This window comes from Eriocheir sinensis, chromosome 2 (genome assembly GCF_024679095.1).
Source record: "Eriocheir sinensis breed Jianghai 21 chromosome 2, ASM2467909v1, whole genome shotgun sequence".
Taxonomy (NCBI): Eukaryota; Metazoa; Arthropoda; class Malacostraca; order Decapoda; family Varunidae; genus Eriocheir; species Eriocheir sinensis.
In genome coordinates this window covers 28,746,639-28,849,138 of record NC_066510.1, presented here as the reverse complement: position 1 = coordinate 28,849,138, position 102,500 = coordinate 28,746,639, and the positions used below count along the sequence as shown (strand labels likewise).

At 43.5% G+C, this 102,500-nt stretch overlaps 6 protein-coding genes across 13 annotated transcripts; 3 read left to right on the top strand and 3 right to left on the bottom strand.

Annotated features, from left to right (window-relative positions):
• The first annotated feature begins 15,713 nt into the window (after positions 1–15,713).
• Positions 15,714–27,552, top strand: LOC127002193 (protein ERGIC-53-like). Of its 2 annotated transcripts, XM_050867894.1 has the most exons (13): positions 15,714–15,904; positions 18,943–19,097; positions 19,220–19,389; positions 20,391–20,490; positions 20,727–21,176; positions 21,906–22,040; positions 22,230–22,363; positions 23,261–23,357; positions 23,507–23,606; positions 23,734–23,872; positions 24,672–24,810; positions 25,227–25,372; positions 26,114–27,552. In XM_050867894.1, exons 1-13 carry the CDS (start codon positions 15,751–15,753, stop codon positions 26,148–26,150), a joined length of 1,956 nt encoding a protein of 651 aa, XP_050723851.1. In that variant the 5' UTR covers positions 15,714–15,750; the 3' UTR covers positions 26,151–27,552. The 2 variants fall into 2 exon arrangements, with proteins under 2 accessions (XP_050723851.1, XP_050723841.1); XM_050867884.1 differs by lacking the exon at positions 20,727–21,176 and having other exon boundaries at positions 15,715–15,904.
• A 929-nt stretch (positions 27,553–28,481) lies between these two features.
• Positions 28,482–30,968, bottom strand: LOC127002202 (dynein axonemal assembly factor 6-like). Its single transcript, XM_050867906.1, has 6 exons — positions 30,876–30,968; positions 30,476–30,627; positions 30,196–30,324; positions 29,978–30,079; positions 29,755–29,864; positions 28,482–29,664 (listed from the first exon to the last, which is right to left on the bottom strand). The coding sequence occupies exons 2-6, from the start codon at positions 30,618–30,620 to the stop codon at positions 29,407–29,409; spliced, it is 744 nt and encodes a 247-aa protein (XP_050723863.1). The 5' UTR covers positions 30,621–30,627; positions 30,876–30,968; the 3' UTR covers positions 28,482–29,406.
• Positions 30,969–31,125: 157 nt separating this feature from the next.
• On the top strand, positions 31,126–41,150 carry LOC127002164 (lysine--tRNA ligase-like). Of its 4 annotated transcripts, none has more exons than XM_050867835.1 (5): positions 31,172–31,312; positions 35,668–35,824; positions 36,411–36,513; positions 37,154–37,420; positions 39,581–41,150. In XM_050867835.1, exons 2-5 carry the CDS (start codon positions 35,697–35,699, stop codon positions 40,898–40,900), a joined length of 1,818 nt encoding a protein of 605 aa, XP_050723792.1. In that variant the 5' UTR covers positions 31,172–31,312; positions 35,668–35,696; the 3' UTR covers positions 40,901–41,150. The 4 variants fall into 4 exon arrangements, with proteins under 4 accessions (XP_050723812.1, XP_050723792.1, XP_050723782.1 ...); XM_050867825.1 differs by having other exon boundaries at positions 31,182–31,312; positions 35,678–35,824; XM_050867845.1 differs by lacking the exon at positions 31,172–31,312 and adding an exon at positions 35,385–35,448 and having other exon boundaries at positions 35,678–35,824.
• Positions 41,151–41,451: 301 nt separating this feature from the next.
• On the bottom strand, positions 41,452–62,148 carry LOC127002153 (uncharacterized). Of its 2 annotated transcripts, none has more exons than XM_050867816.1 (6): positions 61,998–62,148; positions 51,287–51,341; positions 50,780–51,070; positions 46,003–49,237; positions 45,294–45,508; positions 41,452–43,755 (listed from the first exon to the last, which is right to left on the bottom strand). In XM_050867816.1, exons 2-6 carry the CDS (start codon positions 51,293–51,295, stop codon positions 42,883–42,885), a joined length of 4,623 nt encoding a protein of 1,540 aa, XP_050723773.1. In that variant the 5' UTR covers positions 51,296–51,341; positions 61,998–62,148; the 3' UTR covers positions 41,452–42,882. The 2 variants fall into 2 exon arrangements, with proteins under 2 accessions (XP_050723773.1, XP_050723769.1); XM_050867812.1 differs by lacking the exon at positions 61,998–62,148 and adding an exon at positions 52,554–52,690.
• On the top strand, positions 52,862–60,476 carry LOC127002176 (uncharacterized). Of its 3 annotated transcripts, none has more exons than XM_050867864.1 (3): positions 52,869–53,031; positions 55,603–55,973; positions 58,702–60,476. In XM_050867864.1, the coding sequence occupies exons 2-3, from the start codon at positions 55,953–55,955 to the stop codon at positions 60,412–60,414; spliced, it is 1,734 nt and encodes a 577-aa protein (XP_050723821.1). In that variant the 5' UTR covers positions 52,869–53,031; positions 55,603–55,952; the 3' UTR covers positions 60,415–60,476. The 3 variants fall into 3 exon arrangements, with proteins under 3 accessions (XP_050723835.1, XP_050723821.1, XP_050723826.1); XM_050867869.1 differs by lacking the exon at positions 52,869–53,031 and adding an exon at positions 53,736–53,915; XM_050867878.1 differs by lacking the exon at positions 55,603–55,973 and having other exon boundaries at positions 52,862–53,031.
• A 7,597-nt stretch (positions 62,149–69,745) lies between the features above and the next one.
• Positions 69,746–94,084, bottom strand: LOC127002148 (one cut domain family member 2-like). Its single transcript, XM_050867810.1, has 2 exons — positions 93,148–94,084; positions 69,746–72,974 (listed from the first exon to the last, which is right to left on the bottom strand). Exons 1-2 carry the CDS (start codon positions 93,640–93,642, stop codon positions 72,900–72,902), a joined length of 570 nt encoding a protein of 189 aa, XP_050723767.1. The 5' UTR covers positions 93,643–94,084; the 3' UTR covers positions 69,746–72,899.
• Between the last annotated feature and the right edge of the window lie 8,416 nt (positions 94,085–102,500).

The window sequence follows — 102,500 nt, the reverse complement described above, 5'->3', positions numbered from 1 at the left end:
AATCAGTGGAAGATGAAATGAAACAAATGAACACAAATGATATGATAAATAATAAAAAAATGAAAAAGAAAATAACAATGTGTGTGTGTGTGTGTGTGTGTGTGTGTGTGTGTGTGTGTGTGTGTGTGTGTGTGTGTGTGTGTGTGTGTATGTGTTTGTTCATGCCTGCGTTGATACCCTGCTTAGCTAAATGGCAACGCACCAGCCTGACAAGTGAGTGGAAAAACGAGAAGTAGTTACGCGCTATGCTGTGTTTGGCGTGTGTGTGTGTGTGTGTGTGTGTGTGTTTGTGTTTGTAGGTGCGTTGACAGACAGATTCATACATCAGGGCATCCATCACTCGTCTTCACCTTTTGTCTCCCTTCTGTACACTCGGCGCTGGACACGTAATGAGCAGGAATTTATGGGCATCAAGTTTGTATTACTTCCCTACCCGGGTCTCGCTGGGTCCCTATGACTACCCAGAGCATGGCATAGAAAGGTTTGACGTGTTCCTACTCTTTATCGCATCGGGTTCCCATTGCAACTATTTCCCCACGTCCAGAGAGTAGATTCACCTTTTTTTTTTTTTTATCAAAGGATACGGCTCTAGGGCAATAAAAAGGGTACGAAAAATAAAGCCCGCTGCTCGCCGCTCCCACAAAAGTAAAGAGTAAAGAGTGGGGTGATTGTCCCGTTCAAGGTGTATAACTCGTGTAAAACTATCACCAGGATCACAAACAATCCACGAAAATCCTTGGAAATTGCACGTGAGGATTTAAGGCGAGCTGAGGTGCCGATGGGTTTCAGAATACGGCTACCATGCTTCGTTTCTCCTTCACTTTACTCCCCCTCTCATCCTCCATCCCTCTTTTTATTTATTTATTTATTTATTGGGTTTTTTTTACATCCCCGCCTATAGCGCCGGTAGGCTTTCTTCAGGAGCCAGATGGTCAGCCCAAGCTCGTCATGGCGCAAGCAATTTTTATAGTGGCGCCAGATATCCTGCTTTCTCTCCTGCTTTTTCTCCTCACCCACTGGAAGGAACGCTGCCAGTGATTCCTTGTATAGGCTTTCTGTTTTGATGAATAGTTAGCGTTTTGTTGATTTTCCTCTTTTTTATATTTCATGTCTAACCTTTTTTTTTATCAACGGTTATTATGCTGCTCTACGTAGTGTTTTAGTGGGTAGTTGTGATAAGGTATGTATGGTTCTCTCTCTCTCTCTCTCTCTCTCTCTCTCTCTCTCTCTCTCTCTCTCTCTCTCTCTCTCTCTCTCTCTCTCTCTCTCTCTCTCTCTCTCTCTCTCTCTCTCTCTCTCTCTCTCTCTCTCTCTCTCTCTCTCTCTCTCTCTCTCTCTCTCTCTCTCTCTCTCTAACTATCTGTCTATCTATCTATCTATCTTTCTATCTCTTATCAGCAGTGTCTATCAGGGTTCGATTCTCATACCATTATAATTCGAAACCTTAGCGCTGTTTTGCTTTAAGTGAGGATTCGTCCCTGTAATAACCAGGCAAGATTTACCGGCCAAAACCTTCGTAAATTTTAAGTTTTGTCTGGTGTGTGAAAAAGACCAGTAATCGTAACTCACTGCCGGAATCTCAAGATTAAAGCAAAAACCTGAAAAACTTCTCGTAGAAATGTTGAAATTGTGTAGTTGTACCTTGTTATGAGTCTCCGTTTCCCACTTGCTTCACATATTTTGCCACGGAGCACAGAAATTTTCAAAGGTTTCTAGTATTTAAAAAACTTTCCTTCCGGGATAAAAAAAATATATGTCAAGTATTGCCTCTGAACGGTAGCTAATCGAACTTTATTGAGAGTGTAGTGCTATTTTTGGGAGGTCCTTCCATTCTAAGATACCATAGAGTCAACAGGAGCCGTTCAGCGTTGGGCCCTTCGCAACACCTTACTGCTGCCCTCCAAGACTAACCACTTTCTATTTTTCTTTCAACCGACCCGCGAGACAGATTTCATTCCGGCGCATTTTGTGGTGTATAAAGAACCACTACCACCGTTACCGCCACCGCCACCACTACTACCGCCAACACCATAATTCTCAGTCAACTCTTCACTTCAACCTCTCACTTCTACTTCTTTCTTTCTTCACTTACACCTCTCGCTTCCACTTCTTTTTCCGCTCCAGTTTCTCGTTTTTGTGGGATCATTTGGACTATACCTTTTCTTCCTGGTTAAGTTACTGGTATTTGCATCGCTGTCTTTATCCTTTTCCAAGCACTGTTAGAAAAGAAATGATCGTATAAATAAAATCGTGCCAAAGGAAATACGAAAAAAGTTGTAGACCGGACTGAAAAGACAAACACACTCAACACACAGACAGACAAACTACCTTCATCACCTAAATGCAAACAGCGCAAATAATGACTCAGGGCTCCTCTCCTCCTCCTCCTCCTCCTCCTCCTCCTCCTCCTCCTCCTCGTATCACTCTTCCTCCTCCTATACTCCATTTACCCTTCGCCCTTTCATCTTTCCTCTACGTCCCTCCTTTCCTTCCCCTCTCCCTACCTCCTTACCTCCCTCCTCTCCTCCCTCCCTATCAAACAGTGTCAGGACGCGAATGAGTGAGCGGCGACGGAGGGAAAAAGGAGACGAACGTGAGCCGTGATGAAAGGGACGTCCCGAAAGGGGGGGCGAGAGAGAAAGAGAGAAAGAGACTGATAAACATTTCCTCGATTTCTTACTTCCTTCGCTTATCTCCTGGAAAAAAAAATATGGTGGAGCTTTCGACTCCTAGAGAGAGACGAGTCCTTTGGGGAAGCCGTAGGAGCGCCGTGGGATCAGCATCAGAGCTCTGGGGTCGTCTGTGCTATCCGTGAGGTGATCTTGGGGGATTAGGAGAAGAGCGAATGAAATTGAAGGGAAGGGAAGGTAGGGGGAAGGGAGCAAAGAGAGAGAGAGAGAGAGAGAGAGAGAAGAGAGAGAGAGAGAGAGGACTATATAGTTCACGAGACGAAGTTGAAGGCGGTGGAAAACTTAGTAAGGCTGCGCGGAGAGGGGGAAAGAGGACAGCGCGAGAGTCGGCGAAGAAGTCTCTGAATGTCGTATTGGGGGAAAGGAAACGCCGGATACTGCTGACGGTGTGTGTGTGTGTGTGTGTGTGTGTGTGTGTGTGTGTGTGTGGAGGTGGGGTGGGGGGGGAGAAAGGAAGGAAGGAGTAAATGGTGCAGTCTCACCTCCTTTCCTTTCCCCTCCCTTCCTCTCCCTTTTCTTATCTTAATGTATCTTCTCTTCTCTTCCCTTCCCCTGTATTTTCTTTACTCCTCTTCCTCTCCCTCTCTCTTACTTTCATTTATCGTCTCTTTTCCTCGCTGCTCTTCTCTCCTCTTCTCTTCTCACCTCCTGTCCTTTCCCCTCCCTTCCTTTCTATTTTCATATCTTAATTTCTCTTCTCTTCCCTTCCCTTCCCCTTCTCTTTTCTGCACTTCCTTTCGTTTCCCTTCCTTTTATCATCATTTATCGTCTTCTCTTCTCTTCTCTTCTCCTTTTCTCTTCTCTTCTATTCTCCCTTCCTCTATCAGACCTGCAGGGTGAAGGGAGAGTGCACGAAGGACGCATCTCTTCCCCCCTCCTCCTCCTCCTCCTCCTCCTCTTCCTTCGCCCCGCGCCTGATGACAAAAGCGCCTGCAGGGAGGAATTATGGAGGAAGGAAAGGAAGAAAGCGAAGGAGATGAAGAGTGGGTTATCTTCAAAATTGGCTCCATCAAATAAACCTGGAAAATACTCGGATCTTGGACAGTAAACATGAACCCTGTGTTTTGTCCTCTTTCCTCCCTTCTCTCCCCCTCTCTCCCCTCATCTTCCTCCTCACTCCCCTCTCCTCTTCCCCACCACTCCTTCCCTCCTACCACTTCTTTCCTCCACCCTTCGTTATCCTCACCTTTGGAATTTAGGGATGGTAAGAGAAAAGAATCTACGTTCATATCACGAGTCTAAAATGATAAATGAAACGTTTCTGGTATTTTTTTATAACAAAGGAGACGGCTCAAGGGTAAAAAAAAGTGTAGAAAAAAAGCCCGCTACTCACCTCTCCCATAACAGACAAAAGTAAAGAGTGGCCAAATAGAGGTCAATTTCGGGTATGCTGGAAGGCGTCTAGAAAGAGAAGAAACGGAGAAAGCATGCATGTAATGACCTCCTATTCGTTATATGGGGTTCAAGCTGGATTTGGAATACCTTGAAGAAGATTGAAGACATTTTTCCTCAAGAGCTGGCAGTGAAGATTTTTTTATCGACATACCAACTCCATAAAAAGGCACACACATATATTTGGAGACGAGTATATCAAGTCATCACTAAAACTATTGAAGTTACTCTGCCGCTTACAACTTGCCGACTCTCAATAACAAGAATATGGAAAAATATTTAAGGTAACGAGAAAAGTAGCAAAATTCAGGTCGTTAGTTCAGCTTGGCAGTAGAAGAAAAGTACCGGTAGGAGAGAGAGAGAGAGAGAGATACGAAGCTCAACCTCGGCGGGCGGCAATTAGAACACCCATCGCAAGTTACCCGAGGAAGACTTAGTTAGCGAGTCCGAGTTACGGGGACGCCCAACAACTTTTCAGCCGCTCGGTAACAGTCGCTGGAAATTGGATGTGCTAGTGATGGCTGGGCAATGAACTGAGAAAAAGGAGGAACACCCGAGCTTGCACATACACTGAGAGGCTGGTGGAGGTGTAGGAAAGAGAAAAGAAAGGTTAATAAAGAGCACGTATATTCCATGGTTAGTGAATTTGTTGAAAAGGAGAGAGAGAAAGAGTGATTTGATTAACCGAGAAGAGAGAGGAACATCCAAGCAAACACTTCAAAGGTTGGTGGAAGTGTAGTAAAGAGAGGAGAAGAAAAAAAACAGTAGCAGAGAGGAGGGGTTAAAGAGAGGATGAAAGTGTTGAAAAGAGGTAAGAGAAAGAGAAAGAGAGGAGGGTTCAACCGAGAAAAGAGAGTAACACCCAAGCAAGCACTTCAAAGGCTGGTGAAAGTGTAGTAAAGAGAGGAGAAAAAAAAGAGTAGCAGAGAGGAGGGGTTAAAGAGAGGATGGAAGTGTTGAAAAGAGGAAGAGAGAGAGAGAGAGAGAGAGAACACAAGCACATACATTCAAAGGTTGGGGAAAGTTTAGGAAGGAGAGAAGGAAGAGAGTATATAACAGAGAGAAGTGGTTAAAGACAGAGCGTTAGGGTTAAAGAGCTGCGGCCTAGGGTAAAAGAAAAAGGTGTTAAGGAATTGGTTATCGATATTCCCTTCGGCCAAACAGACGAGGCGCCGGGAGGAGACGTGTAGTTCGGGCGGGTGTGAGGGGCGATGTTTCAGCTTGGAGGAGGAGGATGTTTGTCTTGTGGGGGATGGAAGGTCAGACGGAAGACTGTTAAGGGGGATAACTGTTGGTCTTGTGGGAGGATGGGGGATCAGGATAAAGACCGTTAGGGTGGATAGTCTCTTTGGAGGATGAAGTAGCAGGAGAAAAGGTCGGAGGCGTGTGAAAATGTAGAAAAGTATATTGAAGTGTAGGCAATAGATTCTTAATAGAGGGAAAATAAGAATGATGACGATGGAAGGGAATTTTTCACACGATTCTAATCTCTTACTTTTCCTTTTAATCATTTCCATTTAGCAAATCCATAGCACACGTTGTTGCAGGCTGATCGTCTAAAGTCTTTGTGAAGGCCTCCGACATTTACTGATTATCGCTGGCATATTTCCTAAGATGGAGCTGCAGGTCAGATGTCTCAAAAAGCAAAAACAATGCTCTTCGCAGAAACCCTCGAGGCCCAACAGTAACGTAAGAGGTCTCGCTCGTTCTCTGACAGCAAATTTTTAAAACGTACCGTATACGTCCTTTATGCTCTCAAAACGCAACCCTCACTCAGCCGTGTGTGTGTGTGTATGTGTGTGTGTGTGTGTGTGTGTGTGTGTGTGTAAGTGACCTCGACTACTCAGGTATTTCATTAGCCCAGAGCCTGGACTTCTTTAATTGCTGTCTGGGGACGCAGCCCGCCAGGACGCGGCTCTCCTGCTCAAAAGAGAGAAACTTGGACCCCGGGAAGCGACGCCACACCAGCCCACTGCCCGCCGCCCGCCGTCCGCTGCCGCTGCCTTACAAATATTTAGGATGATCTCCTTTGTTGATTTTCCATGAAAGTTGAAGTTTTAAGTCCCCACGGGTTTGTTGTCTTCTCCCCGCCGTCCCGAGCCAAGACTTGTCAGGTTTTCTTTTGTTTTCTTTTATCTTTGCAAGAATGAAAGTTCGTCTTAGTTCAGTGAAGATGACGGAGGTGAGTTTTTTTTCTGTTTCAACTTGTTTTCGTTGTTGCCATCCCAACCAAGAATACTTTAAAGAAATATTAATACTTGAAGTCCTTACTCGTACGAGAAATGTGCCGTGCTTAAGATTAAGATAACTTAAATAACTATATTGTCTACTGATATTGTGAAACTGGAACGTTAGAATGCACGGCCCCTACTTACCCTCGGAAATAATGCAGGAGCATGCGCCGGGGTGGGGAGGGAGGGGGCTGTGGTGTGGATTGTGGCGCTCGGTATCGGGAGAGAATCTTATATAATGACGCTGATTTGTCCGTGGACAAAGCAACGTGGCGGCCAGAGTGATGCACCGACTGTAGGAGCGCGGCCAATTTGCAGCTCCTTTGAGGCACCAGACGGCAGCTGCCACACAGGGCCCTGTGAAGGAGCCGCTGCATAGGCTGGGAAGAGCAATGAAGGCAAGTGTTGCCTGGCCACGCCACACGCACGGTATGCCTCTTGGCGCGCAGCAGCAACTGACTAGAAGGCCTTATAGCACTGCCTTGTGTAAGAGGTGAAGGTGTCTGGCCACGCATCAACTACATTCAAGAACTGGCTGCATTTTGAAGTATAGTCGGACCCCTTCTTTCAAAGGCAAAGGGAAAGAATGTTGTTTGCATATTTCGTTGTCTTCCACACTTCCCCAGGTCCTTGACGCCTCCCTCCCCGCTCCCCTTGAAAGGGATTCCGGCCCGCCAGCCAGGCTTTACATCAGTCAGGGTTATCGTCAAGGAATGGGATGCCGTGACACTTAAGACATTTGGGATGTTCGGCATTTCGCAGGTCTAAAATATTTTCACAGCAACTTTTCCATCAGTGTGGAGACGAAGACACTCACGCCCCTGCCGCCCCTTCAGCGTCCCGGCACCTGCGCCTCCTCGCTGCAGCCTCGCTAATCACCCCCCGAGGTCACAGATTCTTTACTTTCGGCCTCGCATGAAGTCATAAAAGAGATGAATGGTTCCAGGAGTGACGCACCAAGTATATGTCACCCCCAGGACCTCCTCGGAGCTACTTATTTCTACATTCTTCCTCCTACCGGCGCTGTGGGGGTGGAGAGGGGGTGAAGGCCCGGAAGATCAGTCGATGCTGTAATTAACGTGGCGTGGGCGGAGAAGTGACGCTCGAGTCTGTCTTCCCCTGGCGGCGGCGTGCTCGATGGTCAGCAGGACAGATCGTGGCCACGTAGCGGAGGCAGGGCTTTCCTTACACTATAGATTACAGACGCGCCAGCACCTAGAAACAGACGAAGAGCAGGAAAATGTTTCGTGCTATTCTAGTACTAAATAGAGAAAGAAATCCATATGGAGTCAAAAATTTCCATCACTTAACCTAATGTTCAGATTTTGAAATGGTATCGTCACAGAAAGATATAATCGTAATAAAAAAGCATTTTTTTTCCATCAGTAAATCAAATGCTCATATTTTCATAATTAAAAGAATAAGGTCACAAGATGGTGGATGAAAATTTACGTTGCTTTTAAGTTTGAAAATATTGTAGAATGATTATATATATATATATATATATATATATATATATATATATATATATATATATATATATATATATATATATATATATATATATATATATATATATATATATATATATATATATATATATATATATATATATATATATATATATATATATATATATATATACATCGAAATCCTCCTCTTCATTCTCCCTATCCTTTGCCCTTTCCGTCTGTCAACCTGTCAGTCTGCCTTCATCAGTCTAAATATTTATCTGCAGTCGTCCGTCACCCGTCCATACGCCTGCCGTCTGCCTGTCTGTCTGTCATATATCAGACGCCCAGAAAGCGCATCAAAATCTATTCAAATTTTCTCCCTCCTCCTCCGCCGATCTGATTCACGGAAAGAGGAACACCATTTTGAAAACATTGAAATGAGCTTCATCATAATTTATGTGCATCACATCCATAATGTATGACTTGTGAGCCTTCGTAAGAGTTTTTAGACCCGTATCTTTGCCTTTTTGCAAGTCCTCAGAACTAAATCCATCAAAGGGAAGTATTAGGTTACGTTCGGAATAAAGTTAACCATGTGACCTTGAAGTCTGGGCGTCCCTCCTTGGAGCTATTCGTTGATTTTTTCGTTTGTCTGGCAGTCCGTGGCCTAAATTCATTATCAGTAAGTGAATGTCAATACTTACTCCCAGAAGTTTCGATCTGACCACCACAACAGCCGAAAAAAGGGCGAGACTACTTGCCAAAACCTATTCGTAAAGTGTTCCCTCAAGAGACGGGGGAGTCAAGATATACCGTCATCAGATTTCTATCCTTCCCAACGCTCCGAGCCTCCTCCTCCTCCTCCTCCTCCACACTTGACTCTTGACGCCGCGAGAAGAGGCGACCCACCGACCCACCCAAGCGGCAGCGGCGGGACCTTCGGCGTGGCTCGTCCGTGTTCTCCGTGGGTGGCGTGAGGAAAGACTTCAGTGGGGCGTGGAAAGAAATATTGAGCTCTGTTAGTGTTACGCCCCCTCATTCCTGCCCCCTCCACGCCACTCCTTCACCCCCCCACTTTCTACTTCCTCTTCTCTCTCTCTCTCTCTCTCTCTCTCTCTCTCTCTCTCTCTCTCTCTCTCTCTCTCTCTCTCTCTCTCTCTCTCTCTCTCTCTCTCTCTCTCTCTCTCTCTCTCTCTCTCTCTCTCTCTCTCTCTCTCTCTCTCTCTCTCTCTCTCTCTCTCTCTCTCTCTCTCTCTCTCTCTCTCTCTCCATTTCTCTTACTCATTCTCTCGTTACGAAATGCAAATGTAGAAGTTCCTGCCGGAAACACCATTATGGAAATCAACACTACGATAGAATATTTCTTAGAAGTTGGGGATCAGAGTTGTTTGTTCGTTTTAGTTTGGAGGGACAGATGTGCAGACAGACGGCCAAACAAACTGAAGTGCCGCGGACAGACAGGCAGAGTCAGGCGGGGCGGACATTGACAAACGAGAAGAAAAAGAAGATGAGGTATTTTGACCAACGGCCCAGAAACGTGAGACCGGGAGAAAGAAAAAAAATGGAGGGAGAGGAAAAGGGACTCTGAGATATAAATGAAGAAGATAAGAAGAAGAGGAAGGAAAAAAGTGAATGGATTATCAGATCAGTAGGCGAACATAAAGACAGAGACAGACATGCTGACACGAGACACGCCAAACACCCATAAAGAAAAGACAGATAGGGTTTGTAAAGCGACGAGGGGGACTTTTAGGAAGAGGAGTGTGAGACTGTCCAGGAAAAAGGGAGAATACAAGGTGGGGTGGGGGGGTGGGGGGGGGGCTATCCTGCAGGAAGAAGGGAGAATAGGGGGAAGGGGAGACTGTCAGGTCCTGGTGGGAGACACGATGAAGAGTGTATAGCGTGACGGTGTTCGGTGATGGGAAAGGTGCAAGGGGACCATAGTGAGGGACGGAGAAAGTGAAAGGTTGCGTGCGTGAAGGTGATATCCGATGAGGAAGCAAAAGAGAGGATGGAATAGGAAAAGAGAGAGGATGATAGGAGAAAGAGAAAGAATGGATGGAAAGGTACGGATGATGTGGAAGGAACACGAAGGGAACGATGGAAGAGGCAAATCAAGTGGATACATAATTGTAAAGTGGTAGAAGAATATATACGAAGGTCTGTAAAGGCAGGGGGATAGCAACAAACGCGGAAAATAAACATGTGGAAGAATGCGAAGGGTGAGTGAGAGGGTTCGTAGGGAGCAGAGGAGATCGATATGGAGTGAGTGAGGGAATAAGGAAAGAAAGATAGAGTGTTTGCTGAAGCGAAAGAAGCAGAAGAGAAGGAAAAGGCCCGGGAGTGAGTGTTCCTAGGAGGGTGCGGAACAAAAACTCGAGGGTAAGTGTGGAGGGGAGAGGTGAAGAGAGAGGTTAGGGGGAAGAGGAGAGAGGAAAGAGCGAAGACTATTAACGAGTGACTGGAGTGCATGAGGTGGGAGAGACAGACAGACACAGACAGGCACAAACGAAAGGAAGGAATAACGAGAGAAGGAAAGAGAGGCGAAAGGGCTCACTGGGACCACAACTGCAGATGGAAGAGATCCAACTGAACTTTGAGAGAGAGAGAGAGAGAGAGAGAGGGCGAATGGTGACGGAGGAGGAGGAAAGATATAAAATCAGGAGATGAAGTAGTAAAAGTCAGATGAAGAAGATTGCAGGGAGAGAGAGAGAGAGAAAAGTTCCTGTTTACTTACATAACAACAGGAGGAATAGAAAGAGGAAAAAGGAGGGAAAAAAGGAAGACCAAAGGGAGGAAGGAGGGAGGGAGTGAGGAGGAGAAAAAGAGTCAGGTTGAGGCGAGAAAGCAAAGGAAAAAGACTGACACTGAAGAGAAATAAGAGGAAGGAAGGAAGAAGGCAAGGAATTTATTCTTCAAGTTCGCTTCAAGATTGGGGCCGCTCGCTTCAAGAGGGCGGAGGCAAGAAGGCAAATCCTGCTCCCGCTTGTTTCTGACGGATTAGGAAAGGATGTGTGTGTGTGTGTGTGTGTGTGTGTGTGTGTGTGTGTGTGTGTGTGTGTGTGTGTGTGTGTGTGTGTGTGTGTGTGTTTCAGTAGAAGTGTCCGGTGTTTTCGTAAAGAGATTGTTACGTGTAAAATTTTCTTTTTTATTCTTTTTCTTCATCTCTTCCTCTTTTTCTTCTTTTTCTTCTTCTTCTTCTTCTTTTTCTTCTTCTTCTTTCCTTCATTTCCATCTCCCTTGCTTTGCCCATTAAGTGACCTATGAATTTATTAGCCCGTTGCGGGACCTCCCAAATTGGCCACGACGACCCTTGAGGAGCCGCACAAATTCGCCAGGAGCCACGACGAACCTTTCGGGGCAGTGCAAATTAGCCGGGAGCTACGACGACGTTTCTCATGAGTGTTCTTTTCATATTATTCATGGTACAGAAGCTTCATCAGATTCTCACTAGGCTCATAAAGCTACCCATGAAAATTCCCACAACCTCCACGAAAGCCTTTAAGTGTGTATGTAAGCCCCGAATTGTTTGAGAATAAGGACTTGGACTACGAAGCGGGGAGGCTGGATCAGTTGGAATGAGTCTTGGGGAATGAAGTCTGGTGGTGGTGGGTGAGGCGCCGGGCTCTCCGATGTGTCATTGACTGATGGTGATAACAGTATTTGTTTTTTAAATTACCCCCACATATTTTCAACCTGATGTACGCGATGCATTACCAGAGAGAGAGAGAGAGAGCATTCCTAACTGACTCGAACGAAGAAAGGGCTTAAAGTTGCTGGTGTTCCGCTTCGGTAAATTCACTTCGATTATTAAAGTTCTCCCTCGCAATCCCTTACGTCCCCCACTCTTACCTGTCCCCTTCTATACTCCTCTTTCCAGGCCACTAATTACCCCCTGGTAACGACAGGTAACTCAGCCCTCTCTCATGATGGTACTTGCTGCCCAGGGGTGGAAATGACCCTGGGGGAAGGGGGAAGAGTGTGGTAAATGTATATTTTATTTTTAAACTAAGAGAATGAGATGCGCTTGGAACTGCCATTTTCTCTGGTGATATACGCTGATGATGCGTTTTCTTTAGACTTAAGACTTTCCTAAATCACACCAGAACGACTCCATTGGCCAATAATTCTTCTTTATACAACTTAAAATTTGAGTTTCAGCTTAAATTGCGCACTCTTCCCCGGCCATTTCTCCTCCCCTTCCTGGTCGTTCTACATCCTCCTCCTCCTCCTCCTCTTCCTCAGCTCATATTGTTCTGCTTGTTCCTGTTCTTGTTCTTCTTGTCGTTCTTTGTCATCCCCATCGTCATTATCAATATTTATGTCTTCTTTGTCATCATTATCACTTCTCTATTATTTTTTTTCTTCTTCCTCTTTCCTCCTTTTTTTCCCATTCTCCATTTATACGTCCTCCTCCTCCTCCTCCTCCTCCTCCTCCTCCTCCCTACTTTTCCTGTTACTTGTTTTTTACCTCTCTTCCTCCATTTGATCGTTCCAACTTCTCTACTTCCCTCACACTCTTTCCTTTCTACTTCTTTTCCTGCTTTCCTACGTCCTTTCCTTTTCTGCTCTCTTCCCTCCCTCACTCCTACGTCCTTTCCTTTCTTGCTTCCTTACTTCCCTCTCTCTTTTCTACGCCCTTTCCTTTTCTGCTCTCTTCCCTCCGTCATTACTACGTCCTTTCCTGCTTCCTTACTTTCCTCCCTCTTTCTTACGTCCTTTCATTTTCTTCTCTCCTTCCCTCTCCCTTCTGCTGTTGCTCGCGCCTGTAATCTCGTCCCATACTGGTGGCCTCGTCAGTGTCCCTCGGCGTGCGCTGTGTAACTTTTCGGCTCCACTTAGCAGAAGAAAAAAAAAATTGATTGGTGAATGTCGTGCTGCATCATATCAAGTCCACCAATCACATAAATCTGTCCTCCCTCTCTAGACTGTTTTATTCTGTTGCTGTTTCTGTGTTTCTGTTGTATTGTCTTGTATATATAGCATGTCAGGCAGATTGGATTAACTCGTGACCTTAATTGTTGACGGTATGGTTGTTGTTGTTGATGTTGAGTTTGTCACTATCATCATCGTCATCATCATCATTATGTAAATCGAAATCTCCGCACAATATCCCGCCATCACCAATAGATTTTCTGCATTGAATCAACACTTTCTGGGCTGAGTTCACCTCAAATATTCCCTGGGTGTGTGTGGGTGGGTGTGGGGGGGAGGTTCTTGATGGACATTTTTGCAATATCCCCTGTCATTAGGAAGAATATTTTCGCAGAGAGAGAGAGAGAGGGGCTCATTTTTCTGCATCGTGTCCCCTTCCCCCCTCAGTCCCTCCGCCAGGACATGTTCGGAGGAGTTTCTGTAAAATGTTAAATATTTACTCTGAGTCTGTGCGTCCTCGAGGGGCGTGGAGCTGCGCCTTTCTTAAATGTTCTTATTAGTGTGTATTTATATCCCCGTTAACAGTTAATGGCGCGGCAAGAGGCTGCGAACTTTTATTCACAAAGGCGATGTAGGAGGTTTCTTTCTCCCTCTCTTTTCCTCCTTTAATGAGACGTTTATAATTCGAAAACTTGTTCCCGTGTTTGTTCGCTTTTTGCTCGCTGAAAAGCCGAGAAATATGCAGATGACGAAATGCTGAAAAAATTATATTGTTTGCATTATGTTTACAATTATGTTATTATTATTATTATTATTATGACTATTATTATTACTATTATTATACAGAAAGATACACAATGATATAAAAAGACCACAAGTGACCAGACGATCGACCTACACAACTCCTTCTCCATTCATAATATAACTTCCACTTTGACCTTTCAGCTCTTTAGCAACTCTTTAGTATTTTATTTATAAGTTGGACTAAGTGGTGGCCTGAGTTCATCGGACTGGACTGGAGGGAGGTTGGTGGGAGGGGAAGCCTTGCCTCTTGCATGCAGATGAGTCTCGGAGGCAGTTACTTCCTGGGATAATTTATTTATTCTTTTTATATCCTCTGCCATTTACCTTTAACTTTGCAGTATCTTACCGACCAGTCAACTGTCGTATTCACCCTCCGATTTTGCAGTATAATAACGACGTTTCCTTATGTCCAGTAATATATTGCTTCCTTTGCACGCTATAAACAAGAAGCTGTCGCTAGTAGTAAGGTATCCCTTCAAAATTCACAGGTGTGTCCGTTTTCTTTTATGCCATTTACCAGCACAGGGTTCTCTCTCAGCGATAAGTATCCTTGTACACGTATATGCATTTTCTTCCTTTCCGCAGCGTGTGTAATTTTCCTTTATCGGTGTTTTCTGCGTGTGCATGTTTTCGCAGCATTTGATGTTTCATATCGGGACCTCGTAAAAGGGAGTGCTTATCACAGTTGTGGCCTGTACGTGGCTCACCTGAAGGATAAGACATAATTAATGAAGTTAGGTGTATGATTTTGTGCAGTGCGATCATAAATTTATCTAGCTAGCTATCCACCCGTCTGTTGGCATGCCCGTTTTATCGTTGAAGTAACAATGACTTGCATTGCATCGCCTTATTGTTGGAAGCAAAATATACAGCTATATATAGACATAATTACATCTACATTTCAACCATAATTAAGACATTTGTAATTGAGAGTAGGGACATATCCAGGTTCCCGTTGGTGATAAGCATGGATCTAAGCTCTCTTCAGCTTGATATTTTGGCGGAAGTGCTCTCTGAGAGAGGTTCAAGAGGATGACGTTCGAGGAAATGCGTCGAGAAAAATTAAATAAGAAATCCGACACAAACATTAGTAGAATGGAAATTAAGTTTTGATTTCTTATCGATCATTTTTTAGAGTACAAGTAACCTATAAATGAACTCATGACTCTAGCACCCATCTATGAATTAAACTTATTGTGAGTTGCGGTAGAAAAAATCCTCACCGCCACGCGCTACCAAACTTTCTTTACCTTTCACCTCACCAACCTTCACCTCCGCCATCCTCAGTTTTTCCTTGTCACACCTAGCTGCATGCTTTCTTATATATGTACTTATTTCGGAAGTTGTTATATTAGCCGACAATTATTAGAGATGAGAAACCTGTCCTGTTTCTTTCTTAGTAGGCCTATTATTGTGTGTTGTATTGTCGTGTTTTACTGTGACCGCGCGGAGGAAGGGTAGAGGGGGAGGCTGGGTAGGTGGGAAGGTGGGTAGGGGGGTAGGGGGGTAGGCACAGTAGTAGGGCAAAGTTGGCTAGTTTTACGTGTCATATGTTCAATGGTCCGTTGCCTTCTATTGTTTTCTTAAGTATTCTGAACTGAAATTTTGTTTGTTATGGGAATATTTCATAATAGTATTTCTTCAGACAGTCCATATGCGGTAAAGTTGAATGACATTACGAGCGTGACGGCGAATATTTTCATGTTTTTCAGACACCGGTTACATGCAAGGAAATTTTTTATTACACCGCATCAAGGGATTCAGGCAAAGTAATCAAACGTCAGTGTTAAAATAGTTTATGCGTGTATTTTTATAGTAATATTCCAAAGAGTATAGATGCTCTTTTGAAGTCAGGTCGTGAGCAACGTTGCCAGATTGTCGTACTCTGCCTCCTATGTTTGTCGATTTCCGCCCCAAAACTGCTTTCATCACCCAAATAACTGCCTTCATATATGGTTATCGTTGAAATAGTTAAATATTGGTGTTTCTTGACAATAGCTATGGCTCAGAAACCGGTAAATACGCGACTCTGAGTACGATAATCTGGCAGTGATGGTCGTGACGTGTACTGTTGTGGCTCAGTGCTGCCAGATTGTCGTACTCAGCCGATTATATTTCCCGACTTCCTACCCTAATCTGTCTTCTGGGCTCCAATAACGCAACCAATTTATATTTATCGTTAAAAGAGTTTGATTCTGATGTTTCTTGGCGATAGTTAGGCGTCAGAAACCGGTAAATACAATGCTCTGAGTACGATAATCTGGCAGCGGTGGCTCCTCAGTGGCCGCCTCGCACCAGCTGGAGATGGAGCTGTGGTGGGGCCTCACGCTCCTTTTATCCCTCATAGCCGCGGGCCGCTGCCAAAAGCCCCACAAACGATTCGAATACAAGTACAGCTTCAAGGGACCCTACCTGGCACAGAAGGACAACCAGGTTCCCTTCTGGCACTACAGCGGGAGTGAGTATAGGTGGTCTTGGGGTCGTCTGCTAACATATGTTGACCGCCCACTGCCTCTTATTTACCTCATAACCGCCGCCTCTTTCCCCTCCAGGCTCTATGTCATCGTCTTCCTCATGGTTTTCTGTATGTGTGGCGTGTGAGTGCATTGGGTGGCGTGTCCTCCTGTCAGAGCAATGCACGTGTTAACCGGGCTGTCATTTCCCCGGTGTGCGTGTGTGTGTGTGTGTGTCAGGTGGCAGTGTAGAGGCGTGCAGTAACGAGGAGAAAGTAATGTTAATAATAAAACAAATAACAATAGATATACCTCTCCACTCGTAATTGATCTCCCTTTTGGCCACTCTACTTTTGTCTATTATGGGATCGGTGAGTAGTGGGCTCCTTTTTTTTTCTTTTTTTTTCGCTGCACTTTTTGTTGCCCTTGAGCCATCTCCTTTGCTGTAAAAAAATTAAATGTATTATCAATATAATTTTGAATTCTCCTCTTAATTATGTGAAACCCTTCTATTTATAGTTCCTAACATTTGATTTGCCTTATTTCCCCTCTCTTTTTGTGTGACCATGATATAGCTAATATTCAAATCCTGTATTTTTATTTCTAATATGCACTTATCTACATTGAACTCCCATCTTCCATCTATTAGCCCAAATATTTAACTTGTCTAATTGTCTCTCCATCACCCCAACATCATACCTGTAACATTTTGGTTATTTAGGTGTCATCAGTAAATTTTGCAAGTTCATAGAATATATCTAAATCAGTAAGGATAAGCAATGGTCCCAAGACTAACCTGAGACCCCCTTTTGAGAGATGCAAGCCATCCAATTTCCTGCAGCCTTCATGGGGAAAAGCATAACACAGGAAAGGACGGCACCGCTAGCCATCACTGTCGTGAGGGATGCTAATTCCTGAAGAACATGTGAAAAAAAAAAATTCCAACACTCTGCCCAGAATATACGAGGGGGTCTGAGGGAAAGGAATCGTGTATCAACATGTCTATGCTTGAAGAGTTAGAGATTTAGTTATATACAAAAATTGAAGCCATATGACATAATATTGTGAGTTTACAGTAAAGTGTTATCAGTTACAGTTTCCTCTTCATCTTGGGATGCTTTATAATCTATATTTTTTAAGCACTGATGCCTCATTCCCTTAATTCTTTAGGTTTATGTGGGATGCCTTGGCAGAAACATCTGCTTGCTTTGTATACTACTCTCTTACAAAAATCAATCCCCCACTCCCACTGCTGGTTTCCTTATTGTTTGACTTTTACTCAATAACAAACTCAATATTTTGCTTTCTGGTCACACCTTCAAACCACCTTAGCATGATCCACCTCGTGTACTCCACCACTCCATTGAGCAGCATGAGGGGAAAATGTCATCGATGATATATTAAGAAGTACATATTTAAGGATGATATTGTGTTAAATATAAACTACGTTTACAACAAAAAAGAGTGCAAAATAATTTTGAATGGTGAAGAAATGGAGGAGGTAATGAGTTTAAGTACCTTGGATCAGTTATGTGTAAGCATGGTGGTATGGAGGGAGTGATAAGAGAAAGAGCATTGCAAGGAAGAAGGGTGGTAGGGTCTTTGGGACGAATCATGAATGGCAGAAGTGTGAACATTGAGGTAAAGAGGGATTTGAGAAATGCAATAATAGTACCAACCCTCACATATGCAAGTGAAACGTGGGCCTGGAATGAAAGTCAGAGGTCTAGAGTGCAGGCAGTGGAAATGAGTTATTTGAGGAGTGCTTGTGGTGTGAGTAGAATGGGTGGAATGAGTAATGAAAGTGTGTACGAGCATTTTGGAATGTGTCACAGGGGTGAAGGGAAGAAGTGTGGAGTGGTGGAAGAAGTGAAGGGTTAAGATTCGTTTTAGGTCCGTGCCAGTATCTCATTACCTACCAACATCAGTATCTCTTCATATATCTTTTCTACAAACCTTCAACAGTCATGGAAACGCTTTGAAAATCCAATTCAAGGACATTTTTTTACTCTTGAAAATAGGGGATAATGTTTACGAAAGCGCGTCGCCTCCTGTGGCGAGGGTGCAGCAGTGTTGAAATACCTCCTTGCTGAAATAAGTCACATATACATGTGGCGGGGGTCGAGGGGGGCGCTGGTTGGAGTAGTTTAAATATGTTCCCCGACCCTAAACCCTCTGCGAGCTATTTTACGGCTGCGGCGGCTGCAGCGTCGTCGTGGCCGCCGCCAGAGGAGGCGACACGCTTCCGTAAACATTATCCCCTATTTTCAAGAGTAAAAAAAAGTCCTTGAATTGGATTTTCAAAGCGTTTCCATGACTGTTGAAGGTTTGTAGAAAAGATATATGAAGAGATACTGATGTTTCATAAAGTAGATTATCAGATACTGGCTCAGACCTAATACAAATCTTTACTGAAGTGAAGCGACAGACTTTAAAGTGGTTTGGCCACATGGAGCGAATGGAGGAGAGTAAGATGACCAGAAGGGTGTATGTGAGATAGAGGAGGGAATGCTAAGGGCGACCTTCAGTGAAATGGAGGGATAGGGTGCAAGAGTATGTTAGGGAGAGGGGGGAAAGATCTTTGAGAAACTTTGAACAGGCAAGGAGGGAGTGTTTGGATAGAGAGAGTTAGAAGCTCTTCTGCCGTGGCCATCCCCTGGTGGGAGCTCCTAGGAGCAGGTGTCGATGAAATAATGATGATGATACAACACCTAAAAGATCACTTTGTTATTAATTTTAGGTCTGAATTAAAATAGCAAATGCAAAATTACACAACTTTGAAAAGCAAATTCTGGTGTATTTGTACATATTACATCTACATTATGCCCCTCAGTTACAGGAAAGGGAAAGCAATTAATGGATGTGAACTTTTTTATTTCAACTTATTAAATGCCAGTAAAGTTGGTGCCTTATGACCATGGCTGGGCAGCAGCACCTCTGCATACCCTAAACAGCCAATCTTGCTTCAATGAATAATAGTCATTGAAGGCCCTTCTCAGACACATGATCTTATACCATATAACATGACGTATCTTCCCCACAGATGCCATAGCCAGTGAGGAGAGTGTTCGCATCACGCCATCTCTTCGGAGCCAGAAGGGGCAGATATGGACCAAAAACCCAACCAGTTTCGAGTGGTGGGAGGTGGATTTTGTCTTCCGCGTGACAGGCAGAGGTAGAATTGGAGCAGATGGTTTGGTAAGTCCAACACCCTCAGACACCATCTAGTGGAAGTCCAGTAATTATGATCATACCTATTAATTTACAAAATGATTTGAAGATTAAGGTGCATACTGTACAGTAAATATTCTCTTCACCAGGCCCTGTGGTTCACTGACAAGCCTGGGGTTGAGGGTCCTGTGTTTGGTAGCTCAGACAAGTGGAATGGCCTCGGAGTCTTCTTTGACTCCTTTGATAATGACAACAAGAGGAACAATCCTTATGTGATGGCCATGGTGAATGATGGCACAAAGGTTTATGACCATGAACAGTAAGTATTGATCCTTGCTTCAATTATTAATGCCATTACTTGTGTTTATATTTAAGGGATGTATAGCTTAGTAGAGAATTTAAATCTTTGTCTTATATATATATATATATATATATATATATATATATATATATATATATATATATATATATATATATATATATATATATATATATATATATATATCGTTCATGTTAAGGACATTACGATGACAAAGCAGCTTTGTTTCAGAGTTTAGTTCAAATATTTATTTTTTCCTGTTTTCTTTTCCATTGTCATCCCAGCCTAGAATTATCATATTTTAGTACTTTCACCACTCTACACAACTCTTCACACAAGAGGGTTTTTTTCCGTGCGGTAGTATGGCCGCACGGCTGGGTGTCTTAAGAGGCATGTCTTCACACAAGCGTTTTTTCCCACGCAGTTCGTCTGCAGCAGTCCACAGAATAGTAGTCAGTTTGTTACCGTTTGCTCAAGTTACAGGAGGTAAAGAAAAGAGTGATGTATGTGAATATAATGAACAGGGTGTTAAAATGGAAGAGTGTGTAAATGGTGAATCCCCCCCAATAAACAGCTCTAGGCTCCTTCAAGGAGCATTCTACACATAATATTCTGACCTGAAAGTTGAAGAAAAGTTTTTCAATTATTTTTGCATGTCATCTACATTTGAAGAACTGAGCAAAATGAACCTCTGCCACAGAACCGCTCGGGGAAAACACCCCATGTGAAGGGCTCCATAGACTTCTAGAGTACTTTAAACCGTTTGGTGATGTGCGGATTGGCAGTGCACACGGCTGGTAAATCGTTGCTGTGCAGCCAATGTGTGAAGGGCCTCATTGAACTTCATTGATTTCTAAACCACGCAGGAAAAAATCTCTCGTGTGAAGCAGGCCTTAGCTTCCAAGGAATTATATATCTATTTAGTGAAAGTTTCCCATACTATGAAAAGTCATTAGGATGAGGTTGTGTCCTCTATGAGCCTTCTCCGTTCTCTCCCACAGTGATGGCCTCAGCCAGCAGCTTGGGGGTTGTCTTCGAGATTTCAGGAACAAGCCTTTCCCAGTCAGGGCAAAGCTGGAGTATTACCACAACATTCTGACAGTGAGTATCTTGTGTAACAGCTCTTCAGAATTCATTAATTGTTTTGATGATAAGTTTCTTTAAGCAACTATTGTTGTTTCTTTACCACTTAATTACCACTCAGTTTTTTTGATTTAGTAGGATTTTAGTTTAAAATGAATCTATTGCAATATGAAGACATTAAAGTACATGTTATGAAGGCCTTAGTGCCATAGCACTAAAGAACTCCTCCCCATGACTTTTAATGGCTGCCACAGCTCAAGACCCAGCTCATAGAGCATGATTATATTAAAATGAAAGAAGAGCATGATGAAGACCCACAAGGAACAGAGCCCAGTGCAATTCACGACTCCTTAAGTGACCATGATCCAGGCACTGCTCAGCCATATAGTTATGGAGAAACACCTGCATCCTTAGCAGAGACTGGAAATCCCTTAGATATTGAGGCACCAAGTGATGATGGTTTCACCAGAGAAGCCCTAGATACAGGGTACATGTTGGTGGAGACCATTCATGATGTTGCTGAAGAGGAGCTATCTGCTGGCTGGGGCTGGTTAGGGGCCAGCAGTAACACTGAGGAATTTGGTGCAGCCACCACTGCCTCCACCTTGACCCACACCACTTCCAAACCTGAGAAGAGGCGAAGAAAGAAGCAGAGGAAGAGGAGGGGAAAGAAGAAGAAAAGGGTGTTCAAGACTTCTCCTGGGGTAGGGGGGCATGTTGAGTGCACCCATGTTGGTGTCAAACTAAACAATGCTCCATTATAATAGTAACGGAATGCTTACTGCTACATTTATGAGAGTGGAGTGTTTACCTTCCCTTCCCATGTACCTGGCATTGGTAGCTGATTGGTAGGAAATATTTGCTTTAAGAATTTAAAACCATTTAATTGAAATTTAATTTATATTACTCATGAAAGTCTTGTGTCTGTACGACGGCTGTCAAATTTTTCCTATTTCTACACGTGCTATTGTTTTGCTCAGTAAGAATGCAATCTCTTCCTTGCATTTGCCATTAGGCCTGGCAACTAAAGATTGTTCTTATTATTTGAGTAAAGTTAGTGTATTAGGGAACCAAGTGGGTGATGACTGATTATTTTTACTGACACCTGTTGCTGCCCTTTATAAGATAACATGAATGACAATGTTTGTGTCCTCTCCCTGACATGTTTATTCCAAAATGCATCAGGCATTAATAATCATTATATCTGATATTCTACATTGTATTGTGATGTGTGATATCTGTTTGCTAATCTGAGGATATTGGGCTGTTTTCTAATGCAGTACTACTTGTCCATGTAAAATTTGTTTCAGATTTTTGGTTTACTATATGCACCTTTAAATTTTTGTTCCACTCTTAAATTTTTCAGTGAACACTATAATTGTTAATACATTAGTTATGAATTAATGCTGTAATACCTTACTGCTGTTTTGCAGCTGATGATCCACAGCGGCATGACTAACAACGATAAGGACTATGAGATCTGTATGCGAGCAGAAAATGTACATCTACCTCCCTCTGGTCACTTTGGAGTGTCCGCAGCCACTGGAGGACTGGCTGATGACCATGACGTAAGTCATCTTTAAAGAGTTTCTAATGTGGTCTGGAAAAGTCATTTAGCATTAAACTGTGTTCCTCAAACTGTATTAGACATTCACATAGCATATGTTTCTCTTTTAGTATAATACTATACAATTTATGCACCCATTTGGTACTTTTATTCTTTACTTTAACAATTTTCCTCTTTTGTATCTTGCCAGGTGCTCAAGTTCCTGGTGTCCTCATTACGTTCCCAAGAAGAAATGGCTCTCTTGCAAGTCAACCAGGAAGAGGAGGAGAAGTTCCAGCAGGAGTTCCAGGAATATCAGGAGAAAACCAAAAAGGCACGAGACGAGTAAGTCCCTGAGAATAGGGGAAGGAGAGTTTTGGTGGGAAGCTTACATTGCCATGCCAGATGTTGTACCAAGGTTACTTAATGAAGGGAGCTCACCTGTTGTTTTCCCAGACCAAAGGAGGCTCTTTTAGGGCTGATAAGATGTGAATGGCATGTTACCTATATTTTACCTCGTTTTTACTTATAAATTACTTTTTTTTTTTTTTTTTTTTTTTTTTTTTTTTTTTTACTACGGCCCTGTATTTTATCTTATTAATTTCCTCTTTTTTAAATACTTATAATTAATCATGTTTTTTCTTATTAATTTCCTCTTTTAAATACTAAAAATTTACCTTATGTTTTTTCTTATTAATTTCCTCTTTTTTAATCACTAACTTTAATAATTTGACTATTATTTATCTCATATCATTGTTACCCATATATCCTTAAACAGGTAGGATAGGGGTTAAAGGTTACTGTTTTTGTTGCATTATGTAAATTTATAACTTCTTAGGAAGATTCACTAATGCTTCTTGTTGTGCTCCTTAACTAAAATCATATTCCATCATCATGATTAGTTTTTAATTGAAAATTATTGAATAGCTCATATTGACAGTAACAGTCTCTGACCAAAGTACGGCTAGTTGATAATTTGGGCATATCTCAACAACAGCTGGCTCTTATGGTACTTAATAATTGATATCAACAACAGTGGTTATAACAAGGCCAACTGATGAGGAGGGTATACCATGAAACTTTTTAGTAAGAGAAATGCATATTTACAGCATATAAAGTAATTACTAGATGCCTAGCATGGTGCCAATAATTTTCCTTCAAGAGCAAATGGCAAAACTAGATAGGTTAATGTATACTCTAGATTCTATAAGAGAGAGAGTTCATGATTGAATTTATTTTCAGGTACATTGCACTAAATCCTGATGCAGAGAAGAAAGAAGAGGAATATGAATCATGGGAACAACGGGAACTACGACAAATCTTTGTGGGACAGAGCCAGGTATGGGTTGTGGTGTTTCATGGGCATTATAACTATCATGGGCAGCAACTTTAAGTCATGGGTGAATGACTAGTTTTCATAAACCATATTTACAATTATTTTCCCCATAACAAGTATAGATAAGTATCAGGGATGTCTGTAATTTTCAGATTCATGAGGTCATAAGACAGCTTCATATGAAGATGGATGAAATCATTGGTCGACAAGAACGGACCCTTGGCCTGGTGTCAGCTGTCCACTCAGGGATGGGTAAGTTGGACTTGAATATCATACCAATTTTTCATTAAAGTCATTCACTTCCGTATATCCTTCCCCTGTGATTTTTATTTTACTTCTTTTATGAGGCAAATGATATTAAAACAAAACATTATTGCAGGGGGACAGGTAGCACCAGTAGGGCAGGTGCCACCCGCACAACCTGTGGGTGGACTGCCAGGAGACACCATCCGCCGACATGAAGTTGATTCCATTCTGAACAACCAACGTGACATCGTCCAGACTGCTCGAGACATCAAGTAAGGTTCCTTGAAATGAAACATGGCATCGAGTTGAATTTGGTGAGAAAAGGAAAGTGAGCTAGATAAGAGGAGAATACGGTGTGTCAAGAAAATTATTGAAAGTAGTGAAGATAAAAGTCGCCTACTTTTGGCTTGAGTTGGAGTCGGTAGAAATATCTCTGACTCTGACTCCTTTATGTAATCAATTCACGTATAAAGTACTTGGCTGCACTGCTAGGCCAGTGTTTGCCACTTTTTTATGTACTTTATAATGCCCATGAAAAGTATGTAGATGAGTATGTACTGCTTCTATATGAACTTTTCAACACTTCTTTTTATGTTCTTTTTGCATACAAAAGTGTGTTAGGAAGTGCGTCGAAAATTACCTAGAAGAGCACTTACTTTTTTATGTAGTTTAAACTCCCTTTTTTGCATAGTTTTTCCCAAAAAGTACTTAAAAAGTAGGCAAAAAATGTATGCACTTTTTAATTATGTACTTTTTTATGCAAAAAATATGTTGAAAAGTCTGTAAAGAAGTAAGAAAGGTGTGTACTTTTTTACCTACTTTACAATGCAGGGGTCGAGTTTTTTTTTTTTTTTTTTTTTCCTCTAACTCCTCCCCCCTGGGTATGAGTGTTACGTAACAGCAGAGAGTTGATTGAGTTATTGAACTGGTTAAATGAAGTACTCTTGAGATGATTTGATCATGTGATTAGAATTCATGAGGATGACTGTGAAGAATGTGTTATAGATATAGACATAGATAATTATGGTAGGAAGAGTTTCTCCCATTAACTTTTGGTTTTATTCATATCAGGACCTTCGTCACAGAGATCCATCAGAAGAGCAACCAACTACTGGGTAACAGCCAGAAGCCACAGGGGTCTGTACAACCAGTGGGCTATGACTTGCATGTCACCCTTAATGAGATGAAGGAAGGTCTCAACATCGTTAAGGTAAGTCATTATTTGCTCTGAAAACAAGTGGTCTCCTACTCTGTTTGCAATGAAGATAATGGATCCTCATAAATACAACTGTCTCTGCAAGCTACTATTAGCTTGTCTAGCATTGCTGCAACATAGTAATATTTATCATCGACAGACATAACTATTTAGCACCCAATTTTGTGTTTATTTATAGAGTTTTCATTGCTTGTCTTCTGTGTGTGTTGTATTTCTTATGCTATTAGTTGCATTTTTTTGTATTTTTCCAAGATTAGTTACTCATCAAAATTGGAATTGGAGGGAATTATTAAGAAAAACAGTGTTGTTAGTCTGACAATTTGATTGTCAGCAGTAATAATTTACATTATGTGCTCTTAGAACATACCAGGCATCAAAAGTTTTCAACTTTTCAATACTTTGTATTGCAGAGAGACTTGGGAACAGCCAACCAGAGACTGTCTGGAGGGCTAGGCGGGGGCGCGGGATGTCCATCTGTCAGCTGTGTGTCAACAACCATATTTATCACCTTCATGGTTCTACAGATTGTGTTACTTATTGGCTACATCATGTACAGGTAAGTCTTTTCATTGAACTGCATCATGAAAAAAAGGCTTTAGTTAATTGCATTACAAAGTCCGTCATATTTAAATGTCAGTGTAGCTGCATAATATTGTTCCTAAAAGGGTGCATGATTAAGATTTACTTTCTCATGTAATTGATATTTTATTTTTAACTTCATTATTTACTTCAGGTAAAACATTTTATCAAGGTTTAAATCCCAGGTCATGCAATGAAATGTACAAAAACTTAAGGGGGGTTACATTTTACGTGCTGGCGCACAAACACACCATACTTCTTTTTTTTTTTATTATTATTATTTTTTTTTTTTTTTCATTCTTGTTCAATAAAATTCTGAAGAGCAGGGCTTTCATCTGAAACTTGGTTGAAATCGATATCTTCCTTTGAAGTGGAGTTATTGTTGACAAACTTAAGATGCAGTTTTCTCAGTTTTTAAAAAATGACGCTTGAGCCCCTTTGGTCCTGGGGCCCTCATATATATATATATATATATATATATATATATATATATATATATATATATATATATATATATATATATATATATATATATATATATATATATATATATATATATATATATATATATATATATATATATATATATATATATATATATATATATATATATATATATATATATATATATATATATATATATATATATTAAATTTATTTATTTACGCATTCATATATTATGCACTAATATTTTATTTATATTTATTTTTTGTTCCAGAGATAGTAAGGAGGCCCAGGCTAAGAAGTTCTACTGAGCTCTGGTGGCTTGTGAAGCTCTGAGAGTTTGATATCTCAGGAGCACAAAAGATTTCTTCCAAAATATTTTTAGATGGCTAATCATTTTGTAGAGTATTTTAAAGTTTTATGGTGGAAATGATTTTTAGGCATTTATTTTTTTATTGCCAGGGGAGTTGGTATATTGTGTTACTGTAACTAAAAAGTATTGTGAGATCTGAATCTATGAGATTGTTGTCAGTGTGATCCAGCTCCTCAAATAACATAGCTCATTAATAATGATCTTTTTTTATATAATTTGTATAAAAGCATTGAAGCAAGGACTCGCCAAATTTATTGCACTTTATCTTGTGACTTTTAACAGTTGCTGTGAAATGATAATTTATCACATTTAAAATTGTTCTCTAATTGTATGAAGTCATGTTCATTTGCATTTTTTGTTATCCCTAAAAATATAGGTTATGTTGAGTTGTCACCAGTTCACCTCATTCATGTTCTATCAGTTTATAAGATCTGATGAACTTGTACTTTCTTGACCCTTAACCACTTCTACAAATATGTGCCTAAGACAACTTTACATTCATCACTTCATAACATTAATGATGAAAGCTGGCTAGCCAGTATTATTTGTTCATAAAGCTTCCATTAAAAATAGGGGAATGATTTACTTCTGTGCATCAGTCTTGTAATTATTATCATCACCATTTCTGTTTTCATATGATGTGACATCTCACATGCTGGGAAGGGGACAGGTTAATTAAGTGTAGAAAAGTATTATAATCTTCAAAAGTTGTATAAGCTTCCAATCCAACCTGAATTTGTTTCACCATGTGAAGCAAATAGTACAACTTTACAAATGTTGACTAAGCTTTCCTCATTGATTGGTGAAGTGAGATGGTTTTAACAGCATCAAGCATCATCAACATGAGCATCTCATTCACTTCCATTTTGAAGTGTGGTTAAGTAAACATCTTGTGGTACATTAATGGAATGCTTATTTTAGTATATAATTTCCTTCATTGTCGAAGGTGTTATTTTTGTTGTTTAAGCTCAATAACAGTTTGATATTTTTCATTGTTTACAGTTTGATGTTTTTGCTTTGTTTAAAATAGCATGGTTGAGGTATCTTTTGGGTTCATTGAACAAGTATAATTTGTTGCCGAGTAGGGAAGGGGTTAATAAGAATCATTAAATAATCTGACCATCATTGAAGATCAGTTGCACACATGAAAGTCTTAAGGTCTTACCTACTTCCTTACTTCCATTTGTTGTAACTGCAGAATTAATTACAAACTTTGTTTTAGATGCTTCTGGCTACTCAGATGTTACTTCCATTGTTTCTCATTTACAAATATGTTTTCATATCAGCAGTGGATTGATGTATTTTAAGGTTTATTAAATTATTGAGATATTTTCTACTGATTCTACTGTTTTAGTTTCATCTATAACAATAATTAACAAATCTTTAATAGTTATCTTAATCATCAGCTTGTTTCCCATCTAATGGTAAAGGGTTCAAACCACAGCAATCAGAAATCACATTGAGGAGAAAAAGGCATCTATCAACAGCTTAGATACCCTGTCTCCTTTGGGAACTTCCCTTGAGGGGGTAGTCATGGCAGAAAAGTCCAGTTCTTCCTGTTTACAAATGCCAATTTTCAAATTTTTTATCGCCTCTCCATGTGATGCATTCCTTGTCCGTTTATCTCCTCATCATTGGTATCTTTACCACCTGCCCTCTTAGCTGAGTCTCTTAACTCTCTTTGAAATCACCATTTTGCACTCTCAAAATGTCTGTCAAAACACCTTCCCTGGCATATTTAACAATTCTACTGCCATAACTGTTGCACTTACCCATATTTACCTTCCCTTTGTATAGGGTAAAAATTATAGTTTTCATTCTATCCCATGGCACTAGCATGCATATTATAAACAACCATTCCATTTTTGACCCTCATATCTCAGCATTTCACTAGTTAAATATCTGCACCAAAGAGTTTTGCCCACACTCAGCCTCTCTACAGCTTTCCTAACCTTTCTCTTCTCTGTCTACATCACCTGTCTATGGACAAATACTGGCTTTCCCAAGGGTGTCACAATTGGTCTTTCTTTCCGGTCATTCATTAGCTGCTCAAATTATCTTCTTCATCTGCCCCTAGCTGCTTCACTTCCTTTAACAGGTATGTCTTTACTATCCTTTACCTTCCCAATTCATATCCTGACCGTTTAATTGAAACTGAGTGAGTTTCTTACTAGCAAGGAAAATATTAGCAAAACATGAAAAGTTGGTGTATGTTAGTTAAGAATCCCATTAGTCTTTCATGAAACATTGAGGAGAAAAAAAAAAGCTGTGCCACAACTTAACATTGCATTTCATAAATATACATAAAGCCAACATCAAATATACATATTCATATAAAGCAACATTTATATCTTTTCAGCTAACAAGAATCTCTATCAGTATACAATAGTAACACATGAAATTTTGCATTAATACAATAAGCTTGTAAAAGCATACACATACAAATGCACACTACTAGGAAAACACCATAATGATTATCAATTAAACATTATCTTTGGTTTCTTCATATTCAAACCTACTGTCAAAGCTTTCCTCAGATTCACTTAGTAAGACAATATTATCTATCTTCACACCTATGTTATCCCACTAATTTCTTAAATACTTCTAAACAAGCTGTGAATAATTCTAGAGATATTGTGTCACCTTGCCTAATGCCATTCTTCATTGGAGTTTTCTCAATTTGTTGAGTTTAATGGTTACTATAATATCTAATCCAACACTTTGTGTTGTTCTTCTGAGTGCCTACATTGCATGGCACACCTGTACTCATTACTCACCTCATCCCATCTTGTTGGCTCAGAAGGCCGCTGTTTTGCACTCATATTGCATGCCAAAACTACCTCAGCGTATCATGTTTCACCCCAACTGATGCTTCCAGCACTTTCTTTCGTGGCACACCTATGCTCATTCTCATTGCTTACTTGATCATGCTCTTCTCACAAACCACTACCTTATTCCTATCAACATTCTACCCGATCTTTCCTCTCTTGCATCTTCAAATATATTCCACTACTTTCTACACACTGAGTCAACCATATAGTATGGTTTGGACATAGCTGTTCGTATTATTTTTACATAATAATTCTATATTGTATGTTTTCTTGTATTTTTATGAAAACTGGCAATGCTGTAGTAATGGTAACTATGCTGATGAACACATGTTTATTGACTGTGGGATTAGCATCAGGGAGCACTCACTTTATAGCTGCTTGAAGGAGTGTCCCGGGGTTAGCTGTTGGGAGAGTTACCACAAGAGTATGTGTAGTTGGATCCCAGGTTGCCACTCCCTTGCGCTGGTTCACAGGGCGAGGTAGTGTTAGGTGTAGGTAATAGTTAGGGGAGGTCAAGTTCAAGGTGGTGGTTGTAACCTCCAAAGTGACCTCAATCAGCAGCTCCCCAGGTAACCCAATTCGAACCACCACGTCCTCCTCACCTGCCTGTCCCATGCTGATCTGAAACATTTGCATCATTTATCAGGAAAACAAATTTGATTATATTTGTTGATGGCTTTGTAAGAACCATTAACAGCATTTAGTACATACAGGCAGATACACGCTGCTTGGAGTAACTCGTTCCCGGAAGGTCACTTCATAATGTGGCTCAGGACGAGGGTCATCAACCACATCTTGATCAACTTTCCCCATCCATGCGTCTGAATACAAGATTTTTTACAATTTTTATAATATTTTTGCACTAGTAGATAATGAAATTATAATGAGTAAAACTCAAGGTTTGGAAGCCCCAGGGTATGTAGCCATGCCCTACCTGGCATGGAGGAAGCCTTGAGTGTGTCATTTACAGGTTGCATGGAGCATCCACTCTGCCCTGCTTTATGGATATTGGACCCCAGGTCAGCAGGAGTAATGCCTGTGGAATATCACTTGTAAGTATTGATTAATTAGTTGTCTACATTGTTGTATAATTAAATAATTTGAAGAAGGATTTTACTCCTTGAATAATCTCAAATTGGGTTTATCATTTACTTTTTTGGGGTTTGTAGTCATTGTCATCACTGTCCTCGGCTTGTGGGGGGTGGAGGAGGGTAGCCAGGGCCTGCACGTCCAGCTCATTCATGGTCATGCCTGCCGCCCCTCGGGACACATCACACAGATCTGAACATTCATAAAGTGTCATGATAGTAATTTTGCTGCTATATCATGCTGAAAAGAAAATTCTTAGCTTGAGTGGATAGCTTTTTCCTTTCTACACTTAAACCACTCCTAGTTTGGTAAAAGAAAATGTACAATGTTTTCGTATACTGACTGTGGTGAAGGTCTTTTTTTTGTGGCTGAGGGTCGTAATAATCGCCAGTGATGAAGAGGTGACCCACCTCCGGAGCAGGCGGCAGCGTCCCTGTCACCATGGTAACCAGAGGTGCCAGGTCGGAGGCACTCAAAGTTAAGTTCATGGGGACCCTTCACCAAACAGAATGCATTAGTCTAACGTTTTCAATAAAGTAAAAAAAATAAAGAAAGACAGGTGACCTACAGCTATACCAGGTAACATCATAGTAGTGCCATAGCTACGTGGAACACGCGGGGTCTGTGACCGCCCCCACACCACCTGAGAAAGTTGGACCCCCCCATTATACCATTATAAAACTTTGAGTAAAAGTGGCCATGCCATTTATATCTTCAGAAAGAAGCAAAGCCAGAAAACGTACGTCCAAATCTGACATGAGCAGCGTTCCTCTGTGCCAATGCATGGCAGCTCGATCTGTCAACGTTGATTTTAACAGCACAACGGAACAGCGATGACTGCTCTGAATACGAATAATACGTAATAGGATCTCGTAAGCTAGGCATGATGAAATATATCTGGGGTTGCGTCATACCGGAGGCTGTGCCTGAGCAAAGGTTTCCCGCTTTTATCTGTGCAACATTGTGCAAACATCTTACCGACATGCATTGAAACATTACAGAAAGTGTACACATCAGTGAGATCGTTGATTTACAACATATAAATACATGTTATACCCGGTTTTATCCACAAACATACATTTCTGAGTGTTACACGAGAACATTTGACGTGCCGTGAGGAGCCACAAACAGTGGAGGCAGCGAGCATGGCGGACGCGGCCGGGGGTCAGCTCTCCAAGAAGTGAGTGTTGGCACGGTGTTGGGGCTCCATTGTTTCGCAGGGCGGTGGTCACGGGGCGTGTGTGGACAGGGGAATGCTTCTTGGGGCGCCACTTCGGGCTCCGTGGCCTGGCTCACGTGGACCAGCATGGGGTGACGGCCCGGCCACACGTGCAGGGCGGTGCAGCGGCCCCAGATGTGTCCCCGGGGGTGTAGCTCCCTTTGGTGTGCCCCCGGGACTGAACTTGTCCCGGGATTGTATATGTGTTCGAGATAGAAATTAAGACCTACAGCTGAATAAGACTGGCGAAAATAAAATGGCATTGGTGTCAGCACTTCGGCGGGTGGGTTGTCACTTCCCCCCCAGCACAGGTGACGGGGCGGCAGGGGCGGAGTGCTCCTATTCGATTACATTCCAATACCGTATTAGGGTGTATTCGTGTTTGAATAGTTGTTGATAGAAATCAGAGTATTCTCATATGTATTCGAATACAAGGGAAAAGTATTCGTACTCTGCAAATAATTCGACAAATACTTAAAAAAAATATAAATAAGTCATTGTTCCTTACAACTCCAGCCTCCTGGACGGATGTGTAATCATTTTGTATTGTATGGGTTGATGAGTAGGGATGTACTGATACCAAAATTTTGACTGATACCGATACCCCAATATTTGACCAATACCTGTGCATTAATTTTTTTTATACAACAATTCCACCAACTAAAAGGCAATATCAAATGTTAAGAAAAAAAAAACGGTTAAGATTCATTTTAGGTCCGTGCCAGTATCTCATAATCTACTTTATGAAACATCAGTATCTCTTCATATATCTTTTCCACAAACCTTCAACAGTCATGGAAACGCTTTGAAAATCCAATTCAAGGACTTTTTTTTTACTCTTGAAAATAGGGGATAATGTTTCTGAAAGCGTCGCCTCCTCTGGTGCTGGCATGGCGCTGCAGCAGGGTGCTCGAAATACCTCCTCGCTGAAATAAGTCATATATACATGTGGGGGGTCCAGGGGCTACGCCCCTGGTTAGAAGGGGGTCGAGGCGCAGCTCCCCTCAAGTAAATCGTAAAGTTCGGTTGGAGTAGTTTAAAAATGCACCCCGACCCTAAGCCCTCTCGAGCTATTTTATGGCTGCTGGCGGCTGCAGCGTCACCAGCCAGCACCAGAGGAGGCGGCTCGTAAACATTATCCCTATTTTCAAGAGTAAAAGTCCTTGAATTGGATTTTCAAAGCGTTTCCATGACTGTTGAAGGTTTGTTGAAAAGATATATGAAGAGATACTGATGTTTCATAAAGTAGATTATGAGATACTGGCACGGACCTAATATGAATCTTTACCAAAAAAAACTACTCGCTTTTCCACCATGGAAGGGAAGAAAAAAAAAGTAACCAGTGGTGGCCTGAAGAAAGGTGTCCATAGATCCGTAGCCAGACGTGCTAACCACTGCACCACGGAAGTGCATATTAACCCTGTACAGCACGGTGAGGCATGGTTAACCCAAGTGTTAACACCCACCCCCATGAGTTTCGAAAAGGGGCGAGGGAGGAGGCGCCTTGTGAGGTCTAGTTGACTCAGCAAGGTTAGCTTTACCTTAATTGCCGTACATTTAGGCAGCCCTGGCAGTGTGCCCCGTTGCGGGGCGACCGTCTGACTGACTGAGGCAGGCAAATGAGGCGAGTGAAGGGGTTCCGCCAATCCCACGCCAAAGCTACTAAACCTGTATTGTACGCGTCTGCGGTACCAAAGGTTATACTGTATACCAAGTATTATATATTTGTATTCAAAGTAATATGAATCTTATTGTTTAAAGTGATGAAAATTAAATCACAGGAAATTCCAAACTACATAGTATCATGATACTGGATAATTACACTTTTCTAATATTTTTTCAACAAATTAGAAAATCCAATTTCTGTTGAACAAAATTATTTGCAACGAGTGACATGCGACGTTCAAAACTCCTTCAAGTATCGGTAGTATCGGCAGAAAATCAGCCGATACCGATACTGATATTCTTAAAATGTGCCGATACCACTGATACCGATACATCAGTACATCCCTATTGATGAGCTCATTTTACCATTCCATAACTTTCGAACAGTGCTATGCCCGGTTACATCGAGAAAGTATTTTTTCAGTGAAAAGTATTCATGAATGTATATGTGAATACTCTGAAGAAGTATTCATATTTGTATTCAAGCTAAAGCCATTTCAGTGTATTCAAGTTTACATTTGTATTCAAATACACAACTCTTGTATTTACTCCATCCCTGTTGGCAAGCCATTGACAGTGTGGGAGGAAAGAACAGGGATTGTATAGTAGCCTAAGTCGTCTCTATCAGAGACACAGAATATTTATTTCTGGGTAAAAGATGGTGCCTTTTTACTTATGACATTTCTTGTAATCAGAAAACAACTGTGAAAGCACCTGAGTGAATTTATTGCAGAAATTGCATTGTGTTGTGTCAGTTAGGATGATTAAAACACTGGTTCTTGATCATTTGGCCTTATTGACCGAGATAGGTTGTCACAACCTTAGGTCTATTTATTTATTTATTTATTTATTTTTTACGTGTACACCTATAGCGCCGGTAGGCTTTTCTTGAGGGACCTAGATGGTAGTCGGTCCCAACCTGTCATGGTGCCTCTCGGAACTCCATCTTGATTCACTTGGATGGTTTCCTCTAGAGTCCGGGTTGATGGGTGGTCTTCAGGACGGTATATTATAAAAGAAACCAGCCTTCATGTAACCTTTCACCATAATTGATAGTAACCTTTTGCCCATGAGCTGTCTTTATTATTAATAAAAATATTAACCCTTATACCGCATGATAAAATTAGTGGGTGGTGTTAAGTTCCATACATAAAAAATGAGTAACTAATGTTAGCAGGCGTTCCCTTGCTTACCTTAGTGTTCAGTCAAACTATTTTAACAAACACTGGGACAAATATAATTATATATCATTTGAAAGCTTAGAAGTTGCTTTTTGCTATGCTATAATCATAAATGAACAAATGGAACTTACACAGCTATGCATGAAAAAAATAACCTCCAGTTTCACCTCACACTCGTCATCTGACATCATCCTCGTAGCACACTCCACTCTTATCTAGGTCAATATATAAGAAGAAAAAAAACAATTCTCACGTGTATATATATATATATATATATATATATATATATATATATATATCTATATATATATATATATATATATATATGTATCTTTTCTAGAAATTGGTAAAAAATTATAAAATACAGCACACATCGTGATTGTGTGCTGGGACGTGATTGGCCAAGCATCCAGCATGTGGAAAACAAGGGGCCAATGACAGGGCTTGATGTATGTCGCATAGCCTCAAGCATAAACAAACTGTGTGTCATAAAATGAGTGCGATATTTGAAGAGCGCCACGATCGTGGTGTGACAGAGGCTAACATAAAAGCCATGATTAAGCCTGACGGAGTATGAGGGTTAATGGCAAAGGTGGGGGCATACTCCATCACATTATGCATTGAACCTATGGTGGATAAGATTCCAGCACCCTGGAACACAGGGTAAGTGTAACATCCAACTTAACGCACTTTACCATCCATAGAGACCTATTTATTGACCAGACTGAATGGGAGGGTGAACAGCTGTGCATTGCCTGGCCGGGCCAGGATTGACCCAGCCCTGCAAATTTGTGTCTAGCTATGCCAACCTATGTATGGAGGCACACTGAAGTTATAAGCTATTGCTAAACTTGCTCTAGCATTTTTGTAGGCATTTTCCAGTGACATATCTTCCATGGATAGCAATTATATTTCCAATAAAAATAATTATGGACTCTTTGAGGTTCTCATAATGCTAGATGTGAGCTTAACAATATGAAGGATTCTGGGTGGCAAAATATTATAATGAAGTAACAAATATTTGTTTAAAGTAATTTACTATTGTGACTTTAGTGAGAAATGAAAGAAGTATTTTTATTGGAGACTAGTCTGAGCAAAATTGTCATGGTCAGTTGAATGTTAGTTATATTTCTCTATTCATTTGTTCTTCATAACTAAAGATTTTTTTATTCCCCTCCTGTTAAAAGGTAAATTTGGGGGCATACACTATAGCTCCACTTGTCCTGGGTGCTCATCTTGCACCTGCGATGGGTGAGAACCCATTACCTTCATGGTTTTAAGTTACTTTATTTTAAGTTATCATGGAAAGCATTATATTTATGCTGTTAGCATCTGCAGTAGAAGTCATGAGGCATTGAAGGGTTTTCATTGTTGTAGATACATACTTGTGGTTTGTTTGTTAGGGCAAAATAACAGCTGCTTGTTTATTGAAATGTAATTCCTCTGCTAGTAATTGAGTCAAGTATGCAGTATGTTCTAGGTGAAAGAGTTGTGTGGGGATGAGTGTGCGGCTTCTCCATGGTGTGTGGAGGGCAGCTGCCCCAGTGTGTGGCAAGGTGTTGGCGAGTGATGGATGGCTGTGTCCCAGCACTGCCAGATCCTTCACACACTCCTACTCCAGGAGCAGGTTAGTGAAACATGAAAAGCAGCAAAACCTGTCCATTACCCTCTTAAAAATCAATTGGCTGGTGTAGCACATTAAATATCATGCCCCATGTCATTAGTACTGGCATGTTTCTATAAACATTTGAAACTGAAGAGAAGGTATTTCAGAAATACTAAATGTTGTAAGCCACCTCAGACTTTGCTGTTTTGGCATTACCTCATTAGAGAACTGCATGAATATATTTAAATTATTTAGGCATGGTATCCTGTCATATTTGCTGTATATGAAAGGTATTCGGTATTCAAATTATTTTTTCCTCATTCGGCTCAGGTGGGCCACTGAGGCTTGAGGGACACTCATATGTTTTGATTTGCCTTGGACATATTAAGATTTTGCTGCACATGTTTCACTTACATGCTTAATTCTCTAGACTCTAGAGTACTGCTTATTGTTTTACTTTTCTAATGAATACATAGAGATTGGTCTCTACTTTATATTGTTCTTTTTTTAATTATCCAGGAAAGTTTGAGGACCACTAGCATTAAAATGCCATGATTCACTCTGAAAATTCATATAATAACAATTAATGGTTCGTGTGTGTTTGCAGTGAGCTGAAAAGAAGGCAAAAGGCAGAGAAGAAGGCACAGGAGAAAGTTGAAAAAGAAGCAGCTCAAGCAGCCAAATCCAGCCAGGCATCTGCTAAACCCAAGGTGGGTCAAGGACAGCAAGGAGTCAGTGTACTTCTGCTCTCGATGAGGTGTGCAGTGATAAATGTTTCTTGGTGTCATGGAAGATGTTTCAGTAAATGCTGAAATTCAATCTAAAAAATATGTTTCAGTACAGCTGTTCCCTGACATTTGGGGGTTCAGCAATCACAGATGTGCAGATTAATTTATCAACGGGTAACTTGGAAATTTCGCAGGGTAGCTACTCCACAAATGTGACATCTGCATTTTTGCATGGTGTTTTGTGCTTATTTGACGATAGTGATGTTGTCTATTGCTTTAAGGTACTGAAAATGGATGTTAGGATCTCAGGGAGGTCATGTGACATTAGATGGTTTGGAGGGGGCATTATTGTTTCAGAGTTATTGAGTCATAGGAAAAATTATATGATATAAAATGTTTGTGGTCATTGGACCACAAACATGGGATAATTGGAACAGTTGTTGTTCAAACTTAATGTCTAAATACTGGATACGTCGCTACATTCAGTCAGTTGGTGCATTTCTGTGTTACACTATTTGTTTACATAATTTGTATGATTCATGCAGTATTATCTTAGTAGTCTATACAGTTTGAAAATTGTTTTCCATGTCATATATTAACATTGCTATTGGTTGGTTTATAGATAAATGAGGAAGAGACGAGCCCCAATGAATACCTCAAGCTGAGGACTCAGTATGTACAGCAGCAGAAGGATGCTGGCAAGAATGTCTACCCTCACAAATTCCATGTTAGCACCTCTCTCACGAGCTTCCTGGACACCTACAAAGACCTGACCCAGGAGCAGCAGGGCCAGGAGGAAGTTACTGTGGCTGGGAGGGTTCATGCCATCCGAGAGAGCAGCCAGAAGTTGCGGTTTTATGACCTCAGAGGGGAAGGTGTTAAGTTGCAGGTATGATGAATGCTTGCATTTTGTTACTTTTGCTTTGTGTTTGGGAATGGGAATTTTCTTAGAAGGAAAGATGGGAGGACCTTTAGTTGGTTATTGATTTGTAAGGATTGTTTATGGGCCCCATTTCTCACAGAGGCATTGTGCATATTTGTAGGCTCTATGATCATTCTGGTGAGTGTATTAAACACATAGTTGAAGGGATACTCAGTCCCTAACCTCACCTATATGTATCAGTGGAGCTGTGACCACTTTAGTTTTGGACAGCATTGAGGTTAGAAAATTTATTCAGGTCAAAACAGACTAGTCATTGGTCATTTTTTTTCATAGTTGCTGCCCAGGCTGTGATTCAAACCCAAACCTGCAGATTCTTAGCTAGGGGTGCTAACTACAATACCATGAAGGCATGAGGAAGTAGGAACGGGATGAAAGTAGAAAGGGAAAGTGTATGTTGAGGAGGAGGAAGTAAGTAATGAGGAACATGAAGGGGAAGAGGGTGTTGGTAGTTATCCAAATTGAGATAACTCCATAGCTGAGGTCAAAGGTAGAGTCAGGTTAGTGAAACAAAAAACCTGGGGATTGACTTTTTAATGGGGTGGTCCCTGTATCCCCCATATGAATGAGAGTAATTTCATTATTACCCATGATAAGCTTTTGAGAAAGTGAGGTAATTAACCAGTCAGTTCCTCAAGACCCCCCATTAAGAGTGTGGGCAATGGAAGGAAGGGTTCACTGTACCTGTGACACTCCCAGACCATTTATGGCTTAACATGTGGTTAGCCTCCAAACCCCTCAGCACAGGTCTTGCCTTAGGAAAAGGGGGATGTTATATCTGTTGTACATATTCTCATCCATTGAAAATGAATGTCCTAAGTAGGGTTGTAAAATTCCTTGAAATTTTGAACTGGGAAACTTTCCATGGTAGTTTTGGGAGGTTGAGGAAGTTTACGAGTTTATTGCATTCTTTTCCTGAGGAAGGTTAGGAGTTTATTGGAGACATGTTTTCTGATCCACTGCCACAGTTTGTTTCTCAGCTTTGTGGACTGAATCCTGCACTTGGGGACTAATGTTTGATGTCACTCACTGATGCTTTCAAGCTATTTTTTGATGATACGTTGGTATGATATGATACGTTGGTTGGTTGTGCCTCACATAAACACCCATGGATTTTATATCAAGATAAGGACATACTCATTATGTGGTTTGATTATTCATACATGTATTTTTTTACTCTTACAAACGTAATGTCATCGAGTGAGTCATATAGTAAAATGACAAGGTAGACAAAATTATGCTAAAAAACACAAAAATGAATTGTCAGCAACCATGCGAGTGAGAAGAGTGGCGGCAAACTGCACCCCATACCAAGCCTTTTTTTTTTTCCCCCCCCATCGTAGGAAACAGCTCAAGGGCAAAGAAAAGGAAACGGTAATAAGAAAAAGCCTGCTACTCACTGCTCCTATAAAAGAGTTAAGAGGACTGGCTGAAAGAGAGGTCAATTTTGGGAGGAGAGGTGTCCTGATACCCTCCTCTTAAAAGAGTTCAAGTCATAGGCATTTGGAAATACAGATGAAGGAAGATTGTTCCATTTACCAGTGTGAGGGATGAAAGAGTGAAGATGCTGGTTAACTCGTGCATAGGGGATTTGGACAGTAAAGGGATGAGCTTGAGTAAAAAGTTGTGTACAGCGAGGCCGTGGGAGGTGGGGAGGCATGCATTTAGCAAGTTCAGAAGAGCAGTGTGAAAATATAGATAAAAGATAGAGAGGTAACATGGCAGCGAAATTTAAGAGGTAGAAGACTATCAGTAAGAGGAGGAGAGCTGATGAGATGAAGAGCCTTAGACTCCACTCTGTCCAAGAGTATAGGGCAGTAGTTTGAGGGATGGAACGGTCACCCTTCTTCAAAGACACGGTGGGCATGTCCTGGAGTGAAGGGATTAAAAATGTCTTGCTCTATCCCACCTATCACATTGATATTTGAATATTTCTCATTCCTATAAATGCTGTTTCTTCATTGCCTGTTGCACTGACTTGGCACTACAGTAATTATTGAGGGTCTTTTCTTAACACTTTATTTTGATATGGTGAGTTAATTACTTTTGGGTAGAATAATAAAAATATGTAGAATTATCCTTATATATATATTCTTTGTCTAATTACAGGTAATGGCTAACTTAAAATTCTATGAGAATGAGGCAGCCTTCATTGAAGATTGTGACAGAATACGACGTGGAGATATTCTAGGTATCAAGGGTATTGCCCTGAGGACCAAGACTGGAGAATTGTCCATCCGTCCCTCCAAGCTGCAGGTGCTGGCTCCTTGCCTCCATATGTTGCCCCACCTTCATTTTGGTGTCAAGGATCAAGAAACCAGGTACCGCCAGCGATATCTTGACCTCATCATCAACTCGGACGTTCGCAAGAAGTTCTTAGTGAGGGCCAATATTGTGTCTTACCTTCGTAAGTTTTTTGATGACTTAGGGTTTCTGGAAGTTGAGACTCCAATGATGAGCATGATTGCTGGAGGAGCCACTGCCAAGCCTTTTGTGACCCATCACAATGAACTAGACCAAGACCTTTTCCTAAGAGTAGCTCCTGAGCTCTACCTCAAGATGCTTATTGTAGGTGGTATTGACAGGGTATATGAAATTGGAAAGCAGTTCAGGAATGAAGGCATTGACCTGACTCACAATCCAGAGTTTACCACACTAGAGTTCTACATGGCCTATGCAGACTATAATGATCTTATAGAGATCACTGAAAAATTACTATCCGGATTGGTGTATCATATATTTGGCACATATAAAGTGAAACTGCACCCTCAGGGCCCAGAAGGTGAGGAGTGGGAGATTGATTTCAAGCCTCCTTACAAGAGACTGCATATGTTCCCAGAGCTAGAGAAAGTCCTTGACACCAAACTGCCACCACCTGATCAGCTCAACTCAGAGGATGCTCGCAAAATCTTAAGTGACCTTTGTGAAAAGCATGAGATTGAGTGCCCACCTCCTCGGACATCTGCTCGTCTTCTGGACAAGCTTGTTGGTGACTTCCTTGAGGAGCAGTGCATTAACCCAACTTTCATTATGGACCATCCACAGGTCATGAGTCCCCTTGCTAAGTACCACCGTTCCATCAAAGGTCTTACCGAGAGATTTGAAGTCTTTGTGGCAAAGAAAGAGATAGTTAATGCCTACACAGAGTTGAATGATCCCCTAGACCAGAGAGCCAGATTCACGCAGCAAGCTCAAGACAAAGCAGCTGGGGATGATGAGGCACAGATGATAGATGAAAACTTCTGCACAGCTCTGGAGTATGGCCTTCCTCCAACTGGAGGATTTGGTTTGGGTATTGACAGATTAAGTATGTTCCTCACAGATTCATACAACATAAAGGAAGTACTATTCTTCCCAGCCATGAGGCCAGAACAACAGAAAAAGACCTCCGAAGAAGATAGCAACAAGGAAAATCAGCCTGTCTCATAGTATTTACTTGAATATTTTCCTGCAAAAGTGAAGTTCATTGAAAGTATCTCAGGTGATTGGAAAATTTCTAACAGACCTTTGCCACTAAATCATTGGTCAAAATTTGTGGTGTGTAAACATTAACCTTTCTGATTTTATGCTTGGGGTAGTTTCTCATGTAATCAATTTGTAATTTTTTACATACCAGATTCACTGTTTCTGCTGTCTGCACTTGCTATCCAAAGTTATTTATTTAAAGTTATGTAGATCATCATAAATTTTATTCATACCTTTAGTATTTAATAAGTAGTTAGGAAATATATTCAAATATTTGGCTTTCAGTAATGTATGATAAATGTGATGGAAACAGTAGTGTAGGACATATTTAAACTGTCAGTTTTCATAATCAATGGGAAAACATTAGACCTGAAACAATACCCAGACCAATTTTACACCTACACTGTACCTGATTAAGCATTTCTGTTATCTGATATCACATCAAATCTCATAAGTAGCATCATTCATCAGCTATTTGCACTGTAAACTGTACTGTAATTTATGTAGGCTTCCTACGAATATATAGTCTTTAAGGTCTCTTAAATGTTGGGTTCTCACCAAGAAGTCTCTGCCATTTTCTTCAACTTTAGGTGCTTAACTGCGCAGTACCAAAACTGGTGGGTACTACCAATGCAGCTTTCAGTATTCTTGATACTGACGTCATCATACTCACACAAATAATTATGAATGTGCATATGATGAATTGTCAGAATCAAGAATACTGAATATTGCACTGGTGGTGCCCACCAGTACTGGTACCATTACTGTGTCAAAGAGCCAGTACTGTTAATACCAGTAGAATAGAGGTACCTGCCCAACCCTACCACCAACATGCATGCTTGTTTATTATGTCTATCAGCTGAACTGCTGCTTGTAGTTTTGATCCAGTTTTTATAACCCATTCCATATTTTTAATACCAGATTCCTATGGAGGGAAGTATTCATTAGTAAATTATTTGCATGGTATATGCTTAAGCACCTGTAGAAAAAGAAAATGGCAGGGACTTCATGTTGAGTACCCAATAATTGAGTGAAATTTTATGGACAAGAAATATACATAAATTATAGTAGTTTATAGTATGTATAGCTGATGAATAATGCAACTTATGGTATTTCATGCTGCTTTAGGCATGTAGACATTGTCCTTTCCTTGGGAATAGACAAATTGTCAATGGGTGGACCATGATGTATGGAATGGCACCTTGAATATTCCTTTGTGGCCACCTTTGTGTATTTTGGAAGAAATTTGTGACTGCAAATCTGCAAGTAGTGAACTCACAAATACAGCGGGGCAGGTGTATATTCTACTACAGGACCAAGGCCTCTCCCAACATTCTCCATCTCTTATATGATATTTATACTCAATCCAGTTCCTGCAAATGCTCCTATTTCATCTCTCCACCTGGTCCTCTGCCTGCCTGCCTGTGGGAGGGTGTTTTTGTTAGCTTTGCTGCAACTGCATCAGTTCTTTTGATGTTCAGCTTGATACTTTGACTGAGTATTCATTCGTTACATCTGGTGAGTTTAATCTAATGAATTCACACATGAACAAAAATTATTGAGTTGGATACAAATGGGTTGATGCAGATACAGGTTAACTTACAAATGTACCCTTTCACTGCTTTTCACAAATAATTCATCATCACTACACATATGCAAAGAAAGCACTTGGTAAACTCAGTAAATGTGCAATATCTCTAATCACAGCCAAGATTTTGTAGTTCTGTGTAGTATAGGCCTCCTCTTTACATGAACTGAGACCCAATGGACAATCAAGAGTGTCAGAATGTTCCCTTCCTCCCATTGTTGAAATCTACAATCCCTTTACTCAGGAGTATTGGAGCACCTCTCTTAATTTCGTACACATGGTCAACTTCGTCAGCCACAGTAGCACAGGCAACAATTTTACATGCAGGTATATAAGGTGGTGGATTTACTAAATTGCATCATAATACAGATTTATGACCTTCAATGGTTCCAGACACTGCACAATTTTTTTGCTCTTTTTTATGAGTCACTAAGTGTTTTCTAAACTTTTTTGCATTAGTAAATACTATATCACATGTTTTGCATCTATACTCCTTGTGCTCTTCATGTATTAGAGAATGTGAAGCCAAACGATAGGCATATGGAAAATTTCTGCCACAAACTTTACATTGGTGAGGTTTTTGGTTAGTATGGCGTTGGTAATGGGACTTGAGCCTTTTTTCTGAAGCAAAGCACATATCACAAATATTACACTTGGGACGGGAAGTTGAATGGGTTTTCATGTGAGCAACCAAACCGCTCCGCCACACAAAGGACCTATCACACACAGTGCAGATATGTTTCTGAACACTGGAATGCAGCTGCATATGTTGGTTGAGCAAGCTTTGAAAGTGGTAAACTTTGGGACAGTGAGGACACTTGAACCTCTGAGACTTGTGATGATGGAAGGCTTTGTGGACAGCCAAGGACCTGTGCCTCTCAAAGGTTTTTCCACAGTCAGAACATGTAAATATACCAGTAAGATGAAGCTTCATATGCTGCTGTAGCACCAATTTTGTTTTAAATTTCTTTGAACACATGGAACACTCAAATGGACGGGCACTGGTGTGCATACTTCTATGTTTCAAGAGGCCAGACCGTGTTCTGAAGGCTGCACTACAAAAACTGCACAGGTAAGGTGTTTCTCCAGAGTGTATTCGAAGGTGCTCCACCAGGACACTGCGGGTGGTGAACTTCTTGGCGCAGGTGGGGCAGGAGTGAGGCTGAATGTTGTAGTGACTGTTCAGGTGAGATCTCAGGCTCTTGTGGCCCTTCAACATCTTCCCACAAATCTAATGATTAAATACATTAGATTAAACTCAAGAACTACGTAACAGTTATATATTTTACTTCAGATTCAGTCACTCAGCAATAATCTGATGCTACAATTAGCCTTTAAGTTTATTGACCTATCATAGAAATAGATTAATAGGTTGATAGAAAATACCAATTCATCCATTAGACAAAACAAAAAGGGCATTATTGCAGGCAAGTACTTGAGTCTGACAAAACATGACACATCAGAAATTAAACACAATTTTAGGTGACAGTTAAACCATATTAAATGGCTTGACCAGGCTACTTGGAGCAAGTCTTGTGGTCAGTTTTGGGTTTGTGCAGTTAAACCAAGTGGTTTATGTAATGGGAGCAGCCTTGTCCATCTGCAAACTTAAAACTACATTTACTGTGTTTATTGTCTTACTATTCTTTGTTAGTTACAAGCAATTGTTAAAATGAAAGAGTTTCCAAAATTATTTATATGATACAAAAAACATTGCCTGATGATTGTTAATAATTCTTTTGGTTGGGATATAGTAGCCAGGGTTACCAGTGGTCATTTGTGTTTATAACTTTTTTTTGGGGGGTATCCAGTTTTTCAAATAAATTTATCTGATTCAAGGTCAAGCAAATCTTTACCTTCATGGATAAAAGTTGGTAAACAAGGACTTAACTGTAATTAATAGAATCGTGCATGTGGGGAGCAAGCGAATATCAAAGGCTTATCATCATTTACTGATAAAATGTGTTTAATTAACTTCTAATTCTGCTGCTGAAAGCAGAATAGTAAGTGAATAGCATCTCATGTCTTATAAGGTATGATGAAGTTGGGAACATATGTTGTAACTGCAAGTGGCAGCAGTGGTCATTTTTGTATTCTTGCCCCTTTGAGGCTGTGGTGGGAGAGAACCCATCAACCAAGCATAGGGCCAGTGCAACATCTTGGTTACCAGTTTACCTTCCCCAGGGTTTCCCAGGGACCATTTCATTAACCATCCCAAAAGAAAGGATAAATAGCTGGGTGGTCTATAAGCCAACTCCCCAGGCCTGCAGATTTGTAGTCAGGTATGCTAACCACTGCTCCAAGGAAGCACTTATGGTGGAATAAATATACTGACAGTGTCAGTAGTGTTGTCATTCATGTAAATGGTTATGGATGATTAGCATCATACGTTTGTGTAAACTATATTGGATTAAAACAAATACTTGTGTTTTCATCTATACAGAGGTATATTAGTAATATCTTGCGCTTTAAATTTCAATTCTTTCAACGAACATTGCAAACTATATTTTCTAATGGACTACCACTGCTTTACTTATGGTTACATCCCTTTTTCTTTACTACTGAGCTTAAAACTCTGAAGAACCGTAGGGAAATATCCCCCTGCTGTCTCATCAGACTGCTACGGAGTTAATAGGGGCAAATGATGTAACGAATTTGGAGGCACACGTTTAGACCACCAATTCCAATGTGAAGTTGGGATGAGCTAGAAGTGTGCGTGTGTGTGTGTGTGTGTGTGTGTGTATGAACCCTTAAGAATATCAGACTCACCTGGCAAAGCATTTGTCTTGTTTTATTTTTTTTGGACATAGGGTACTGAGGAGATGGGCACTGAGGGAGGGTGGCTTTTTCCTCCAGGTCTTTCACCATTTGTTCCTGCTGCTGGGGCCTACTACATGGCAGTGATGAAATTATTTCTTCTGCAATTGGCTCATCCTCTTCGATCCAAAACTTCTTTAACATTAAATCCTTTGTTGATTGTAGACCTAGTGAGGGTAATGACAATTTTTTACTTATGAATTTCTTACTCCTTTCCTCCTTAAAAATAAAATGGTACTGAGGTTTGAAGCTGGAATGAACAGCTCTGTTGTTCAGTACAGTCATGTTTCCTGTGCTGTACAGCATAACCACACTGATCAGTATTGGTCACCAGAAACATGCAACAAAACCAATGAGCAGATAAACAGCTTCCACTACAAAAATTACAGGATCCCCTCATGTGATTTTTAAAATCTGTCCAAGAAATCCACAATTAGCAAGGGTCAACTATACAAGTAACTCATGAACTTGCCTACCAAGCTCTCTGGGAACTACCTCAGAGTCCCAAGTCAGAATTTGCTATGACTTCATTGATTTAGAGTGAGGAAACCTTTAAGCTGTGTCTTTGTAACAATTATTTGCTGCCATGTTGTTGATAAAACAGTAGTCTCATGATTTTAAGAGAAAACTGTGCAAATAAATAGAGGGGGCAAATCCTTACCTTGATCATTTGATGAATATTTGGCTGACTCCTTCATGTATACATGGTTCTGCTCCTGATGAGGTATGAACCATAGTTTCTCTACTCGTAGATTATCACCGTGTTCTGTGCTTTGGGTTAAACTACTCCAGTTAGAGAAGACTAAATCATCTTGATCACTATTCTTGCATGGTGCTTCTTCTCTCCCTAATGGATATATGAGTATTCGGCTTTGAGAGCTCTGCTGTCTTGCTTGGACGCCATTACTGTCTTGCACATCTTGAGGAGCAACGTGGATGTTGATGTGACTGTTGCTGGGCCTGTACTCTGTACTGCTTGATGGCTGAGCTTGATTTTCAGATAGGAGAGGGAGTGGTGTATCTGTAGTAGTGGCAGGAAAATAAGACTCTGATGATTCTTCAATGTCATAATTGTAAGTCCCTTGGGCAATGTCTGCTATGAGTGAATTATCTATGTGGTGATCTTCAGGAGTTAGCTCTTGGCTATAGTTGTATCTAGGAGGTGGAGGCAAGGAAAGGAGAGGAGAGGAAGATGAACAGTTGGAGTTTATACTTTTTTTGGCATCTTCATGTAAGGACTGGGTTCTTTGACCATGTACAATCTGAGAAGAAAATGAGTAATAATTTGTTGGGGATGTGTGGTGACATCTATGCTGTAAATTATCTTGAGATATTTGTGTGCTACCACTTGAAGCAATGTATGAGGCAGAGTTCTTAAGATGTGCTTCGTAAGATGGAGGACTCAGTGATCTTTCAAAAATAATGTGGGATGAACTGACACCTAGTGATGAGGACGATGATGATGATGGTCTTAATTTTCCTTGGCTGGAGTAATGTGAATCATAAGCAGTACTGGCTCTCTCAGATGTGTAAGACACAGTAGGAGAGTCTGAATAATACTGAGAAGATGATGGTACAATGCCAGAAATAGCATATGGAGGAGGAATAGGTGATTGTGAATTATCTTTACACATTGCTATTGCTGACACATTCTCCACTGACACAGAGGGGATCTGAGGGGGTTGTGTTTGGTGTTGTCCTTGTGGTGAAGGATGGAAAGAGGAAGTGTAGGCTGAGGAAAAAGACACCCCTTGGGAATTGTGGTCAGGCTCAACTTTATGCTCACCCACATTACTTAGGGAAAGAGATTGTGTTGGCTGAAGGTAAGATGCATGTTGCTCTGAGGTGGGACTCTGATTTGAATGTGGGTTCTTTATGTACTGGGGATGAATACATTGACTTCGTACTGCTGAAGGAGTCGGATGAACACAAGAACTCAAGTGGTAAGATATAGCATTTAAAGCTGCCTCTGCTGGCCGTGAGTAAACTGATGACCTTGAAGACTGTGTGTATGATGGTGGCTGTGGGGAATTCATTAATGCTGCCTGAGGGGGCTTAAATGAAATCAGCTGAGGGGACTCCATGTAAGATGTAGGTTGCAGAGGATAGGCATTTTGCTGGGGAGAATCTGAATGTGAAGAAACTTTTTGCTCTAAAGTCTGATTGCGAGAGGACATGCATGATAAAAATGGGGATGAACTGGTAAAATTAGTTTCTGTTGATGTGTTTGGGGGATGACTATGTAACACTGAAGGTAAAATTGAAGTACACTGCTGAGACTGACTGTAAAAGGTTGAGCCTTGAGTTTGGTCACCAATATCTAAGTGAGGAGAAAAGGAAGCCTGTGAGTGTTGTGTGCTTTGACTAAAATGGAGACTAGCTGGTGGTAACACAGTTCCAACTCCTGATTTGGGTTCACAAGATAAACCACCACTGGAGGGCAGAGCTGAGGAACTGGCATCATGTGCATCTGAATACAGAGATGGCAATGAACAAATAGAGGACTGTGAGGGATTAGTAACAACAGGTGTTTGTGAGCAGTATGAAGTGTGGGGGACAGACTGTGTGGAAGACGATCCAGAAGACTGTGAGGATATTGGAGGAACTACAGATACACAAATACCAGGAGAATTGGGTTGTAAAAGGTAAGAATATTCACAAGACTTCTTTGGGGAAGACTTTACAGGTGTGGTGTGTGAAGCCTGGGCCTCAAGAGTGGTGGAAGATGATGTGGAAAAAGAATAATGGCCATCATGAGGTGGGCCTTTATGATTTGTGTGTGATTCATAAACAGATGGTGTACTGTTTCTGTTCTTGCTGTGTGGAGGATGAGACTGTACACCAGGTGAAGGGCAAGATGAGGTTTCAGCTGTATTAGATAAAGAAATCTTTCCTACTGTTTGTGAAAGACTTGATGTAGAACTGGTTGCTGGAAATGGCTGAATGCTTGTAGCTGAAGATGAATACAAAGGCATGTGATTATTACTCAAACTACTACTATTACTATTACTGGAAGAATCTGATCTAATTTTAGGTGTTGATAAATTGTTTGTTTCATGAGAAAATTCTTCAGCAACACAATGCCTTTTGTTCTTCCCTTCACATTTTTTTCTCTTAATGTGAAGTAGTCTAAGTCCACATGTTGATGGATCTGGAGTATCATTCTGAGCCTTTCTGGCCTGAATTCCTTTCTTAGTCTTGGTTTGTTCTGCAATGGAATCAACTCTTTTGGCCCCTGAATTTTGTGGATAAGGTGGTGGGGGATGGTGCGGAACATCTTGCTGACCAGGTACATGGCCTGATTGGCGCAAACTGAGCGCCTCTGATATATATGTAGAACCGACACTTTCTCTTGCTAAAAAAGATGAATCTTCTCTCACACTTTTTGCATCAGCATATGATGACATGAAGTTACTAGTTGCACTTGATTCACTGCTCTGGCCATCTACATTTTTCTTTTTCAGTAACTTTAACCAAGAAGTTTTTGTTTTGTTTCTATATCTTTTTGGGGGTTTATGTTTGACTTGCAAACTTTTTTCTTGATGCATATCATTAACTTCATTAAACTTTTCTTCTTCACTTACACTCTTCACATTTCTAGATATGCTTTTTCCTCTTATAGTTGTCTGGGGGTATGCATCGCCAGTGATTACAAGAGAACACCCCGGGACTAGAACTGGGGGAGCCAGCTCTGATGTCTTCCTGTCAGGAGCAGAGGGCAGAAATATCACAGTCTTTGGCTCTGACTGAGGCCTCTTGGGCAAGATGGGGGTTTCAAAATTTGAATTTTTCTGTTTAAGTCTACCATCTCCTTTCCCTTTAGTTCTTTGACAGGAATCCCTTTTGAAACCATTCCCTTTAATGGATACTGAAGATGACTGCTGGTCCTTCAGGCCCTGAAAAGAAAAATCATTAAGAAATTTTGGTTTGCCATATAAATGACTGAATTCTCTAATATACAGTGGTTGCAAGCTCTTGATTTACAAATTTGAGATTAATGGCAACCCCAAAATCTTCCACAATTTCGTTTACGCAAAAATAAGTCTTACACGAAGAAGAAAGCCACCTAGCTTGCCCAGGTATTGAGCTTATTAGCACATGGGGTACATGGAAAGCTCCACTCACTCTCTTCATGTTGCACAACTTAACTCTGAGAAGTGCATTAGAAAAAATTGATTTTGTGGCTCTACCAATGTATTAGTATCAGTAGTATAGCTTACTCATATTTCTGGAATACTGATATCAATATCAGCCACTTTTTGTGGATATTGCTGATACTTGAGATTTTACTTGGAGGCAGATTTTAAAGTTTAAACGAGGAATAATTGAAGGCTATGTGCGTGTGTATATCATCACACAGTGGTAGTGATGACTATGGGAGTATATATCTGCTACCTTGGTGGCAGTGATGAGTAACAATATCGCAATCAGAATCAGTTCAAAGTATTAATATCAGCATTGGCAAAGTCTCAAGAGTATATGTGTTGGTATCAGAATCAGCATTACCAAAAAAATTATTATAGGTACAGCCATGATTGATACAGTTTGTATTTAAAGCTTCACCACCCTATCAACAGTAAAGTTGGAAAGTTTCGTTTAGTCTGCGCAACAGCTGTGGTCATATGCCGGAGGGAGACAGAAGGGGAAGGAATTATAGAAGGGAACAGATCCCAGGAGACGGGACACAACCCCCGATTAATATCTGGTACTCATTCACTGCTGGGTGGGCAGGGGTGTAGGGTATTGGAAAAGCTGCCCAAATTTTTCACTCCGCCTGGGAATCGAACCCGGGCTCTCTCGGCTGTGAGCCGAGAATGCTAACCACTGCACCACGAAGCCCCCCTTTCTTCCCTATCAACAGGAATTTTGTGACAAACAAACAATGCAAATGTCATTGTCCCACAGATTTTGAGTCTTGTTGGCGCCGCTTTTTTATGCTGCAACGAAGTGGTTATTCTTTCTCTTACTGGAAGATTTACGGCATTCTGAAGAAGGTGGGTTACACAGTGTTGACATAATTATTCTGAGAACCAATATTAAGTGACGTCATCTGCTGAAGTCTTCATGTAACATTAAGAATCAGAATAACTAAGTCACCTTCATGGATTTCAACATTGTAATTCCTACCTTCTTCAAAATTCAGTAATTCTTTCCTTGGAGGAAGTTCATGTGAGAGGACAGGGTGTCAGAGATATAGATAGATATAAAAATATTCAGAGGTTGGATGGGCTTGGGACCAAGTACTAATTTTTTTTCAAAATGCTAGCCACTTAACCAACTCCAATGAAAAAATATAAAACTGTCTTTTTAGCAAAATATATTCAAAATATAAATAGATTTTTGAAAAGAACCATGGTGACTGATAAAAAAAAAAAAAATAATAAATAAATAAAAAAGTTCACACAACAATTTTCTATTAGAAAGATGAACAAGCTTACCACTATCGGAAGAGAGTTTTTGGGTGCTATCAGTGCACACTGAATCTGACCACTGCTAGATGATGCAGTGGTTTTGGTTAATGGTAGGATGACAGGGGTTGGTTGAGGAGCTTGATGAGCAGCCAGAGTAATGCTGAAGGTGGGTGGGGCAGGCAAGATGAGTGAGCTGGAGAGGGGGGTTCCCAAGGGCACAGCTGGGGCTGCTGCTGCTGGATGAGCAAGGATGATGGTTGTCCGCGGGGAGGTATATATGCCCTGCATTTGTGATGCACCAGAGCATTTGGGAAGAATCTGAAAAAAAAAAAAAAAAAAAAAAAAAAAAAAGTTTAAAAAATATACTTTTTTTTTCAAACAATTATTCTACTATGCATCACAGAATTCTGCCTTATTTAAACAATATTACATGAAGCTGGAGTATTTTACTATTATAGTATGTTACTTCATTTATGTTCAGGCACATTGCATTATTTAAAAAGGTAAGAATTTATATGTATATGATTGTCTTACTGGTTTCATTCTCCCTTGAAGTAGATGACCTGAAGAAACACTGTAGAGACATCAACTGTAATATAAGATTATGTAAATAACAATGAATGGGCAACATGTACCTCATATGAAAAAGTAATAAAAATGTCACGGCAGGATAAATAAAAACAGGAATGAAGTTACTGGGTAGCTTTTTCCAACCTTTTAATCTTATAGAAACTCTTGAAGAGGGCTCAATATTCTCTGAAAACATCATTTAGTACTACATGTAAAAGTGGTATAAACTTTTCAGAATCATTCTTTCACTCATACTCATCATTATTTCTTTGCATTCTGTTTTAAAGTTGTGACAGGCTACTGCATATTATAACGTTGAATAAAATTGCCTCTCTTGTATAGGAGGTGAGCAAAGGTAAATAAGGTAATATAAAAACATATAACACCAAGAGCATGTGCAAATGACTGTCATCTCCATGAGAGCCGAGAGATGAAACCAGCCAATCAGGATGAGCGCCAAGAGAGGAGGCCAGGCAAACAAGTGTGGTGTTAAAATGCTGCTTAGGCACCAGAGGAACAGTTGGTTTGAACAGGCTATATTATCAGCACTAAACATTTTATTACTGATACCTCAAGATATGTGAAGCGTATCATATGTATTCAGCGTAAATACTTCAATTTAACAATCCTAACAAAATTATATCTAACTTAATCTTACCTAATCAAACATGACCCCACTCCCCTGCTGACAAAATATGATGTGCAATGTGTGCTCATAAACTTTAAATATCAATATTTTCCAAAAGTTACTAATTACTGCATTGCATTCTGTGGAATAAAATGTATCACAATGTCAGTATTAAACTCATGTGAATTGGCTCTGTTTATTTCCATACTAGCAGAGTTGGATTGATTTTCCTGTCCATTTACACCCTAAAAGTTTGCCCTTTCACTTGAGGGTAGCAGCCATGTTTACGGATAGATACATGAACACTCAGCAGGTTAACCTATTAATCTGCCTGGTTTTGTTCCAGTTTGTCCACTTGTGATCTTTGTGATGGATGACATTGCCCGCAAGAGAACAACACACCAGCTAACAGACCAAAAGTCACAATAAGCAGGAACTGAGTGAACATCAACGTGGGGTAATTCTTTCTCAAATCTGCCCTATTCATTTGTTGTAAAGCCTTGATTTAAAAGTGTTGGTCTGATGTTTGTGCCGTGTAGTAAAGCCGAAACAGGACCAGTAAACGATAGTGTTGAGAGAAATATTGAAATAAGCAGGTTGCACCTCTTCTTCTGGAGTGTTTTGTGGGGCTAATCAGGCTGTGGAACAGTTGCACCTCTCTCTGCGGGCTATTCTGTGGCTGCGAGCTGCCTCCCACAACTCCTCCACTCGTGTAAACAAACAGCGTTCATGATGGAATTAATTACTTTGTCGAAAAAGTGGAGTGAGCTTTCCAGTAAGTAGAGGGATTCACATTGTTGCCTCGGTAATTCATCTAGCTAGAATAAAAAAAATAAAAAATAACCCGCATATCTAGCATATTATCAGTTTAAATAAAAATTGAGCCTCCGTCAAACGCCGTGTGTGATCACTGATGTAAACACCGCCCAGCTGGAGCGACGAGGCGGTGGCCACGGCCTCACCCAGGAGTAAAAGCCCCCACACTGAAGAGGAGGAGGACTGACTCATCTCAATGTAAAGGGCCGAGCGTATATTATGCTGGTGGCCTTGTCGACTCGTTGTATCCGTGGGCAAAACTAAGGTAAGCCTGAGACACCAGGGGCCGTATACACAAAACTTATTAAGACTGATAAATCCCTGTTAGCCTTAACACATTTTTCTGCTAAGCGCTAACAGATATTCACAAAGCAGGGTATTATTCTAGTGTTTGCCCATACTCACCCCTCGCAACCGGCAAACACTAGAATTTTACCCAAAGCAGTTAGCAGGATGGCGGCACAGCAACAACAACGTCTGCGGCGTACCTACAGAGAAAGAAGAGATATTTTTGCTGATTACAACGATGCTGAACTACTCAAGTAATAATAGCAGTGACTGACTTAGTGAGGGACAAGCTGCAAAGTAGAACGGGAAGAAATGGACCTTTAAGCCCCGAGACCAAGGTGGCTATTACATTAAGATATTGAGCCACAGGAAACATGCAGCAGTGCAGTTGTGATGATTTCGGAACAACGTAGCCTACGATCAGCCATGCAATCTCACAGACAATAGATGCACTGGCTGATCCTGAAGTACTCTGCCAGTTTCTGGAATTTCCTCATGCTCAACATGAAGTGCAGCAAAAACAGCCAGGGTTTAGGCAGGCAACCCAGTTTCCTGGTGTGGGAGTGATCGATGGCACTCATATAAGAATTGTGGCTCCTCATGTCAATGAGCATTATATGTGAACAGAAAATGCTATCATAGCATAAATGTGCAGATAGTGTTTGATGCTCATTACATAATTCTTGACATTGTGGCAAGGTGGCCTGGCTCAGTCCATGAATCAAGACCGAAGTTCATGTTTGAGGAACAACATGTACCTGCAGGATGCTACCTTCTCAGGGACAGTGGTTATCCCTGCAAGCAGTGGCTCTTGACCCCATACCTGGACCCTCGAACTGCTGAACAGACCAGTTATAACAGGTAAGTTTATTGATGATACACAAAATAGATTCCTATGTAGTAAAAATCAAGCCTAGCACTGTCCACTTACTTTGCAAAGTACAGTAGAAAAATAAATAAAATGTAGGTGCCTAATAATTATATACTATAGGAAATCTCATTGAATAAAAGTTGTAGGAAAGCATCCTTATAACTCTACTTTGAAATCAGATTTTTATTTGGACTGACTGTTTGGCTGGAATTCCATGATTCCCCAAAAATATCAACTTTATACTGGTGAAACGTACAGGAAAATTTATTGAGGAAAAGTTGCTCATTTTATCATGATGGAGTCTGAAAAATATAGTTTATAATCTTTGACTCTGAAATTTACTGCCCACAGAGAGCCAAAGTTGCAGTGAAACTCGAAAAATAATTTTTGTAATTTTTTTAGTTTTTTCATTCTGGAATGAATCTCATTGAATAAAAGTTGTAGAAAATCATCCATATATCTCGACAGTGAAATCAGATTATGATTTGGACTGACTGTTTGGCTGGAATTCCATGATTCCCCCAAATTCCAACTTTTTTACTGGTGCGACGTACAGGAAAATTTATTGAAGAGAAGTTGCTCATTTTATCACAATGGAGTGTGAAAAATATAGTTTATAATCTTTTACCCAGAAATTTACTACCTACAGAGAGCCAAAGTTGCAGTGAAACTTCAAAAATATTTTTTTTTAATTTTTGTATTTTTGTTTTCATTCTGGAATGAATTTCATTGAATAAAAGTTGTAGAATATCATCCGTATAACTTAACTGTGAAATCAGATTATGATTTGGACAGACCGTTTAGCTGGAATTCCATGATTCCCCCCAAAATCCAACTTCTGCTTCCCACTCCTGTGAACAAGATATTGGTTCATCTAGAACATCACGTATATCAGTGGTGTCAAGACCACGCTCAGCATGCACACAACGAGCAGAAACTAAAGGAAGACAGCTGAAATAGGACGGCTGAGGGAACATAATCACTCTGCAGACGCTATGATGCGTAGGCTGGAACTGTAGGCTATTTTTAGCACAGAGTGGTGGTAAGGGACAAAAGAGGTGCCAGTTAGTCACTTAGCATCGACAGAAACCTAGTTATGTGCGGCCTTCAAATTTTGGATAGCTTCTCGCTCTCCGGCGCTGGCATCATGCTCGTTGCCCACGTCTGATAGAACTCTACGACACCAGCGGCATCAATGTCATTACAGGGTTAACCCATAGTATCCAGCCAACCTAACCTAACAAACCTAATAAACACAACTGACTTAGACAATTTGTTATTTAGAGTTGAGTCGGTTCAAGGTTAGAATTATATTCAGTTTTCTCCTAGCACATCATATCTCCAAAGTTAAAATTCATTTGTTTTATACTACATTAACCAAAACTGCTAGGAGAAAACTTTAAAAAATTCTAACCTTACTTGAACTGACTCAACCTAGCTGAAATTAATAAACTGTCAAAGACATTTTGGTTTAACCTAACTGACAAGAATAAATATTATTTTTTGCAGCTATTTGTGTAGGAAAGAAACAACAATATATTTTGATGTACTATACATACATTGCTACATTGTGGTTCTTGTTATCTTTTGTTCAGGTTCTAATCACTGATCATGGATAGATATAGGTAGATAAATATAAATAAATGTAGTATATTGTTTCTTTTTCCCCTTTTTCAGAGTTCGTAGGAAGGCACACAGCATTGTGGAACGAGGCATTGGACAACTTAAAAGAAGATTTCATGTCTTGCGTAGTGAAGTGCTTCTCAACCCAGAAAAGACGTGCAAAATGATAAATGTCTGTGCAGCGCTTCACAACATTTGTAAGGCTCGGAACATCCCTGTGCATATAGCAGGAGGCGCATCGCCTCACCCACCCTACGACGCCAAGTCCAGGGGTCCCTCTGGGCGAGTCTTCATGCTTCCTGTCCCATCCTGAGTACCTCCTAGCAGGATCTATCGACTTGCTCAAGCCACGAACTCCGTGGGCGTCCCCTTGGCCTCCTCCATTCGGGATTGTCTCTACCCTGATGAGCAGGATCAGCTTCAGGGTAAAGTGCCACGTGCCTGTGTAGCCAGAGTTGGCGTTGATGGACTATGCAGGTAATATATGTCAAATCAGTCTCATGGAGTAGTCGCTGGTTTGACACAAAGTCATTCCAGCGATATCCTATGATTCTGCATAGACATTTAACATTGCCAAAGGCATCAGTCTGCCTCTCCAAGTCCCCATTTCCCCATTTATTGTCCTTGTCTCACAATCATAGAGTAAGACAGGGAGCACAAGGGACTTGGGGATCCGGATCTTTGTCCTTCTGCACAGGTATCAACAACACCATATACTCGTGTTGAGCGAGTCCATAACACCATGGGCCAGGCCGATCCGCTGTAAGACTTCCTGGCGTGACTCACCGTTGTTATGAACTACACTACCAAGATACATGAAACTTTCTGAGATCTCAAGGTCCTCGCCACACGCATGAACAGACTGTACTGTTTCATTTAGCAAGCCTCCACCACTGGGTTTTGTTAGGCTAGGTTACCTAACCTAACAAAACCCCAAACATCTACTATGTGTCTTTACTCAGAATAATTTATATACTCTTCCTCAGCAATAAGACTATCTAACAGAGGAAGGTCTCTCTTTGTTAATTTGTGCTTTAAGTTTCTGGCAATCTTTTGTTTGAAGATACCTCAAACTTAGGCTAACCTAACAATACCCCAAACAGTAACCATATATGTATATGTCTTGACTCCGAAAAATCATATATGCTTCCTTACTAATGAGACTTTCTATATAATGCACTGAAGTCTTTCTTTGTTGATTTTTACCTTCAGTTGATGGCAGTCATGTGTTTGAAAATACCCTAAACTTAACCTAACCTAACAAAACCCTGAACAATTACCATACATCTAACTCAGAAAAATCATTTTTGCTTCCTTACTAATGAGACTTAATATATAACAAAGTGACCTCATTCTTTGTTGATTTATACCATAAGTTGCTGGCTGTCATGTGCTTGAAGAGACCTTAACCTTACCTAATTATAACCCAAACAGTCACTATATATGCACTTAGTAAATTCATAAATGCCTCTTTACTAATCAAACTTATTATCTGACACAGTGAGCTCTTCCTTTGTTGATTTGTGTCATATGTTCCCTCCTATCATGTGTTTGAAGATACCCTAAACTTAACCTAATCTAACAAAACCCAAACAGTTACTGTGGGTCTTGACTCAGAAAAATCATATATGCTTCCTTACTAATGAGACTTTCTATACAACAAAGTGAGGTCATTCCTTGTTGATTTATAATGTGAGTTACTGGCCATCATGTGTTTGAAGATACCCTAAACTTAACCTAACCTTACAAAACCACAAAGTTATCGTATGTATTTACTCCTAAAAATCATGTACGGTATGCTTCCTTACGAATGAGACTTATTATTTTCTGACTATGTGAGGTCATTCTTTGTTATTTTACGCCATAAGCTGTTGCCTATCATGTGTTTGAAGATGCCCTAAACTTAACCAAACCTAAAAAAAACTCAGAATAATTACCATGCATCAGTCCTCAGAAAAATCATATATGCTTCTCTACTCGTAGGACTCAATATAACAAAGTGAGGTCTTTCTTTCTTAATTTATCCTACAAATTGTTGGCTGTCATGTGTTTGAAGATGCCCTCAACTGAACCTAACTTAACAAAACTTTTTTTTATTTTTTTATTTTTTTTTAGATAGGCCAGTCTATCCTCTAACTGGACTGTCAGAAGTATGTTTCTGTGTTCTTGCATTCAAGAGTAGCAGTTTGCAACACAAAGAGTACAAATTTCTCTGTAAATAAACTTTTTTGCATGTCTTTGTTCTTTCCCTGATACATAAAGAGGTTATGAGTTACAGTATTTAATATTGATTTTAAAGTTGGTGGTCTGACTTAAGGTAATTTTATTTATTTAATTTTTTTTTTTTCACCTCGTGACTAGTCACTTGAGGTGAAAAAAAATGTAGGGTATATTGGGGTGGAAAAGAATAAGTTCTGGTAAGGCATCTTTACCAATCCAGTTGCTCATCATATTTTTGCCTTTAAACACTATATATCACTCAATTTGATATTACATGGGTATGATTTTTGAAGGTGTGGATATTTCGACTTATGGTCTTAACCCGGAAGCAGCGGGGATCATGTTTCTTAATGGTCCCACCAAGCGAAAAAAAATAAAAAAATCACCCCTCACACAAACCATTTCATAATATATATCAAAGCATTTGTGATCAGATTATATATCATCTATTTTGGGGGGTTTATATCATGGCATAAATTTGGCCTGTCGCTGCTACACAATAAAGCCACAAATTTTGCCCGTCGCTGCTACCGGGTTAAGAGTCAGTGCTGTGCTAGGCAATACCAAAACAGTAAAAAAAGTTGGTAAAAAATGAGTAAAGCATTGCCGATGCCACAAAGACACATGTGAGGCACCCCAAATGGCGAAGAGGTGAACTGGTAGCCAATATGATTTATCAAAAAACATGCTTTGCAAGCTTTGCTCTCTTCACAGGTATAATCGAACACCGCAATAGGTAGAGCTGGGAGAATATATGTATGTAGTTTTAAATTAAAAGTCTGTATTTCAGACACCTAAAATGGAGAATCACAGAATATATTCCTGCAGTTTCATCATTTTGTGTGTATGTGAGCAGGTCTCAACCTTGCATGAGCCCTTCCTCTTCATTACAAAAACCTAGTAACTTATAGGGAACTTTTTATTTATTTCCAGATACCAATGATCCAGATCCTGCCCAGAACATTACTGAAGAGACACAGCCTTTTGCCATTGCTAAGGAGAATCCATATAGATTTGTTTCCAATGGCTCAGAGCAAGTTTGAATATGTGAAATCCTTTGAAGAAGAAGGGCAGCTTGATCCACGACACTGGATTGTGGTTGCTCTGAACTTCAAGAACTATGAAGACCTCTACCATGTGCACCAACTGGAGCGACCCAATGACCACAACCTCACCAGGCTGATGGAGGCGTCAGTGGAAGTTGTTATGCAAGACTTCAAAGACATAGTTCTCTGCTATAGTTTTTCCAGAGAATTTAATTTTCTCTTTTCAAAAAACACAACACTGTACAGGAGACGGGGCCCAAAACTTCTGACTAATGTGTGCAGTCTCATGTCATCTGCTTTTGTTCACAAATGGCCATGTATTTTTGGGTCTTCAGTCTTAAACTTTCCACCACTTATAGAGGGCACTATTCACTTGGTTCCAGATGATCAGAGTTTGAGGGATTACATGACCAAATGCCAGAATGTTTGCCATCATCAAAACCTGTATAATACCACATTTTGGTCCCTAATTTCTAAAGCAAGATTGTTGCCTGAGGAAGTTAGTGAAGCCTTGAAAGGTGCCAATGAAGCAGCACTAAATGAAATTTTATTTTCAAAATGTAATATCAATTATAACAAGCAAGATAATGTGTTTAAAAAAGGAAGTGTTGCTGTGCGTAAAAAGGTACAAAAAGCTGTTACTACACCAAATGGGTCCATATCTCAAAGAAATCAGAGCACTGTAATTGTTATGCATACAGATCTTATCAAAGACAGCTTCTGGAGTGAAATCTTTGAGCTGGAGCAGCCCACTAAGGTGAGCAGCAAGTACAGTTACCTTAAACACTTTGAGAAGAAGGAACACTTACTGCCTCACACCTGGATGGTGGTGAGAATTGATGGAAAAGGCTTCCACAAGTTTTCAGAGAAGCATGATTTTAAAAAGCCCAATGACATTAGATCAATAGAATTAATGAACAAGGCAGCTACTTCAGTTATGGAGGAATTTCCTGATATAATATTTTCTTATGGTCAAAGTGATGAATATTCTTTTGTTATCCATAGATATTCAAAGATGTGTGGCCGCCAAGGCAACAAGATGATCTCCAGCATTGTTAGTTTGTTTGCAGCGGTCTATGTGTTTCATTGGTCAAGTCTGTTTGGGGACGTGGCTCTCCAGTACTGCCCAGCTTTTGATGCTCGGGTAGTCTTGTATCCCAACAATTCCTGCCTTAGAGATTATCTGAGTTGGCGTCAAGCAGATTGTCATATAAATAATATGTACAATACTTGTTTCTGGGCTTTAGTACAACAGGGGCAGTGTTCAAGGCAGAAGGCAGAAGAAATATTGTGTGGAACTTTCTCTAAAGATAAGAGAGCAATTCTCCTAAACAGGTTTGAACAGAATTATGATGATGAAGATGCAATCTTTAGGAAAGGAACTGTCATGTTTCGAGAGTTTGTGTCTGGAGCACCCGAGAGAGGTTTGTGTGGCCCCCCTGGTGAGCAGTGTGAGGCCAGCCAGGTGGGGAGACCAGGGGACAGGTGCAGCAGCATTACTGTTGGCCACTTTGATGTAATAAGGGATGAGTTTTGGAGAGAAAGGCCATGGATCCTCGGTGAAGAGAGGAATGCAACAACAATAGATGACTTTGACTAGAGTGAATGTTGTGTTTTTATATTTTATGTATAAAAATATGAAAATAGAATTTCAACCAATAACAGTGTGTATAGTTCCCTCCAGCGTATGAAACTCTCACACTAGGGCTTGACTTGGCCATGGACATCAATGCTGAGAAAAGGTAAAGAATGAGACAAGCTCTGAAAGTAAACAATGGCAACAGTGTTAAAAAAATGTTACCACAGTGAATGGAAATATTAAGATGAGTATAACCAACTCACAGATTCAACTCCCCAAAAATCATGTTTTTTTTTTTTTTTTTTTTTTTGTGATGTAGTAATGATGTAAGGCCCTGCACCAATGATGCAGGTAATTGTTACAAAGCACATTAACGACGCTTCCTGTGACGGCACTGATGTCTGTGACCCATGACACTTAGGGTGAATATCTGAAGTGTCCTCGGGAGGAAGGATGATGAGTTATGGCACCATTAAGGCTGCCAGAACCTAGGGTCACTTTCACAGGTTGCCATGATGGGTTAGTAAGCCTCTGTACCAATACCAAGGACTTCAAAAATTCCTTGTGTAGTGTTTGGTGATGCTATTTTAAGTTAACAAATTTGAGGAAGCTATACGGGAAATCTCTTGTGTATCTGGTGTTGTATTGATAACCTAACCATAATAGAATGGGTAAGCGGTGGCAGAACTGGTAGCGTACTGGACCCACATTCACCGTGTGATGGACGACGCGGGTTCGAATCCCCACGCTACCACTCGGATTTTTCAGTCACCGCCGAGTGGCTTAAAACTACCCACATGCTGTCCTGAAGACCACCCATCAATCCGGACTCTTGAGGAAGCCGTCCAAGCGAATCAAGAACGAGTTCCGGGGGGCAGCATGAGCCAATGCAAGATGGCGCCACTATAAACACTCGCCTGCGCCAGAACGGGCTGGGCCGACCATCAGGCCCCACCTGGAAGAAGCCTTGGGCCGACCATCAGGCCCCACCAGGAAGATGCCTACCGGCGCAACAGGCAACGACGTAAAAAAAAAAAAAAAAAAAGTGTAGAAGATTAAATAGTTTGGTTCAGGCGACTACAAAGCCACTGTGTTGGACTGCGAAATTGGCACCTAGTTTTTTTTTTTACATCAAAGGCTCAAGAAAGCGCAACTGCTATGGTCATGATGGTGTCTAGGCTACATTCAAGACAATACATAACTTCATAGCTCACAGTGGTAAGCGGAAACACTCATTTACCCGAACATGACAAACTACACGTGAGGATTGGTAGAGATGATTCAATTCACAGTTATACACTTAAGTATACTTAAGTACACGTTTCCCAGACCAGTCGAATGAAATGACTCTATGCTGCGCTCATATTACTATGTTGACAAGTTAACTGAGGGTGGTGACATGGTCGGGTCGAACTTAAAGTCTGCAATTTCCCAATACTTATCTAGACGACATATAAATGCGTTAATTGTTTGAGCCTCAACTATTTCAGAAGGGAGCCGATTCCACGTATTAACTGATGTGAAGTAGAAGTTATTACTCTGTGGTCCGTACATATGTCTCGGGTTCATATTTCGACCTTTATACCGGCCACATAAAGCCCTACCTTATAACCTGGAGAACCTTCTACTTCAGTCATGGATTTGGAGAGGCTGTCGGCCACCCAAGAATGCCGCCGGCCTGAAAAACGTGACACACGGCAAGGAAATGACAGGACTCGGCCGCCATGACTGTTGACCACCTTTGCCAGAGTGTCGTACTCAGTCTCGCATATTTGTCGATTACCAACCCAAAACTGTCTCCTCCACTCCAGTAACTGGCTTCATATATAGTTATTGTTGAAAATGGTTAGTTATTGGCGTGTTTCTTGGCAATAATTTTGAGTCAGAAGCTAGAAAATAAAATGCTCTGAGTACGACAACATGGCATCGGTGCGATTGGGATGAAGGTTTCGGTTCGAGTAGTGTTCGGTTTACTCGGTTTTTGCAGTTTGATTACTTGATCGATTAAACCTCAAAATAAATTATGCACAACACTGGCGTGGAATATGCTTATGTGTACCTATTAATTATCTGCCTCATATACCCACAGATGTTTTATAATCAGTAGACTTTGACCTCGAGCATGAATGAAGCACTGTAGCTCTATGAAAATAATAAGAAAATTTAATATTGTTTGAATTAAGAGCTCATATTATCGTTACTAGTTATAAGAATATGTGTACGGTAGGTATAGAGATAAATTGTTATTATGAACTCGCCGATATCTCATTTCCTACTTAACTAACAGCTCTTTTATTGTCACATATGTAGTCTACTAACCTTTAAACCTCCCAGAAGTCAACAGGAATAGAAAAGAAGGATAGAACCACAATTAACCATCATCGCCATCGGTAGTGCACGCGTTTATTGTGACGAGTGTCGGCGGTCAGAGGTCACAGGCATAATTATCGTGTTTTCCTGTCGTTTCCATTGATCCACAGTGACATCGAGCAGCCCTGAAGTTCACCATGCACCCTAGATGTGAGTACAGTAACAGTTTTATATATTTATGATGTGGAAGGCGTGATAAATGTGTGTATAGCCTTAGGTTGTGTTTTCGGGATCGAGGCGTTCAGTGGCCATCTTGCGGGGAGGCTCGTTCTGTTATCAGTGGGTGGGAGCTAAGAAGCGAGACAAAGCGTTACAGGTCAAAAGAAAAAGAAGAACAAGGGTAAACTACGACTTATTTATATGTTAGGCTATGCACCCAGCCTTCCTCATGCATCGCGACACTTGGTCACGGCAGAGTCATATGTGGTCAAGCTTCTGGTGAAACACACCCTGGTCTAATTATTATTGGCATGTAGCCAGCAAAAGGATAATCTACCTGTTGTCTTTTCTTCATAGCGTTATGGGCTTAGGTAATGAAGTATCAGCTGGTAAGAGGGAACACATTCGTGAGTCGGAACAGGTGCACCAAATCAGAAGTAACATTTTTTTTGTAGGAAATAAGCTGATTACCACATGACTGTTTCCTGCGGCGGCATTGTGTGATAATTCCATTCATGTGGCCAGTGTTGAATGAGAGGCTTTTGTTGAATTATGCAAAAGCTCTGCGTGACCTTGTGGGAGGACAATAAGCCTTGGCCGCCGTGTAGTGGGCGTATGGAAGATGCTGCTGGGTGACTTACTGCATTGTGACACACACACGCACACACACATTAGAGAGAGAGAGAGAGAGAGAGAGAGAGAGAGAGAGAGAGAGAGAGAGAGAGAGAGAGAATCATTCTAAAAATTCTGTAAACCAGCTGTCACAATTATTTGCGACTACTGCTCTGCGTGTTAAGTGCTGGAGGAACGGTACTTGATTATAATACTTTAGTAGTCGTAAAAAAAATACAATGATAGCTGCAACAGAAGGTAATAACAACAATAATGATAATAGCCACTGGGATAAGTAAAGGGAGGGAGGGGGAAAAGAGGGAATGAAAGGGAAGAAGGGAGGTAGGAAGAGTGGGAGAGAGAGGAGGTGGATGAGGATGAGTAAACGTAATGAGTAAACGTAATGAGATAAAGGAAGAAAGGGACCAATATAGAAAGATTATGAGAGGAGGAATCAACACAAGCATAGCTAGGTGGAAAGAGGAGAGGAAGGGGAAGGGAAACAGGAAGAGAGGGATGAATTGGATATAGGGAGGTACTATGATAGGATGGAAAGAGGAGAGGAAGGGAAGGGAAAGAGATGAGACGAGAGGGATGTATACAGGGAGGTAATGAGAGGGAGGAATCAACATAAGCATAGCGAGGTGGAAAGAGGAGAAGGAGGGACTGGGGGAGGGGGAAAAGGATGAGGATCAACAGGTGAACAACAACGAGACAGGTGCGTTCACGGGGCGGGGTGGATGGGTGGATGGGCGCGGGGCCTCCAATCCTTCACTGTCACGCATCCGCCCATAATTCCAAAACCCCGGCCGCTCATTCTCTATCGCTCACCCCCCCGCCCCCCTTCACCACCCCCGGATGAAACATTGTGGGAGGCTCTGTGGACGTAGGCTGCACGCTGACGCAACAATGGGGCGGGACACAATGAGGACCAGCAGTCGTCGTGTGGAGCCTGTTGTGACGCGCTGCCATTCACGTGTTGGCCGTTTCTTGGAGGGGGGGAAGGGGGAAGGGGAGGTTAGTGGGGGGTGGATGGGGGATGTAGTAGGGAGGGTTATGGTGACAGTGGTGAGGGTTTTAGTTATTGTAATAAGTGGAGGGGGGGATAGTGTGTGTGTGTGTGTGTGTGTGTGTGTGTGTGTGTGTGTGAAGGGGGAGGAGGTACACCTGGCCCTGTCACGGCAGCAATTAGTGACCCCTGATGCACCTGCAGGCCTTGTAGTGGTGGTGCTGGTGGTGGGGATAATGATGATGAGCGCAGTTATGGTGGTGGTGGTGATGATGATGATGATTCAAGGCTCAGTTGTAGAGGAAGGTCTCCGTATTGATGATGAGGATGATGAAAATATTTGTTAACATGTACTATATTAACGATGGTAATGATGATAGTAATGAAAACATTAATGGTAATAGTAATAATGATAAGAGTAATAATAATAGTAATAGTAATAATGACAACAACAACAACACTAGGAAAAAAAAGATCACTTCCTCCACAATTATAATAACATCAAGGGCAACCAAAGCATGTAGGAAACAAAATCACTTCCTCCACATTCATAACAACAGCAACAACAACAAATATAACAACAACAGACACATCACCAGTTCCTCACCACAACAATCATATCCTCATCACCACAATCCACCACAGGCACAAGCACAATACCCTCCCACCACCACCACCACCACCACGCCCCTGCCTCCCGCCACAAAATAGGGCTTGATCGCGTTCCCACGGTGCGTGCCATTTTTTGGAGCCACGCACAGCTCTTTAGTGGTTATTTCCTGTCCATCTCGAGGGTGTTGTCAGGGTCAGCGGCGGTGGGGTGAGCGGTCAACCACGGCGGGCGGGCGGTCAAGCGGTCACTCCTGGAACCATCTCTCCCTCCTCCCTTGTGTTACGTTACATCCCGACAGCCGCGAGAACACACACACACACACACACACACAGACAAGCACGTAAACAACCAATTACACAGCACAAACAATAATAAAAACAACAATAATTATGATAATGTAATAATAATAAGAACCAGAAGAATAATGGCAGCAATGATGGTGATGATAAAATTAATAGTCTACAATGATGATAATAATAATAATAATAATAGACTAATTTTCTCGTAGAGGCGAGTTGAAGTGTCTGAAAAGCGCCCCCAAAATTTACTTAGACAAGTCTTGGCAGATAGCTGGTACTTGAGAGGACGTAGCCTAGTACCCAACTTCTACCTCCTGTTACGCTAAAGTCAAAATCCCTTTTAGTAACGTCTTATGACACGCAGGTAAACACTATAATTTGTCTTTTTCAATACCAACGCCAGAGTTGTAGTGATAATGATGATAAATATATGCCAAAATAATAACAAAACCACGATAATAAAAATGATAACAATAGCAGCAGTGATAATAATAAGAGTAAATTGACACTTTTTAATACAGCTAAGTAATAAAAAGATAAGATAAAATACTGGATAATGCGGGCAAAAAAAAAACGCAACAATAACAAAATGGTAAAGATTAAATAACAATGTTAACGAACAAGCTCAATTTATGCGACACACACACACACACACACACACAACTATTTCCGATGCAGATGATGTATGTATATCGCCCCCACGGCACCACGGGGGGGGGGGGGGGGGGGATAGTTGTGATGGGGTGGGTGGGAAGGGCGATCAGATAAGCTAATTGAAAACAAACAAAGCCTCACCCACTCTGTTGCCGCGCCTGTCTCTGGAACAGCAAATTGACTGCCTGGCCTTCATACTGGACGCGGCCCGTGAAATGGATTATATACATGGGACGATGAGGTGGAAGTATGAAAGGTGTGGCGGTGGGCAGGTGCGTCAGTGTTAAAATGCTTCCAAGGGGACGAGTTGAGTTGAATTATTGTAGGCCTATTGTTCCTATTTTATTATTTGTATTGTTCCTTAGTTTTGTTTATGTGTTTATTATTTATGCACCTTATTTATTTATTTGTTTCGCTTCGATTTTAGTTGGGGAAGTGAGGTTAGTTAGTTAGTCCTTGGGGAGCTGTGGAGGTGGAGAACGTTAGGAAAGGCCTTTGTCTTGTAGTGGTGGTTTGTCAATTGCTGGAAATGATGAAGCACACGTAATCAGAAGGGAGATAGTTTCCCTTTTCAAATCTAAGCCATATTGAAGGGTGAATGCCCGAAAACTAATCAGGACCAAGAGTTTAAAAGTGTTGTCTATGATTGGTATTCCGCTTTCACCTTTTACATCAACTAATTTCAGAGGTCAAAACGGAGATCAATTGGGCTTTAATGGGTGTTCTGTTAGGTTCATGGTACAGAAGAAGGGATAGACTACCAACAGGGTCATATAACTACCTCTGGAAATGCCCCAAGCTCCCATGGAAGTCTTGTCAAATGTGTGTGCTTGTTCGTCAAAATGTTTAACCCGTCTTATGCGATTGGTACGGATTGTGTCTTCACTGGTAGCCTGGTAACATATAATCCCATGCATGTCTTTCTCTGCCTCTTTGGTAGATAGGGGAGTGTTTCCCATGCTTGATATCCCCTCCCTTCATTGAATTGTAGCAGCCACTTTTTTCCATGCCTGTAGCTTGGTGAGGTCTTCTGGTAGGAAATAAGCAATGAAGGGGTTGAGAATATGACCGCATGTGTGTTCAACCAGGAGTAGGAACTTACGTGACTGCCAGACATGTACCGGACCATCTGTTGTGTCTCATCTTCCCTCTTTCACACGCCACGCCACGTCGGCTTCACCTTCACCTTCACGCGTCGTCCTCAACATGTAGGAGCGAAGGGAAGACCGTGATTGGCTTCACTACTAAGAGCTTGTTTTGTATTGTTTACTTGAAGGGCGTTGGGGGTTTGTTCTTCAGGAGCTATTAGAAGGATTATGTTTTTATTTTTATTTTTTTTATCACTTGAAGGATAAGGCGGATCTGTGTGTCACGATGAGGAGCTATCGATGCAGAGGCCTTTTTTACTTTCTTTTTCTCATTCTTTCCTTCCTTCTTTTTGTGCCTTATTTATCATCTATTCATTCATCTATTTATTCATTTATATATATTCTGCTTTGCTTCAAGTTTTGTTTCTCTTTCCTTCCTTCTGCTTGTCTGTCTTATTATCTATTTATTTATCTATTTACTCATTCGTGCGTCATGACATTGTGCTTGCCTGTGTATGATTAACTTCCTGGCCGCTGCACGCCGCCACACACAAAGCACGCGCACTTCTAATTCCATATCGTCCACTTTTGCAAGCTCAGTTCTCAGTACCAAAGCAGCTGACCTTGGCTGAATGTATTTGGCAACGTGGTTTTTCCAATCAGCCTTCCTCGATCAAGAAGCCTTGCCGAATTTAGTTGGTTAAGTTTGTATAGAACATTGGAATCCTTGTGTGTATGTATGTATGTATGCACATAAGAATCATCCATTTACCTATTCATCCATATCAGTATATCTATTTATTTACCTATATGTTTACTTATATACTCATCATGCATGCCTCTCCCCCCCCGCGGACCCGCTGGACACGACTTTCTACTACTATACTGTCCAGATCCCTTACGCAAGAGTTAACCAGCGTCTTCACTCTTTCATCTCTCACGCTGGTAAACTCTGGAACAATCTTCCTTCATCTGTATTTCCTCCTGTCTACGACTTGAACTTTTTCAAGAGGAGAGTATAAGGACACCTCTCCTCCCGGGATTGACCTCTCTTTCGGCCACTCCTCTGAACCCTTTTTTATAGGAACAGAGATTAGCGGGGTTTTTTTTTTTAATATTGTTTCCTTTTTTTTTTTGCCCTTGAGCTGTTTCCTTTGCTGTAAAAATAATCTATGATCTTTCTACATCTCTCTATATCTATCTATCTATCTATCTATATCTTTGTCTATATATTTACACACACACACACACACACCGGCAAATATCTTTCAGTGTGTGCTTCTCTCACCTCTCAGCCCCTCACGCGCACGCACACCTCAAGCGCCTTCCTGTGGCTGACGCAAGACTAGTCTACTACTCGCTGCAGGAAGTCGTTCGGCTTTAATAAAAAAAAGAAATTATTATATATATTACGTTCACCACTACTGTATAAACTATCCTGTCATTGTGCAAAATCTATTGAGCTTGGCACGTTTATGAAAAGGAAAGTTGTCTATCACCAAGAGTCAAGCCAACAAGATATTTATTGTTATTACCTTGAGTCACCCTGATGTGCCTCTCTCTCTCTCTCTCTCTCTCTCTCTCTCTCTCTCTCTCTCTCTCTCTCTCTCTCTCTCTCTCTCTCTCTCTCTCTCATACACACACACACACGTCTTACCATGTCATTACCTGCTCGCTAAGCCGTGTTGATGTTGGTGGCGGTTAACGTAACACAGCATTACCGCCTCATCGTTGTCTTGTGGTTGTGCTGTCCTAGTCTGGTGATCATTTCTTTTTCCCTGTGTATTTTCTTGACCAGTGCTTCGCCTCTTTAACTTCGGTTTTAAAATGATGTGTACCTGAGTATCTTCATAAGTACTACACACGGATACTCTCATATATTATTTATACGCTATTTCTTTGTGCATATAATTTACCGAGCAATGACCAGTCAGTCGGTGAAGTAATAGACTGATGAATATATAGTCCTATAGATTTACTCACTGTTTTCATCATTATTTTTAGGCACAACTTTGCTGGTGTTTTTTTTTATTTATTTATTGCCTACTTCTTTACTCATTAATGTTTTTTTATTAGCATGTGTTTAATCGCTATTATTAGGTCTTGAGCAACACTTTCATCATCATCATTATCATCATCATCATCATCACAACAATTACTCACAGTGTAAGGTGTGAATGTTTAGTAAACCCAGACTGCTTTTATACGGCGGGCATATGATGTTGAGTTTGGCCGGGGTGTGGTGGTGTTTACCGAGGCTGCAGTGTTAGGTGTGGTGGTGGTGTGTTTACCAAGGGTGTGGTGGTGGTGGTGGTGATGTGGAGAGGGAGGTGTATACGAAGTAGAGGGAGGAATGCGATACTCTGATAGGAAGGAAAAGGGGGAGGGGAGAGAAGGGCATCAGATAGATAGGTGGCAGAAGGGCATTAGATTCAGAAGGAAAGGGGGGTGAGGAGAAGAGGGAATTAGATATATGGAGGAAAGAAACTGTATAGGAGAGTGACGTGATGGGGGGTGGTAAAGAGGAGTATATAAAAAAAAGAACTAATTACAAAACCCTTTTATTACCAACATAAATGAAGCGACCGGCGGGGGCCACTCATGCGGGTGTAATACCTTCATTAGGCCAAGGTGGACGCCCGCGGTCGTCAGGTGTATAGGTACAGACAAACATTCATTAGTCTTAGGTGTATTACATTATCAATTAAGCTCGTGTAAATAACAGGGCTAGTGTGTACATTCATCACGGTCACGGATACTCTCATGTACGCCGGCCAGCTGTACGTACATAACTCGCCGTGGCCATGTACGGGTCAGGCCAGACGTTACGTACATACATTCAGCAAGTGCACACGCCACACGCACACAATCCCAGCCTCAATACAGCCACGGCCTCATATATTGGCTGCTCCCTCAGTGATCCTCGCGCATACAGAGGGGCAGCCTGAGGGGCGTGAGGCAGGACATGAGGCGTGGCGGGAGGCTGTGTGTGGCGCGGCCTTGACACCCTCCTCCCATATAACAGAGGCAGGGGGGGGAGCGATCAGTAGCATCAGGTTACGTGACTATTTGTGACCGTCTGAAGCTCACGTGGACTAGTACAGTGCACAGGTAATACTAGGACACGCACCTGTGGCGGCCCACCCGTGTGACGTCAGCAGCGCACACGAAGAACCTGAAACAACTACAGTGTGCCGAGGGGCGTCAGGCGGCGGCTTCATCAGCGTTGGTCGGGCACACTCCTGCCTGCTGCGGCGTGGCGAAGGGCAAGGGCCAGGGGGCGTTATCGATTGTGAGTGAAATCCAAGAGTTAAGACAATGACCAACGTGTGATGAAGCCACGGCTGACGGGTAAACGGAAGGGTACGATCGGAACACTGGATCGAAGAGCAGCCGTCTGTGTAGAGCGACGCGGCATCTGGACAGCCGTGACGCCACCAGACAGCTGACGATGATGGCAACACTCCCGAGCAGCTGACGACACGGGGGAGCGTCACGTGCGCCCCAGCGAGGCCGCTGGAGGCGGTGCTGCAGCCGGCCACTGGCCAGGCATCTGCCCGCCGCCGCAGCCACCACCAGGCCTTCTGGTTAGCCAGTGGTCGGCGGCAAGGCCTCGGGCTCTGCGTGTTACGTGTTGCCAGTGGGCGGCTGCTGCGTCTCCTCCAGGCTTCGGGTGCTGTGGCCCGAGGTGCGGGTGTCGACGTTCGCTGCATTTATGAGATACTGGCTAATAATCGTACCTTACAATGCAACTTATTCCTATATTAAGAAAAATACATTGGTATTCTTTGGTGTAATACGATAGAAGTAATAGATTGGCTGTCACGAGACGGTGATCCACGGGGGGAGGGACGGCGCTGCGGGGTATAGGTCAGGCAAGGTCTCAATGCAGGTAGGGATGCTGTGCCTGGGAGCCCCGCAGCAGGTGATCACAGGGCTTGCTGCTGCCACGGCGGTGACGGCGTCTAGGGATGGCGGAGATGGTGTTGATAATAGCATCGGTATGGCTTTTCATGAATCAGGCATGCCAAACTGCTGCTTGTCCGAGTGAGGCTTGTGTTTATGCAGTATTTTAAAGACGTGACGAGTCGCCCTTCCCTCGCCCGATGACTTCAAGCAGCGGGAGGACCATCTGCCCGCCCCGCCGCCACCTCTTGACGGCAGTTGGCAGCCATATGGCCACGCGGCGAAGCTTTACCCACGGTTTATTGGCCCCCGATGTGTCGTGCATCAGGGGCGGGGGAGGACGAAACAGCACAAGTAATATGCCTCCGGATGATAGCGGCGGTGCTTGTTCACCGCCATGTGGTGGCCTGGAGGCGGCAGCAGGCCGTGTGTGGCGCGGGTGTAGGGGGCGGCGGTGCGGCGGCCTGAGGAGCTCTTGAGTGAGCTCAAACCGGTAAGAAGAATCAGCCGGCGTCCGTGTGTCACCGTCCAGCCGCCACATCTGTGGTGCTGTTTTGCCTCACCCCAGAAGGAGACAGTTGTGGGCCATGTGGCGTTGGGGCGGCAGCTGGGAGGTGGACGGAGGGGAGGAGGAGGACAAGGAGCATGCGGCACCGCGACGGGTGAATGTTCGGAGGAAACAGGAAGAGAAGGGTTTCTCTCGTCTTCCGCAGGGCGTCAGCACTCCGATGATGGCTCCTCCGCCCTCCCTGGGAAGCGAGGCACTGGCTGGCTGCGGATGAGGCGCAAGAACACTCAGGTCGTCCACACCGTAGGAGGACAACCTTGGAGTCACATTGGCGGGCGTCTGGGGCCGAGCCTCGGGTGTCGTGGCCACACTTTCCGGGGACGTGACGCACCTGCTGCTCTGCTGCTCCTGAGCTCAGCACCCTTGACGCAGTGCTCGAGGTCCCAGCGACCAGCACCGCCCAGACTAGGTCACCTCCTGGCCCCTGGATCACATACTTGTGGTCAGGTCGACCCCAGAAGGTGGAAACATGAAAATACAGGAACATAGAGAAGGAGCGCAGGTCTGACATCCGTAGAGGCGACCTGCACGTTACATCTACAATATATAAAGGACAACAACTATACAAACAAGTGCTTCGGGAATCCCGGTCTGACTGAACCTGTAGAATGCCAGAACTTGTCATAAAAAAATCTCTTAGTGCAACTAACGAACGGTAACAACGATTAGTACAGAATATGGTTGAGATGATTAAAAAAAGGATAAGACTTAAAAGTACATTGTGACCAGACCGTTCAGTTAAGGCTCGAGAACGGACCGCCCTCCAGAAACACGTAATAATACTGTGTAGTAGAATGACTGTGGCCGCGTGGGGCGGGAGTGCTGCGAGCAGTGCACTACAGTCTGTTCACGTCAAGTTGGCGGCCAGGCACCTCCCACCCTCCCCTCCACCCGCCAGCCACCAATGAAATAATATCTCCTCGCGAACAACCACCACTCATATTCATCAAGGGGAAGAGGAGGACGAGGAGGAGGCTGTGCGGTGTACATCGAAAGGTGTAGGTGAAGTGGAGGGGGAAGCTCATCCATCAAGTTGATCCGAACCGACTCTAGGTCAGTGCCAGGGACGCGAGCACTCCGTCATGCACTGCCCCGCTCGACGAGAACCAGCCTCACGCACCAAGCCCCTCCTTCCTCAGCGGCGGGTGGTGGTGGTGGTGGTTGCGGCGGCGGCGGAGGCTGAGGCGGCTTGAAGCGCTGATGGTGGCGGTGGTGGAGGCGGCAGGACTCAGCTGCTGCCCGGAAGAGTGTGTGATATCGAACCGTTGAGTCTACTGGTGGTCTTGGTCACGTCCCGCCTCGTCTGTGGAGCAGAAGAGAGACAACGGGTGTTAATTATGTAAAAGGTTCGGCGATCACGTGGTCAAACATGCATGCCTATTGGCGGGGGTGGTTTGGTTCTGCTTCGCTGTAAATATCTATATATCAACACGTGGGAGTACAGAGGAATAATATTTGGATTGGTTTGGTACATATTTTCTTTTCGTCTTTTTGTTTTCCGTGTTCGAGTTTTTCTGCGAGCGATGTTTTGTTATTGTGAAAGTGATTGGACTGGTTCTTTTATAACGTGTGAATTCTATTGTGGCGAAGTGTATCTTTTTTTTTTTTTCTTCCTCTCTGCTTGGGGGTGTATAGACGGATGTTTGTGTGAATGGTTGCGGGAAGTGTGCTGTATGATGTGTAACTGTGTGTGTGTGTGTGTGTGTGTGTGTGTGTGTGTGTGTGTCTGTCTGGACATGCATATAGTGTGAGCCCAAAATGATCAAACAAGTATGCATGTAAAAAATAAAAAAAATAAAAAATAAATATGAAGTAACAATTTTTTGACGTATAAAGAAAACAAGCCAATTAAAAACAAGGAGAAGCTACATTTCCCAACAAGATAATTATCCATATCTTAAAAAAGCTTCCCCGAGGCGCCTGTGTCCTCATTTAGCCACCCGTTATGCATACTCTCGGCGGAAGTGAATGTGGCAACTACGAAAGGGATATTGGTGCCTATGATAAAGGAGACGGCCTCACCCATGGCCTCCAATTGGTCTCCTCCCTCTGCTCCTTTGTTCTAGTTTTCGTCCATTTTCCAACGTGTTTCCCTTTGTATATCCTTCTGTTTTGGCTGATTTACCCCCTTTTTTACCCTTCTTCCTTTCGTTAATCTTCCTGCGTATTCCCACCTCTTCCACCTACTTCATCTCTTTCCTTACTTTATTTTTTTCTCTCTCTGCTAATTCCCATTTGCTTATTTTTCCTCCGTGCTCCTCGTGATGATTCCTTTTCTCCTCCTCCTGCTTATGTATGGTCCTCCTCCACACCTTCCTTCCTATCCTTCACTTTCTGCTGCGCCTCATCCCTTGCTCCTAATTGTTCCTCTTCCCTCCGGCTACTCACTCCTTGACCACACACCTCATTCTTTCCTGTCATTCTCCTGCTTCTTGTTTTATTACTGTTCCCCCTACGCAGCACAACAACACCAAAACCCAGTGACGTAACACTGGTCAGACAACACACACCGGAAACACAACAGCCACAGCAGCACAACCGCAAAATGTAACATATACGTTTACAACTCCGGACAAACGACTGGGAGAGGGGAAAAAAATAGTGGGGCAGTGTTTGTTCTGTAGCAGCCTTTGTGTTTTCCTTTTGTTAGCTCCCCCGCGTTGTGTTGTGTTGGAAGTACCGCATGAAGCCTTATTGTCTGTTAGCCGGTCGTTGGGTTGGCTCGCTGGATGGCTGACTGGCGAACTGTACAGGTGTAAAAACTCCCGATCGAAATTCAGGTGTGTGTGTGTGTGTGTGTGTGTGTGTGTGTGTGTGTGTAAACATCTGGCTACACATGTAACCTCGAGGCTCGCTGCGTTTTGCCTACGTGTTGACGGCTAAGAATGTTGATCACACACACACACACACACACACACACACACACACACACACACACACACACACACACGCACACACACACGCACAGGCACGCATTTAACATCAACCTTGACTTCGTTCATATATGTTCATTTGCATCAAGAGAAATTTAACGAGCTCGTGTGCTTCGTGAGCTTCGCTGTGTGTAATCTTCCTCACTCTGGCTATTCATAACTCCTCTGACGCCCTGCACACATATAAATAAACATCAGTGATAGGAACTGAAAGGTAATGTGCGTGTAACAGAAAGAAGAGGATGTATACAAGGGAAGCTAATATGAACGACAAATAAAGGAAACTGGCACATGAGTAAGGGAAGATTTAGAGGAAATATACATGAAAAAAAAAATACAGACACAAGGAGAATGAAACACAGGCAAAGTGAAACATACAAAGTGAAAGAAAAGAAAGAAGATTTAAATGATTGTAAAGAAGGAAAAGAAGTAGCAAGATGAAGATGCAAAACAGGAACAAGAAGAAGAATGAAAAGAACAAGTAGATTCGACGTAGGAAAGAGAGAGTAGTAGTAAAGGAGCTGTGAGTGGGTGGAATTCAGTGAGTGGCTTCGTGGTGTGAGTGTGTTGATAATGAGGGCTGAGTTGGTGCATTCCGGCCTCGCCACGGCAGGTGCACGGACAGGTGGGAAGGCGGGAGGGGGATGGGGAGAGGAGGGGGGCGAGGGGGGGAGGTGGGAAGGAAGGTAAAAGGAAGGTAACTCAACTGATTTCTGACAAGCCATAAAGGGAGGATAGATGAGCCTTTCTTGTGTGTGTGTGTGTGTGTGTGTGTGTGTGTGTGTGTGTGTGTGTGTGTGTGTGTGTGTGTGTGTAATCAACATAACTAAGATTTGAGAGATAGGGAGGAGCCCGAAGCATGACCAAACATCATGAAATATTTATATTGATTAATGCGACGACATCACCGACATCATCAACAACAACAATAGCAAAAACAGCAACAATAACACCTAAAATGAGCACGACGGAAGCAACAAAAATATGGAAAAAACACAACAACAGAGGCGAGAACAAAGACAACAAGAACAACGAACGAACATCCCATCTGTCCCTTCCCAAAAAACTCGAAGTCCGTACAACTGACGATGCGACACAACACCACCACCACCACCACCACCACCAGGAGCAGTATAGTGGGTACCCAGATGTCGCAGTTACCCCCCCCCCTCCCCTCCTAACCCCCCACTCCTTTCCGCCAACTGCTGCTGCTGCCTCTGTTGCTGCTGCTTCTCTTCCTACCCCTCCTCCTCCTCCTCCTCTTCCTCCTCCTCCCCCCCTCCTCTTCCTCCTGCTACTGCTGTCCTCCTACACACTAATTGGCTAACGATATTTCCTTCTTTACACATCTGTCTCACTGCGTATGTCTTTTTTTTTTTCTTTTGATTATTTTTTTTTCTTCATGTCCGGTGTGTGTGTGTGTGTCTGTGTGTGTGTGTCCTCCTCCCGTCCACACACACACACACACACACACACACACACACACACACACAGAGGCTGCGCATTTATATACATACATCCGCCCATCAACACTTCCCTTCCCCTTCTTTTCGCTCTTCCCCTCCCTCCCCATTCCCTCCCCTTCCCTCCCCTCCCTTTCCCTTCCTCCACCCCTCACAAACTTCCCCACAAACACACACAACTGGCCATGTCGCAATACTGATTCTCTCTCTCTCTCTCTCTCTCTCTCTCTCTCTCTCTCTCTCTCTCTCTCTCTCTCTCTCTCTCTCTCCTCACCGCAACATTCCCCAGGTAGAAATTACATCACCTGGATCCAGCAAGTCAGGAAATCAATACACCAAATGCCACAACAATAGCAACATAAACGTTTCGCACAGGTATGCCTCAGGTGTGCTTACAGGTGTGTTGAGGTGTGTTGCAATGCCTGGTGGTGGTGTGTGTGTGTGTGTGTGTGTGTGTGTGTGTGTGTGTGTGTGTGTGTGTGTGCTGGGGGGAGTGTGAATGGCACCAAGAGTCTGTATATCTGTTTGTCTGTCTGTCTGTTTGTGTGTTTCTGCCCATTCAGTGATCATGTCTGTCTTTCTATCGCACTCATGTCAATACTAATGGTCTGTGTGTGTGTGTGTGTGTGTGTGTGTGTGTGTGTGTGTGTGTGTGTGTGTGTGTGTGTGTGTGTATTGTACGCATGTTCACGCCAGTACATGTGGACCAGAGTTACTACTGCGGCCCTCCCTTCTCTCCTCCCCTCTCCCTCCCTCTTCTCTCCTCTCCTTCCCTCTCTCCCTCTCCCCATATCTTACTCATTCACTTCCTCTCGCCACTGGTCACCCCCCCCCTCCCCCCCCACGCCCCTTTATTAGTGCGACCCATTCATGTACCCAAAACCTGAATGAACGGACGAACTAACAACAACAACAACAACAACAACAACAACAACTAGCTGTAAGACTGACACTTTCATGACGGTGATGAAATAAATAAAATACAACGACAAAAAAGTACGGCAGGTGGTGATTCTCTCTCTCTCTCTCTCTCTCTCTCTCTCTCTCTCTCTCTCTCTCTCGTCAGCAGGCCCCAAAGCCGTGCACTCTCATGCGTTCCTCGCCATCTGAGCGTGAACCTGCGTGAAGTGGATAATGACGCTGAGAGAGAGAGAGAGAGAGAGAGAGAGAGAGAGAGAGAGAGAGAGAGAGAGAGAGAGAGAGAGAGAGAGAGAGAGAGAGAGAGAGAGAGAGAGAGAGAGAGATCAGAGATTGGGTTGGTATATGAAAGCTCAATGCATTATCGATAAGTTTTGGTGTCGAAGTAAATGTTAAATGTGCTGGTTGCAGTTGTGGTGGCTGCATTAGTAGTAGTAGTAGTAGTAGTAGTAGAAGTAGTAGTAGTAGTTGCAAGGGAGCATGCAGAACAGTCTAATGATAACTCCGTGGTATGATTGCATGGCACGTGAGTCGTATGAATCGGAGCGTACGAGAGAGAGAGAGAGAGAGAGAGAGAGAGAGAGAGAGAGAGAGAGAGAGAGAGAGAGAGAGAGAGAGAGAGAGCATTGCGTTATACTAAAAAAATACTCGTGAACAATAACATTCTCTTATTACTTTGATAATGACTAAGAAAACGAGGCTAAAATCAAGCATAATTAGACTCACAATGACTTTCAAATAAACTAAAGTCCAACCAAATAACTTCCTTTACGCATCTGGTTGACGTGAAGTAGAAACAAATGCCTGCGGTGACGTCTGTAAGTCATGCCAGTCATTTAAAGCCCAGTTACAAATTCTTGGAGCGTCAACGTTGCACTGAAAACTCGGACGCTTACCCAAACAAGGCGCGCAGGCCGAACACCGAGTCCAACCACGCACCCGCCTTGCATTCTTACTCGGAGGAATCTTAGGCCGGTATTGACAGACGCTTCCACCCCTCACATCAACTCTTTTTCCATATTTTACGGCAAATGAGGCAGTGCAAGGGCGGAAAAAGACAAAAAAAGAAGTCAGTTAATCACCGCTCCTATAAAAAAAAGTATTGAGGAGTTGTCAAAAGAGAGGTCAATTTCGGGAGGAGAGGTGTTTTCATACTTCAAAGGCCGAAAGGTAGATGACTCGGATTCTAGTGAGTGTTTTTTTTTTAGATTCATGGTACAGAAAAAGGTTCAAATTATATACCAGAAGGATCATAAAACTACCAATGGAAATGCTCACAACTACTACGAAAGCATCAACTATTTTAAAAGGCTGGCTGTAAAGGAGATCAGTCGGATTCTAATGCATGTTTCTTTAGGTTGATGGTACAGAATAAGGGTGAGTTTACCAAAAGGATCATAAAACTACCCATGGAAATGCTCAAAACTCCTACGAATGCCTTGTCAAATGTGTGCTTGGGCGGTGGACTGTTTGAGGATATGGCCCTTTAAATTTGACACGGGAACGCATCGGCTGTGTAGGAGACGCCGGCCGCCCCCGTGTTAGCAGCGCCCTCCGTGTTACCCCGTGTGAGTGAGTGGTCATGTGCACCTCTTGCCTCTCGTGGGCGGTTCTCTTCTCATTTGTCAGCGTTCAAGTTCATTAACCAAGTTTGACCAGTAAATTGCGGCGGATCAATGGAGGGGGCGGAGGAGAAGGAAGGGGCGGAAGGGGGCCTGGTCCGGAGGTATAAGGAGGGAGAGGAGAGAGGGAGGGAAGGAGGGAGGGAAGCTGGAGTGGTGAGAGACACTGGAGGGAAGCCTTCACACGCACCTGTTAGACTGGACCAGATGTTGCTCCCTCCTTCCCTCCCTCCTCTCCCTCCTCTCCTTCTGCCTTCCCATCCCTCCTGCACGCCCCCTCCTTCCCTCCCTCCCACCTCCTTGCAATGGCTTCTGTTCCCCATTCATTATTTTTTTTTACATAACCATAATTTCTCGCCCCGCTGACAGCAGTAAAGAACAACAACAAAACAACAGCGAACAGCGTTAATAGACCAAGAGCACAATGAACGAGGATGGATAAACAGACACAGACAAACGAACAGAAAGATAGACAGACAGGCAGACAGTTAGACGGATTGATTTCCAGGTATACAGAGGGGGGGGGTGAAGGGGGAGGTTGAGCAAGGGGGGGAGCCGAGGCGGGTGAGTGGGTGCAGGTGGCGGCGGCCCCCCTCACCTCACACCTGGCGGCCGGGGGTGGGGGGGGTCGGGGGCAGGGGGGGCGGGGGGCGGAATCGCCGCCAACCGACTCGATTAATAAATAAGCCACAAGACCATATTTACTGAGGCGGCCGAGGAGCGCAGGTGCGGCCCGGCTGGCGTGTGTCTGAAGGAGAGAGAGAGAGAGAGAGAGAGAGATTGTGTTGGGTAATCAAAAGGTTTTAATTAATATTGGCAGCGTCACAAAAGGGATAGGCTCTTCCTCCTCCTGTCACTTATTTCACATGCAACAACAAACTAATAACACACACACACACACACACACACACACACACACTTTTAGCAGGGTGTGGTTATAGGGTGCTGTAAGTGGATGTTAATATTTGAGTGACGTGTGTGTGTGTGTGTGTGTGTCTGTGTGTGTGTGTGGGCGCCGGGTGGTGGGCGTTGAGTTTACGTTACGCCCTTGCTCCTCCTCCTCCTCCTCTTCTTCGGCCCCAGGTGGTGTCCGGCGCTCCTCCACACCCGTTCATTCATTCGCTCCCTTCTTACTTCCTTCCTCTCTCCCCCTCATCGCTTTCCTTCCGCCCTCATGCTCACCTTCCCATCCTATACCTCCTTCACTTCCTTTCTCCTCCCCCCCTCCCCCATCCCTACCCTTACCCCTGTTCCCTTCCTTTCCTTCCGACTTTCTCAGCTTGTTTGTTTATTTTTTTATCCACTTTGTTTTTCCTTCTAACAGTTTTTCGTCTCTGATTCCATTCCTGTCTTTTTTTCTCTCACTTTTTCCCTCTTACCTTTTTTTTGCATCTTTCCTTCTCACCTTTCCCCTTTTTTTCTTCCTCCTTTGCTTTCTTTGTCTTAGTCATCACATTTCACCTACTTTATATAATCTCATTTTTTACGTTATTCTTTTTTTGCCATGTCACTTTTTAGATTCTTTATTAATAGTTGCATCATCATTTCCTCTACCTTTTTGTTTTCACCCTCCTCTATTACCGTACCCTCCATCCCACTTTCTTTTCCCCTCCGCCTCCCCCCAGCTTTCCTTCCTTCCTTCCGTCCCTTAATTCCTTCCTTCCTTCCTCCCTAACGCCTCCTGCAGGATGTGGCAGAAGGATTAGCGATGTTGTAACGGTTTCCTTCTGCCCGGCTAATTGGAAAGAGAGAGAGAGAGAGAGAGAGAGAGAGAGAGAGAGAGAGAGAGAGAGAGAGAGAGAGAGAGAGAGAGAGAGAGAGAGAGAGAGAGAGAGAGAGAGAGAGAGAGAGAGAGAGAGAAACCGTTCATGATCCATTGTTCCTGTGTATTTCTTATGTTAAGCCTCGCCGAACCACCACCACCACCACCACCTCCATCGCCACCGTCTTGGGAGGTCGCCCAGGTGTGTGTGGGAGGTGTGTGTGGTGGACGCGCCCACACACCTGTAATTACCCAGGCTCACGTGAGAAAGGTGAAGGGAAGGGATGTGCTGAGGTGTGTGTTTACCTGTTTACTTGTGTTGCCAGCCGCGCCCTGTAACACCTCCGGCTCTCTGTTTGCCCGGCTGTTTGCACGTGTGTGTGTGTGTGTGTGTGTGTGTGTGTGTGTGTGTGTGTGTGTGTGTGTGTGTGTGTGAGTTTCCTTCCGTCTGTCTGTTTGAGGGACCTAAACGTGCTGGTGGGCCGCGGGTACTCGCCGGATGAATGAATTGGAGGAGGAGGAAGAGGAGGAGGAGGAAAGCTGTGGTCAGAGAGGCATGAAGGAGACCTAGGGCGGGGTGGAGGAAGAACAGAAGGAGGAGGAGGAGATAGAGGAGGTGGAGAAGGAGGAGGAGGGACCGGAGACTCGCCCCGCTACACACACACACACACACACACACAGGTAGCAAGAGGCCCATACATACACACAATCTCACCGTCATCCTCTCATTAGCCCACCTGTCCTCACCTTGATTTTTATTTCACGTCATTCCCTCCTTCCCTCGCCCCCCCAACACACACACACACACACACACACACACACACACACACACACACACACACACACACACACACACACACACACACACACACACACACACACACACACACACACGCGCTTGACCGACTCCTCAAGAAACTCATGATGGCGTCGGCGTCTCTTAAGGTCCAAATCTTCTTCCTTACCGAGACCGACCCACACGCAACCTGCATATTGAGGGAGGGAGGCTTGGGAAGAGGGAGGGAGAGAGAGAGGCGGTGGGAAAAGAGTGAGGGAGAGAGGCACTAAGGATGAGGGAGGGAGGGAGGGAAGGAAGAAAGACAATAAGGGAGAAGAGAATCAAGCAAGCGATAAAGATGGGGATAGAGAAAGGAAGGGTGGAGGAACGGAGGGAAGAAGAGGGAAGGAGAGAGAGAGAGAGAGTGAGGATGAATGAGGGATAGCAATAAAGACAATAATGAAGAAGAAGAAAATTAAATAAACAAAAAGGATGAGAGGAAGAAAGAACAGGAACAGGGGCAAGAAGGATAACAAGATGAAGAAATAAAGGCAAGGAGGTAAAGGGAGGAAGAGGAACAAGGGAGGTTAGTTAGGGAGGAAGGGAAAGAAACAGGAAAGGGGAGGGAAGGAGGAAGGATGGTTGCAAGAATGGAAGGAGTGAGCGAAGCAAGAACGGTTTGGAGGGTGAAGGAAGGAGCAGGAAAGGGGAGAGGGGGAAGGGAAGGAGGGAGGCTAAGGGAGGGAGGGAGGGGGCAGGGAGGAACAGAGGGGCATTACAACGCACGCCGCAGCCTTCGTTATCAGGTCGCGTTATCGTCGCTCGGTGTGACGGACATTAATTAACGAGGGGAAGAAAACGAGGCGTAGAAACCCGAGCCTGATGAAGAAGGTCAGTCCCACGAATTGAGCTTAAAGGGAGAATAGAAGTGATGAAAGATGTCGAAAAGTGATGTTTGTAATGACGACCGTAGTAAATGATGATGTTGTTGATGATGATGATGACAGTGGTGGAAATATTATAGAGATGTTGATATTGAAAAAAATGGTTTGATGATAATAATAATAATAACAATATCTCAATTAGTTACGATGTTTAATTAATTTGTGTTCAGATGTTGTTTTCTTATTAACGGAAGCATTGATTAACACACACACACACACACACACACACACACACACACACACACACACACACACACACACACACACACACACACACACACACAAAGCAGAAATAAAGCATAAGACGATGAAGGAACGAAGGAAAGGAAGGAGAATAGAAGAAGGGAGAAAGGGAAGAGCCACAAAGACATACCGAACAAGACGATGAACGAAGGAAGGAAGGAAAGAAGAAGAAGGGAGAGAAGAAGAAGAAGGAGGGAGGGAGGGAAGGAGGAGAAAGAAGGCAGGAAGGGAGGGTTGAACAGGTGGTAGCACTTTCCTTGCCTAGACCGCCTGACTGACTGACTGCAAGGTCGACTGGGCAAACCTTCGACGCGGGAGAGAGGGAGGCAAGGAGCGAGGCAGGTGAGGCAGGCAGAGAGGGAGGGAGGCAGGCAGAGAGAGAGGGAGGGAAGATTGGTAGGGTGTAAGGAAAAGAAGCAGAGTGAGGCAGAGAGAGGTTAAGGTAAAGGGGTAAGGTGAGAGAGAGAGAGAGAGAGAGAGAGAGAGAGAGAGAGAGAGAGAGAGAGAGAGAGAGAGAGAGAGAGAGAGAGAGAGAGAGAGAGAGAGAGAGAGAGAGAGAGAGAGAGAGAGAGAGTAAAAGAAAGAGCACTATAACATGGGAGGCAAGGGAGGAAGGGCGATAACGAGCATAAGGGAGAGGAGGAGGGAATAAGGAAGAAAATAAAGGAAAAGAAAACTAAAATAAAAAACAAAGAAATAACAGGAAGAAAACAGAAGGAAGGTAGAAAGGAATTGAAGGAAGATGGAAGGAAGGAAGGAGGGTTGAGAGAAGGAAGGAAATTAAAAGAGAAAACAAAACAAAGAAGTAGTAAGAAGATAATGAAGGATGGTAGAAAGAAATTAAAGAAAGACGGATGGAAGGACGAGTGGAAGGAGAGAAGGAAGGGGGTTTTAAAGGGAGGGAGGCGGGGGGGTGGGGGGGTGGGGTGTACGCCAGGGTGGGTGCAGGTGTGTCTAGCAGGTGTTGATAGCCGCGTTACGCACACCCACGCCCCGCAACACCCACCTGGGCTAACCCCCCCCCCACCCCCGTCCTTCCTCCTCCCCCCTTCCCCCCGTTCGGCTCCTTTTCCAAACCCACGGGAGCGCAGCTGAGGCCGGCAGAGAGAGAGAGAGAGAGAGAGAGAGAGAGAGAGAGAGAGAGAGAGAGAGAGAGAGAGAGAGAGAGAGAGAGAGAGAGAGAAAATTTGCATTAATCATTCAACGCATTTAATATAAAGGTCTCTCTCTCTCTCTCTCTCTCTCTCTCTCTCTTTTCCCAGGGAAGAGACTGTGCAGACTTACATGATGACGCGTGAAAAGTAACACACACACACACACACACACACACACACACACACACACACACACACACACACACACACTAACCATTTATAATCACATGCAAATTTATTGGCAGTGAAATCAGAGGAGACCGAATTAAGGTGCTGTTTTCATCATCATCATCATCATCAACGGCATCACCTTACGGGACAGGTGTTTGCAATATTAACACCTTTATTAACCTATTAACGTAACCTTGATCAAGAATTTCGCCCTAACCTTTTGCGCGTCCACCCACTCTTGCTTCCTGTGACTTTTCTTCCTTTCATCTTCACGTGTCTTGCATTTTTCTCTCTATCCCTCCCTTCCATCCTTCCCTCCCTCTCTCCTTCCTTCCCTGCAGGTTAATGAGTCGCCTCACCTTTGGTCTGGTTTGGTTATTGATTAATGTTCACCTTTACGCTCTGGTTTCTTGCCATTTCTTATGCCTCTATTATTGACGGTGTTATTATTAGTGGTATTTCTTTTTGTCGTTGTTGCGAAAAGAGTTGCAGAAGGAGGAGGAGGAGGAGGAGGTAGGGTAATAAATAAGAAAAGGAGGAGAAGGAAGAGGAGGAGGAGGAGGAGGAGGAGGAGGAGGAAACATTAGCAGCATTATCATTAGTATTATTGATCTGCCCACTTTCCCTTGGCCGCTCCCCCCTCCTCCCCTATCACCCCCCCCTCCTCCCCTATCACCCCCCCCCCCCCGGCCCCTCGTCTGCAGAAGGCCAGCAGGTGCAGGTGTGGTTAGGCTGCAGCTGTGGCGGCTCACATGTGGGCCGCCGCCACACACCTGCTCTCTTGCCCAACTGCCCTCCACAACCACCACCACTACCACCACTACCACTACCGCTACCACCATCACCCACCTGTCCCACCACTACCCAGCTGGCCTTCTTCCCTTCCTCCTCCTCCTCCTCCAGTCTTCTTAACACTCAGGAAGACCCCACACCATCACTACCATTATCTCCACCATCATTTCCACCACCATCACCATCACCAATCTGTCGCCCTGCCTCTACACCACCACCACCACCGCCACCGCCGCCCCCACCAGGTGTTAAATTATGGAAGGGTACTCATGAGAAAGGGGTATAACACGGTGGTTGTAATTTTGCTCCCTCTCTTCCTCCCTCCCTCCCTCCCTCCCTGGTTACAGAGAACGTGAGTAAGCCATCATATGCTACCTGCTAATTGTGATAAGGTGGGACGGAAGCATGGGAAGGGAAGGGAAGTGGAAGGGATGGAAATGGACGAGCAGAAGAGAATGCTAATTGTGATAATGTGGGACGGGAGGAAAGGAAGGAAAAGGGGAGAAGAGAAGGGAAGGGCAGGGAAGAAATGTGTGTGAGAATAGAACGGAATGAAAAAAAAATGAGAAGAGAAACTTAATTGTGATCAGATGGCACTATATGGAAAGGAAGGGAAAGGGGATAGAAGGGAATGGAAAGGGAGGAAAAATGGAGCGAAAGAGAGAGGAAAGAAAAGGAAAGGGAATACCGTAGAAGGCAAGAAGATGAAGGCAAAGAAAAGGAAAGGAAAGAGAAAGGAAGAGAAGGGAAAGCGGGGGATGCATTTAAAGTAGCTAAGTGATAAAACAGAAAGGTTTGTCCAGCTTCTTAATGAGCATTGTGTGTTTTGTCATTATGAAGCGGAGGTGAAATATGAAAGTAGCCGTGTGTGTGTGTGTGTGTGTGTGTGTGTGTGTGTGTGTGTGTGTGTGTGTGTAGTTACTAATAGTTTTGTATCACTCAAAACACTGAAAACGTCGTGATTATTATTTTTCTCGTTCGTTTCTTATTAATGTAGTAGTAGTAATAGTAGTAGTAGTAGTAGTAGTAGTAGTAGTAGTAGTAGTAGTAGTTGTTGTTGTAGTAGTATCAATCTCATCATCATCATAATCATCAATACCTTCCTCCTCCTTATTGGTGTTTGCGTTCTGGCTATTGTCATTACTACCAATCGATGAACTTTAATTATTCCCTAGCAATCCCCCGAGACGGCTAATCTTATGGAGCTTTCATTATTCAACCCAGATATTCACGTTTCATTGCCTCTGCTCTAATAATTCAGCTTATGGAACTGGATACATAACGTTGCCTTCATTGCTTTACTTTAACATATGTATTTTTCAAGCGCCCAAGTAACAGGAGTGAAGTTTAGATTTATATAACGCTGCCTTCTTTCTTTTAGTTCAATATTTTTAAGCGTCAAAGTAAAGGGAGTGAAGGATAGACGTAAACGGGACCATAAGTTGACTCGCGTAGCCGTAAGGGGGGAGGGGACGCAACGAGTGATCGATTCCCACCCGTTCGTTCCCTTGAGGCGTCTTCGGAAGGGCTGCTCCTCGCCGTCCCCCCCACCGAAGCTTTATCCCAGTGCCCGGTGACTCTATATACGGTACTGAGTATAGTGACCCTTTGCAGTGACTAACCAATCGCTGAGTCTCTTTAAAACGCTAATTCATGATGCTTGAAGACGTTTGATACCAAGGATAAGAGGGTTGAGTCGTAATGCTCCCACACACACACACACACACACACGCACACACACACACACACACACACACACACATCTGTTCCGTCTCACACTTGGCCAAAATTACCCGCCAGCAGCCTGCGCCGCCCCCCGGGACGCCCCCCGCCCCCCTGGCACCGCTGGGGAGGGTCTGAGTGCGTGTGTATGTGTTAGGGGGCGCGAAGGAGGGAAAGGGAGTGAGGGGGGCGTGGGGGTTGGGGGGCGTGTCTCCCAGGATTTTAGACTCCCCAGAGATGTGTAACAGGAGGGTGGAAGGGAGGGGTTAGTCATATTCTCTCTCTCTCTCTCTCTCTCTCTCTCTCTCTCTCTCTCTCTCTCTCTCTCTCTCTCTCTCCTTGGACTGATATTTCTTCATGCTTTTCCTTTTCTTCACCATTACATCGCCTCCTCCTGATCGGCATTTGTTTTCCTCGCGTGTAAGTCTGTCAAGAACAATGGCAGGCTGGGAAGACGAGGAGGACGGAAGGAAGGCGAGGAAGGAGACAGCTGGTCGTGGCAGATGGGAAACACCCGCGTCTTTCCTTAGCCCCCCTACCCCCACTTTTCACCCCTACCCCTATTCCCACCCCCGCTCTTTCTCTGTCTGTCTGTCTATCTATCTATCTATCTATTACTACTATGGCCCTATCTTCCTTTTCTCAGCTTTTCAATGATATACTTCTTGTTATTCTCTTCTTCCTTCTTAGTATCGGTTTCCCTTCAAGATGATTTTGTTTAGTTTTACCTTTTTTTTGTCATTTCTCTGTTCCCTTAATCTCATCTCTCATTTCCTCTTTCTATTTCTTACATCCTCCCTTTCCTGTCACTCTCCTCACTGAATCCCTTTCTGCCTTCCGTCCACAAGTCTCCCTCATCCCACTATGTAATACTTCCTCTTCCTCTTTTAAGCTTTCCTTCCTATCCATCCGCTTCCTCCCTGCAGCACGCGCCATATACCCCCTCCACCACCACCACTCTCCGTTACCTCTGACACCGCCGCCACCCCCTCCCACACGCCCTGTCTCCCTCCCTCCCACTCCTCTCCTCTCCTGCCTCGATTGACATTTTGCACGTGTATAAAAGCCACCACTGAAAACTTTGGCTGCCTAAGTGTGTGTGTGTGTGTGTGTGTGTGTGTGTGTGTGTGTGTGTGTGTGTGTGTGTGTGTGTGTGTGTGTTTTACTTTCCCTCTTTTGCTTTCGTTTTAATCCTGCTTCTTAAGGTTTTGATGATTGTTTTTGTAGTTGCTTGAAAAATACTTAAGTTCCCGTTTTAAAATTAGGTTCAAAATGTTTTCCTAGTTGTTGGATGGCTCTTACATACCTCCCCTTTTTTCTCCTTCATTTTCTCCCCTCTTTCCTCACCCCTGTCCTCCTCTGTAACCCCTCTCTTCCTTTCTTCCTCTTTCCCTCCTCCTCCTCCTCCCCTCACCCTCACCTCCGCGCGCCTGGCTGTGTGGCACCTGGCGTGGACCTCACCTGGCCGCCCCCCTTTCTCTGTCGCCTCACATTTCTCCCTCCATACCTCCTCTTGCCGTAATTAGTTAGTTCTCTCTCTCTCTCTCTCTCTCTCTCTCTCTCTCTCTCTCTCAACTGAACATTATTTCCTTTGGCTTCCTAAATATTTCCCATACCTATTTACCTCCCTCCCTCCTTTCCTCTCTCCCTCCTTCCTTCCTTCCGGTCTGCCTCCTCCCTTCCCCCCCATTTGACTCCCCCTCCAGGAATGTCTGTCGGCCAGGAATAGGTAAGGGCGCCTGTTTGTACGGCTGCAGGAAGGGGAAGGAAGAAGGGGAATGAATGCCCATGTGTTGTAGGAAGGGCATGTGTTAAGGGACCAAAGTAGGAGGAAGTTATGAAGAGGAGGAGGAGGAGGAGGAGGAGGAGGAGGAGGAGGAGGAGGTAGCTTCGTAAAGGAAAAATTATGTGGTGTTTTTATACCCTGATATTTTAAAGTATAATCGTCTAATGGTTATTGTCATCCTGTGTGTGTGTGTGTGTGTGTGTGTGTGTGTGTGTGTGTGTGTGTGTGTGTGGGTGTGTGTGTTTATCATGCCTTTGGGACGGGGGATTGGACGGGGTGGGGGGGCATGTGTCAGCTGCAAACTTGAGGAAGCCACACACACACACACACACACACACACACACACACACACATACACACACACACGCCCATTCATTCGGAAGCCCTTAAAGTGGAAAGGTGGGTCGTGTGGGTGGCGGGATAACGCTTTAGGGGGGAGGGAGGGCGTACGAAGGAGGGAGGAGTGACGGGGGTAGGTATATTAAGCAAGGGCGGGGTAGGCAAGATGGACAGAGAGAGACAGACAGACAGACACAGACAGATAGACAGATAGATAAACAGAAAAGACAGCCCTACACGTATTAGAGCGAAAACAGAAGTAAGAACTGACAGAAACAAAGACAGAAAGCAAACAGAAATATTAGATAGATTAGCAGAAAGATGAATAGACACATAGATTGATAGACAGATAGATAAGCATAAAAGACAGCCCTACACGTATTAAAGTGAAAACCGAAGCAAGAACTGACAGAAGCAAAGACAGGGATTAAATAGAAATATGAGATAGACTAGCAGAAAGATGAATGGACAGGCAAACACGTGAACAGAGAATGACATAAATGTTAAGAGACAGACAGTGAGATTCAGCTGAATGGAAGACTGGAATAAGACAGGAAAAGAACACTTATAGGGAGGGAAGATGGAATAAGACAGAAAAGAAAGAGTAGACAAGTAGATAGACGGAAAAAAAGAGGGAGAGAACAGAGAGAGAGAGAGAGAGAGAGAGAGAGAGAGAGAGAGAGAGAGAGAGAGAGAGAGAGAGAGAGAGAGAGAGAGAGAGAGAGAGAGAGAGAGAGAGAGAGTAGACAGAAAACCTTAAATACAGGTAGACAGTGGGGGGGAGGGGGAATAGGAAGAAGTAGGAGGAAGTGAAGGAAGAGGAGGAGGAGGAGGACGAGGTGCGAGAGAACACATTAACAGAACACATTGACGGCGATAACACGAGCCGAGGACAGGCCGACGGAAGTGACAGATGCTACACACACACACACACACACACACACACAGGACGCGCGGGCGGGTGACGGGTGGCGGCGGCGGCGGGTGTTGGACAGCTGACGGGGGCGGCGAGGCGGAGGTGGCGGCGGCGGCGGCGGGAGCAGAAGGCAGGTGGTGTGTAGGCGCCGCTGAATGTCAGGCGAGGGGCGGCCACTGGGGCAGATTGCGGGCACGTGTGTGTGTGTGTGTGTGTGTGTGTGTGTGTGTGTGTGTGTGTGTGGCGGGAAGGGTATATGGGGACTAGGCGTTCCTGAGCCAATAATAGGGACCGTGGGGGGTGGTGTGTGTGTGTGTGTGTGTGTGTGTGTGTGTGTGTAATGCTGTACACGCCCAAGATCCCCACGTGCCTGTCCCCTTGAGCGCCAGCTTTCCTAAGACGCAGACCTCCCCGGCACGGCATGGAGGAGGAGGAGGAGGAGGAGGAGGAGGAGGAGGATGCCCTTCTTCCGTCCTTACTTCCTTCCTTCCCTCCATTCATTCATTCTCCCTTTCCCCCCTTCCTCACATCGACCCGTCATTCTTCCCGCTACTCTCTCTCTCTCTCTCTCTCTCTCTCTCTCTCTCTCTTTATCTATCTATCTATCCGATCTCCTTTCATCGATCCATTTGCACTGTTTTTGTTCTTCTCTCGTCACTCCTTCTTTAACCTCCCTTCTATCCATCACCCATTACTCCCATTCTCTTATAACCCTCCATTTCTACCTATTATTCCTGCCTTCCCTCTTTCTCTCGTCACTTTTTTTTCTCTTCTTCAGCCACGCGCGTTCTATCCCTTAAAACCTATACCATAAGGGTGAGGCAGGCCGGAGGGATTACACACACACACACACACACACTGCCTCCCTTTCCTCCCTCGTTCCCTCCCTTTCCTCCCTCGTCCTTGGAGTAACTCAGGCCGTGATGTCCAGCGCAAGAAAGGAGAGAGAATGAAAACCACCCCGTCATTCCTCCTCTTTCCGCCTTAGGGTGTGTGTGTGTGTGTGTGTGTGTGTGTGTGTGTGTGTGTGTGTGTGTGTGTGTGTGTGTATTAGGAGGATATTTTACCCACCAAAGTTTTATTAAGAGGATAAGCGACCTTTCCCGTCTTAATCGCGTGTCCGTTTTTGTTGGTCACGAAATGGTTTTATTTATATATATTTTTTTCTCGTCTGCGTGTGCGTGTGGGTGGTTGGGGAGGGGGGTAGGGTAGGGTAGGGATGTATGCGTGTGTGTGTTTTGTTAAGCGATTTTCTTTAGCGGAATGTATATTGGAGTTTAGTGAGGGATTTATGCGGCGTATGTGTGTGTGTGTGTGTGTGTGTGTGTGTGTGTGTGTGTGTGTGTGTGTGTGTGTGTCGCTGGGCCTTCCTCCGTGATCGCCAATACATTTCTTGTGGGAGCTTACATGCCAGTGAGAGAGAGAGAGAGAGAGAGAGAGAGAGAGAGAGAGAGAGAGAGAGAGAGAGAGAGAGAGAGAGAGAGAGAGAGAGAGAGAGAGAGAGAGAGAGAGAGAGATTATCGTCACTGACAATATTGCTTTGAACTGCTCCAAAACGAGAAAAAAAAAACGCGAATAATAATGAAAAAAACCCAGTTGGAACAAAAAATAGAAAAGAAATAAAGCAGAGAGAGAGAGAGAGAGAGGCATAACCGTGAGGTTGTGTTGTGTCACCACTGAGACATTCCGGCGGGGGAGAGTGGAGGCCAGTGGAAGGGGATGGGGGGCGGGAGGGGAGGAGGAGTGGGAGGAAGGGGGAGTTTGTTATGGCCGTGAGTAAGAGGTGTTGGGTAAGTGATGATGGGGTGTTATGGTATACGTGAAGTTAGGTAAGGGAAGGGAAGCAAAGGGAAGGGAAGGGGTATATTATGCAAAAAAAGGGAAAGGAAGGAAAAGGAGGGCAAGGGTGTAAGGAAAAGGAAGGTAAGGTAATGTAAGGTAAGGGAAATGTTATGGTGTTAGGGTGTACATGAAATTAGGTAAGGGAAAGGAAGCGAAGGGAAAGGAAGGGGTATATTATGCAAAAAAAGGAAAAGGAGGGCAAGGGTGTAAGGAAAAGGAAGGTAAGGTAATGTAAGGTAAGGGAAATGTTATGGTGTTAGGTGTACATGAAATTAGGTAAGGGAAAGGAAGCGAAGGGAAGGGAAGGGGTATATTATGCAAAAAAAGGAAAAGGAGGGCAAGGGTGTAAGGAAAAGAAAGGTAAGGTAATGTTAGGTAAGGGAAATGTTATGGTGTTATGGTATACGTATAATCAGGTAAGGGAAAGGAAGCGAAGGGCAAGGAAGGGAAATATGCAAAAAAAAAGGAAAAAGAAGGGAAGGGTATAAAGAAAAGGAAGGTAAGGTAATGTAAGGGAAGGGAAATGCAAAAATAAAGAGGGAAGGGAAAAGAAAGCAAGGTAAAGTAAGGCAAGGGAAAATATGAAGAACGGGAAGGTAGGCAAAGCAAGGGAGTTAAGGTAAAGCTAGATAAGGGAAAGGGAAATACGGTAAGGGAAAAAAAAGGAAAGGCAGGTAAGGTAAGGGAAGGTAAGAGTAATTTAAGGGAGGAGGTGGGAAAGGAAGGTATGGTACAGTAAGGGAAGGAAAGGAAAGACAGGTAAGGTAAAGGGAAGATAAGAAGGTTAGAGTAAGGGAAGGGAAGGAAAGACAGGTAAGGTAAGGGAAGGTACGATTAAGGGGGGAGGTGGGAAAGGAAGGTATGGTAGAGTAAGGGAAGGGAAGGAAAGACAGGTAAGGTAAGGGAAGGTAAGAGTAATTTAAGGGAGGAGGTGGGAAAGGAAGGTATGGTAGAGTAAGGGAAGGGAAGGAAAGAGTAATTTAAGGGAGGAGGTGGGAAAGGAAGGTATGGTAGAGTAAGGGAAGGGAAGGAAAGAGTAATTTAAGGGAGGAGGTGGGAAAGGAAGGTATGGTAGAGTAAGGGAAGGGAAGGAAAGACAGGTAAGGTAAAGGAAGGTAAGAAGGTATGGTAAGGGAAAGGAAGGTATGGTAGAGTAAGGGAAGGAAAGGAAAGATCTGGGTAAAGAATGTATTGAAAGTGATGACGATATGGTGAGGTAATCTAAGGTAAGAGAAGCAATGAGAAAGGAAGAGGAAGAGCGGGAAAGGAAAGGCAAGGGAAGGGATAATAAACAAGAGCAGGAAGGATAGTAAGGGAGGCGATGGGATGGTAAAGTAATATAAAGTGAGATAATCATTTGGAAAGGGAAGGAAAGGAAGGGACAATGTAATGGAAACGGGATGAAAGGAAAGGGTAAGCAAGGGAAGGCAGTGGAAGGCAAAGGGAAAGGTAAGGTAAGGTAAGGCAAAGTAAAGTAAAACAAGGTAACGTTAAGGAGCAGTGGCAATGACTTAGTGCATGATTGAGACGAAGTAAGGAAGTTAAAGACGGGAAGTTGGTGGGAAAAGGAGATTGGGGGAAAAAAACGGTGAGGGAGGGACTGGACGCGCAGGAAAGGAAGAAGAGATATTTGATTGTGCTGATTCGGAAGGGCAATTTAAATATCCGAGCTAATGAGTGACTAAGTGAATGAGGGATTAGGTGACTTAATGAAGGGCTAATGAGAGGCGAACAGGATTAATTTGAATAATAAGAATGTAACATAATTGAAGTGCATAAATTGACGAGAGAGAGAGAGAGAGAGAGAGAGAGAGAGAGAGCAGCGCCAGTCTTTTTAATTAAACACACGACCAATATCAGAAGTTACATCAACAGGTATTGTGAAAAAATGAGTAGACGCAACATTATCAAAGTGTGTGTGTGTGTGTGTGTGTGTGTGTGTGTGTGTGTGTGTGTGTGTGTGTGTGAAGGGGTGGACGTCGCGCTTCCAATAAAACAAATCAGAGAGAGCAAATATTTGGTCTGGCTGTAATATCAAGAGAGAGAGAGAGAGAGAGAGAGAGAGAGAGAGAGAGAGAGAGAGAGACTTACCGTTGGGGTCTGGAGGGTATTGGTCATGGAGAGGACGCCCAGGGGTTGTCTGGTGGCGCCGAGGGGGGACACTGGGGACAGGCGGCGGTGGTTGTGGGTGTGGTACTGGTGGGGCATGGTGGGGTTGGCGAGGCCGTGGGTGGGCGAGGTGCCGTGGAAGGGGAGGCTGTGGGGCGACGTGGGAGGGGTGAGGAGGCGGGCGGTGGGCTCGTCCTTCAGGCCGGGGTGGTCCTCGAGGGCGTGCTGGAGGTCGCAGATGTAGTCGATGACGTGCTGGATGAGTTCGAGGCGCGTCACCTTCCGATTTTTGGGGATGTGCGGTACGATCTCTCTCAGCTTGTCCAGGTAGAGGCGCATCTCGGCCTCCACCTCAGCGCTGCCGGGGTGGCGGTGTGGGCGGCGGCCTCGCTCGCTGAAGCCTCCACCTCCTCCACCGCCGCCGCCGCCACCGCCTCCACCCATGGCACCCACATCGTCACGAGCAGGACTCATCATCGTGTTGGTTGTGTCTTTCGTTTACTCCTTCAGCCAAGTGAGAGCTTCTGAGTGTCAGTCTCCAGCGTCAGCAGTGGTAGCTGAGGGGGACTTCACTGGGGCACAGAGTCACTGAGGGAGCAATGAGAGGGGACGGCTTGGTAGTGTCACTGAGCGGCGGCTGTCACTTCTGTCACAAACAAGTCAAACAGGGCAAGACAGTGGCTAAGTGGGGGCTCGTTGAGGACCAGCGACGTGTTTACCATCCCACTTCTTGATCACGACTGACTCCTCCCTCCCTGCCGCCTAGACTTATGAGGACGAGAACCACGTGGCTGGCTGGCCTCATCTGTCGACGGTTCACGTTCGCTCACTCCCTGTGCTCGACCTCGTGTGAAGCGGACGCCGCATGACAACACTCCAGCAGCTGGTCTGAGGGTGTGTGCTGGCAGCCCCTGTGTCACGGCGTGACCCTCGAGGCTCAGATCTCCTCGGGGAAGGTTTGTTTGGTTAGGGAACTAAGGAATACGGGAGGTAACGTGGCAATTCCCTGTTAGTCAATAGCAACGTTCACACTTTCCGCTGGCGGAAAGGCATGAAGCATTGTGAAAATTCTCGCCCGCGCAAACGTTTGTGTAAGGACCCGAGATGCACCAATCGGCGCTGTTTTTCCCACGAACGTCACTATGGGAGGGAGTGGCGGGGTCCAATGAGGGGCCTCGTATCAAGCCGTCTCGGGACCGGCCACCACCTGGCCTCCACGCACGTGGTCCCCAGACTCACCTTGCGATGCCGACTTGCACTTTAAGACGCCAAATGTTCCATGAATGATTTCAGATGCAGCTGTTGCTCACCGCCGCAGATCCGGCCCGTTCGTCACTCCCGCGGCCCCGAGAAACAGTCATTAGTTTTTCGTTACGGCTGAGGCAATACGTCGTAACATGGGCAGGCTCGTTCACCTCTGGGACAGGGCAGGGCAAGGGTGCCGCGGAGGGGGAGGGGGACGGGGCCCGCCTCACTCTGAGGATCCAGGAGACATTTCTTGGCGGGATTATGTCATCTCGTCCTCGGCGGCGAGGGAAGTCAGGGCGAGGCGCTGGCCGTCACGTGCGGTTGCAAAGCTCTTATTTGCATCAAAACCAGCTAATGTTGTTTTTTGCTCCCCATTGTTCTTCCGGAGGCAGCGCGGAGCCATGCAGCTGATGCCGACGCGAGGCACAGTGGCCTTCTGTCGCCGGGTTCTTGGGTCGCAGCTGGGACAGATGGTGGCGAGGCCATCCTGTTCCCGGCCCGACGCGTGCCACAACACAGGTGGTGGCTATACTTGAGCTGGGGTCACCTTAGCGGAGGGACCAGGTGGTATTCACACTACCCGAATGGCAAACTAACATTACCTGTTCCCATTTGCTTGGTCACACGTTTCCACCTGTCTGTGTTTTCACTCAGCTGCTGCCCGCCTGTCAGGAGGTAATGGCGCAACAACAGCAAGGCGTGAGAGTGGAAGGAGAGAACACCTGAATAAACCGCCCCCTCCGTTCCTTTACCTTCTCTTCCCGTTCCCTCCCCTCTCCACCTCTTTCTCTTTTTCTTCCATCCTCTGCCTGAGGAAGCTGGTAGATAGATCGTTCATAAGCGCATAACGAAGCAGAGACACGACGAGTCGTGTAAACTCAGATGTGGCGTTCTTGTTGGTCCCTCTCCACCTGTCTGTATACAGCGGGCGGTAGTACGCTGCCTGCCCCCACCTGCCCCATCACCTGCCCCACACCCTCACGCCTCCGCGCTCCCTCCAAGGAAGTGAGCGAGACACTAGCCTAAGGACTTCGCCTCATCGTTGGCAACGCTGTTGTGGCCGCGAAGTGGAAAGACAAAAACTCATTGGGCAAAACCTTACGCTGAAAGTGACATTCGGGTGGAAAAGTCACCGGAAAATAAAACTTTTTTTTTTTAATTGTGACGGACCTTTTTTTTTTTAACAAGGCAAACATTTTGTGGGTGTATTTAAATTACAATCATGTACGTGGGAAAGTATCAGTTACATATCAACTGATAACATGGTCTTTATTTGCATGGCAGCGTCTTCAAAGCTGAGGTTAAAAAATGCAAAATACTAAAGACAAAAACAAACAAACAAACAAAAAATCAATAAAAATAAGTTAGCTGTTATTCGTATGAGCAGGAATCACCGCTCTGAAGTGCATGAAAGTTATGGTTTGTATGGAGAGGAAGGCCGCTGGAAAATTTCAGAGGAGGAGGAACCTTTCATTAGTCGAGGCAGCTCACGTATCTGTCCCATCCTTCCTCAGCTCAGCGGCGGCCCTCGGGGGAACTTTAACTGCACTTGTCCTTTCCGTACCGTCGTTATGGCTTGCTTATCACCCTCACGAGGACAGGCTGACTAACGCTCCGATGAGCTCCTCCACGCCTCCCCCCCCCCTCATCATTTCTTAACCCAAGTACACTTTTATTTGTAGTGTCTTAGTTCAAGCACACACAAGCTACTTAATCACTAGCTTGGAGTGTAGTTCTTTAACATGCAAAGTGTTTATGATTTTATGCTGAGTTCAATAATTACAAATTCCTAGTTTTACAAAATTCCCCTTTTTGTCTTCTCAGTTAGGTTTCATTAATGCAAGGCGTCGGTTCATTGATTATATGCATTTTGGTTAAACCCTGACCGTGCGACGCCCTTGGCTCAGGAGGCCCCGCGGGGACACACGTGACGCGGGGACCATACTCGTGACCCGAGGGAAGTCCTTCTGGTGACTTCTATTGCGTCGTGCCCAAGGGTGTGTGTTAGCCCCCCCAGGCCCCCCCGCGGCTCAAGGTCACTCGTACCGTGGGGTCCTCGGCAGCTTAATGGTCGTCTTTAGTAGATGCGCCTCGCTCGTAGCTACTAACTCCATTACTTACAGCCACTTCCTGTCCCCGGCATCCCGTCCCGCCGCGGGGTAAGGTGATGCGTCGCCCCCGCTCACTTTTTGCATTGTGTCTAGCGGCTGTGCCGGATAGGGCGATGCAACCAAGACGTTAAATAGCTCAAAACGTCTGCTTCTCTCTTCATGCCACACGGGCACATATGTGAAAGATAACGCATCCGGCATTATCAGACCTCCGGCAAGCCATGCTGGATATTATTATCATCATCGTTGTCCTCGCCCCGGTGGTTATTATTATAAGCACTTGAATTTGGTGCGTGTGCGTGCAGGAGGGTGTGGTGGCGGCGCGAGGGAGGCCAGCTGTGGTAAGGACGGGGGCAGCGGACCATGGCGGCCAGCTGTCTTTTGGCTTCAAAGAAATGGTCGCACTTCGAGCTTGACACGGCGGACGCCAACAGCTGAAGCCAAGGCGAGTTCCTTTGTGGAGGCACCTTTCCTTCCTCTCTCCGCGCCTTAACGCTTCCCTCCCCTCCTCTCCCCTCGCCTCCCCCCCACACGCCCTCTTCCCTCACTCCCCCTCCTCTCCCCTTACTGTTCCTTCACTCTTCCCTCACCATTGTCCGCCGCCCCTCCTTCCCCGGACCTCCCATTGTAGTGTATCAGATCTTAGGCTGGAAAGCTGTGCAATGCTCTCTCTCTCTCTCTCTCTCTCTCTCTCTCTCTCTCTCTCTCTCTCTCTCTCAGCCATGCCCGCTCGCGCAAAAAAAAAAAAAAAAAAAAAAAAGCTTCACCCGGCGCGCCACAACAGGCTGTCCGCAACACCTCAAAGGTTACACCGCGCGGCTGACCTTGAGTTTCTATTACAGATTGTTCGGCCCGCGCTCAGGAGGAGGAGGAGGAGGAGGAAGACTTAAGGGGGGAGGAGTGAAGTACCAAGAGGAGCAGAAGGGGGTTGAGGAGCATTGAAGGAGAGAAGAAGGGGAGGAGATGGATGGGATTTGGGAGAAGTATCAGGAATATAGGAGAAGAGGAGGAGGAGAGCAAATAAAGGAGAACAAGAGAAGAACCAAGAGGAGCAGGAGGAGGAGGAGATGAGGGGTATTAGGGAGGAGAAAAGTATCAGTAGGAGTATTGTGGGAGGAGGAGGAGGAGGAGGAGGAGCAGCAGCAGGAGGAGGAGGAGGAGGAGGCAAAGGAGGAGCAGGATGAGATTTGGTCAGTGAAAGTGTAAAGAAACCTCAGCATGACACCGAGAGAGAGAGAGAGAGAGAGAGAGAGAGAGAGAGAGAGAGAGAGAGAGAGAGAGAGAGAGAGAGAGAGAGAGAGAGAATGTATGCCGGACAGGTTTTGTTTGCAGTTAAGCCCGACAAACTTCATTCCTTGGCGAGTCTACTGCTATACGCCGCGTCGACATGAGTCCTGGCCACCTGCAGAAACAACAACAACAACAACAACAACAACAACAACAACAATAACAATAACAACAGGAAGAAGAAAAAAACCCAGAGATGATGAAGAGTAAGAGTAAGAAGTCTAGATGGAAAGATGAAAAGGAAAAAAAGAAGATGAAGAAGAAGAAAAAAAACCGAAGAAGAAATTCCCAGTCCTCCCGTGTGTGTGTGTGTGTGTGTGTGTGTGTGTGTGTGTGTGTGTGTGTGTGTGTGTGTGTCGCAACCATCTCTACATCCGATTTGCCTTCAACAGGAGACAGATACAAGCGACAGTTCCCTTCCTCCTTGAGAGAGAGAGAGAGAGAGAGAGAGAGAGAGAGAGAGAGAGAGAGAGAGAGAGAGAGAGAGAGAGAGAGAGAGAGAGAGAGAGAGAGAGAGAGAGAGAGAGAGAGAGAAGCTGCCACACAGAAATACCCTAGAATTTCACCGCAGTAGGTCAGAGAGAGAGAGAGAGAGAGAGAGAGAGAGAGAGAGAGAGAGAGAGAGAGAGAGAGAGAGAGAGAGAGAGAGAGAGAGAGACCACCACCACCACCACCAGCACAATCAATTCACCTCTATTGGGTCACACCTCAGACAGATGTTTCCCGGAGTACCTTCATCATTGGTCCGAGAAGGCAGATGGAGTGGAAGGGCGGGACGGGATTGGCCAAGGCGCCGCGGAGAGGGTGAAGGCGGCCGCTGATTGGCTGAGGCGACAGATGGGTGGCAGATGAATGCACAGACACGTGGCGGACCTCCTTGCGCGGCACCTGGCCCATCCCGAGGCCTACCACGGTCCAACGCTTGCCCAATCTCAGGACCCGCAGCTCTGGTTCACTGAGGCCACGGCGACGGTGCTGGAGGAGGCGGGGGGGTGGGATGGGGTACGGAGGTAAGAAGGAAGCACGGAGAAGAGGAGGAGGGATAGGATTTGAAGAAGGAATGAAGAGGAAGAGAAGGAAGTAGGAAACACGAAGAAGAGGAGGAGGGATAGGATTTGAAGGGAGAATGAAGAAGAAGGAAAGGAAAGAGGAAGCACGAAAAAGAGGAGGAGGAGGAGGGATAAGAGTTGAAGGAGGAATGAAGAGGAGCACGAGATGGAAGGAGGGAAGAAGAAGAGGGAAAGGATTGAGGTTCAAGAAGAATAGAAAGAGACAAGAAGCAAAAAAAAGGAGGGAAGCAGATGAAGAATAAAGAGGAGGAAAGGAAGGAATTGAAAGAGGAATGGTGAATGAAAAGAAGAAGAGGAGGAGGAGGAGGAAGAAGAAAAGTATTACAAAGAGGAATGCGAAGAATGAGGGAAAGCGAAAGGAGAAGACAGGGAGAAATAATACCTGGATATATTAGGTGGAGAATGAGGAGATAAAGAAGAAAGAGGATAAGAGGAAAGAGGTGGATGAATGATAGTAGGAGGAGAGGAAGTACATACGAGAAAGAGGAAAATGAAAGTAGAATAAAAAGAGGGATAATTACGTGTAAAAAAAAGATGATGGGAGGAGGAAGGATAATGGAAAATGATGAAGAGAATAAAGAAGAAAATAAATACACGAAATAAAAATAAATCTGTACGAATAAATAAAAGATAAGTAAATACGAATAAATAAATAAATAGATAAGAATTAAAAGAAAATCATATACATTCTGTCGGGTTTTAAAATGACTGTTGACGTTTGCAATCTTAATTCAATATCAACAGAGGATAGAATAATAACGAGTGGAGGAGGAGGAGGAGGAGGAGGAGGAGGAGGAGGAGGAGGAGGAGGAGGAGGAGTGAGAACAGATTTATGGCCAGGGGGGGTGATGGGATGGATGGGTGACTAAGGAATGTAAGACGAATGCTACTGAGGAAGGGAGGAGAGTGGGGGGAGTAGGGTGAGAAGAGAAGGGAAAGGTAGGGTAAGTTAGGGTAAGATAGGGAGGGAAGGAACAAGGTAGGAAAGGTATAAGGGAAGGGTATACGGAAGGGTAGGGAAGGGAAAGGAAGGAAAGGGAATGGAATGGAAGGGAAGGGTAGGGGTATCAAAGGGTAGGAATGAATTGGAAAGAGTAAGGTAAGATCAGATATAAAGAAAATAGGGTATGAGAAGATGGGATAGCGTAGAATTGTATAGGAGATAAATAGGCAAGGTAGAGTAGGATAGGTAGAAGATACTAGGAGAGGAAAGGAATTTAGAATGAAGAAGATTGTGAGGAATGGAGAGATTTAACAGAAAAAAAGAGATAGCTATTCATACGGTCAGGGAGATAATGACACTAACGAAGTCGATAATGACCTTGAGGAAAAAATATTCTGAAAACGAATAGAAATTAGATGATGAAATGAAAGAAATAATTAATTACAGTTTATGAGAGAGAGAGAGAGAGAGAGAGAGAGAGAGAGAGAGAGAGAGAGAGAGAGAGAGAGAGAGAGAGAGAGAGAGAACTGACAAGATTACTCTCTCTTTTCTCTATCTTTCTCTCAATCAATCTATCATTCAATCAAGTCAACAAACAAGCAAACAGTTAATCAAGCAAAAAAGCAAGGACTCTCTCTCTCTCTCTCTCTCTCTCTCTCTCTCTCTCTCTCTCTCTCTCTCTCTCTCTCTCTCTCTCTCTCTCTCACACACACACACACACACACACACACACAACCCCACACACACACACACACACACACACAACACTCAACCCCCCTCTCCCGCCCCCACCTATCAGTCACCTCGCTCCCCGGGTTCCTGTGAATGCTATACAGTTTACTCCGCCAATCATGTCTTCGTTGTTTGCGGCCTTGAGTCCTGTGCAGCACGTCCAGGTATCTCACTCCTTTTGCGGTGCTTGCAGGTGATCGGGGAGATTTGGGTCACTTCCCTCTGTACTCTATATTGTCCGCGGTTGAAGGACACGGACCAAGGCTACGCAGCAACTAGGAAATGGAAATGGAGAAATGTTGAAATTCCAGGTGGATATCACTCCTTAAAGATAGTTTTTGTAAGGGCGTTTGTGTCTGTAAAATGACATTAATATATTTTTTTAGGGAATAGGAAATGAAAATAGAGAAGGGGAGACATGCCACTTGTATATACCGCTTTTAAAAGGTATACTTAATTGTTGTAAGATATTCCCATGTCTCTCTAAAAGGACGTTAATAACTACTTAATTGGCTATGTTTTTCTTCTCTGTCACCACACTAAAGTTACAAATAGTCTAAGATCATCATCATCATCTGTAGTGTAAATGAAATAAAAAAAATCGTTAATATGGGTATAATGTTGCAAATAGGGTTACTAAATATCATAATATTTTTTTTTGCTCTGCCGCTGAAGTATAAATTTTAATACGAATACCTACAATAGAGGTTTGTTATATTGGAAAGTCTTTAGGAGTTATATATGAACATTTGCTGTGTAGTGTAAATGAAATAAAAAAAATCGTTAATATGTGTATACTGTGGCAAATAGGGTTTTACTAGATATGATAATACATTTTTTTCTGCTCTGCGGCTGAAGTATAAATTTAATACGAATACATACAGTAGTGATTTGTTGTATCGGAAAGTCTTTAGGAGTTATATATGAACATTTGCTGTGAGGAAAAAAAAATAATTACAGGCCATTGCTATTGTATTTTGATATCCATGCCGGGGAAAAAAAAGTGTTTCAGGCTGCAACAAGGCGATCCATCCATTTAAAGATTCGCAGCTGCCATTTTTTCATCATCCGGAGTACCTTGTCTGTTTCATTCACCTGTAAACAAAGTAATGCAAGGAAGGGAAGAAACGAAATGACATGCTAAAAAAATAGTATCAGTGAAATTATTTATATTTTCTTGTTAAAATTTTTCCTCTGCGCCTTTAGCTTCGGGTCATGTTGCATTTTCCCATCAATCAACTTTTGTATCTACTTATCTACCTATTTATCTATCCTGTAACACTCATCCTTGTTTACTGTATGTTTAATTTCGGTTTGCTTCGTATTCTAACCTGATCCTAGTGTCACACCTGGACTAATTAACAGTCTGGCCCACATATTTTTTTCCAGCTTTTTTACGGCCTTCCTTATTCCCTCAGTCTACCTGCGTATCCCTATTTTACCTACACTAATTAATCGTCATGTCCCATATATGTTTTCACTTTTTCTTTATGACCTTGACTGAGATGTTGATTTCCAGCCGGTTTCGTCTGGACATTTGATTCCAATGTTTTCCTACATTAAGTAAAAGTCGTGTAGCTCCTTTTTTAATCTCTTCTCTGTTGTGTAAGTCGAAGTGTGTTTCCATAAAATCTCGTTCAGTTTCGGTATCATTCATGTATTACCTAAATTTTTCTTGCTCTAAATAACTGTTCTGTCCTACACCTGTCTTTTTTTTTTTTTTGCCGTCGTGTGTGTGTCTGTTTTATTTTTGTTCGTGTGTCTGCGTGTGTTGCTCCTTCAGCGTGTTTGTGTATATATGTGTATGTGTCTGTCGGTTTTCCCCTCCTATGTAACTGTGTATCTTCCTTCACTTGTGTTTGTGTCTTTTTGCTCCGCGTGTGTGTCTGCTTTATTTTTGTTCGTGTGTCTGCGTGTGTTGCTCCTTCAGCCTGTTTGTGTATG

What these genes read in the sequence shown, in the direction of transcription:
- LOC127002193 (XM_050867894.1), top strand. Translation starts at nt 15,751, where the DNA reads ATGGAGCTGTGGTGGGGCCTCACGCTCCTTTTATCCCTCATAGCCGCG. An exon ending in CAGACTGCTCGAGACATCAA is followed by an intron (nt 23,873 to 24,671) that starts GTAAGGTTCCTT and finishes TATTCATATCAG; the next exon opens with GACCTTCGTCACAGAGATCC. An exon ending in AAGGTCTCAACATCGTTAAG is followed by an intron (nt 24,811 to 25,226) that starts GTAAGTCATTAT and finishes TTTGTATTGCAG; the next exon opens with AGAGACTTGGGAACAGCCAA.
- LOC127002202 (XM_050867906.1), bottom strand. Translation starts at nt 30,620, where the DNA reads ATGAACTTAACTTTGAGTGCCTCCGACCTGGCACCTCTGGTTACCATG. An exon ending in TGACTACAAACCCCAAAAAA is followed by an intron (nt 30,080 to 30,195) that starts GTAAATGATAAA and finishes GATATTCCACAG; the next exon opens with GCATTACTCCTGCTGACCTG. An exon ending in CAAGGCTTCCTCCATGCCAG is followed by an intron (nt 29,865 to 29,977) that starts GTAGGGCATGGC and finishes TCTTGTATTCAG; the next exon opens with ACGCATGGATGGGGAAAGTT.
- LOC127002164 (XM_050867835.1), top strand. Translation starts at nt 35,697, where the DNA reads ATGAGTGTGCGGCTTCTCCATGGTGTGTGGAGGGCAGCTGCCCCAGTG. An exon ending in CACTCCTACTCCAGGAGCAG is followed by an intron (nt 35,825 to 36,410) that starts GTTAGTGAAACA and finishes GTGTGTTTGCAG; the next exon opens with TGAGCTGAAAAGAAGGCAAA. An exon ending in GGGAAGGTGTTAAGTTGCAG is followed by an intron (nt 37,421 to 39,580) that starts GTATGATGAATG and finishes GTCTAATTACAG; the next exon opens with GTAATGGCTAACTTAAAATT.
- LOC127002153 (XM_050867816.1), bottom strand. An exon ending in ATATTCATCAAATGATCAAG is followed by an intron (nt 45,509 to 46,002) that starts GTAAGGATTTGC and finishes TACCCTCACTAG; the next exon opens with GTCTACAATCAACAAAGGAT. An exon ending in CAAGACAAATGCTTTGCCAG is followed by an intron (nt 43,756 to 45,293) that starts GTGAGTCTGATA and finishes TTTAATCATTAG; the next exon opens with ATTTGTGGGAAGATGTTGAA.
- LOC127002176 (XM_050867864.1), top strand. Translation starts at nt 55,953, where the DNA reads ATGAGCAGGATCAGCTTCAGG. An exon ending in TGAGCAGGATCAGCTTCAGG is followed by an intron (nt 55,974 to 58,701) that starts GTAAAGTGCCAC and finishes ATTTATTTCCAG; the next exon opens with ATACCAATGATCCAGATCCT.
- LOC127002148 (XM_050867810.1), bottom strand. Translation starts at nt 93,642, where the DNA reads ATGATGAGTCCTGCTCGTGACGATGTGGGTGCCATGGGTGGAGGCGGT. An exon ending in ATACCCTCCAGACCCCAACG is followed by an intron (nt 72,975 to 93,147) that starts GTAAGTCTCTCT and finishes TCTGCTCCACAG; the next exon opens with ACGAGGCGGGACGTGACCAA.